The sequence below is a fragment of the Dasypus novemcinctus genome, chromosome X, assembly GCF_030445035.2.
Source record: "Dasypus novemcinctus isolate mDasNov1 chromosome X, mDasNov1.1.hap2, whole genome shotgun sequence".
NCBI lineage: Eukaryota > Metazoa > Chordata > Mammalia > Cingulata > Dasypodidae > Dasypus > Dasypus novemcinctus.
In genome coordinates, this window is record NC_080704.1 from 121,687,892 (window position 1) to 121,832,070 (window position 144,179).

At 38.1% G+C, this 144,179-nt stretch overlaps 1 non-coding gene across 1 annotated transcript; it reads right to left on the reverse strand.

The window, feature by feature from the left end:
* Positions 1–75,117: 75,117 nt before the first annotated feature.
* On the reverse strand, positions 75,118–75,224 carry LOC111759226 (U6 spliceosomal RNA). Its single transcript, XR_002793294.1, has one exon. It is a non-coding gene; the product is annotated as a U6 spliceosomal RNA (small nuclear RNA).
* Between the last annotated feature and the right edge of the window lie 68,955 nt (positions 75,225–144,179).

Here is a 144,179-nt window from a genome sequence, read left to right on the forward strand (position 1 = left end):
CACACCCCAAAGACTCACACCTCTTGAATCTTCAATATCTCAAACTTTCCATCCCTGAATCCATCATGCCCTGAGGTCCATCTGAGGTCCTTGAATGTCCTAGCCCTCAATGTTTGCATTTTTTCTTTCTTGTTTGGTTTTGTTTTTATTTTTATTCTATTTTATTTTTTATTTTATTTCTTTAACATCTGATTACTAACATTGCTTGATCCCCTAGTCTTTTTTCCCAGCGTATCCCCCAAAGTTTTTTTTTTCAGTTATTTAGGGTTTTTTATTTATTGGTATGGTGGCTGTGGTGGTTGGTGTATATCTTTGTCTCTTTTCCCTATCTGTTCCCCACCCTTTACCCACTGCCTTTTTCTTTCTTCCTTTCTTCTCTCTTTTTTTTTTCTCTCTCTTGTCCCTCATTTTCTTCTTATTTTATTTTATCTTAACTATACAATAGGTGCTGCAGGGAACACCTCACATTTGCTGGGTTTCCTCATCCTCCACTGCCTCATTTCTGTGTGAATAGATTTTGGCTATCTACACTATCCTCTTTCCCCTACATCTTGATATCCTCCATTATCTACTGTCTCTCCTATATTTCACCTCCCTTTCTATGATTCACAAGGTGTCTAACTCTTAATTACTAATACCTTTGTTTTGTTTTCTGTCTATTATCCACTCTTGAAACTATTTCCTTTCTTTTCTTTCCCTCTCTCATGAAAACAATAGCTTTTTTGTTCATACAATATTCCTCCCATATTCAGTCATCTACCTCATTATAGGTACTCTACTTACTGCTATAACTCCACACAATTTACATGAATCTAACCTCCATCATCCCAGATCTCATATTGTTGCTTTGTTAACATATATCACCAATACTGCTTTACACTTTTTCCTTGCTTACACAATTGCCTTTCCCCAGCACTAATGCTTTCTTTTAAAGCGAACTTAACTAGCAATAAGGAATTAGAACAAGAAGAACAAAGTTACAAAGAGAAGATATAACACTTACACAAAAACAACCGCTAATTAATCTCCAAGACTAGACAAAGAAGCTAAGGAACTAATTAAACCTGTCAAGGAAAAAATGATGACCAGACAGAAACAAAAATCTACAGACCAAACCAGTAATCAGGAAAACATGGCTGAATCCAATCAACAAACTAAAAATCAGGAAGGGGAGCAGAACTTTGCACAAGCAATGAAAGATCTCAGAACATTTATCACCGACAAATTTGATGAAGTAAAGGAAGAGGTTAACAACATGAAGACAACACTTGGATGGGAAATTGCAGACATATGCAAAAAGATAACAGATATGATGGAAATGAACACCACAGTTCAAGAAATCAAAAATACACTTGTAGCAAATATCAGCAGACTAGAAGAGGCAGAGCAGAGAATTAGTGATGTGGAAGACAGTACATTGGAAATCATATAGATAGGAGAAGTGGTCAATAAAAAGATAGAAAAAATCCAGGTAGCACTTAGGGAACTGAATGATAATAGAAAACGCTTAAACATACGTATTATAGGCATTCCAGAAGGAGAAGAGAAGGGAAAGGGGTCAGAAGGAGTGTTGCAGGAAATAATGCCTGAAAACTTCCCAAATCTACTGAAAGAGACAGATGTACATATCTAAGAAGCACAGCGCACTCCACTAAACATAAACCCCAACAGGCCCACCCCAAGACATATACTTGTCAAATTATCCAATGCTCAAGACAAAGAGAAAATCCTAAAGGCAGCAAGAGAAAAGAAAACCATCACATACAAGGGAAGCTCCATAAAATTAAGGGCTGATTTCTCATCTGAAACTATGGAGGCAAGAAGGCAGTGGTATGATATAGTCAAGGTAGTAAAGGAAAAAATTTTCCAACCAAGAATACTCTATCCAGCTAAACTAGCATTCAAAAAAGTTACAGAGTTCAAAATATTCACACATAAACAGAAACTAAAAGAGTATACCAACAAAAAACCTCCCCTTCAAGAAATACTAAAGGGAGTTCTGCAGGAAGAAAGGAAAAAACAGGACAGGCAGAGTTGGAGGAGATTGTAAGAGCAACAAAAAAGACAAAAATAGAAGGAAAAAAATACAAACAAAATATGACAAACACAAATCCAATCAAAATATGGCTAACACAAAAAATTCCTTGAAAGTAATTACACTGAATGTGAACAGATTAAACTCACTTATCAAAAGATTCAGACTGGGACATTGGATAAGGAAATGCGGCCCATCTATATGCTGTCTATAAGAGACACATCTTAGACCCAGAGACTCATGGAGGTTGAAAGTGAATGGCTATAAAATAATCATACAAGCAAACAATAACCAAAAAAAGGCAGGAGTAGCTATATTAATATCAGACAAAATAGACTTAAAATGCGAAACATTTTTGAGAGACAAAGAAGGATCCTACATTTTAGTGAAAGGGAAAATCTGTCAAGAAGATTGAACAATCATAAATATTTATGCTCCTAACAAGGGTGCCTCTAAATGCGTGAGGCAAACGCTGGAAAAACTAAGTGAAAAAATAGATGCATCTACAATTATAGTGGGGGATTTTAATACACCACTGTCAACTCTGGACAGAACATCTCAAAAGAGAATCACTAAAGAAACAAAACATTTGAACAGTATATTAGAAGAGCTGGATCTAATAGACATATATAGATCATTACACCCAAACACAGCAGGATATACATTTTTCTCAAGTGCACATGGATCATTCTCCAAGATAGACCATATGCTAGGCCACAAAGAAAGGCTTAATGAATTCAGAAATATCGAAATCATACAAAATAATATCTCTGACCACAGTAGAGTGAACCTGGAAATTTGCAAAGGCCAGAGGCCCAGATTTCACACCAAGATATGGAAATTAAACAGCACACTCTTAGAAAAAAAGTGGGTCAAAGAGGAAATCTCAAAAGAAATCAATTACTACCTTGAAACAAATGATAATGATAACACAATATACCAAAATTTATGGGATGCAGCAAAAGCAGTACGGAGAGGGAAATTTATAGCCATAAATTCATATATCAAAAAGAAGAAAGAGCAAAAATTGAAGAACTAACTGCACATTTGATGGAATTAGAAAAACAACAACAAATTAATCCAACAGGAAGAAGAAGGAAGGAAATAACAAAGATAAGAGCAGAACTAAATGAAATAAAAAATGAGAAAGCACTTGAAAAGATAAACAAGACCATGAGCTGTTTTTTTGAGAAGATCAACAAAATTGACAAACCTTTAGGGAGGCTAACAAAGAAAAAGAGAGAAGACGCAAATACACAAAATAAGAAATGAGAAAGGCAATATCACCACTGACCCCACAGAAATAAAGAATATCATAAGAGGATACTTTGAGAAACTATATTCCAACAAAAATGACAATTCAGAGGAAATGGACAAATTCCTAGAAACACATAAGCAGCCCATATTGACAAAAGAAGAAATTGATGATCTTAAAAAACGAATCACAAGTAAAGAGATAGAATCAGTCATTAAAAATCTCTCAACTAAGAAGAGCCCAGGGCCAGACGGCTTCACAGGTGAATTCTACAAAACATTCCGGAAAGAACTAACACCAATCCTGCTGAAACTATTCCAAAAAATTGAAACAGAAGGAACATTACCTAACTCCTTCTATGATGCCAACATTACCCTAGTACCAAAGCCAAACAAAGACACCACAAGAAAGGAAAATTACAGACCAATTTCTCTAATTAAACTAGACACAAAAATACTTAACAAAATACTTGCTAATCGTATTCAACAACACATTAAACGAATTATACACCATGACCAAGTGGGATTTATTCCAGGTATGCAAGGTTGGTTCAACATAAGAAAATCAATCAATATAATGCACCATATAAACAGATGGAATGAAAAAAATTATGATTATATCTATAGATGCAGAAAAAGCATTTGACAAAATACAGCACACTTTCTTGATAAAAACACTCCAAAAGATCGGAATACAAGAAATTTTTGAACATGATAAAGAGTATATATGAAAAACCTACAGCCAACATTGTTTACAATGGAGAAATCCTAAAATCCTTCCCTGTAAACTCAGGAACAGGACAAGGATGCCCATTGTCTCCACTCCTATTTATCATTGTCTTAGAAGTACTTTCTTGAGCACTGAGGCAAAAACCAGATATAAAAAGCATTCAAATTTGAAAGGAAGAAGTCAAAATTTCATTATTTGCAGATGACATGATCCTATATATAGAAAACCCTGAGAGATCTACAACAAAGCTTCTAGAACACATAAATGAGTTCAGTAAAGTTGCAGGTTATAAGATCAACGAGCAAAAATCAGTAGCATTTCTGTACACCAATAATGAGCAAGATCAGGAGGAAATCCAGAAACAAATACCATTCAAAATAGTAAATAAAAAAATCAAATACTTAGGAATAAATTTAACTAAAGATGTAAAAAACTTATACACCGAGAACTATACAAGACTGTTCAAGGAAATCAAAGAAGACCTAAATAAATGGAAGAATATTCCTTGTTCATGGATAGGAAGACTGAATATTATTAAGATGTCTATCTTACCAAAACTGATCTACACATTCAATGCAATCCCAATAAAAATCAACACAGCCTTCTTTAAGGAACTAGAAAAACTAACTATGAAATTTATTTGGAAAGGAAAGAGGCCCCGAATAGCCAAAGACATATTGAAAAAGAAAAACGAAATTGGAGGCATCACACTACCTGACTTCAAAACATGCGACAAAGCTACAATAGTGAAAACAGCATGGTATTGGCATAAAGAGAGACACACAGACCAATGGAATTGAATTGAAAGTTCTGATATAGAACCTCATCTACATAGCCATATAATATTTGATAAAGCCACCAAACCCTCTCAACTGGGAGAGAATGGCCTATTCAACAAATGGTGCCTGGAGAACTGGATAGCCATATGTAGAAGAATGAAAGAGGATTACCATCTCACACCATATACAAAGATCAACTCAAGATGGATCAAAGACCTAAATATAAGAGACAAGACCATAAAGATCTTGGAAAGCAGTGTAGAGAAACATCTACAGGATCTTGTAATAGGAAGTGGCTTCATGAATATCACACCAAAAGCACGAGCAGCAAAAGAACAAATAGATAAATGGGACTTCCTCAAAATTAAAGCCTTCTGCACCTCAAAGGAGTTTATCAAGAAAGTAAAAAGGGAACCCACACAATGGGAGAAAATATTTGACAACCATATATCTGATAAGAGACTTATAACTTTCAAATATAAATAACTCCTATATCTTGAAAATAATAAGATGAACAACCCATTTAAAAAATGGGAAAAAGATTTAAACAGACACTTCTCCAAAGAAGAAATACAAATGGCTAAAAAGCACATGAAAAAATGCTCCAAATCTCTAGCTATCAGGGAAATTCTAATCAAAACTACAATGAAATAGCTCTTACTCCCATAAAATTGGCAGCTATGAAAAAAACAGAAGAATACAAATGCTGGAGAGGATGTGAAGAAAGGGGAACACTCATCCACTGCTGGTGGGAATGCAGAAGGATCCAACCATTCTGGAGGACAGTTGGCAGTTTCTCAAAAAACTAACCATAGATTTGCCATATGACCCAGCAATAACACTGCTGGACATATACTTAGCAGAACTGAAAACAAGGACACAAACCGATATATGTACACCAATGTTCATAGCAGCATTGTTCACTATTGCCAAAAGTTGGAATCAACCCAAATGCCCATCAACACACGAGTGGATCAATAAAATGTGGTATATACACACAATGGAATACTACTGGGCTGTAGGAACAAATACACTACAAACACACGTGATAACATGGATGAATCTTGAGAACCTTATGTTGAGTGAAGCAACCCAGGCATTGAAGGACAAATACTACATGACCTCAATGATATGAAATAAGCAAGCTGCCTCAGAGAGCTAGAGACTGGAAGATAGGCTTACAGGAAATCGGGGGATGGAGGAAGGATGTGAGCCAACGTCTGCAGGGGTGGAATCTATGATGAGCTGGCAGTAATTATGAGCACAAAGAAGAGATAAAATGGGGGCAAGGGTTGCCTTTGGGTGCGGCTTTGTGGGTTTGAGGGGTGCTGGGGATGGGTGGATGGGTAATATTGCCCACAAAATTGGGGGGAGGGAAGGGCAACATAGGAACATAGGAGAGTGTCAGGTGTTGGTTGAGATTAAAATGCTGAGAAAATCATATCAAATTATAATTAGGAGGGTTACCTGTTTAGGATGCTCGGAGGGGATAGCCTGATGTGGTACAGACTCCTGGGAAATATCTGAATGCTCATTTTGCCAGGGTGGGTTGTACCATTGGGTAGAGACCCAAGAAGTAACAGTTGGGGTGGTCCCATATCCTGGGCAGGACTAATGCCATCAAATAGAGAGAACTGTATCTCTCGAGAGAAAGGGAGGCTCCCAGGGCATTAGGGCAGTTGAGCAAGTCAGGCCCTGAACACTGTTGCAAGTATCTCTGGATGTGGCTCCTTGGGAAATGGGGATTGGCTGTCACTGTGGGCCCCAAGGGGAGGGGAAAATGGATGTTGAATGGATGGAACCAACGTAAATGTGGGGGCAATAGAGGAGTTTCGCAAGAGTAGACAAGGATGGATATAAAACGTGTAATATTACACCAAAAACATACAGGAGATGACAGACTAATAATGTAAACCATAATGTAAAACATAGGATAACTAAAAAATTTAGAAAACTGTATATCCTAAAGTATGGACCACATTGTTAGCACAGATGTCACCTTGTTTGAAACCTATTGTTTTGGAGTCTGAACATCAGTTTCAGTAAATATGATATGAATAAGTTAAAAGATTATTGCTGTGGAAGGGAAAAGTTTTTTTGGTGGATGTGTGGGAGTACTGTATATTGTATATATGAATTACTGTGATCTAAGACTCTTGTGAAGAGAAGCTCAATAATTAGGAAAAAGAAAAGAAAAAGACAGGATGTAGAAATTTTTCCAAATCAAAATGTACTCTAGATCTAACCTTTAAACTCATTGCTATATTCCATTTTACTAGTTAGGGAACCTGACATTATATTGGGATTCACTTTATAGGAAGTTTTGGATCACAGAGTGGTTCAACAATGACGGCAGAGGAATACTGGTATGGGATGTTATTGACAGGCTATATATGGTTGACAGGGAGTTATACAGGGCATATGTCCAGGGTGCATGGTAATGTTTAGATATACTCATAGTGGAAACAATTAAAAACAACAGCTGGGGGGGTACTGGGTTCCTGGCCGGGAGTGCTCTGTCGTGGTCCCTAGGGGAGCAGCGGCAGCCCCCCAGGTGCAACGGTAAGAACCAGGAAGGAATGAAGGTCCATCAGTGGGCTCCTGATACTAAGGACTATGCTTGTGAGCCTGTACACCTGAAATAAGAACAAAGCCTAGAGCAGCATTGTGCCTGGGAGTTTCCTCCTGACAGCCTTCATGTTACTCAAATGTGGCCAGTCTTGAAGCCAAACTCAGCATGTAGATGCAGTGCATTCCCCGCAGCATGGGACATAACACCCGGGGATGAGCCTCCCTGGCACCGAGGGATCACTACCAAATACCAGCTGAAGATGCAACTAGAAAATGACCTTGAATTAAAGGTTCAATGCAGATCAGCAGAATATCCCTGTCTACATATAATAACATGACTTTAAAATGCTGTTTGACCTAATATGAGGGGGAAATGGAAAGGAGAAATGAGTTTATATGGCTATGAGTCTCTAAAAAAGAGTCTGGAGGTTTTCAGAAGGATTGCCCTTATGCACACCTGAGCAGAGTCTCAGAGAGAGATAAAGTAGATACAACCCCAGGTATTGGTTCTTTTGAGGGATAAAGAGACCTGAGGTTTCTATGGCCATGGCAGATGAGGTTCACTGCCATATGAGATGGCCCTTCTTTGCAGCTGGTGTTTCTGTGTGATGTAACTGGACTCAGATGGGATCTCTTTTCACAAGACTTTCATGACACTTTGTTGGAATTGTATTTGGTGTTGGGGTTTAAGATATATCTAGGGGATTTGAATCTCTGGACTGACAATATGATAGCCATGCCCTGAGCCTCAACAGACTTCAACTCCTACACTCTGATTTATTGGACTTACCCCACTCAGGTAACATGGAGTTGAAGAAGGTCAACCACCACACCATGGAGCCTAGAGTGCCTACATCTGAAAGCAGGAGGATTGCATCCAGTATCCATCTGGAATCTAAGCCCCCACTTGACATAGATGTGCAATGGACACAACCAATCCAATGTCCACAGAGAAAATGTGGCATTGGTGTGTGAAGGGTGGCCATGGTGGCTGCTGGGTGCGGGGAATGGGAGGAAGAGCTGAGATGGGGAGGCGTTTTCGGGACTTGGAGTTTTCCTGGGTGGTGCTTCACGACAACTACAGGACATTGTAGATCCCCCCAGTGCCCACAGGATGGAACGTGGAGAGTGTGGGCTATGATGTGGACCATTGACTATGGGGTGCAGCAATGCCCAGAGATGTACTTACCAGGTGCAATGGATGTGTCATGATGATGGGAGAGAGTGTTCCTGTGGGGGTAGTGGGGAGTGGGGGCAGTGGGGTTGAATGGGACCTCATGTTTTTTAATGTAATATTTTTTAAAAAAATGAATTAAATAAAAAAATTTAAAAAAAGAAAAGTTAAAGTAAAAAATGTTGGGGTATCAAAAAATCAAAAAGCTTTTTTTTTTTATGTTTTGCCTTCCATCACTGCAATAAGTGTTGTCCTGTATGCATATTAGCAAGGCAAATTCTTCCATCTCAGTGTCTATGAATTATCTTTTTTTCTAATTATTAACCTTGTCTTCACAAAATTTTAGATCACAGTAATTCATATATACATTATATGGTACTCCCACATATTCAACATAAGACACTTTGTCCCTTCCCCAGCAATAATCTTTTTACATATTCATGCTATATTTTTTGCAACCAATGTACAGATATTGAGACAAGAGCTTTCAAACAAGGTCCATTTGGGTTTACATAATGGTTTACATTTTAGAATATAAAATTTTCTAAATTTTTAGTTATCTTCTGTTTTCCATTTATGATTTACATTTTAGCCTATTGAGCCCTATACATTTTTCTTGTAATTTAACATGTCCTATATCCATCCTTGCATAATCTTGTGGAATACTTCCATTGCTCCACAGATACATTGATTCCATTTATTCAATAACTCTTTCCCACTACCCTCAGGGCCCACAGTGACAATCAATCTTCATTGTTTGAAGGGCCATGTTCAGAGATACTTGCAACAATGTTGAGAGCTTGAACATACTCGACTGTCCTAACACATTGGGGACCACCATTTCTCTGGAGAGATACAATTCCCTCCCCAGGAATGGTATACCTTCACTCTCATTGTATGAGACTCCATCCAATGATATAGCCCACTATCACAAAATGGGCACTCACATACCCCCTAGAAGCCTGTCCTGTGCCAGATTCTCCGTTTTACGTATCTTAAACAGGTAACTTTTCCTATTATATTTTTGAAAAAGTTTTCTCAACATCGTACTCTCAACCACATACCTGTAATTCTCTTTTGTTCATATGTCCACCCACCCTTCCCCCAATTTCTTGGGCCATCTGACCCATCCTCCCATCCATAGCCCCTCTCAAGCCTGCAAAGCCCCACCCAAAGTTATCCCTATGCCCCCATTTTATCCCTTCCCTGTACAAATACTTACCTCCAGCTTATCATAGATTTCACTGAGGTAGGTGTCAGCTAGCAACCTTCCTCTATCCCCCGGAAATTCCTTTAAGCGTATTATCCAGTCTCTAGCTCTCTGAGATATAGCTTGGTTTACTTGTTTCATATCATTGAATACATGTAGTATTTGTCCTTCAATGCCTGGGTTGCTTCACTCAACATAAGGTTCTCAAGATTCATCCATGTTATCACTTGTGTTAATACTCTATTCGTTCTTGTAGCTGAGTAGTATCCCATTGTATGTATATACCACAATTTATTCATTCATCTGTTGATGGGCATTTGGGTTGATTCCAACTTTTGGCAATAGTGAACAATGCTGCTATGAACATTGGTGATCATATATCGGTTTGTGTTCTTGTTTTCATTTCTACTAGGTATATACCAAGCAGTGGAATTGCTGGGTCAAATGGCAAATCTAGAGCTAGGTTTTTTGAGAAACTGCCAAAGTGTGCCCCAGAATGGTCGAATCCTTCTGCATTCCCACCAGCAGTGGATGAGAATTCCCAATTCTCCACATCCTCTCCAGCACTTGTAGTCTTCTGTTTTTTTTTTCATAGCTGCCAATCTTATGGGAGTAAGATGGTATCTCATTGTAGTTTTGATTTGCATTTCCCTAATAGCTAGAGATTTGGAGCATTTTTTCATGTGTTTTTCAGCCATTTATATTTCTTCTTTAGAGAAGTGGCTATTTAAATCTATTTCTCTTTTTAAAAATGGGTTGTATTTCTTTTTATTTTCGAGATATAGGATTTCTTTATATATGCAGGATATAAATCTCCTATCAGATATATGGTTACCAAAATTTTTCTCCTATTGTGTAGGCTCTCTTTTCACTTTCTCGACAAACACTTTTGAAGTGCTGAAGGCTTTAATTAAGGGTAAGTTGCATTTATCAATTTGTTCTTTTGCTGCTCGTGCTTTTGGTGTGAAGTTTATGAAGCCATTTCCTATTAAAAGGTCCTGTAGATGGTTCCCTACATTGCTTTCCAAAGACTTTATATTCTTGGCTCTTATATTTAGGACATTGATCCATCTTGAGTTGATTTTTGCATATGGTGTCAGTTGGTAATCTTTCATTCTTTTACACTTGGATATCCAGTTCTGCAGGCACTCTTTGTTGAAGAGGCCATTCTCTCCTCAGGTGAGAGGATTTGGTGGCTTTATTGAATATTATATGACTCTATACATGAGGATATATACCAGAAATCTCAATTTGGTTCCATTGGTCAGCGCGATTATCCTTGTGCCAATACCATGATGTTTTTACTACTGTTGCTTTGTAGTATGTTTTGAAGCCTGATAGTATGATTCCTCCAATTTCATGTTACTTTTTCAATATGTCTTTGGATATTTGGGGCCTCTTTCCTTTCCAAATAAATTTCATAGCTAGTTTTTCTAGTACATTAAAGAATGCTGTGTTGATCTTCTTTGATTTCCTTGAGCAGTGTTGTGTAGTTCACTGTGAAAAAGTCTTTTACATCTTCAGTTAAATTTATTCCTAGGGATTTGATTCTTTTGTTTACTGTTGTAAATGGTATTTGTTTCTTGATTTCCTCCTGAGATTGCTAATTATTGGTGTACAGAAATGCTACTGATTTTTGTGCATTGATTTAATAACTGGTGACATTACTGAAGTCATTTTTTTATGAGTTCTAGAAGTTTTGTAGTAGACTTCTCAGGGTTTTCTATGTATAGGACCATGTCATCTCCAAATATTGAAATTCTGAATTCTTTCTTTCCAATTTGTAAGTCTTTTCTATCTGGTTCTTGCTTCAGTGCTCGAGCAAGTAATTCAAAGACGTTGTTAAATAGAAGAGGTGATAGTGGGCATCCTTGTCTTGTTCCTGATCTTAGAGGGAAAGATTTTAGAATTTCACCATTGTAAATGATGTTGGCTGTGTGTTTTTCATATATTCCCTTTATTATGTTCAGAATATTTCCTCGTATTCTGATCTTTTGCATTGTTTTTATCAAGAATTCATGCTGTATTTTGTCAAATGCTTTTTGTGCATCTATAGATATGATCATGTGATTTTTTTCCCTTCAATCTGTTTATATGGTGTATTATGTTAACTGATTTACTTATGTTGAACTACCCTTGCATACCCAGAATCAATCCCACTTGATCATGGTGGATAATCCGTTTAATATGTTGTTGAATACAATTAGCAAGTATTTTGTTGAGGATTTTTGCGTCTAGTATCATTAGAGATATTGGTCTGTAATTTTCCTGTCTGGTGTCTTTGTTTGGCTTTGGAACTAGGATAATGATGGCATCATAAAATGAGTTAGGCAAAGTTCTTTCTATTTTGATTTTTTGGAAGAGTTTCAGCAAGATTGGCATTAGTTCTTTGAAGAATGTTTGATAGAATTCACCTGTGAAGCCAACTGGCCCAGGGCTCTTCTTAGTTGGGAGGTTTTTAATGACTGATTCTATCTTTTTATTGTGATTGGTTTGTTGAGAACACCAATTTCTGCTTTCATCAATATAGGCTGGTTACATGCTTCTAGGGATTTGTCCATTTCCTCTAAATTGTCCTTCTTGTTGAAATATAGTTTTTAAAAGTATCCTCTTATGATTGTCTTTATTTCTGCAGGGTCAGTAGTAATATCTCCTTTCTCATTTTTTATTTTGTATATTTGCATCTTCTCTCTTTTTTTCTTTGTTAGTGTAGCTAAAGGTTTGTCAATTTTATTGATCTTCTCAAAGAACCAACTCTTTGTTTTGTTTATCTTTTCAAGTGCTTTATTTTCAATTCATTTAGTTCTGCTCTTTTCTTTGTTCTTTCTTTCTTTCTTCTTCCTGTGTGATTACTTTGTTGTTGTGGTTTTTTTTACTAATTCCTCCAAATGTTCCATTAGTTCTTCAATTTTAGCTCTTCTTTTTTGATGTATGAATTTATGGCTATAAATTTCCCTCTCAGTACTGCTGTTGCTACATCCCATTTGTTTTAGTAAGTTATGTTATCATTTTCATTAGCTTCAAGGTAGTCATTAAATTCTCTTGAGATTTTCTCCTTTACTCACTGTTTTTCCAGGAGTGTGCTGTTTAATTTCCATATATTGGTGCACAATCTGGGTCTCTGACCTTTGCAGATTTCCAGCTTCTCTCCACTGTGGTCAGAGAAATTATTTAGTATTATTATGATCTTTCTGAATTCATTGAGACTTTCTTTGTGGCCTTGTGTATGGTCTGTCTTGGAGAATGATCCATGTGCACTTGAGAAAAATGTATATCCTGCTGTATTTGGGTGTAATGTTCTTTATATGTCTATTAGTTCCATCTCCTCTAATATACTGTTCAAAGTTTTTGTTTCTTTATTGATTCACTTTTGACATGTTCTGTCCAAAGTGTATAGTGGTGTATTAAAGTTCTCCACTATAATTATAGAGATAGCTTTTCTTTTACTTAATTTTTTCCAGTGTTCGCCTCATGGATTTGAAGGCACCCTTGTTAGGAGCATAAATGTTTATGATTGTTCTTTCTTATTGAAAGATTATCCCCTTCACTAATATGTAGTGTCTATCTTTGTCTCTCACAACCGTTTTGCATTTAAAGTCTGTTTTGTCTGATATTAATATAGCTACTCCCATCCGTTTTTTGGTTATTGTTTGCTTGTAAGATTGTTTTCACACTTTCAGCCTCCTTGAATCCGAGGGTCTAAGATGTTTCTTGTAGACAGCATATAGATGGGTCATATTTTCTTATCCAGTCTTCCAATCTGAATCTTTTCATAGGTGAGTATAATCCATTGACATTCAGTGTAATTACTTTCAAGGAATTATTTATGTTAGTCATATTATCCTTTGGACTTGTGTTTGTCATATTTTGGTTTTTTTTTCTTCTTTTTTTTTCTTTTTAGTTGCTCTTACACTCTCCTCCAACTCTGCCTCTCCTATTTTTTTCTTTCTTCCTGCATAACTCCCTTTAGTATTTCTTGAAAGGCAGGGTTCTTGTTAGCATACTCTCTTAGTTTCTCTTTATCTGTGGATTCCTTGAACTCCCCATCATTTTTGAATGCCAGCTTAGCTGGAGAGAGCATTCTTGGTTGGAATTTTTTTTTTTCTTTTAGTACCTTGACTATGTCCTACCACTGCCTTCTTGCCTACATGGTTTGAGATGAGAAATCAGCACTTAATCTTGTGGAACCTCCTTTGTATGTGATGGTTCTCTATTCTCTTGCTGCTTTTAGAATTTTCTCTTTGTCTTGCACATTGGATAATTCATATTTTGTATTATACTATTTATTTTTTAGCATCATTGTTTTCTTCTTTATTTTCTTTTAAATGTTACATTAAAAAATATGAGGTCCCACCCCACCATGCCACCCCTCCCACATCAAAAATCTCTTCAATTATTGTGGCACATCCACTGCACCAGGTGAATATATTCTGGAGAACCACTGCAGCACATGGACAGTGGTCCTCATTGTAGTCCACACTCTCCCCCCCGGTTCACCCAGTGGGCCACAGCAGGACATATAACATCCAACATCTGTTCCTGTAGCACCACCTAGGACAACTCCAAATCATGAAAATGCCCCCAAACCAAATCTCTTCTTCCTCTCCCGACCATCAGCAGCCACTGTGACCACCCTCTCCACATCACTACTACAATTTCTTCACTTACTAATCACAATAGTTCCCCAGCAGAACACCAGTGAGTCCACTCTAATCCATAATCTATTCCTCCATCTTGTGGACTTGGGATGGCTATGTCCAGTCCCCCTCTACATAAAGAGGGGGTTTAAATTGCACATGTATGATGGACACAATTCTCTTGCTTGCACCTATATGGTACTCTTGGTTCCCTGGTGTGGTGGTTGACCCTCTTCATCTCAATGTCAGCTGACCAGGGTAAATCCAAGAAACCAGAGTGTAGGAGCTGCAAGTCTGCTGAGGCCCAGGGCCTGACCATCACATGGACAGTTCAGAGATTCAGGACTCCTGAGTATACAACAACCCAAATGCCAACCACAGGTCCAGTAAAAGTGACAGAAGAGGCATGTATAGAAAGGTTATATCTGAGTCCAACTCCATCACCCCCAGGAACACAAACTCCAAAACAGGGCCAACTGATATGGCCCTGAACTCCAGAGCCATCTTCCTTGATCATAGAAACTGTGGGTTTCTGAAGCCCTCAGGAGAACCAGCACCTGGGTTTCCATCTACTTTGGCTGTCTCTGGTACCCTGTTGAGGCATGCATAAGCATCATCCCCCTGATGACCTCTCGACTCTTTTTTGGAGACTCTTATTCATATAAGCTCACTTGTCCTTTCCATTTTCCCCTTTTTATCCAAAGTCAAAAATCAGTTTTTAACACCTGATATTACATGTAAGCTGAGATATTCTACCAGTCTCAGCTGACCTCTATATTCATGGTCTTTTTATAGTTACATCATGAGCTGGTGCTTGCTCGTAATCCCTTGGTGCCAGAGAGGATCATCCCCAGATATCTCATCCCATGATGGGGAGAAGGCAATGCATCTAAATGCTGAGTTTGGCTTAGAGAGTGGCCACATTTGAGCAACATGGAGGCTTTCAGGAGGTAACTCTTAGGCACCCACAGCTATAGGCCTAGATCATATTTCAGGCACACAGGCTCACAATTGAAGCCATCAGTATCAAGGGCTCATCATTGGACCATCCATCTTTATTGCTCTTTGACATTGCACTTGGGGGATTGTTGTTGTTCCTTTGGGGAATGTGATAGAGCCCCCATGGTCAGGAATTCAGAACTCTCTAATTTGTCATTTCCAACTGAAACCACTATGAATATATCCAAACCTTTCTATGTACCCTGTATACATGCCCTGGAGAACTCCCTCCCAACTGTGTGCAGCCCACCAATGACACACCACACAAGTGCCCATCCCCCACCATAGTTGAACCTCTCTGTAGTCCAAAACTTCTTCAAAAAGGAAGCCCAAAATATTGCTAGGTTCTCTCAATAGAAAAATGGAATATAGTGATGTGTTTAAAGGTTAGATATAGAATACATAGAAATTTAGAATAATTAAATGAAGGAAAAATAAATCGGGGTATCAAAGAAATGAAAAAATGAAAAAGTTTTGTTTTTGACATTTTGCCTTTCATCAGTGGTACAGGTGATGCCCTGCATGTTAGTGGCAAGTCAATTTCTTCCATTTCTTCCTCAGTTTCTACCTCCTTTCTTTCTTTTTATTTTCCTGAGTATTAAGTTTCTCTTCACATAAGTTTTAGGTCACAGTAATTCACATATACAATATATGGTACTCCCACATATCCAACATCAAACTCTTTGTCCCTTCCACAACAGTGATCTTTTTACATGTTCATATTGTATTTGCTGCAGCTAATGTAAAGATATTGAAATGATAGCTTTCAAATATGGTTCCATTTGCGTTTAAATTATGGTTTATATTTAGACTATACAATTTTCTAAATTTTTAGTTATCTTATGTTTTACATTATGGTTTACATTTTAATCTATAGACTTTTATACATTTTTTTTTGTAATTTGACGTGACCTATATCCATCATGGCATGATCTTGTGGAACATTTTCATTGCCCCACAGTTACCCTGATTCCATGTATTTGATACCTCTTTCCCCTCTCACCTCAGGGCCCACCATGACAATCAATCTTCATTATTTGAGGCACCATATTCAGAGACACTTGCAAAAATGTTGAGGGCGTGACATACTTGACTGCCCTAACCCATTGGGAGCCACCAATGCTTTCAAGAGATACCATTCCCTCTGTTTGAGAACATCAGTCCTCCCCAGGATGTGGGTATGCCTTCACTCCCATTTTATGGGTCTCCACCCAATGATATAATCTGCTATGACAAAATCAGCACTCACACACTCCCTAGAAGCTTGCCCTGTGTCAGATGCCCTTCCTTAAGTATCCCAAACAGGAAACCTTCCATAGTACATTTTCTAAAGAGTTTTCTTTGTACCACAATTTCAACCACATACCTGGCAATCTACCATGATCACATGTTCCCCTTACCCACACCCCAATTTTTTGGGCAATCTGACCCATCCTCCCATCCCTAGCACCGTTAAAGCTCATGCAGCCCCACCTTAAGTTATCCTTATGCCCCCATTTTATCCCTTCTTTGTACAAATACTTACCTCCTGCTTATCATAGATTTCACCCAAGTCGCTGTCAGCGCACAACCTGCTCTACCTTCCAACTACCTTAAAGTTTATCATCCAGTCTTTAGCACTGTGAGACAGCTTGATTTACTTATTTCATATCAGAGAGGCTATGTAGTATTTGTCCTTCAATGCCTGGGTTAGCTGCCTCACTCACCATAAGGTTTTCAAGATTCATTCATGTTATCACATGTGTTTGTACTGTATTTGTTCTTATAGCCGAGTAGTTTTCCATTGTATGTTTATGCCACATTTTATTTATCCATTCATCTGTTGATGGGCATTTGGGTTGATTCCAACTTTTGGCAATAGTGAACAATGCTGCTAGGAACATTGGTGTGCATATATCGATTTGTGTCCTTCTGTTCAGATCTTCTGGGTATATACCCAGCAGTGGAATTGCTGGGTCATATGGCAAATATTTAGGTAGTGTTTTGAGAAACCGCCAAAATGTCCTCCAGAATGGCTGGATCCTTCTGCATTCCCACTAGCAGTGTATGAGGATTCCCATTTCTCCACATCCTCTCCAACAATTGTAGTCTTCTGATTTTTTGATAGCTGCCAGTCTTATGGGAGTAAGATGGCATCTCATTGTTGTTTGGATTTGCATTTCCCTAATAGCTAGGGATTTTGAGCATTTTTTCATGTGTTTTTTAGCCATTTGTATATCATATTTGGAGAAGTGTCTGTTCAAATCTTTTTCCCATTTTAAAAAAATGGGCTAAATGGGCTGTTTGTCTTTTTATTTTCAAGATATAGGATTTCTTTATATATGCAGGATATAAGTCTCCTATCAGATATACGATTATGAAATATTTTCTCCCATTTTATAAGCTCTCTTTTCACTTGCCTGTTAAACTCCTTTGAGGTACAAAAGACTTTAATTTTTAGGATGTCCCATTTATCTATTTGTTCTTTTGTTGCTCATGCTTTTGGTGTGAATTTCATAAAGTCATTTCTTATTACAAGGTCCTGTAGGTGCTTCCCTACTTTGCTTTCCAAGGTCTTTATGGTCTTGGGTCCTATATTTAGGTCTTTGATCCATCTTTAGTTGATTTTTGTATAAAGTGTGAGTTGGTAATCCTCTTTCATTCTTTTACATACAGATATCCATTTCCTCAGGCCCCATTTGTTGAAGAGGCTATTCTCTCTCAGTTGAGAGAGTTTGATGGCCTTGTCAAACACCTTATGGCTATATATATATGAGGATCTATGTCATAACTCTCAATTCGGTTCCATTGGTCAGTGTGACTATCCTTGTGCAAATACCATGCTGTTTTCACTACTGTAGCTTTGTAGTATCTTTTTAAGTCAGGTAGTGTGATTCCTCCAATTTTTTTTTTCTTTTTCAATATATCTGGCTATTCAGAGCCTCTCCTTTCCAAATAAATTTCATAGTTAGTTACTCTAGTTCATTAAAGGATGCTGCATTGATTTTTATTGTGATTGCATTGAATGTGTAGATTAGTTTTGGTAGGATAGACATCTTAATAATATTTAGTCTTCCTATCCATGAACAGGGAATATTCTTCCATTTATTTAGGTCTTTGATTTCCTTGAACACTGTTGTGTACATTTTTGTGTATAAGTCTTTTATGTCTTTATTTACCTTTATTCCTAGGTATTTGATTTTTTTATTTACTATTGTGAAAGGTATTTGATTCCTGATTTCCTCTTCAGATTGCTCATTTTTGGTGTATAGAAGTGCTACTGATTTTTGTGCATTTATCTTGTAACCTGCAACTTTAATGAACTTATTTATAAGTTCTGGAAGCTTTGTCATAGACTTCTCAGGAATTTCTATGTATAGGATCATATCACCTGCACATAGTGAAATTTTCATTTTCTCCTTTTCAATCTGGATGTCTTTTATGTCTGGTTCTTTCCTCAGTGCTCGAGCAAGTACTTCTGAGACTATATTAAATTGGAGTCATGATAGTGGTCATCCTCATCTTGTTCCTGATTTTAAAGGGAATGATTTTAGGATTTCACCATTGTTAATGATGTTAGCTGTGGGTTTTTCATATATACCCTTTATCATGTTCAGTATGTTTCCTTCTATTCCTATTGTTGCCACTGTTATTATCAGGAAAATGTGCTGTATTTAGTCAACTGGTTTTTCAGCATCTGTAGATATGATCATATGATTTTTTCCTTTGGTCTGTTTACGTGATGTATTACATTGATTGATTTTCTTATTTTCAATCATCCTTGCATACCAGGGATAAAATCACCTTGGTCTTTGTGTATAATTCGGTTATGTATTGTTGAATATGTTTAGCAAGTATTTTGTTGAAGATTTTTGCATATAGGTTCACTAGAGAAATTTTTCTGCAATTTTCCTCTCTTGTGGTGTCTTTGTTTGGCTTTGGTGTTAGGGTAATTTTGGCTTCATAGAATGAGTTAGACAATCTTCCTTCTGTTTCAATGTTTCTGAAGAGTTTAAGCAAGATTCATGTTAGTTCTTTCTGGAATATTTCATGGAATTCACCTGTGAAGCCATCTAGCTTGGGACTCTTTTTAGGAGGGAGATTTTAATGACTGATTCTATCTCTTTATTATTGATTGGTTTGTTGAGATCATCTAATTATTCTTTTTTCAATGGAGGCTGTTAATGTGTTTCTAGGAACTTGTCCATTTCCTGTAAATTGTCCTTCTTCTTGGCATATAGTTTTTCAAAGTATCCTCTTATGATTGTCTTTATTTCTGTGAAGTCAGTAGTGATATCCGCTTTCTCATTTCATATTTTGTGTATTTGCAACTTCCCTGTTTTTTCTTTGTTTCTCTAGCTAAGGATTTGCCAATTTTATTGATCTTCTCAATGAACCAGCTCTTGGTTTTGTTTATTTTTTTTCCAGTGCTTATTTTTTTCTATTTGTTTTAGCTCTGCTCTGGTCTTTGTTATTTATTTCTTCTTCCATTGGGGTTAGTTTTTTTTTTCCTTTTACTAATTTCTCTAAGTGTGGAGTTAGTTCTTCAATTTTAGCTCTTCCTTCCTTTTTGATGTATGAATTCATGGCTATGAATTTTCCTCTTAGTATAGTTTTTGCTGCATCAATTAAACTTTGATATGTTGTGTGGTTTTTTCACTAGTTTCAAGGTAGTTACTTATTTCTTTTGAGATTTCCTCCTTTATCCACTCTTTGTCTTATTTTGTGTTGCTTAACTTCTATATCTTTACACCAAATCTGGGTCTCTGACACTTGCAGATTGCCAGCTTCTTTCCACTGTGGTTAGAGAAATTATTTTATATGATTTCAATTTTCTGAATTCATTGAGACTTTCTCTGTGCTCTAGCATCTGGTCTATATTGTAGAATGAACCGTGTGTACTTGAGATGAATGTATATCCTGTATTATTTGTGTGTAATATAATGTATTTATCTATTAGTTTCATGTCTTCTAATGCAGCATTCAAAAACTTTGTTTCTTTATTGATTCTCTCTGAAGATATTCTGTCTAATGGTGATAATGTTGTATTAAAGTCCCCCACTATAATTGTAGAGGCATCTATTCCTCTACTTAGCTTTTCCAGTGTTTGCCTCACATATTTGGAGGTGCCCTGGTTAGTTGCATAAGAGATTGTCAGGTATTTGGTTGAGAATATAATGCTGAGAAAACTTCTTCAAAAATATAATAAGGAAGGTTATCTGTTTAAGATGCTTAAAGGGGATAATCTGATGCATGAATGTTTATTATTGTTCTTTCCCCTTGAAATATTATCCTTTTTGCTAATATGTAGTGTCCATCTTTGTCTCTCACAATACTTTTGTATTTAAAGTCTATTTTGTTTGATATTAGTATAGCTACTCCTGCCCTTTTTTTGGTTATTGTTTACTTGTAAGATTGTTTTCCAGCCATTTACTTTCAACCTCTTTGAATTTCTGCCTCTAAGGTGGGTTTCTTGCAGACAGGATATAGATGTGTCATATTTTCTTATCCATTCTGCCACTCTGTGTCTCTTGAACGTGAGTTTAATCCATTGACATTCCATGTTATTACTCTTGAGGAATGACTTACATTAGCCATATTTTCTTTGGATTTGTTTATGTCATATGTTGTTTTTCTTTCTCTTTTTGTCTTTTAATTGTTCTTACACTCTCCTCCATCTCTGTCTCTCCTGTTTATTTCTTTCCTGATGCAGAACTCCTGTCAGTATTTCTTGAAGGAGAGGTTTCTTATTGGCATACTCTCTTAGTTCCTTTTTATCTGTGAATATTTTGAACTCTTCATTTTGGAAAGCCAGCTTTGCTGGAACAAGTCATTTCATCTGGATTTTTTTTTTCTTTTAGTACCATGACTATGTCATACCACTGCCCTCTTGCCTCCACAGTTTCAGAAGAGAAATGAACACTTAATCTTGTTGACCTTCCCTTTTATATGATAATTCTCTTTTCTCTTGCTGTCTTCAGGATTTTCTCTTTGTCTTGAGCATTGGATAATTTGACAAGCATATGTCTTGGTGTTGACTTGTTGGGATTTATACTGTTTGGGGTGTGTTGTGCTTCCTGGACATGTACATCCATCTCCCTGAATAGGTTTGTGAAAATTTCAGCCATTATTTCCTCCAATATCCCTTTTGTCCCCTTTCCCTTCTCTTCTTCTGGGATGCCTATAATGTGCATGTTTGCACATTTTGCATTGTCATTCAGATCCCTAAATCCCTGCTGGATTTTTTCTGTCTTTTTATCAATCAATTCTAATATCTGTTTGATTTCAGATGTACTGTCTTCCATATCACTAATTCTTCCCTCTGCCTCTTCAAATCTGCTATTATTTGCTGTGAGTGTATATTTGATTTCTTGGATTATGCCATTCATTACCATCATATCCATTATCTTTTTGCATATGTTTTCAGTTTCTTCAGTATGGTCTCCAAGTGTTTTCTTAATGTCCTTTTTCTCTTCCTTCACTTAATTAAGTTTGTCCATATTTGTTTGGAATGTTTTGATTAGTTGTTCGATATTCTGCTCCTCTTCCTGGTTTTTAATTTTCTCATTAGATTGGGCCATGTCTTCTTGGTTATTGGTATGCAATGTAATTTTTGTTGCTGTCTGGTCATCATTTTATCTTCTTATGTTTATTCAGTTGACTAGCTTTTCCATCTAGTCTTGGGTTTTATTTAGGTGCTGTTTTTGTTTGTGTGTTAAGTTTTCTCTTTCCCACTTTCTTCTTCTTATTCTACTTCCTTTTTGTTGTCTAAGTTGCCTTGAAGGAAAAAGATTAGGGCCAGGCAAAGCAAAAAAGGTAATAAAAGAAAAAGTGTATTAGTTTCATTGATAGTAAATGTTAGCTGAAGAACTATATAAGACCTAGGAGAATGAATGTTAAACTCATGTAAGCAGTGTAGAGTTATAGGAATAAAAAAGTGGAGTACCTACAATGAGATGGGAAACTGAATATGGTAAAGAATATAGTATGAATTAAAAGGCCAGTGTGTACAGGAGAGAGGTAAAGAGATAAGAAATGACAATAACATAAAAAGCTAATAAAAGGTAGGAAACAGAATGGAAGTGTTTGAAATAAAAAGCCAGAAAAATTGTGGGCTAAACAAATAGAGGTGGAATGTAAGAGCAACAAGAGAAGGTGGAAGATAGAGTGACATAGGAAGGAAAAGAGATAGCATTGGTAATCCAAATCAGTACACACAGAAAAGAGAAAACTGGGGATGACACAGCACAGCAAACAAGAAACAAACCAGCAGAACTTAACAAAAAAAAAGAAAAAAGTGGAGGGAGAAAGAGGAAGAAAGGACAAGGGAAAAAAAAGAACAGACAAGCTGTCAAGCAAGGAATCTATCAAATATTAAGATAAACCAGACTTCCCTCTTATGTCCCTGTGGAGCTTGTCAGGTTGTTGGTGTTTATCAATTATTTACCCTGCACCTTTTTCACTGCATATTTTGAAGTGGGTTTTAGTGAGTAAACAAGTTAAATTATGTAACAAAGGTAATCTTTCCCTTCTTTTTTAGAAAAATAAGAGACCCTAGGGAAGCTAATACAAGGATACTGTCTATGTTTTCCCTGTCTCAAAGTATCAGCTGGATGTATAATATCCCAGTGGATCATTACTTTATGATGAGCAGGGGAATGAACCAGAGACTTTGCACATTCATCACTGAAACTACTCCACTGAGCCAAACCCTCCTTCCGGGTTCCTTTCTGTGGCAGGATTACTCTTTGCAATTGAATAAACTGATTAGGAATCTGTCCTTCCCCTTTCTTCCTTCCTCACTTCTTTCTCTCCCAGGGCAGCAGGAAACCCATGTGAGAGCTCCCCTCTGAGATTCAAATGGGACTCTGGTAGATGAACTCACCACAGACAATAATGACTCTCAGTCTCTTTGAGAGAGAGCACCCACACCTTTTGTGGAAACCTAAATATGGTATTGGAAGCCTGCCAAGCACTTCTTACAGTCCTCCTTCCTTAGGCTGTTGCCCAGTATTAGTTAATTGCCTGACTCCACCTTCTTCTAGACGAATTTTCCCTATCCCAGGGCATTTATGTAAATCAGGCTGCCTCACCAATTTTCTTCTCTTCTCTTCCTAGTTTCTCCTCAAGACAGCTCAAAGCTCAAAAAGGAGGTTCTAGACAATTGAACCTGCACTTGTCAGACCCCTCTGAATCCTTCACCAGAACCCTCCCACTCTCGGTGTTTGTCCAAGAATGGTGGGGTTCAAGGAATGCCTGGGTTCAGGGTTCTGGGGTGGCTGGGTTCAGGGAATGTGGGTTTGAGGAACTGCAGTTTCAGGGAATGTGGGATTTTGGGAACACAGGTGGAACTCACTTTTTTATTGCTCATGTCACTTCTACCCACACATTGCAGTAATCTCCAGGAGAAAAATATAATTGTGTTTGGTTAGGTAAAATGAGCAGAATTAGTTATGGAGAAAGACAACTAAGATTTCTAACATTTGTAATATCATTCAAGTGAAATTATTGGCTGCATTCTTACGGAAGACCTACCTCCTTCCCTCTTTTGCTCTAATCAAATCCCATTTTGCCGACCTTTAGAAAAATTCTGTTAGTAAAGTCCATCTTTAGATGAGAAAATTTAATCATATTCTATGGGGGGTTCATGCTTACCAGTTGGAATGTGAAAGAATCAACCTCTTTGCCACATCCTTTATGATCTTCTAATATGCCACATTTCATTTGAATGATTTTTAAAATTATGAATGGATCAATTAAAGCTCTTTCTACATTACTGAACATCCACAAAACACTTAGTAGTTACAAAAACAATGTAGTCCTACATCTGGATATCTGCTTTAAAATTCTGTTTATAATAAATAACCATTTGTATTAACATAATAATGAGGGAACAATTTAAGACAATGCTATTTACTAAGGCCTTTGTTCAAATTAGTTTTAATGACATTAGCATTGCCCAGCAGGATATCCAGGGAAGAACATATAGGATAGGTACACTCTAATGTGGAGAGAAGGGGTTATGCATTTTGGGCAATGGTTTCAGTTGTTATAACTGGATTAGCATATTATTTTATTCTTTCTTCTGTTGGAAAGCCCCAAACCTTCTTAAGTAGACAGCTGATAGTCCTGTGTCAGTCACTCAAGGGGAAATGGATTGGCAATTAGAGAGTAGCATGGTGATGCTTGGTGCCTGGAAGGAAAAAGAAGTTCTTCTTGGAGAAAGGAGTATGGGGTTCTCAAGCCTTAACCTATAAAAGTGAATAATGCAAAATGCCACTTCTTTACTGAATTACAGGATGTTAAGTAGGGAGTTAAGTAAGTAAGAAGGACTATGGGTTCGATGCATAGGACTAGCCATACCTATTAGAGATTACAGTTCCTGAGGGGTAAAGAAGAAGAGTCAATAATTAATTAGGCAATTATTAAGTGGTAGACATTTTTAGTTTGTCTTTTATTGCTTTTATAATTATTATTGGAATAAAGAAAATGCTCCAATAGTGACTGAAGTGATGAATGCACAACTATGTCAATATACCAAATATCACTATTGCACACTTTGTGTGGATTGTACACTTTATAGAATTCTATGCTTTATTAGTATGTATCAGAAATTCATTGAAAAAGAAAAAGAAAAAATATCAATGAACACCTACTCTAGTCTGTGGAACTCCTATGAAAGATTTGGTACTGGAGGTAGCACAAAAACAGTATGAATGAAACAACAATAGTCCATCTCAGTTATGATTTTCAGGAGAGAGATAAGAACAGCACAATGGGAACAAAAATTGATCCTCTCTGATGAGATTAAGAACAAGCAGACTTTTCAGAGACAAAAGGGTAAATTTGGAGACCTGAGCAATTTGTAAATAAAACTGAGTGTAAGATTAGCAATGACTAAAAAGTGACTGAGAGCCTGAATTCGGTTATGAGATCAATCTTTTGAAAGGAGCAAGGTAAGAAAATAAAAATAGAAAAGTTGAGCATGTGAAGGTTTGGCATGAATTAGAATGGACCAAATTGCACCAAGCTAACTTCTTTAGATGTTTTCTTTGTTCTGAGACTTATTCATCCACACAATTAATTGTTTTTTTTTGTGCTTTTTAGATATTTGTACACAGTGCTGACCTGTTTCCTTCATTTACTTATTAAACACTAAATTTTAAAAATCCTTGTGTACCCTAGAACTGAGGTAGAGTTCATGAACACTTTAAAAGAAAAAGAAATGAAAGGCATTCATGTTCCTTGCCCTTGAGGAATTTACTATATTGTTTTGAAGGCAATATTTTCAATTATTAAGCAATTTAAAAATCATGGCAATACAGTCATTTTCTTTAAAGAATCCAGCCAAATCATGAATCAAATAATTATTTTGATATACTGGCCCTGAATAAATGATCATATTTAACATTTTTTTGTGTGTAGAGAAACAGAATAGTTTCTGAGTTATAAGTTAGGAAAAATAAACTTTTGGAATATCCATAGATGAGCATGTTGAAGACTCTGTGGTATTGACTATATATATATGTGAGTGTTGAGGAAAGTCAGAAGAGCAAAGGGGTCATTGTGAGTTGGGGTTTTCCTGGCTAAAACTCATTGGAGGAAGTGGGTCCTAAGCTGGGCATGGAGGAAGAGGGGTACAGATGCAGAGGTAGGAATTGCAAAAGGTGCACTCAGGTAGCAATGATTAGACAGATTTGATAGAAATACCGGGTTTATATTAGGGTGTTAAGACTGGAGAGATAGGTTGGGCTGTGAATTTGACTTTATTATTATAGAACATGTGAGTAGAAGAATGACGTGATCAATTTTATATCCCTCTTTGGTTACATAACAGAATAGCATGTCCATTTCATATAAAATGTAGTCTTTGAAATTTAAATTTGAACAATTAAGTCAGTTTAAGTTATTAAGGATTATTTCTCAGACTTTTGTCTTCCACTGTCCATGTGGTTAATTAGAGAGTAGAATTAATTTTCACAGTTGAGGGCATTAGGGTGACTCTCTCTGACCTAAGTGTCGTTTTTGGCATTTCTATATTCCTGGTGAAATCCCAATGATAAAAGAAGTCTTCTGTTTAATAAAACATTTTTCAAATTCTATGTACAATAACCCTAAAAACAGGAACATTTTTTTCCTCTCATATAAGGAAAGATATTTTAGGAAGGCAAAGAATAGTGCCTAAGAACAATATTTCAAAGTCATTCAGATCCAGGATTGGAATCTCACTCTGCCATTTTCTAACTGGGTCATTTTGAGCAAGTTTCTTCAACTCTCTGAACCTCAGTTTCTTCATCAATAGAATGGAGAAAATTGTTCATATGTCATAGGATTTAGGATTAATTTACATCATGCATGCAAATGATTTAGCATAGAATCTGACACATAGTAAGTATTGAGCAAATGCTATCTTTTGTTGAAGGTGGCATTGAGAGTTTTGAGTGTATAATGCACGAAAGGTGGCAAAGTGTGAGAGTTAAAATAAGAGCATGACATCTGGTGCTAAGTTGACTTGAATTCCAGTTCTGCTTTGTGACCTTGGGCAAGTAACATAACCATGCTATGAATCTTCTCATCTTTAAAATGAGGATAATAATGTTACCCATCTCAGAGTTAAAGAGAATTAAATAAAGAAGAACATTCAAAGAGAATTAAAACACTGCCCTGGCCCATAGAAAAGCCTTAATAAATATTAGCTACTAGCATGTGTTGGGCACTATGCTAAAGGTTTTATATATCTTATCTCATTTAATCTTCAAAAACCCTATGAGGTAGGTACTATTGTTGTTCTCATATCATACAGATGAAAACGATATTTGGATAAATTAAATCCCATTTAGTTATATGTCAACAGCTGCTCCAAAAGCAAATAGCTCATAACCAGGTCTTTCTGATTCTAAAGCCCATTAAACCTCTTGGTCATTAGTTAATAGTAAGGCTTTCTTTTCATAGAAGGAATGGTACACCCAGGAGCAGTGGTAGAATAGGGGAGCTTGTCCAGTGGGGAAGGAAATTTGACATAAGAAACACCAAGCTTGAGAGACTGGAGGGGACTTTTAGAGGATGATATTTGGCTACTTTATTTGTGGAAAGGAAGGGTTTTCCATTTAGAAGTAAGCAATCTTTTCAGCATCCAGGCTGTAAACACTTGTAGTGCTTAATTAGAAAACTTGGGCAGTGTTTTTAAATAGCAACAACACAAACATCTACTTTAAAGGGCAAAGAAAGCCAATGAAGAGAAGTAGTAAAATAAATATCCTGGTTGAAAAAGGGTAGTCATACCAAATAAATACAATATTAAGAATCAAGCAGGAAGCAAAGTTAAAATACAAAAGTGCTGGAGTAGATGGGATTGGAGAAGTCCCATAGGTTACATCCACAGCTACAGCATAGGGCTCAAGAAGGTGGGCACCACATTGGAGGAAAGATCTTAGGATCTTAATCACTTGATAATACTTTGTTAGGGTCTCCCTTTCAACATGGTCTTGACTTAGCAGACTAATTTCTGCTTTCCTGATTACTTTTAGAGTTCTGGCAATCTCAAATTCCACTTTCTGAGATTCACTTCTTTAGTTCTAGGAAGTTCTTCATAATAAAATAAGAATAACTGTAATAGTAGGATAGTAATGCCAGATAAAAATAATAGAGTGCATATCATGAACAAGATCCTGTTCTAAGTGCTTTATATATATTGACTAATTTAACCCTCACAATAACTCTATGAGGAAGGTCCTGTACTCATCTCCATTTTTATAGATAAGGAAACAGGCCTTCAGAAATTAAGGCATTTACTCTAGTGGTTTGAAGCTGTATATCCACAGAAAAACATATTCTTAAATCTAACCCCTTCCTGTGGGTATAAACCCATTATAATTAAGATCTTTTGATGAGGCTACTTCAATTAAGGGGTAGCCCACCTCATCCAGGATAGAACTTAATCCTATTACTGGAGTCCTTTATAAATGTAATTAACACATAGAAAGTAAGAGAAAAGCCATGGAAACAAGAAGGTAAAAGCAAGCAATGAAACCTGGCAGAGAAAGGAGAGACCAGTAGCTTCTACCTTGTCCTTTGCCTTGAGGTAGAAGAGCCAAGAATCACCACCAGCCTGTCTTTGGAAAGAAAGCAGTATCTTGATGAAGTCTTGATTTGGATGTTTTTGTGAGCTCAAACTGTGAGCTAATAAATTCCCATTGTTTAAGCCAATCCATTTCATGATGTCTGTTTTAAGCAGCCTATGAAACTAAAACATTTACCAAGTTCATAAATATAAGTGGCATAGCCATGATTCAAACTCAAGCAATTTGTTATCAACATCTGCAAGTTAATCACATTATACAATCTCCTTGAGCAATTATCTGTCACCAACAGCTTAGCGTCAACTATCTTTACTTACTCTTTTCCAGTGTGGTAGCTAACTGAGAACTGGTTAGAAAAAAATACTGAAGTCACCAAATTCAAAAGTAAGAACCAGCCAAAGTTGATAAGCTTCGGGCCTTCAGGGGAGGAGCTGTTGAGATTAAATGTGGGGAGTGTGCCAGTTGGACCAGTCCTGGGCCAACCCTAGACTTAACTGTGGTACTTTCCCTGAAATTTTTATGATCAACTCTTTTTAATAACTTCTCTGGGAGGTAATTCAACATAGTGAGTATACAGAAAAGCTTTGGAAGTAAACCTGGATTCAAATACATGCTCTGAAATTTATTAGCAATGTGACCTTGTGACTTTATGCTATCCTCTCTGTAAATCACTAACCATGGTAATATAAGAAAAGCAGTGCATATATCACAGGATTAGGTATGTAAAAATGAAATAAGGGAAAAACAAGCAAGCAAAAATGAATACACAGTAAACCCTCACTACATTTGGCTGGTTTTATTCACTCTGGGTAGTTTTGGGGAGTTGCAGTAGTTTATTTCTGAATATAATTCTCTAGCTCTTCTTTCCTTTTACTGGCATCTTTCAAAAGATCCACAAGAACCCCATTCATTTGTCTTCATGGATTTTCTTTTCCTTACATTGGCTTTCAATTTAAAGGAGGAGAACACTTATCCATACCAGTCAAACTTTTGAGAGGCCCCACAATATTCTTAACTAAAATAAATCAGTATATACACAGAAAGGAAATTGAAGGAAACAGGATCAAGGAATTGGTGCTGAAAAGGCACCAAGATGGTAATACTGGTTTTCTTCATGAATCATTTCCCAAGTGTGGTCTGTGGAACATAAATCTCATGAGATGCTCCAGGGGGGATTGCATCCAATATCCATGTGGAATCTAAGCCTCCTCTTGACATAGATGTGGAGTGGAAACAACCATTCCAAGGTCCACAGGATGGAGGAATAGAATATGGATTAGAGTGGACTTACCGATATTCTATTCATGAACTATAATGATTACTAATCGAAGAAAATGTGGCATTGGTGTGGAGAAAGTGGCCATGGTGGTTGATGGGTATGGGGAATGTGAGGAAGAGATGAGATGTGGAGGCGTTTTCGGGACTTGGAGTTGTCCTGGGTGATGCTGCAGGGATAGTTCTGGACATTGTATGCCCTCCCATTGCCCATTGGGTGGAACGTGGGAGAGTGTGGGCTATGATGTGGACCACTGACCACGAGGTGCAGTGGTGCTCAGAGATGTATTCACCAAATGCAATGAATGTCTCATGATGATGGATGAGATTGTTCCTATGGGGGGAGGAGCGGGGTGAGGGGGGTGGAGGGTATATGGGGACCTCATTTTTTTAATGTAATATTAAAAATAAATAAAGACATAAAAAGAGATGCTACAGGGGGTGGGGTGGGGGTTCCAGTGTCAAAAGTATTTTGGAAGTATATCATACTATATCTTCTTTTTTAGACCTACATTCTATACCAGTCTATTAAAATCTGTGAATTGTTCTGCAGTAAGGTAATCTGTTGAATTCTGTCTTATACAACACCTAAAAATGAATTTGACCTAATAACCCTTTTCCACTCTCATGGTGGGAAATTGTCTCAATGTAATTGTCATTTCCATGGATGTTACCAGGCAGTCTATTCTAGAGAACTTTGAACAGAAGGACTCACAAACCAAATTATGATGCTTAAAGCATAAAGTTTATTGGAATAATTTAAAACATAGAGTGAAAATCAAAGGAAAAGGGATGTGTAGATTAGGATAGGAGGGAACATGTAAGGTGGACACCCCTCAATCTCTGAATACTTTATATTCAATTTTTATATGGGCTTTTGTTCTCTCTCTCTGTCTCTCTGCCTCTCTGTCTCTCTGTCTCTGTCTCTCTGCCTCTCTGTATCTCTCTCCCCCCCCACCCCTCTCTCCTGCATTGGGATTCTTCATTTATGATGAGGATAAGGACCAGACATAAAGGGGAACAAAAGTGTTCCACATATGGAAGATGTATGGGATAGGAGAGACACAGGGAAAAGCATGGTGGGCCACAACTGTAACACTGTGAAGAGCTGGGGAAGTTTTTTTATATATTTGGGCAGGGAACATATGGACCAGAATAGGTGCCACCAATGGGTGTTCATTTAGAAATGATATAACTTGTCAGGGTGACTTGATTTTTACCTTATGAATGTTTAAGGACTTCTTGGTCCTTTATTTCTTTATATCTACAAGAAACTCTATTATTATATAATTTTTGCATATTTTTGACATATATAATGCTCCATTTATTATATTTCTAATATTTATCATGATTAATAACTTACTTGCCAACTATATTTTCACATCTTATGTGTTTCATCATCCTATTTGTTTTTTCCTCAAACAGAATTGAATGTTTTAAATGATATGGTAAGCATATATTACATATCCTATACCATTTATTAGCATTGCACTAAACACACAGTACATGGCTTAAATTCTGCCCAAGAGGAGAGTGCTTTTCCTCTGCCTTACAAGCAGAGACTAGGGTTTCCAAAGATAGCGCAACTAGTTGAACAATACGACTTTCAGTAAGTGTGTTTGATGACCAAGACCGTGATTTTTCATAAGATCTACTACTGTTCTGGTAGTGGGAAGGCTTCTCCCTGAGGTAAAAGTCCACCGTTGCTACAACTGCAGCTATCTACACACCACCTTCATGATTTTTGCCATATCTGTATTCCAATACTATTATCAACTTGATACTTTTCTTTTATTAGGCTAACTTGTTTACCTTTAACCTTATCCTACTTAATTATATCCACGAAATCATTGGCTTGAGGTGCTAGCTATATTTTTTTCTAAAACACACTAAACTAAATCATCATCATTAGAATAATTTTTAAAGTGCATAGAATGGTTAAATATCATGGTGACGATCATCATGTCACAAAGAATGTGAGTAAAAAATTCCCAGATTAAGACACACAAATTTCTAATGAGAACATGAAAAAGAGATGTGTCCTCATATACACCTTCTACCACATTTTTGGAAACAATACAGTTCTCCAGAAACTTTCTCTGTATTCCAGAAAATCCTGTGCAGGATATCTAAGCAGCAGTACAACTGGTAATTTTGGCAGTTTGCCTCTCTGGGTTTTACTCCCCATCCTTAACCCTTTGAGCTTCTGTCTCAATTTAGTGGCCATTGTCCATCTTCTATGACTCAACATCCTTAAATACACACATCACTTAAACCTGCTCTCAGGAAAGGAGTGATTCTTGATGTTTGATTGGGCAAAGGTCAACCAGTATATCACCTCTCCTAATAATATATGCCCTATCAGTCTTCCCTGGCAAAAGGATTTCAGGTCTTAGCTAGAGCAAATAGCTGAGACCCTTTTTTCCATTTGGCAGTGTTACTTAAGCAACTAGACAAATGCACAAAAGGGGTTGAGTTCACACTAAAACCCATGTCCACGACCCTGCCTCTTAAGATTTTTATTTTTATTATCTCCACTTCCTCTTGATCAGTTTCTTATTTTGGTCTACCTTAATGATGAAAGAGATTAAAATAAAGCAAATATTTTTCCTTTGAACACCCCTTCCCCTTAAGCACCTTTCAAGCTGTAGAAGAACTAGAATAATTCCTGGTCCCAAGACATGCTTAGACACCAGTTTTGCTTACTCAAGCTCCTGACCTGCCTCTCACCCACACCAAAAGTAAGCATTCCCAGTTTTAACACAGACCTGTAAAAAAAAACCCTCCTCCTTATTTTTGGAGCAGTTTGTATGTACCTCACCTATAGCAATCATTCTGATATATGCCTTTACTAATGTGAACTTCTTAAGGAGAGGTATTTCTTCTTGTTGGTGTTGTGTTTCCACCTCAACCCCAGCACCTAGTCCAGTGTCTTAGACAAATATAGTGCTTTTAATGTATGTTGAATTAAATTGACTACTAGGTTACTACTACTAGCTCGAGCATGTTTCAGGTCTTACTTGTATAAACTGGTTGTTTCCTTTGTTTCTTCTGCAAATATTTCAATTATGATTATCTCCTACTGCCCTCACTAAATCTTTTAAAGAATTTTTGCATTCTTTCATTCAGATAATACCCTATGACCTCTTAGCTCTAGCAAATGTGATAGCCTCCAGTGAAATGATTATCCCAAACTCTTTGACCCTGGATATACTTTGCCAAACTGAAATGTGAATTCTCTGAATAAATTGGTTGCCCTCAAGATATTAAGCCTGGATAAAACCTGGCTCACTGCAGACAACTTAGAGGGGAATAGAGTTCTTCTTCCCTGTCAGCTGTTACAAGGGAAGAGGGAGGGTGAGTCAGAGGGCTTCTCTTCAGTGAATTAGGCCAACAGAACCTGCTTTGAATGTCAGTTCTTACCAGACCAGAAACATGGGAAAGCAGAGGTTGAAATAAGTACCTCCATGACAAGGATCATTGATGAGTGCATTCTGCTGGCAGGCCAGGAAACTGAAAGGAGAAAAAGTGGTTTAAGTTTACTTTTTAACTCCTGGGAGAAAATGTGCAACCCCTTAGTGATGTCATGGCCTGATTTTGATCACTTAAGCTGGTAAATTTTTAAAAATTTATTTAAGTGTATCACTCACACATAAACAGTAATTGCATAGTAATAGCTGTGAATTTATAAAACATACATAACATGATACACGGCTCTCATACCTCACTCTACCACCAACACATTGCATTGTTGTGAAACATTTTTAACTAATGATAAAAGAGCATTCTCAAAATTTTTCTACTAGTCAAACTATGTTATATTTGTTGTATTTCCCTCAAGCCACCCTATTATTGTTATTATTATTATACCATTTATACATGAAAATACATAAAAGTAAGTATAGGGTTTATAAAAATGTTTGTATATTCATTGGGTATTTTCATATTAGTTACAGACACAAATGACAATTGAGGGAGTGCAGAGTTCCTAGCCAGGGGAGCCCTGTCACATTCCCCAATGGAACAGCAACAATCCTCCAGGTGCAAGGGCAAAGACCAGTAAAGGATGTTCCAATGATGTGCTCTTGATACTGATGACAATGCTTATAAGCCTGTGTGCCTGAAATTTGAGCTAGACCTAGAGCTGCAGGGTACTTAAGAGTAATCTCCTCAGAGCCTCCATGTTGCTCAAACATGGCCAATCTCTAAGCCAAACTCAGCATGTAAATGCATTACCTTCCCCTCAGCATGGTTAATGACTCCCGGGGATGAGCCTCCCTTGTGCCAAGGGATTACTCCCAATCACTAACTGGTGATAGAACTAGAAAAACACCTTGAATAAAAGGAGGAAATGGTAAAGACAAGTGAGTTTATATGGCTAAGAGTTTTCAAAAAAGAGTCAGCAAGTCATCAGAGGGGTCATACTTATGCATGTCTCAGTAGGATCCCAGAGACAGCCAAAGTAGATACAATACCAGTCTACAGAGACACACAGGTTCTACAGTCATGGCAGTTGGCTCTGGAGTTCAATGCCTTGTCAGTGGGCCTTACTTTGAAATTTGTGTTCCTGACTGAGATGGAGTTGGACTCAGATGTTACCTTTCTACACATGCCATTCTGTCACCTTTACTGAACCTGTGGTTGGTGCTGGAGTTGGTGCCAGCTGGACCCTGAGCCTCAGCAGAATTGCAACTCCTACTCTCTGATTTGTTGGACTTATCCAGGTTAGCTAACAGGGAGGTGAAGATGGTCAACCACTGCACCAGGGAACTGAGAGTGCATACAACTCCAAGCAGGAGAATCACATCCATCAACCATGTCGGTCTAAACCCCTTCTTGATATAGAGGTGGAGTGGACATCACCATCCCAGGGTCCACAGGATGGAGGAATAAAATATGGATTAGAGTGAACTTCTTTTATTCTACTATAGATCTCTTTTGACTAGTAATGTAAGAAACTTTTTCATTGATCTGGAGAAAGTCGCCACACGAGTTGCTGAGGGCAGAGAGAGGGAAAAAAAAGAGGTGATATGGGGGCATTTTGGGGAGTTGGAGTTTTTCTAAATGATATTGCAGGGCAGATGCTGGACAATATATATCCTGCCATAACTGAAAGAATAGACTGGGGGAGAGTGTAAACTACATTGTAAACTATAATCCATGCAGTGCAGCAGTGCTCCAAAATGTATTCACCAAATGCAATGAATGTGCCACAATAATGAAATGAAAGAGGTTGTTGATGTGGGAGGAGTGGGTGTGGAATGTGGGGTATGGGGGAACCTCATATATTTTAGTGTAATTTTTTTTTATCTATGTATCTTTAAAAAATACAATAAAAAGGAAAAAAAGCTTAAAAAAAGTAAGTGTTTAATAAAAGTTGTGAACTTGCAAAGAAAATGTGCATAACGTCATACAGGTGTCCCATACATCAACTCATCTTAAACACCTTGCATTATTGTGAGATATTTGTTACAGATCATGAAAGAATATTGTCAAAATCTTACTATTGACTACAGTCCATATTTTACACTTGATGTATTTTTCCTCCAACCTGAGTATTTTTTAAAATTTATTTTTATTACCAAAGTTGTGAACTTACAAAACAATAATGCTCATGTGCAGAATTCCCTTACAACAACCCTCAATCAACACACCACACCGTGGTGGAACATTTGTTACAGATTATGAGATATCATCAGATTATTACCACTAATCATGGTATAGAGCATATATTTAGCACACTTTTCCTATACTTCCCCTTGTCAACACACTATATCTTTGGCATAGATGCATGAATATGACAGTATTGCAGTTAAACACAGTCCATAGGTCACTCCAGTTGTATTTTTCCATGCTTCTCCACATTTTCACCATTCTGCAATAATGATGTACATCTGCTCTAGCTCACAAAGGACACTTGGATTCGACCATAATTCTCATCTACCTTTGTGTTTTCTATGTTATACAGTACTTAAATTATTATCTAGCTTTCTTTCAATTGACATTTACATCTCTAGACTACACTTTCCAGCCACACTCCCATTTATAAACTAGCTGTTACTTACTATAATTTCTAACCATCAACTTTATACATTTCTGTATTTTTACAGTAAAGTTAATTAAACCTTCTACATATTTAAGCATCAGTAGTCCTTCTCAGTCCTCCTATCTCCTTTAATAATCCAGCACCTACCACCAGGTCCGTAGATGTTTTCCTACATAATCTTCTAGAAGCTTTATGATTCTTGCTTTTATATTTAAGTTTATGATCCATTTTTGGTTAATTTTTTATAAGGTGTGAGATAGGGGTCCTCTTTCTTTTGTCTATGGATATCCAATTCTCAGAGAACCATTTGTTGAATGGACTGCTCTGCCCAAACTGGTTAGGTTTGACAGGTGTGTCAAAAATCACTTGATGATAGAAATGAAGGACTCTTTCTGAACCATCAATTTGTTTCCATTGGTCTATGTGTCTGTCTTTATGCCATTACCCTGTTGTTTTTACCACTGTAGCTAGGTAATATGATTTAAAGTCCAGAAGTGAGAGTCCTCCATTTTCACTTTTCCTTTTTAAGATGTTTGTGGCTCTTGAGGACCCCTTACCCACCCAAATAAATTTGTTAATTGTGTTTTCCATTTATTAAAAAAATCCTCATGGAATTTTTATTGGGATTGCTTTGAAACTGTATATCCATTTGGGTAGAATTTACATCTTCATGATATTTGGTTTTCTAATCTATGAGCATGGAATGTTAATCCAATTATTTAGGTTTTCTGATTTCTTTTCTCAATGCATTGTACTTTTCTGAGTAGAAATGCTTTACATCCTTGATTAAATATATTCCTAAATATTTTATTATTTTAGTTGTTATAAATGGAATTTACCCTGATTTCCTCCTCAGTTTGCACATTACTAGTGTCTTTTAAAGTCTGTTTCATCTTATATAAGTGTAGCTACTCAAGCTATTTGTTTTTTAGTTATTTAATGCATGGAATAACTTTTTCAAGAATTTCACTTTAAATCTGTTGGTATCCTTAGGTTGCAGGTTAGTCTCTTGCAGACAGGATATAGATAGCTCATATTTTCTTATACATTCTGCAAGTCTTTCTTTTAATTAGGGTGTTTAATCTATTATCTTTCCATGTTTTTACTCTAACGGCAGTTCTCATTTCACCCATTTCGACCATTGGTTATTACCTGTCGTATTTTATTTTCACCACTCTTTTCAGACTTTTAGTTACTTTTACTGATAAAATCTTCATTTCTAAACTCTCTTCCAAGTCTCTCTATCCTGTCTTTTCTTTTTTGACTATAGCACATACTTTAGTATTTCCTGCAAGGCTGGTTTCTTTGTTATAGCCCTCTTGGTTTCTCTTTATCATTAAATATTCTAAATTCACCCTCATTTTTTAAAGAGAATCTTGCTTGATATAAGATTCTTGGCTGGAAGTTTTTCTTTTGCAGTATCTTAATATATCATACACTGTCTTCTTGCCTCCATGGTTTCTGTTGTGAAATCAGCACTTAATCTTACTGGGTATCCTTTATATATTATGCATTGTTTTTCTTTTGCTGCTCTCAGAAGTAAATTTTGTCTTTGGCATTTAATATTCTGATTAGTGTGTGTCTTAGAGTTTGTCTGTGTATTTATTTATTTTTTCCTGAAAACTGCTTTATTATTATTTTTAATTGATTTTGTAAAAATATTACATTAAAAAAAATGAGGTCCCATTCAACCCCACCACCCCCACCCCACCACTCCCCCCCCCCCCCCCAGCAACACTCACTCCCATCATCATGACACATCCATTGCACCTGGTAAGTACATCTCTGGGCATCTCTGCACCCCATGGTCAACGGTCCACATCAAGTCCCACACTCTTCCCCACTCCATCCAGTGGGCCCTGGGAGGACTCACAATGTCCGGTGATTGCCCCTGAAGCACCATCCAGGACAACCCCATGTCCCAAAGGCACCCCCACATCTCATCTCCTCCTGCCACTCCCCACACCCCTTAGCCACCATGTCCACTTTTCACACTCCAAAGCCACCTTTTCTCTGTGGACTTTGGATTGGCCGTGTCCGTTGCACCACCCTGTCAAGAGGAGGCTCAGATTCCACAGGGATACTGGATGCAATCCCCCTGCTCTCAGTTATAGGCACTCTAGGCTCCATGGTGTTTCGGCCGTCCTTCTTCAACTCCATCTTAGCTGAGTGAGTTGAGTCCAATAAATCAGATTGTAGGAGCTGGAGTCTGTTGAGGCTCAGGGCCCAGCGATCACACTGTCAGTCCAGAGATTCAAATTCCCTAAATATATCTTAAACCCCAACACCAACTGCAATTCCAGTAAAGTAGCATGAAAGTCTTATGAAAAGAGATCCCATCTGAGTCCAGTTTTATCATGCAGAAACACCAGCTCCAAAGAAGGGCCATCTGACATGGCAGTGAACCCCATCTGCCATGACCATAGAACCCGTGGGTCTCTTTACCCTCCAAGGAACCAGTACCTGGGCATTGTATCTACTTTATCTCTCTCTTAGACTCTGCTCAGTTGTGCATAAGGGACCATTCTTCTGACAGCCTCCAGACTCTTTTTTAGAGACTTGTAGCCATATAAACTCATTTCTCCTTTCCATTTCCCCCTTACATTAGGTCAAACAGCATTTTAAAGTCATGTTATTATATGTAGACAGGGATATTCTGCTGGTCCGCATCGAACCTTCAATTCAAGGTCATTTTCCAGTTGCATCATCAGTTGGTAGTTGATAGTGATCCTCGGTGCCAGGGAGGCTCATCCCCAGGTGTCATGTCCCACACTGGGGGGAAGGCATTGCATTTACATGCTGAGTTTGGCTTCGAGACTGGCCACATTTGAGTAACATGAAGGCTGTCAGGAGGAAATTCCCAGGCACAGTGCTGCTCTAGGCCTTGTTCTTATTTCAGGCATATAGGCTCACAAGCATACTCATTAGTATCAGGGGCTCATTGTTGGACCCTCATTCCTTCCCAGTCCTTGCCTCTGCACCTGGGGGACTGCTGCTGCTCCCCTAGGGACCACGACAGAGTACCCCCAGCCGGGCACCCAGTATCCCCCCAGCTGTAGTTTTTAATTGTTGCCACTATGAGTATATCCAAACATTACCATGCACCCTGGAGATATGCCCTGTATAGCTCCCTGTCAGCCATATATCACCTGTCAATAGTATCCTATGCCAGTATTCCTCCGCTACTATTGTTGAACCATTCTGTGATCCAGAACTTCCTGAAAATTGAAGCCCAATATAATGTCAGGATCACTTACTAGCAAAGTGGCATACAGCGATGGGTTTAAAGGTTAGATATAGAAAATGTGTTGACTTGGAAAAATTTCTACATCCTATCCTTTTCTTTTTTTTTTTCCTTAATTATTGAACTTCTCTTCACAAGAGCCCTAGACCACAGCAATTCATATATACAATATACAGCACTCCCACACACAAACCACAAAACCTTTTCCCTTCCACAGCAATACTCTTACAACCTATTCACATCATATTTACTTAAAGTGATGTACAGAGTCTGAGACAATAGCTTTCAAACAAGGTGACATCTGTGCTTACATTGTGGTGCATACTTTAGGACACACAGTTTTCTAAATTTTTAGTTATCCTATGTTTTACATTATGGTTTACATTATCAGTCTGTCGTCCCTTATATGTTTATGGTGTAATACTACATGTTTTATATTCATCCTCGTGTACTCTCGCGAAACTCCTCTCTTACCCCACATTTACCTTGGTTCCACACATTTAACATCCATTTTCCCCTCCCCTTGGTGCCCACAGTGACGGCCAACCTCCGTTTCCCAAGGAGCCACGTCCAGAGATACTTGCAACAGTGTTCAGGGCTTAACTTACTCAACTGCCCCAATGCCCTGGGAACCACCCTTTCTCTCGAGAGATACAGTTCCCTCTATTTGATGGCATTAGTCCTCCCAGGATGTGGGTCCCCCCCCACTCTCACTACTTGGGTCTCCACCCAATGGTATCACCCACTCTGGCAAAATGAGCATTCAGACATTCCCCAGGAGCCCGTCCCGCATCAGACCATCCCCTCCGAGCATCCTAAACAGATAACCCACTTAATTATATTTTGATACGATTTTCTCAGCATTTTACTCTCAACCAACACCTGACACTCTCCTATGTTCATATGCTACTCCCCCCTCCCCCCACTTTTTGGGCAATATTACCCATCTGCCCATCCCCAGCCCCCCTCAAACCAACAAAGCCTAACCCAAAGGCAACCCCTTGCCCCCATTTTATCTCTTCTTTCTGTTCATACTTACCGCCAGCTCATCATAAATTCCACCCCTGTAGACATCGGCTCACATCCTTCCTCCACCCCCCGATTTCCTGTAAGCCTATCGTTCAGTCTCTAGCTCTCTGAGGCAGTTTGCTTATTTCATATCATTGAGGTCACGTAGTATTTGTCCTTCAATGCCTGGGTTGCTTCACTCAGCATAAGGTTCTCAAGATTCATCCATGTTATCACGTGTGTTTGTAGTGTATTTGTTCTTACAGCCGAGTAGTATTCCATTGTGTGTATATACCACATTTTATTGATCCACTCATCTGTTGATAGGCATTTGGGTTGATTCCAACTTTTGGCGATAGTGAACAATGCTGCTATGAACATTGGTGTACATATATCAGTTTGTGTCCTTGTTTTCAGTTCTGCTGGGTATATCCCCAGCAGTGGTATTGCTGGGTCATATGACAAATCTATGGTTATTTTTTTGAGAAACCGCCAAACTGTCCTCCAGAATGCTTGGATCCTTCTGCATTCCCACCAGCAGTGGATGAGTGTTCCCCTTTCTTCACATCCTCTCCAACATTTGTATTCTTCTGTATTTTTCACAGCTGCCAATCTTATGGGAGTAAGATGGTATGTCATTGTAGTTTTGATTTGCATTTCCCTGATAGCTAGAGATTTCGAGCATTTTTTCATGTGCTTTTTAGCCATTTGTATTTCTTCTTTGGCGAAGTGTCTGTTTAAATCTTTTTCCCCATTTTTTAAATGGTTGTTTATCTTTTTATTTTCAAGATTTATGAGTTCTTTATATATGCAAGTAATAAGTTTCTTATCAGATATATGGTTGCCAAATATTTTCTCCCACTGTGTGGGCTCCCTTTTTACTTTCTTGCCAAACTCCTTTGAGGTGCAGAAGGCTTTAATTTTGAGGAAGTCCCATTTATCTATTTGTTCTTTTGCTGCTTGTGCTTTTGGTGTGATATTCATGAATCCATTTCCTATTACAAGGTCCTGTAGATGTTTCCCTACACTGCTTTCCAAGGTTTTTATGGTCTTGGCTCTTGTATTTAGGTCTTTGATCCATCTTGAGTTGATCTTTGTATAAGGTGTGAGATGGTAATCCTCTTTCATTCTTCTACATATGGCTATCCAGTTCTCCAGGCACCATTTGTTGAATAGGCACTCTCTCCCAGTTGAGAGGTTTTGGTGGCTTTATCAAATATTATATGGCTATATATGTGAGGTTCTATATCAGACCTTTCAATTCAATTCCATTGGTCTGTGTGTCTCTCCTTATGCCAATACCATGCTGTTTTCACTACTGTAGCTTTGTCAGTATGTTTTGAAGTCAGGTAGTGTGATTCCTCCAATTTCATTTTTCTTTTTCAATATGTCTTTGGCTATTCGGGGCCTCTTTCCTTTCCAAATAAATTTCATAGTTAGTTTTTCTAGTTCCTTAAAGAAGGCTGTGTTGATTTTTATTGGGATTGCATTGAATGTGTAGATCAGTTTTGGTAGGATAGACATCTTAATAATATTCAGTCTTCCTATCCATGAACAAGGAATATTCTTCCATTTATTTAGTCTTCTTTGATTTCCTTGAACAGTCTTGTATAGTTTTTCGTGTATAAGTTTTTTACCTCTTATTTAAATTTATTCCTATGTATTTGATGATTTTATTTAGTATTGTAAATGGTATTTGTTTCTTGATTTCCTCCTGGTCTTGCTCATTATTGGTGTACAGAAATGCTACTAATTTTTGTGCATTGATCTTATAACCTGCGACTTTACTAAACTCATTTATGAGTTCTAGAATCTTTGTTGTAGACCTCTCAGGGTTTTCTAGGTATAGGATCATGTCATCTGCAAATAATGAAATTTAACTTCTTCCTTTCCAATTTGAATGCCTTTTATATCTGGTTCTTGCCTCAGTGCCCGAGCAAGTACTTCTAAGACAATGTTAAATCGGAGCAGAGACAATGGGCATCCTTGTCTTTTTCCTGAGTTTAGAGGGAAGGATTTTAGGATTTCTCCATTGAAAACAATGTTGGCTTTAGGTTTTTCGTATATACTTTTTAACATGTTCAAAAAATTTCCTCCTATTCCAATCTTTTGAAGTGTTTTTGTCAAGAAAGGGTGCTGTATTTTGTCAAATGCTTCTTCTGCATCTATAGATATAATCATGAGATTTTTTTCCTTCAATCTCTTTATATGGTGTATTACATTGATTGATTTTCTTATGTTGAACCATCCTTGCATACCTGGAATAAATCCCACTTGGTCGTGGTGTATAATATGTTTACTGTGTTGTTGAATACAATTAGCAAGTATTTTGTTAAGTATTTTTGCGTCTAGGTTCATTAGAGAAATTGGTCTGTAATTTTCCTTTCTTGTGGTGTCTTTGTTTGGCTTTGGTAATAGGGTAATGTTGGCATCACAGAAGGAGTTCGGCAATGTTCCTTCTGATTCGATTTTTTGGAATAGTTTCAGCAGGATTGCTGTTAATTCTTTCTGGAATGTTTTGTAGAATTCACCTGTGAAACCGTCTGGCCCTGGACTCTTCTTAGTTGGGAGATTTTTACTGACTGATTCTATCTCTCTGCTTGAGATTGGTTTGTTAAGATCATCAATTTCTTCTTTTGTCAAAATGGGTTGCTATGTGTTTCTAGCAATTTGTCCATTTCCTCTAAATTGTCATTTTTGTTGGAATATAGTTTTTCAAAGTATCCTCTTATGATAGTCTTTATTTCTGTGGGGTCAGTGGTGATATTGCCTTTCTCATTTCTTATTTTGTGTATTTGCATCTTCTCTCTTTTTTTCTTTGTTAGTCTCACTAAAGGTTTGTCAATTTTGTTGATCTTCTCAAAAAACCAGCTCTTGGTCTTGTTTATCTTTTCAAGTGCTTTCTTATTTTCTATTTCAATTAGTTCTGCTCTTATCTTTGTTATTTCCTTCCTTCTTCTTCCTGTTGGATTACTTTGTTGTTGTTTTTCTAAATCCTTCAAATGTGCAGTTAGTTCTTCAATTTTCCCTCTGTCTTCTTTTTTGATATATGAATTTATGGCTATAAACTTCCCTCTCAGTACTGCTTTTGCTGCATCCCATAAATTTTGGTATGTTGTGTTATCATTATCATTTGATTCAAGGTAGTCATTGATTTCTTTTGAGATTTCCTCTTTGACCCACTGTTTTTCTAAGAGTGTGCTGTTTAATTTCCTAATCGTGGTGTGAACCCTGGACCTCTGTCCCTTGCAAATTTCCATCTTGACTCCACTGTGGTCAGAGATATTGTTTTGTATGATTTCAGTCTTTCTGAATTCATTCAGGCTTTCATTGTGACCTAGCATATGGTCTATCTTGGAGAATGATCCATGTGCACTTGAGAAAAATGTATATCCTGTTGTGTTTGGGTGTAATGATCTGTATATGTCTATTAGATCCAGCTCCTCTAACATACTGTTCAAATATTTTGTTTCTTTAGTGATTCTCTTTTGAGATGTTCTGTCCAATGTAGATAGTGGTGTATTAAAATTCCCCACTATAATTGTAGATGCATCTATTTTTTTCACTTAGTTTTTTCAGCATTTGCCTCACATATTTAGAGGCACCCTTGTTAGGAGAACAAATATTTAAGATTGTTCAATCTTTTTGACAGATTTTCCAATTCACTAAAATGTAGTATCCTTCTTTGTCTCTCACAATTGTTTCACATTTAAAGTGTATTTTGGCTGATATTAATATAGCTACTCCTGCCTTTTTTTGGTTATTGTTTGCTTGTGTGATCGTTTTCCAGCCATTCACTTTCAATCTCCATGCATCTCTGGGTCTAAGATATGTCTCTTGTAGACAGCATACGGATGGGTCATATTTCCTTATCCAATGTTGCAGTCTGAATCTTTTGATAGGTGAGTTTAATCCGTTGACATTCAGTGTTATTACTATATTTCTGTTAGCCATATTTTGATTGGATTTGTGTTTGTCATATTTTGTTTCTATTTTTTTCCCTTCTATTTTTGTCCTTTTTTGTTGTTGTTCTTATACTCTCCTCCAGCTCTGCCTGTCTTGTTTTTTCCTTTCTTCCTGCAGAACTCCCTTTAGAATTTATTGAAAGGGAGGTTTCTTGTTGGTATACTCTTTCAGTTTCTGTTGGTCTGCGAATATTTTGAACTCTCCATCATGTTTGAATGCTAGTTTAGCTGGATAGAGTATTCTTGGTTGGAATTTTTTTTCCTTTAGTACCTTGACTATATCATACCACTGCCTTCTTGCCTCCATGGTTTCAGATGAGAAATCAGCACTTAATCTTATGGAGCTTCCCTTGTATGTGATGGTTTTCTTTTCTCTTGCTGCTTTTAGGATTTTTCTCTTTGTCTTGAGCATTGAATAATTTGACAAGTATATGTCTTGGGTTGGGCCTGTTGGGGTTTATGATTAGTGGAGTGCGCTGTGCTTCTTGGATATGTACATCTGTCTCTTTCAGTAGATTTGGGAAGTTTTCAGCCATTGTTTCCTGCAACACTCCTTCTGACCACTTTCCCTTCTCTTCTCCTTCTGGAATGCCTATAATATGTATGTTTGAGCGTTTTGCATTGTCATTCAGGTCCCTAAGTCCTAGCTGGATTTTTTCTATCTTTTTATTGACCCCTTTTACTATCTGTTTGATTTCTGATGTACTGTCTTCCACATCACTAATTCTCTGCTCTGCCTCTTCTAGTCTGCTGATATTTGCTGCAAGTGTATTTTTGATTTCTTGAACTGTGGTGTTCATTCCCATCATATCTGTTATCTTTTTGTGCATTTCTGCAATTTCCCCTCCAAGTGTTGTCTTCATGTTGTTAACCTCTTTCATTATTTCATCAAATTTGTCGGTGATAAATGTTCTGAGATCTTTCATTGCTTGTGCGAAGTTCTGCTCCCCTTCCTGATTTTTGGTTTGTTGATTCGATTCAGCCATGTTTTCCTAATTACTGTTTTGTTTTGTAGATTTTTGTTGCTGTCTGGTCATCATATTATCTTGATGGTTTCAATCAGTTCCTTAGCTTCTCTGTCTACTCTTGAAGATTAATTAGCTTTTGTTTTTGCATAAGTGTTATATCTTCTCTTTGACACTTTGTTCTTCTTATTCTAATTTCTTGTTGCTGGTTAAGTTCACTTTAAAGGAAAGTATTAGTGGTGGGGAAAGGCAATTGTGTAAGCAAGGAAAAAGTGTAAAGTAATATTAGTGATATATGTTAACAAAGCAACAATATGAGTTCTGGGAGGATGGAGGTTAGATTCATGTAAATTTTGTAGAGTTATAGCAGTAGGTAGAGTACCTATAAAGCGGTAGATGACTGAATATGGGAGGAATATGGTATGACCTAAAAAGCTATTGCTTTCATGAAAGAGGGAAAGAGAAAAGAAAGGTAATAGTTTCAAGAGTGGATACCAGACAGAAAACAAAACTAAGGTATTAGAAATTAAGAGTTAGACACTTTGTGGATCAAAGAAAGGGAGGTGGAATATAGGAGAGATAGTAGATGATGGAGGATATCAAGATTTAGGGGAAAGGGAATAGTGTAGATAGCGAAACTCTATTCACACAGAAATGAGGCAGTGGAAGATGAGGAAACCCAGCAAATGTGAGGTGTTTTCTGCAGCACCTATTGTATTGTTAAGATAAAATAGAATAAGAAGAAGATGGGGGACAAGAGAGAGAGGAAAAAAAAATAACACTTTGTGGGATACGCTGGGAGAAAAGGCTAGGGGATAATGCAATGCCAGGAATCAGAACATTAAAAAAATAGAATAAAAAATAAAAATAGAATAAAAATAAAAACAAAACAAAACAAAGAAGAAAAACCGCAAACGTTAAGGATTAGGACATTCAAGGACCTCAGATGGGCCTGAGGGCATGGTGGATTCAGGGGTGGAAATTCTGAGATATTGAGGACTCAAGAGGTGTGAGTCCCTGGGGTGTGGGCCACCAGAGTCCAGGGGACTCAGACCTGGCAACCTAAAGCCCAGTTAACAGGAAGCCTGGGAGCACCACAGTGCATCACAGCCTTCTGGGATCCCCGCAGCTGGGTGCCAGCCCTATGGGTGAGGTCACATCCACAAGCTCTATCCTGTGTTCTGTACCCTACAATTCATTCACTCACTAGGGTCTATTGTGTGGACATATCACCAATTTGACTTCAGGAACCCTCCCACCCTGTGGTCCCCAGGAACGGCCACCTAGGGGCGCCTCTAGGCTGCAGCCAATTTAATGACTCAGATCAATAGCCAGGTCTGGAGCAGGGGGCTCCAGCCCAAAATGCTAATTACAGAGTCCAAACCCGAAATTCTCATGTTTCGCAAAATATTCCCCTAATCAGCTTCCAAATGTCTCCCACCCAGGAGACCCTGGTAGCGTCTCTTTGTTGCTATCACTTTAAGACCACTATAGATCAGCAGCCGGGCTTGGGGGGGGCGTGGCTCTAGGCAGAAATGCTATTCTTGTCTCTGCAATCAAAAATTCCCCCACTTTGCCTTAAAACTCCCGTCTGTCTGCCCAAATCGGTCTGCAAGCGCCTCCCGTCCCACCAACCCCCCAATAGGCCGCCCGTGACCCACGAACTCCCCAGTACTGCAGAGCCTCCAAAAAAAGAAAAAAAAAAAACCCTGTGCTGCGCCGGCGGCTCCCCGCTCTGTGCTGTGCTGGCGGCTCCCCGCGCTGCGCTGCACCGGTGTCCAATGCTGCGGCTCCACCCACCCAAGGAGGGAATCTTCCCCGTGCAGTTGGGAGCTCTGTGTATATTTCACAGACGCATCCTCTCTGTTACCTTCCCTCCAAATCGATGTCTAGACACCTCTCTACCAGCAAAAATCCCGGAACAGCCCAGGCCCAAAGAGCCTCCAACGCCACCCAGCCAACTCCCTGCAGGAGATACTATCAGGGAAGTTCACTCAGCCGCCATCTTGTCCCCTCTCCGAGTTTGTCTATTTAGATTTATTTGGATGGGAGTACATTGTGCTATGTTTTTCAGAGGTATTGGGCATTTTTCTGCCATTATTTCTTCAAATATTCCTTCTCCCCCTTATCCCTACTTTTCTCCTTCTGGGACACCCATGACATGGATGTTTGTATGTCTCTTGCTGTCATTTAGTTCCTTGAGAACTTTTTCAATTTTTTCAATTCTTTTCTTCATCTGTTCTTTTTTATTTTCACTTTCATTTGTCATGTTTTCATACTCACCAATCCTTTCTTCTGTCTCCTTAAATCAGCTGTTATATGATTCCAGTGTATTTTTAATTTCATTTATTGCACCTTTCAGTCCCATAAATTTTGTTATTTTTCGATGTATACCGTGATAGACTATTGTGTCAACTCAGTCGGGTAATTGAGGCCAATTGTTTTGTCAAGCAAGCACTGGGATAACTGCAAAACAAGGCCATTTATGGACTTTACTGCAGTGGTAAATCATAGATAGCTGATTACAGTTTCATCAATCAGGGAGATTGCAGTCAGCAATGAGTGATGCTTGACCCTATCAGTTGAATGTCTTAAAAGGGGAAGTGATTCCAGTATTGAGAGAGAATTTCCCAGTTCATCTTTGGACAGCAACATCTCCCAGATCTCGTCAAGAACCTTTATTGGACTTTCACTGGAGCCCCTGATTGCAGCCTGCCTGCAGAACCCGGACTTATACATTCCCCACAGCATGAGAGACTCATGTAAAATTGCAAACTATTTACAGATATCTTTTGTTGATTCTATTTCCCTGGAGAACTGTGACTAATACATTGCTCTGCAATTCTTTTTTTGTGCTCCTCCAATGTCTTCTTTTTTAAAAAAAGATTTATTTATTTATTTATCTCACCTACCCCCCCCCCACCCCGTTGTCTGTTCTCTGTGTCTATTTACTGCATCTTCTTCTTTGTCTGCTTCTGTTGTTGTCATTGGCAGGGGAATCTGTGTTCCTTTTGTTGTGTCATCTTGTGTCAGATCTCCATGTGTGTGGCACCATTCTTGGGCAGGCTGCACTTTCTTTCGCACTGGGCGGCTCTCCTTACAGGGTGCTCTTCTTGCGCATGGTGCTCCCCTATGCGGGGGACACCCCTGTGTGGCATGGTACTCCTTGTGTGCATCAGCACTGCGCATGGGCTAGCTCCACATGGGTCAAGGAGGCCCGGGGTTTGAACCACAGACCTCCCATGTGGTAGACAGACGCCCTAACCAATGGGTCAAGTTTGCTTCCTTCCAATGTCTTCTTAATATCCTTATTTCTTTAACCATCTCATTGAAATTATTAAGATGATTTGTTTTAACATCTATTATTAGTTGTCTCAACTCCTTTATGTCATCTGTGGGCTTATCTTGTTCCTCTAACTGGGCCGTATCTTCCTGTTTTTTGGTATGGATTGTAATTTTTTGTTGGTGTCTTGCCATCTGGCTTCCTAGGTATGTTTATTCTGGGTACAGTTTCTCTCTTTTGTTTAGGTTTTTCTTGCCTTTTCTCCCTTGCTGGTTGTGTAATAGGAGCCAAGGATGTAGTTGGTGCTGTAAGCTCTGGAGGCTTAAGCTGCTTGCATAGCTCCAGAGACTGATGCAAATTCTCCCACATTTCTCATTTCCTAGGGGTAGGGTCAGATTCACAGCCATGTGCAATAATCCAAGTAATGCAGGCTTGGGCAGAGAGATCAATAAAGCTTCATGCTCCTTCATCTCCTGTCTGGGACAGTGTTGGAACTTTAGGTGTAGGGTGCAATCTATGTAATTCATATCCAAATTGACTGCAGTTGACCCAGTACACTTCTCACTATGCAGTCTGTGCCAGCCAAATATACCTGCAGTTACCCAGAGAGACTGGCACTGCTCTCAACCCTCCCAGCTTCCTCCTTGTCAGAGGTAAAGCTGGAGTTTAGGATAGAGCTGCAGTATGATTTGGATGAAAAAAAGCAATTTCTTGCCAGCATTGTGATTTTCCATCATCCCTGCTTCCCCTCATGCCAGGAGTTGAGTTAAAATAATGGCTACAGTCCTCTTTCTGACTTGGACAGATTCATACTTTATCGGTTCTTAGGATTATACTTTACCCCACCAAATTTACTAATAAGTAGCTGAAATTAGTACCCAACCATCCTCTTTCTCTCCCATATTTGGGGAGTGAAGCTTCCAATTCCAACCACAGAATAGCTCCCAAGTGGCTAGTAGCACCAGTGGAGGATGGGCATTGGTCTTTATGGTTTGGAGCAATCTATTTATTAATCCTCTCTGCAAATGGGAAGTCTCCTCCCTCAATTATTTCAAGGATGGTGCAGGAAACTCTTCTGGTCTTTTGGAGCCCCCATTCAGGTGATTTAGATAGCTCTGGGAGATTACTAACTGCCCTGTAGCCTGAGATGACTCGAGGAGCTCCTTACACTGCTGCCATCCTGCTTTTTGTAAGCTAGGCAGTTTTATAGGTTTAGAAATGCAGCTGGCACAATGGGAGAAAATATTTGGCAATCACATATCATTAAGGGTTTAATATCCATGGAAAATTAAGAGGTCATACAAACCAACAATAAAAAGACAAAAGACCTGATTTAAAAATGAGTAAAAATGTGAAAAGACAACTCTCTAAAGAAGAAATATTAATGGCAAAAAATCACATAAAACATTTCCAACATCATCAACAATTAGGGAAATTAAAATTATAATGAGATATCATTTCATACCTACTGGAATGTCCACTATTAAAAATACAGGAAATTACAAGTGTTGGAGAAGATATAGAGAGATAGGAATGCTTATTCACTGTTGTTGGGAGTGTAAAATGGTGCAGTCTCTGTGAAGGACTGTTGGGAGGTTCCTGAAGAAGTTGAATATAGACTTGCCATTTGACCTGGCAATACCATTATTAGGTATATACCCAGGAGAACTGAGAGCAGTAACTTGAACAGGAATATACGCACTGATGTTCATAACAGCATTATTCATGATTGCCAAAAGTTGGGAAATAAACAGTTGTCAATCAACTGATGAATGAATAAACAAATTGTGTATACACATGATGGAATATTATGTAGCAATAAGAAGAAATGAAGTCACGAAGCATATGAAAGCAAGGATGGAACCTCCATGTTTGTGTCTGCTTTGTGAAGCAAGCCAGACACAAAAGGAGAAATACTCTGTGATTGCAATATTATGAACTAAATAATTGTATAAACTCATGGAATTAATAATTATATCACAGGGCACCAGAAAATGAATGAATGTAGAAAATCGAAATATGAGGGTTAATCTATGCACAATTAGTGAAAATTTTGTTTGTAGATCTTTGCAAATCTATAGAAGTGTTTAAAGAAATAGGGTTTGTAACTAGCAGAGATATTATATGGGAACAACACTGGTTGAAAGGGTAAGTCTAAGGTCATGAATATAACTAAAGTGGAGCTAAGATATGTAACATGAGGCTGCTTAACATAGTGAAACCTCATGTAAACTATGAATATGGGTGGTGTTGTGTATATAAGACTGTTTTTTTAAAATGCAAATGATCTGGAGAGATGGAAACAGAATAATAGCTGTATTTGTCAGGGAAATGTAGAGAGATTGAGAGGTGATGAGGTTTTGTTTGTTTCTTTGCTTTTTGTTTATTATTATTTTAGGAATAATTAAAATGCTGTATAATAATGATTGATGAGATGAATGCCCAACTGTATGGTTATAACAAATACCACTGATTTTTCAATTTGGACAGATTTATACTTTTAATATGTATCAATAAAATTGATTTGTTAAAAAATGATCCTATCAAACTGGTTATTTGTTGGCAGATATTAACAAGTAATTAACACTTATTGTATTGCTAAGCACTGTTCTAAGCAATTTAGTTAATACAGGCCTGATGTTTGACCAAAACTGAGTTTTAAGATGTGCATATTTTGTGGTGAGGAAATGAATAAATTGTTCAATTCATAAAATGTACATCTAATATTTTCTTGAGTCAATGATTTGAACACTCGAAGTTTCTTAGTCATATTCAATCCTGTCAATGCTATTTAAAAGAAGTAAATAATCAGACTTTTGCAGTAAAGATGCTGGTGTGTTGAGCACATGCATCAAATTTTACTTGAAGATTTCTCCCCACTCCTTGGGTCCAATAAAAGCTTCTGATTAATGCAGATGAGCCCACAGGTGATATATCAAAACCAGGGAGATTGCATGAATTTATGCATATTGATTTACAATCTTTCCTTAACCAGCTCTCAGAAAGTTGGCAGGCTGACCTTTTTCCTACATGCAGGGGAGTAGATGTGTTAGGAAATTCAAAATCTGAGAAATCTGAATAAGAGTTTAAGAGGAAAGATCCAAACGTCCTGAAATTGCAAGGTTCATCAAACCTTCTGAAATGCCTATAAAAACAGAGTAAAAGGATTTTTTGAGGGATTGGCCCACAATAATAGAGATAACTGGATCAAAGAGAGCAATAATATTTTTTGAGGATGGAAAGCAGATAGATCAGGGTTTATTTATTTATTTTTAATAAAATTATTTTACTGTGTCTTTCATCACCCTAAGATCTGATATCTTTTTTGTACAGTGACAATTTCTTGAATATATTTCCCAAGTGTCTTATTTTTTTCACCTTATCTGAGAAAGATGCTTAGACTAACAGTGGAGAAAACTGAGATCCATCCTGGTTTATCCTGCAGAGTCATCAAAAGGATCATGAGTGGAGGTACCTTGTACTTCTGGAGCTAGGGAAAAGGAGGAAGCTAAAGTAAAGAGGATTTATGGAAAGCATTTGAAGAAGTATATCTGTAGATGCTTGCTCTCACACCACAATTCTAGGTGACTGATCCTCTTCTACCTCATCAGAAAACTAGACATTTATTATATAGAGATAGTAAAATAGAGGGTTCTGGATTGTGTGAAACCATGAAGAGCTGACAGTTTCATTTTCATAAGAAACATGTGACTAAGTGAAATAATTCCTGAATGCTTAAAACCCAACCATTTCCTCACTCAAGGGTCTGTTCAGAAAAACTTTCCAAAAGTGAAAAATAAGGCTAAAAGAGTACAAGATGTGTTTTGATACCATGTGAGGCATAATTTAAAAAGCTTACCTAAGGATTATTTAATTAAGTTGGGAAATATACCCTTATTTGACTTAGATATTTATATTGTCTATATGTAGTGTTGCCACACCTATAAAGATTAATGTTAACTTTCACAATTTATTTAGTAGAGATACAAATAAATTCTGTTCAGTAGAAAAGATAACTTCAAAGATATTTTTAAATTTTTGGACATTAGCCAGTTTTGTATCTCACCTGCAATCTTCTCCTGAAACTCCTGCTTAAATGACTATAAATAATGCCTAGTTTCCGAAAATGTTCTTTGAAACACCTTGGGTGAAGATTTCTATGGGAGTCATGGTTTTATGTTTATTTCTTATTTTATTTATTTTTACTGCATTTTTTTGAGATATATAGATCACAAAAGATGTTACATTAAAAAATATAAGATGGAAATGTAGTTGGTGCTGGGGTTTAAGATATATCTAGGGGATTTGAATCTCTGGACTGACAATATGATAGCTAGGCCCTGAGCCTCAACAGACTTCAACTCCTACACTCTGATTTATTGGACTTACTCCACTCAGCTAACATGGATTTGAAGAATGTCAACCACCACACCATGGAGCCTAGAGTGCCTACAACTGAAAGCAGGAGGATTGCATCCAGTATCCATGTGGAATCTAAGTCCCCTCTTGACATAGATGTGCAATGGACACAACCAATCCAAGGTTCACAGAGAAAATGTGGCATTGGTGTGTGAAGGGTGGCCATGGTGGCTGCTGGGTGCGGGGAATGGGAGGAAGAGATGAGATGTGGAGGCGTTTTCGGGTCTTGGAGTTGTCCTGGGTGGTGCTGCAGGGACAATTACCAGACATTGTAGATCCTCCCAGGGCCCACTGGATGGAACATGGGAGAGTATGGGCTATGATGTGGACCATTGAACATGAGGTGCAGCAATGCCCAGAGATGTACTCACCAAATGCAATGGATGTGACATGATGATTGGAGAGAGTGTTGCTGTGGGGGGAGTGGTGGGGTGGGGGCAGTGAGGTTGAATGGGACCTTATATTTTTTGAATATAATATTTTTAAAAAGTGAATTAAAATAAAGGAAAAAATAAATAAATAAATACATATTAAAAAATATATAAGACAGGGCAAGATGGTGGCTGAGTGAGCACACCTGAGATTCTCTCCTGCAAAGAAGTGGCTGGGCAGCATTGGAAATTCTTTAGGACCAGTCTGTTTTGGGATTTCGCAGGGCCGGAGGTGTCTGGATATCGATTTGGTGGGAAGGTAAGAGAGAAAATTCATGTATAAGATATAATGAGACTGTATTACATGGATGTGGGAGCTGTGCGTGGGTCGCTCCCTCCTGGAGTGGGTGGAGCCACAGCACCAGTGCTGCGGCGGCGATTTCTGGATGCTCTGCCATACTGGGGAATTCGTAAGCCCTAAGTGGGCTATTGGGGGGTTAACAGGACAGGAGGCCTTCACAGACCAATTTGGGGAGACAAAGGGGAGTTTTACTGTGAAGCGGGGAATTTTTTCTTGCGGACAAAAATAATAGCGCTTGAGCCTAGAGCCCCGACCCCGAAGGCCGGCTGCCAATCTGAAGCAGCCTTAAATTTGGCACAATAAAGAGACATCACCAGGAGACTGTTTCAGGGCTTACAGGGTGGGAGACTTCTGGAAGTCGATTAGGGGAATATTTTGCAAAGCGTGGGAATTTTGGTTTTAGACTCTGTTATCGGCGTTTCTGGCTGGAGACCCACCCCTGGGCCTGGCTACTGATCTGCATCATTAAATTGGTTGCAGTGTGGAGGTGCCCCCAGGTGGCTGTTCTGGGGGCTTACAGGGTGGGAGGTGTTCTGAAGTTGAATTGGTGATACAGCCACAGAATAGACCCAGTGAGTGAGTGAATTGAGGGGTTCAGACACATAGGTTAGAGTTTGCGGAAGTGACTTCTCTCATAGGGCTGGCACCCAGTTGTGGGGATCCCTGAAGGCTGTGTTGCACTGTGGTGCTCCCAGGCTCCCTGTTAACCAGATTTGAGGGTACCAGGTCTGAGTCCCGTAAACCCTGGTGGCCCATACCCCAGAGACTCACACCTCTTGAGTCTTCCATATCTCAGACTTTCCATCCCGGAATCCATCACGCCCTGAGGTCCATCTGATGTCCTTAAATATCCTAGCCCTGAATGTTTGCATTTTTTCTTTTTGTTTTGTTTTGTTGTGTTTTTATTTTTATTTTATTATTTTATTTTTTAATGTCCTTATTGCTAACATTGCATTATCTCCTAGTCTTTTCTCCCAGCGTATTCCCCAAAGTCTTTTTTTTTCCAGTTATTTAGGGGTTGTTTTTTCTGTTGCTGTTGTGGTTGTTCTATATCTTTTTTTTTTCTTTTCCATACTTGTTACACTTCCTTTACCCACCCTGTTTTTCTTTCTTCCATTCTTCCTTTTTTTTCTCTCTCACTCTTGTCCCTCATTTCTTTCTTTAGTTTATTTTATCTTAATTATACAATAGGCCCTGCAGGGAACACCTCACATTTGTTGGGTTTCCTCATACTCCGCTACCTCATTTCTGTGTGAATTGATTTTGGCTACCTACAATATCCCCCTTCCCCTACATCTTGATATCCCCTATCATCTACTGTCTCTCCTTTATGCCACCTCCCTTTCTTTGATCCCCAAATTGTCTAACTCTTAATTTCTAATACCTTTGTTTTGTTTTCAGTCTTGTATCCACTCTTGAAACTATTGCCCTTCTTTTCTCTATACCACTTTCACGAAAACATTAGGTTTTTAATTCATACCATATTCCTCCCATATTCAGTTGACTACCTCATTATAGGTACTCTACCTACTGCTATAACTCTACACAACTTAAATGAACTTAATATCCACCCACCCAGATCTCATATTGTTGCTCTGTTAACATTTTTCACCAATACTACTTTACACTTTTTCCTTGCTTACACAATTGCCTTTCCCTGGCCCTAATACTTTCCTTTAAAGGGAACTCAGCCAGCAATAAGAAATTAGAATAAGAAGAACAAAGTGACAAAGAGAAGATATAACACTTATGCAAAGACAACAGCTAATTAATCCCCAAGACTAGACAAGAAGCTAAAGAACTGATTAAACCCATCAAGACAAAATGATGACCACACAGCAAAAAAATCTACAAACCAAACCAGTAATCAGGAAAATATGGCTGAATCCAATGAACAAACTAAAAGCCAGGAAGGGGAGCAGAACTTCGCACAAGCAATGAAAGATCTGAGAACATTTCTCACCGGCAAATTTAATGAAGTAAAGGAAGAGGTTAACAACATGAAGACAACATTTGGAGGGGAATTTGCAGACATAAGCAAAAAGATAACAGATATGATGGCAATGAACACCACGGTTCAAGAACTCAAAAATACACTTGCAGCAAATATCAGTAGACTAGAAGAGGCAGAGCAGAGAATTAATGATGTGGAAGACAGTACATCGGAAATCAAACAGATAGTAGAATTGATCGATAAAAAGATAGAAAAAATCCAGCTAGGACCTAGGGACCTGAATGACAATGCAAAATGATCAAACATACGTATTATAGGCATCAGAGAAGCAGAAGAGAAGGGAAAGGAGTCAGAAGGACTGTTGCAGGAAATAATGGCTGAAAACTTCCCAAATCTACTGAAAGAGACAGATGTACATATCCAAGAAGCACAGCACACCCCAATCATCATAAATCCCAGCAGGCCCACCCCAAGACATATACTTGCCAAATTATCCAATGATCAAGATAAAGAGAAAATTCTAAAAGCAGCAAGAGAAAAGAAAACCATCACATACAAGGGAAGCTCCATAAGATTAAGTGCTGATTTCTCATCTGAAACCATGGAGGCAAGACGACAGTGGTATGATATAGTCAAGGTACTAAAAGAAAAAAATTTCTAACCAAAAATACACTATCCAGCTAAACTAGCATTCAAAAATGATGGAGAATTCAAAATATTCACATATCAACAGAAACTGAAAGAGTATGCCAACAAGAAAACTCCCTTGAAGAAATTCTAAAGTGAGTTTTGCAGGAAGAAAGGAAAAAACAGGACAGGCAGAGTTGGAGGAGAGTGGAAGAGCAACAAAAAAGACAAAAAGAGAAGGGGAAAAACAAACAAACAAAATATGACAAACACAAGTCCAATCAAAATATGGCTAACATAAATAATTCCTTGAAAGTCATAACACTGAATGTCAACGGATTAAACTCACCTATCAAAAGATTCAGACTGGGACATTGATTAAGGAAATATGACCCATCTATATGCTGTCTACAAGAGACACGTCTTAGATCCAGAGACTCATGGAGCCTGAAAGTGAATGGTTAGAAAGCAATCATACAAGCAAACAATAACCAAAAAAAGGCAGGAGCAGCTATATTAATATCAGACAAAATAGACTTTAAATGCAAAACAATTGTGAGAGACAAAGAAGGATACTGCATATTAGTGAAAGGGCCAATTTGTCAAGAAGATTGAACAATCATAAATATTTATGCTCCTAACAAGGGCACCTCTAAATACATGAGACAAACCCTGGAAAAACTAAGTAAAAGAATAGATGCATCTACAGTTATAGTGGGGGATTTTAATACATTACTATCAACTCTAGACAGAACATCTCAAAAGAGAATCACTAAAGAAACAAAATATTTGAACAGTATTTTAGAGGAGCTGGATCTAATAGACATATACAGATCATTACACTCAAATACAGCAGGATATACATTTTTCTCAATTGCACATGGATCATTCTCCAAGATAGACCATATCCTAGGCCACAAAGAAAGGCTTAATGAAATCAGAAAGGTCAAAATCATACATAATAATATCTCTGACCACAATAGAGTGAAGCTGGTAATTAGCAAAGGCCAGAGGCCCAGATTTCACACCAAGATATGGAAATTAAACAGCACACTCTTAGAAAAACAGTGGGTCAAAGAGGAAATCTCAAAAGAAATCAATGACTACCTTGAATCAAATGATAATGATAACACAACATACCAAAATTTATGGGATGCAGCAAAAGCAGTACTGAGAGGGAAGTTTATAGCCATAAATTCATATATCAAAAAAGAAGAAAGAGGGAAAATTGAAGAACTAACTGCACATTGGGAGGAATTAGAAAAAAAAACAACAAAGTAATCCAACAGAAAGAAGAAGGAAGGAAATAACAAAGATAAGAGCAGAACTAAATGAAATAGAAAACAAGAAAACACTTGAAAAGATCAACAAGACTAAGAGCTGGTTTTTTTGAGAAGATCAATAAAATAGAAAAACCTTTAGTGAGACTAACAAAGAGAAAAAGAGAGAAGATGCAAATACACAAAATAAGAAATGAGAAAGTAGATATCACCACTGACCCCACAGAAATAAAGATTATCATAAGAGGATACTTTGAGAAACTATATTCCAACAAAAATGACAATTCAGAGGAAATGGACAAATTCCTAGAAACACATAAGCAGCATATATTGATGAAAGAATAAATTGATGATCTCAACAAACCAATCACAAGTAAAGAGATAGAATCAGTCATTCAAAACCTCCCAATTAAGAAGAGACCAGGGCCAGATGGCTTCACGGGTGAATTCTACAAAACATTCCGGAAAGAACTAACACCAATCCTGCTGAAACTATTCCAAAAAATCGAAACAGAAGAAACATTGCTGAACTCCTTCTATGATGCCAACATTACCCCAGTACCAAAGCCAGACAAAGACACCACAAGAAAGGAAAATTACAGACCAATATCTCTAATGAGCCTAGACACAAAATACTTAACAAAATACTTGCTAATTGTATTCAACAACACATTAAATGAATTATACACCACGACCAAGTGGGATTCATTCCAGGTATGCAAGGATGCTTCAACATAAGAAAATCAATCAATGTAATACACTATATAAACAGATTGAAGGGAAAAATCACATGATTATATCTATAGATGCAGAAAAAGCATTTGACAAAATACAGCACTTTCTTGATAAAAACACTCCAAAAGATCAGAATACAAGGAAATGTTTTGAACATGATAAAGAGTATATATGAAAAACTTACAGCCAACATTGTTTACAATGGAGAAATGCTAAAATCCTTCCCTCTAAATTCAGGAAAAAGACAAGGATGCCCACTGTCTATCCTTCTATTTACCATTATCTTAGAAGTACTTGCTCGAGCACTGAGGCAAGAACCAGATATAAAAGGCATTCAAATTGGAAAGGAAGAAGTTAAATTTCATTATTTGCAGATGACATGATCCTATACCTAGAAAACCCTGAGAGGTCTACAACAAAGATTCTAGAACTCATAAATGAGTTTAGTAAAGTCGCAGGTTATAAGATCAATGCACAAAAATCAGTAGCATTTCTGTACACCAATAATGAGCAAGACCAGGAGGAAATCAAGAAACAAATACCATTTACAATACTAAATAAAATCATCAAATACATAGGAATAAATTTAAATAAGAGGTAAAAAACTTATACACGAAAAACTATACAAGACTGTTCAAGGAAATCAAAGAAGACTAAATAAATGGAAGAATATTCCCTGTTCATGGATAGGAAGACTAAATATCATTAAGATGTCTATCCTACCAAAATTGATCTACACATTCAATGCAATCCCAATAAAAATCAACACAGCCTTCTTTAAGGAACTAGAAAAACTAACTATGAAATTTATTTGGAAAGGAAAGAGGCCCCAAATAGCCAAAGACATATTGAAAAAGAAAAAAGAAATTGGAGGAATTATACTTCCTGACTTCAACATATACTACAAAGCTACAGTAGTGAAAACAGCATGGTCTTGGCATAAGGAGAGACACACACAAATGGAATCGAATCAAAAGTTCTGATATAGAACCTCATATATATAGCCATATAACATTTGCTAAAGCCAACAAACTCTGTCAAGTGGGAGAGAATGGCCTATTCTACAAATGGTGCCTGGAGAACTGGACATCCATATGTAGAAGAATGAGAGGATTACCATCTCACACCTTACACAAAGATCAACTCAAGACGGTCAAAGACCTAAATATAAGAGCCAAGACCATAAAGACTTTGGAAAGCAGTGTAGGGAAACATCTACAAGACCTTGTAATAGGAAGTGGCTTCATGAATCTCACACCAAAAGTACGAGAATCAAAAGAACAAATATATAAATGGGACTTCCTCAAAATTAAATCCTTCTGCACCTCAAAGGAGTTTGTCAAGAAATTAAAAATGTAACCTACACAATGGGAGAAAATATTTGGCAACCATATATCTGATAAGAGGCTTATAACTTATATATATAAAGAACTCCTATATCTTGAAAATAAAAAGATAAAAACCCATTTAAAAAATGGGAAAAAGATTTAAACAGACACTTCTCCAAAGAAGAAATACAAATGGCTATAAAGCACATGAAAAAATGCTCCAAATATCTAGTTATCAGAGAAATGCAAATCAAAACTTCCATGAGATACCATCTTACTCCCATAAGATTGGCAGCTATGAAAAAAACAGAAGAATACAAATGCTGGAGAGGATGTGAAGAAATGGGCACACTCATCCACTGCTGGTGGGAATGCAGAAGGATCCAACCATTCTGGAGAACAGTTTGGTGGTTTCTCATAAAACTAACCATAATTTTGCCATATGACCCAGCAATATCACTGCTGGGGATATACACAGCAGAACTGAAAATAAGGACACAAACAGATATATGCACACTAATGTTCATATCAGCATTGTTCACTATGGCCAAAAATTGGAATCATCCCAAATGCCCATCAACAGATGAGTGGATCAATAAAATGTGGTATATACATACAATGGAATACTACACGGCTTTAAGAACAAATACACTACAAACACACGTGATAACATGGATGAACCTTGAGAACCTTATGCTGAGTGAAGCAACCCAGACATTGAAGGACAAATTCTACATGACCTCAATGATATGAAATAAGCAAGCTTCCTCAGATAGCTAGAGACTGGAAGATAGGTTTACAGGAAATCGGGGTGTGGAGGAAGAATGTGAGCTGACGTCTGCAGGGGTGGAATCTATGATGAGCTGGTGGTAAGTATGAGCACAAAGAAGAGATAAAATGGGGGCAAGGGGTTGCCTTTGGGTGGGGCTTTGCGGGTTTGAGGGGGGCTGGGGATGGGAGGATGGGTAATATCACCCAAAAAATTGGGGGGAGGGACGGGCAACATACGAACATAGGAGATTGTCATGTGCTGATTGAGAGTAAATTGCAGAGGAAACCGTATCAAAATCTAATTAGGAGGGTTACCTGTTTAGGATGCTCAGAGGGGATGGTCTGACGCAGAACAGACTCCTGAGGAGTGTCTGAGTGCTCATTTTGCCAGGGTGGGTTGTACCATTGGGTAGAGACCCAAGTAGTGAGAGTGGGGGTGGACCCACATCCTCGGGAGGACTAATGCCAACAAATAGAGGGAACTGTACCTCTCGAGAGAAAGGGTGGCTCCCAGGGCATTAGGGCAGTTGAGCAAGTCAGGCCCTGATCACTGTTGCAATTATTTCTGAAATGTGGCTCCACAGGAAATGGAGATTGGCTGTCGTTGCGGGCCCCAAGGGGAGGGGAAAATGGATGTTGAATGGATGGAACCAAGGTAAATGTGGGGGCAAGAGAGGAATTTCATGAGAGTACACAAGGCTGGATATAAAACATGTAATATTACACCAAAAACATATAGGGGACGACAAACTAACAATGTAAACCATAATGTAAAACATAGGATAACTAAAAAATTTAGAAAACTGTATAGCCTAAAGTATGGACCACAATGTAAGCACAGATGTCACCTTGTTTGAAAACTATTGTCTTGGAGTCTGTACTTCTATTTCAGCCAATATGATATGAATAAGTTAAAAGATTATCGCTGTGGAAGGGAAAAGGTTTTATGGTGGATGTGTGGGAGTACTGTATATTGTATATATGAATTACTGTGATCTAGGGCTCTTGCAAAGAGAAGCTCAATTATTAGGAAAAAAGAAAAGAAAAAGATAGGAAGTTGAATTTCTCCAAATCAATATGTATTCTATATCTAATCTTTAAACTCATCACTATATTCCATTTTACTAGTAAGGGAACCTGACATTATATTGGACTTCACTTTTCAGGAAGGTTTGTATCACAGAGTGTTTCAACAATGGCAGTGGAGGAATACTGGTATGGGATGTTATTGACAGGTGATATATGGTTGACAGGGAGTTATACAGGGCATGTGTCCAGTGTGCATGAAAATGTTTGGATATACTCATAGTGAAAACTATTAAAAACAACATCTGTGGACGTACTGGGTTCCTGGCTGGGGGGGTGGGGCTATGTCGTGGTCCCTAGGGGAACAGTGAAAGTCCCCCAGGTGCAACAGTAAGGACCAGGAAGGAATGAGGGTCCAACAGTGAGCCCCTGATACTAATGACTATGCTTGTCAGTCTATACACTTGAAATAAGAACAAGGCCTAGAGCAGCACTGTGCCTAAGAGATGCCTCCTGACAGCCTCTGTGTTACTCAAATGTGGCCAGTCTCGAAGCCAAACTCAGCATGTAAATGCAATGCCTTCCCCGCAGCATGGGACATAACACCCGGGGATGAACCTCCCTGGCACCGAGGGATTACTTCCAAGTAACAGCTGATGACGTAACTAGAAAATGACCTTAAATTAAAGGTTCATCACGGACCAGCAGAATATCCCTGTCTACATATAATAACAGGAGTTAAAAATGCTGTTTGACCTAAAGTAAGGGGGAAATGGAAAAGACAAATGAGTTCATATGGCTATGAGTTTCTAAAAAAAGCGTCTGGAGGTTGTCAGAAGGATTGTCCTTATGCACACCTGAGCAGAGTCTCAGAGACAGATAAAGTAGATACAACCCCAGATATTGGTCCTTTTGAGGGCTAAAGAGACCCACAGGTTCTATGGTCATGACCGATGGGGTTCACTGCCATGCCAGTTGGCCTTTCTTTTGTGCTGGTGTTTCTGCGTGATGGAGCTGGACTCAGATGGGATCTCTTTTCACAAGCCTTTCATGCCACTTTACTGGAATTGTAGTTGGTGCTGGGGCTTAAGATATATCTAGGGCATTTGAATCTCTGGACTGAGAATATGATAGGCAGTCCCTGAGCCTCAACTGACTTCAGTTCCTACACTCTGATTTATTGGACTTACTCCACTCAGCTAACATGGAGTTGAAGAATGTCAACCACCAGACCATGGTGCCTAAAGTGCCTACAACTGAAAGCAGGAGGATTGCATCCAATATCCATGTGGAATCTAAACCCCCTCTTCACATAGATGTGGAATGGACTCAACCAAGGCAAGGTCCACAGGAAGGAGGAATACAGTAATGATCAGAGTGTACTTAATGATATTCTATTCATGAACTATTGTGGTTAATAATTTAGAAAATGTGGCATTGATGTGGAAAAAGTGGCCATGGTTGTTGCTGGGGGCAGGGAATGGGAGGAATAGAAGAGAGGTGGAGGCATTCTTGGGACTTGGAGTTGTCCTGGGTGGTGCCCCAAGGACAACTGTCGGATGTTGTATGTCCTCCCATGGCCCACTGGATGAAACGTGGGAAAGTGTGGGCTATGGTGTGGAACACGGGACATGGGATGCAGCGATGCACAGAGATGTACTCACCAGACGCAATGAATGTGACATAATGATGGGGGAGAGTGTTATTGTGGGAGGAGTGGTGGGGAGGGGGTAGTGGGGGCGAATGGGGACCTCTTATTTTTTTTAATGTAGTATCTTTTAAAAAAATGAATAAATTGAGTAGAATTTGAAAAAAAAAAAAAAGAAGGAAACTAGAGAATGAACTTGCCCTATATAACATAATGAATCCAGTTGTGGATGATGAATGTAGTCAATAATACAAATATAAGAGTGCTCTTTAGTGAAGTATAATAAATGTATGCCACTGATACGAGGTGCTAATAATAGGGTGTTATACGGGAACAATACGAATAATGCAAATTCTGACTTAGTTAACAGTAATATTGTAATATTTTCATCAACTGTGACAAATGTACCTTAACAAAGCTAAAGAGCATTAATAGAAGAAATAAAGAGTACGGTAGCCTTCTTTTTGGAGTAATGAAAAATATACATATTAGAGTTTCCCATATACCCCACAAGCCATCCCTTCCACTCTTCCCACATCAACCGCCTCTTTAATCATTGTGGCACATTCATTTCATTTGGTGAATACATATTGGAGCACTGCTGCACTGCATGGATTAGAGTTTATATTGTAGTTTACACTTTCCCCCAGTCCATTCAGTGGGTTTGGCAGGATATGTAATGTCCAGCATCTGACCCTGCAATATCATTTAGGACAACTCCAAGCCCCCAAAATTCCCCCACATCACATCTCTTCTTCCCTATTCTTGCCCTCAGCAACTACTGTGCTACTTTCTCCACATCAATGTTACAATTTCTTCATTACTAGTCATGATAGTTCTATAGGAGAATACCAGTAAGTCCACTCTAATCCATATTTTATTCCTCCATCCTGTGATCCCTGGGATGGTGATGTCCACTCCACCTCTCTACTGAGATGGGGCTTATATCTCACAATGTTGATGGATGCAGTTCTCCTGCTTGGTGTTGCAAGCACTATCAGTTCCCTGGTGTGGTAGTAGATCATCTTCACCTCCTTATTAACTGTCCTGGGTAAGTCCAACAACCAGAGAGTAGGATTTGCAACTGTGATGAGGCTCAGGGCCCAGCTAGCAAAAGGCCATTAGAGAGATTCAAATCTCCTGAGTATACACCACCCCAGTGACAAAAACAGGTTCAGTAAAAGTGACAGAAGAGGCTTGTATAGAAAGGTCACATCTGAGTCCAACTTCGTCATTCTCAGGAACACAAATTCCAAGTAGGGCCCACTAACAAGGCACTGAATTCCAGAGCCATCTGCCATGACCAAAGAACCTGTGTGTCTCTATAGCTCTCAGGAGCACCTGTAACTGGGGTTGTATCTACTTTGGCTGTCTCTGGGATCCTGCAGAGGTGTGTGTAAGTGCAACCCCTCTGATGACCAGCCAATTATTTTTTGAAGGCTCTTAGCCATGTAAACTCATTTGACTTTACCAATTTCCCCTTTTATTCAAGGTGTTTTTCTAGTTGCATCATCAGTTCTTAATTGGTAATCCCTCAGCTCCAGGGAGGCTCATCCTCAGGAATCATGTCCCACACTGGGGGGAATGTAATGCATTTACATGCTGAGTTTGTCTTAGAGAGTCATGACATTTGAGCAACATGTAGGCTCTGAGGAGGTAACTCTAAAGCATCCAGCAGCTCTAGGCCTAGTTCAAATTTCAGGCACACTGGCTCATAAGTAGAGTGATCAGTATTAAGGGTTCATCATTGGACCATCCTTCTTCACTGGTCCTTGCCCTTGCACTTGGTGGATTGTTGCTGTTCCATTGGGAAATGTTACAGAGCTCCCCTGGCTAAGAACTCTGCACCATTTCCGTTGTCATTTGTAACTGAAAATAATAAGAAAATACCCAAGGAATATCTGAAAATTTACACATCCTGGACAACTCCCTCTCAACCATGTGTCCCCCATCAATAACATGCCAAACAAGTGTTCCTCCCCTGCCATAGTTGAGCCCCTCTTTGGTTCAAATATTCTTCAAAAATGAAGCCTAATATATTGCCAAATTCAATTAATATGAAGTGCAAGATTAAAAATAGAAAACATACCAATTTAGGAAAACTAAAATAAAGTAAAAAATAAATTGGGGTATTAAAAATATCATAAAGCATTGTTTTTGATGTTTTGTCTTTCATCACTCTAATAGGTGTTGCCCTGTATGTTCAGAGAAATTCAATTATTTTCATTCCTTATTCAGTGACTACATCCTTTTATTTTTTAATTTTAATTTTGTCTTCAAAATAGTTTTAGGTCACAGTGAAGTCACATATACAATATAGAGGACTACCATATATCCAACATAAAACCATTTTCCCTTTTCCCAGCAATGATCTCTTTACATACTCACATTTTATTTGCTGCAGCTGATATACAGGTATTGAAACATAGCTACCAAACTTGGTTCCTTTTTGGTATACACTATGTTTTATATTTTAGACTGTGCAATTTTCTAAATTTTTAGTTACATTAGGGTTTAAATTATGGTTTACCTTTTTAGCCTATAGACTTTTATACTTTTTTTGTGAAATTCAACACGTCCTATATCAATCATTGCATGATCTTTTTGAACACATCCATTGTCCTCAGTTACCCTGCTTCCATCTATTCTATTCCTCTCTCCTCCTACCCTCAGGGCCCATAGTGCAAATCAAGCTTCACTGTTTGAAGGACCAGGTTCACAGATACTTACAACAATGCTGAGGGCCTGACACACGAGACTGTCCTACCCCATTGAGAACCACCAATTCTCTCGAAAGACAAAATTCCCTATGTTTGAGAACATCAGGCCTCCCCAGGATGGGGTTACATCTTCCCACATATTGTATAGGTCTCCACCCAATGCTGTAACACACTATCACAAAATGAGCACTCACACACTCCCTAGAAGCCTGCTCCTGTGTGAGATGCCCCCCATTAAGCACCTTAAACAGGTAACCCTTTCTTATTTCATTTTCTAAAGAGTTTTCTCAACATTATAGTTTCAACCACGTGCCCCAAAATCTCCCATGTTCATCTGTTCTTCCTTACCCTCCCCCCAATTCCTTGGGCCATCTGACCCATCCTCACAACCCTAGCCCCCTCAAGTCTACTCAGCCCCACCCAATATTATCCATATTCCCATCTGTTCCCTTCCCTGTACAACTTATCTCCACTTTATCATAGATTTTACCCATCGAAGCATTAGCTCACAACCATCCTCTCCCCCTCAATTTCCTGTAAGTCTATCTTCCATTCTCTAGGTCTCTGAGACAGCTTGGTTTGCTTATTTCATATTAGAGAGGTCATGTAGTATTTGTCCTTCAATGCCTGGCTTGCTTCACTCATCATGAGGTCCTTGAGATTCGCACATGGGATTCGTATATATATATATACACATCACATCTTGTTTATCCATTCTTTTGTGGATAGGCATTTGGGTTGATTCCAACTTCTAGCAATAGTGATAATGCTGCTATGAACATTGGTGTGCATATAAAGGTTTGTGTCCTTGTTTTCAGTTCTTCTATAACTAGTTTTTTGAGAAACTGCCAAACTGTCTTCCATAATGGCTGGATCCTTTTGCATTCCCACTATCAGTGGATGAGTGTTCCAATTCCTGCACATCCTCTCCAACACTTGTCGTCTTCTGTTTTTTTTTTAATAGCCACCAGAATTATGGGAGAAAGATGGTATCTCATTGTAGTTTCCATTTGTATTTCCTTAATATCTAGTGATTTCGAGGATCTTCTCATGTGCTTTTTATCCACTTTTATATCTTCTTTGGAGAAGTGTCTGTTCAAATCTCACCCATTTTTTAAATGGGTTGATTGTCTTTTTATTTTCGAGATACAGGATTTCTTTATATATACAGGGTATTAGTCTCCTATCAGCTATATGGTTTACCAAATATTTTCTGCCATTAGGTAAACTGTCTTTTCATTTCTTGACAAACTCCTTTAAGGTGAAAAAGGCTTTAATTTTTTTCTGCTCATGCTTTGGGTGTGAAGTTCATGAAGCTGTTTCCTATTAGAAGGTAATGTTTCCCTACTATGTTTTCCAAGGATTTATCATCTTGGATTTTATATTTGTGCTTTGATCCATCTTGAGTAGAGTTTTAAATTTTTTTTATTGAAGTATATCATTCATATATGAACACACATAAACAATAAGCATATACTAAAGATTGTGAACTTACAAAATAAACATATATAATATCACACAAGGGTCTCATACATCACCCCTCCACCAACTCTTTGCATTGTTGTGAAACATTTGTTACAAAGTATGCAAGAACTTTGTCAAAATATTACTACCAACTGTAGCCCTTATCTTACACTTGGTGTGTTTTCCCCCCAACAAATACTATTTTTAAAAATACATATTTTTGTTACAGATATTGTGAACTTGCAAACCAATCATACAGATGTGTAGATTTCCCATACAACTCCACAACCTGGTGGAACATTTATTACAGATTGAGACAATATCATCAGACTATTACCACCAATAATGGTTCATAGCATTCATTTGGCACAATTTTCCATACACCTCCATTATCAATGCAGTACAGCTTTGGCATTGATGCAAGAATATTATAGTATTGCTGTTAACCATAGTCTATAGGTCACACTAATTGTAGTTTTCCCATGCTTCTCCATATTCCCATCACCCTGCAATAGTGATGTACATCTGCTCTAGCTCACAGAAGGGCTCTCTTGCATTTGTACCCTTAACCACTAACCTCATCTACCTCTGGGTTCACTGTGTTATTCAGTCCCTAGATTATTCTTTAGCTTTCCTTCTATCAACATTTACTTCCCCAGACTACATATTTCAGCCAAAATACCATTGGTAAACCAGTTGCTACTCACTATAATGTTATTACTATCAACTCTATCCATCTCCAAACTTTTACAGTCAAGTTGATTAAAACTTCTACATACATTAAGCATCCATAGTTTATCTCAACCCTCCTCTTATTTCCTAATAACCTATACTCTAGGTTTTAATTCCATGTGTTTATTATTTGTATTTAATTCATATTAATGAGACCATGCAATATGTGTCCTTTTGTGTCTGGCTTACTTCACTTAGTATAATTTCTTCGAGACTCATCCATGTTATCACATATTCCCCAATTTCATTCTTCTTACTGCAGCATAGTATTCCATTGTATGTATATACCACATTTTGTTTTATCCATTCATTGATGGCCGGACACTTGGGTTGTTTCCATCTTTTAGCAACTGTGAACAATCCCACTATGAACATTGTTGTACAGATGTCTATTCAGGACATAATTTTCAGTTCTTCTGAAAATATTCATAGTAGAGGAATTGCTGGTTCATATGGCAGTTCTATATTTAGATTCCTGAGGAATCACCAAAATGTCTTCCACAGAGGCTGCACCATTTAATACTCCCACCAACAGGGGAGGAGTGTTCCTATTTCTACACATCCTCTCCAGCAATTACTGTTGTCTGATTTTTTTTTTTAAGATTTATTTATTTATTTAATTCCCCCCCTCCCCCGGTTGTCTGTTCTCTGTGTCTATTTGCTGCGTCTTGTTTCTTTGTCCACTTCTGTTGTCGTCAGCGGCTCGGGAAGTGTGGGCGGCGCCATTCCTGGGCAGGCTGCTCTCTCTTTTCACGCTGGCCGGCTTTTCTCATGGGCGCACTCCTTGCGCGCGGGGCTCCCCTACGCGGGGGACACCCTTGCGTGGCACGGCACTCCTTGCGCGCATCAGCGCTGCGCATGGCCAGCTCCACACGGGTCAAGGAGGCCTGGGGTTTGAACCGCGGACCTCCCATATGGTAGATGGACGCCCTAACCACTGGGCCAAAGTCCGTTTCCCTGTTGTCTGATTTTTAATCATGACCATTCTATGTGGTGTTAGATGATATCTCATTGTTGTTTTAATTTGCATTTCCCTAATAGATAGTGATATGGAACTTTTTTTTTCATGTACTTTTTTGCCATTTGTATTTCCTCCTTGGAGAAATGTCTATTTAAATCTTTCGCCCATTTTCTAAATGGATTGCTTGCTCTTATTGTTGAGTTGTATGATCTCTTTATATAGAATGGAAATCAAACCATTATCAGATAAGTCGTTTCCAAATATTTTCTCCCATCAAATGGGCTGCCTTTTCACCTTCTTTGAATCACAGAAATGCTTAAATTTGAGGAGGTCCCATTTATCCATGTTTACTTCCGTTGTTCATGCTTTTGGTGTAAGGGTTAAGAATCCACCACCTACCACCGAGTCTTGAAGTTATTTCCCTACATTTTCTTTTAGGAGCTTTATTGTACTTCCTTTTGTATTTAGGTCTTTGATCCATTTTGATTTAATTTTTGTATAAAGTGTGAGATAAGGCGTCTTCTTTCTTTCTTTTGGCTATGGATATCCAGTTCTCCCAACACTTTTTGTTGAATAAAGTGTTATGCCCCAACTGGGAGGGCTTAACAGGCTTGTCAAAAATCACTTGGCCATAGATGTGAGGGTCTGTTTCTGAACCATCAGTTTGGTTCCATTGGTCTATGTGTCTATCTTTATGCCAATACCATTCTGTTTTTACCACTGTAGCTAGGTAATATGATTTAAAGTCTGGAAGTGGGAGTCCTCCAACTTGACTTTTCCTTTTCAAGATGTTTCTGGCTATTCAGGTCCTCCTCCCCTTTCAGATAAATTTGATAATTGTGTTTTCCTTTTGTTAGAAAATGCTGGTGGAATTTTTCTTGGGATTGCATTGAATCTGAATATCTATTTGGGTAGAATTGACATCTTAGTGATATTTAGTCTCCCAATCCATGAGCATGGAATATTCTTCCAATTATTTAGGTCTTTTTGGATATCTTTAACAATGCATTGTGGTTTTCTGAATACGAGTGCTTTGCATCCTTGGTTAAGTTTATTCCTAAACATTTTACTATTTTACCTGCTTTTGTAAATGGAATTTTTTTCCTTCTTCCTCCCCATTGTGCATTATTAGTGTATAGAAGCACCACTGATTTTTGCCCATTGGTCTTGTATCCTGACACTCTACTGAAATCATTTAATAGTTCTAGTAGCTTTGTTGTAGACTTTTTGGGACTTTCTAGATATACAGTCATATCATCTGTCAATAGTGAAAGTTTTATTTCTTCCTTCCCAATTTTGATGCCTTTTATTTCCTTTTTCTTGCCTGATTGCTGTAACTAGAATCTTTACCACTATATTAAACAACAGTGGTGACAGTGGGCATTCTTGTCTTGTCCCTGATCTCAGTGGGAAAGCTTTTAATCTTTCACCGTTGAGTACAATGTTAGCTGTGGGTTCTTCATGTTGAGAAAATTTCTTTCAATTCCTATTTTTTTGTAGTATTTTTATCAAGAAGGGATGAAGTATTTTGTCAAATGCCTTTTCTGAATCAATTGATATGATCTTGTGATTTTTTTCTTGGATTTATTGATACGGTGTATTATGTTGATTGATTGTGTTGAACCTGCCTTTGTTGCCTGGTATAAAACCGACTTGATCATGATGGATCATTCTTTTAATGTTTTGTTGGATTTGATTAAGAAATATTTTATTGAGGATTTTTACATCTGTATTCATTACAGAAATATGTCTGGAATTTTCCTTTTTTTGTGATATCTTTATCTGGCTTTGGTACTAGGGTGATATTGGCTTCATAGAATAAGTATGGTAGCATTCATTCTTGTTCAATTTTTTGGAAGAGCTTGAGTAAGATATGTATTAAATCTTCATTGAATGCTTGGTAGAGCTCACCTGTGAAAGCTTCTGGTCCTGGACTTTTCATTTTGGGGAGCTGTTTATTAACAGTTTCAATCTCTTTATTTGTGATTAGTTTGTTGAGATCTTCTATTTCTCCTAGCATCAGTGTAAGTTGTTTGTACATTCCTAGGAATTTTTCCAATCCATCCACATTGTCTAGTTTTTTAGCATAAAGTAATTCATCGTATCCCCTTATGATCTGTCTTATTTCTGTGGAGTCAGTAGTAAGGTTCCCCTATGCATTTTTTATTTCATTTATTTGCATCTTCTCTCCTTTTTTCTTAGTCAGTCTATCTAAGGGTTTGTGGAAATAGTTAATCCTCTCAAAGAACCAACTTTTAGTTTTGTTAATTTTCTCTATTCATTTTTTGTTGTTGTTCTCAATTTTATTTACTTGTGCTCTGGTTTTTGTTATTTCATTCCTTCTACTTGCTTAGGGATTAGCTTGCTGTTCTTTTTCTAGTTCCTGCTGCTGTTTAGTTAGGTCATTGATTTTTGCTCTTTCTTCATTTTTAAAGTAAGCATTGAGGGCTATAAATTTTCCTCTCAACACTGCTTTGCAGCATCCCATAAGTTCTGATATATTACATTCTCTTTGTCATTCATCTTGAGATATTTATTTATTTCTCTTAAAATTTCTTCTTTGATACACTGATTATTTAAGAGTGTGTTGTTTAATCTCCATATATATGTGAATTTTCCATTTATTTGCCATTTGTTGATTTCCAATTTTATTTTGTGTTTATTTTTGTATAAGGTGTGAGATGGTAATCCTCTATCATTCTTTTGTATATGGATATCCAGTTCTCCAAGCATCGTTTTTTGAAGAGGACATTCTCTCCCAGTTGAGAGGATTTGGTGACCTTGTCAAATATCAGGTGACTGTATATGTGAGGCTCTATATCAGGACTCTCAATTTGGTTCCATTTGTCAGTATGTCTAACCCTGTGCCAATACCATGTCATTTTCACCACTGTAGCTTTGTAGTATGTTTTGAAGCCAGGTATTCCGATTCACCCAATTTAGTTTTTCTTTTTCAATATGTCTTTGGCTATTTGGGGCCTCTTTCCTTTCCAAATAAATTTCATAGTTAGTTTTTCTAGTCCATTAAAAAATGTTGTATTGATTTTTATTGGGATTGCATTTAATCTATAGATCAGTTTGGGTAAGATAAACATCCTAATGATATTTAGTTTCCTATCCATGAACAAGGAATATTCTTCCATTTATTTAAATCTTTGATTTCCTTGAACAGTATAATTCTGTGTATAATTCTTTTTCATCCTTAGTTAAATTTATTCCTAAGTATTTGAGTTTTTATTTATTACTGTAAATGGTATTTGTTTCTTGATTTCCTCCTCAGATTGCTCATTATTGGTGTACAGAAATGCTACTGCTTCTTGTGCATGAATCTTGTAACCTGTGACTTTACTGAACTCATTTATAAGTTCTAGAAGCATTGTTGTAGACTTCTCAGAGACTTTCTATGTATAGGATCATGTCATCTGTAAATAGTGAAATTTTGATTTCTTCCTTTCCCATTTGGATGCATTTTATATCTTGTTATTGCCTCAGGGTTTGAGCAAATTCTTTTAACACAATGTTAAAAAGGAGGGGTGATTGTGGGCATCCTTCTCTTATTCCTGATTTTAGAGGGAAAGATTTTAGGATTCCACCATTGTAAATGACGGTAGCTGTGGGTTTTTCATATATACCCTTTATCATGTTCAGAAAGTTCCCTTCTATTCTTATTTTTGCAGTGTTTTTTTATCAACAAAGGGTGCCGTATTTTGTCAAATGCTTTTTCTGCAGTTATAGATATGATCATATGATTTTTTCCCTTCAATTTGTTTATGTGGTGCATTACATTAAGTGATTTTATTATTTTGAAACATCCTTGCATACAAGGAATGAAACTCACTTAGTCAATGTGTATAATTCATTTAATATGTTGTTGAATGTTGTTAGCAAGTATTTTGTGGTGGATTTTCACATGTAGGGTTGTTAGAGTGATTGGTTTGTAGTTGTCCTTTCTTGTGGTGTCTTCTTTGGCTTTGTATTAGGGTAAGATTGGTATCATAGAATGAGTTAAGCAATGTTCCTTCTATTTGATTTTTTGAAAGAGTTTAAGCAAGATTGGCATTAGTTCTTTTTGGAATATTTGGTAGAATTCACCTGTGACGTCATCTAGCCCAGGGCTCTTCTTATTGGGGATTTTTAAAATGACTGATTCTGTCTCTTTACTTGTGACTGGATTTTGAGATTGTCAATTTCTTCTTTCATTAATGTAGGCTGCTTATGTTTTTCTAGTAATTTGTCCATTTCCTCTAAGTTGTCCTTCCTATTTGTATGCAGCTATTCCAAATTATCCTCTTATGATACTCTCTATTTCTGTGGGATCAGTAATAGACCTTTCTCATTTCTTATTTTGTGTATTTGCCTCTTCTCTTTTTCTTTCTTAGTCTAGCTAAGGGTTTGTCAATTTTATTGTCTTCTTAAAGATCCAGGTCTTAGTTTTGTTTCTGTTTTTCTAGTGCTTTCTTATATTCTCTTTCATTTAGTTCAGCTCTGATCTTTGATATTTCTTTCTTTTCCTTTGGTATTTGTTTGTTGTTGTTGTTGTTTTTTTTACTAATTCCTCCAAGTGTGCAATTAGGTCTTCAATTTTTATTCTTTCTTCTTTTTTGATGTATGAATTTATGGCTATGAATTTCCCTCTCAGTACAGACTTTGTTGTATCCCATAAGTTTGATATGTTGTGTGATCTTTTTCACTAGTTTCAAGGTAGTTACTGATTTCTTTTGAGATTTCCTCCCTGACACAGTGTTTGCCTAAGACTGTATTATTTAACTTCCATATCTTGTTGCTTAATCTGGGTCTCTGGCCATTGCAGATTTCCAGTTTCATTCCACTGTGGTTAAATTAATTATTTTATAATTAATCTTTTTGAAATATTTTTGTAATCTTTTTGTAATCTTTCTGAAATCTTTAGAAATATTTCAATCTTTCTGAATTCTTTGACACTTTTTCTATCACCTAGCATGTGGTCTATATTGGAGAATGATCCATGTGCACTTGAGAAGAATATATATCCTGCTGTATTGGGGTTTATTGTTCTGTATATGTCTATTAGGTCCAGCTCCTCTAATACATTTTTCAAAGCCTTTGTTTCTTTATTATTTGTTGAGATGTTCTGTCCAATGGTCATAGTAGTGTATTATTGTCCCCTACTATAATTGTAGAGACATCTATTCCTACTATAATTGTAGAGACATCTATTCCTACTATAATTGTAGAGACATCTATTCCTTCACTTAGATTTTCCCATGTATGGCTCACATATTTGGAGGCACTCTGATTACGAGCATAAATGTTTATGCTTGTTCTTTCCTCTTGAAACATTACCCCTTTTACTAATATGTAGAATCCATCTTTGTCTCTTACAATATTTTTGCATTTAAAGTCCATTTTGTCTGATATTAATATAGCTACTCCTGCCCTTTTTTGTTCTTTGCTTGTAAGTTTGTTTTCTATCCACTCACTTTCAACCTTCTTGAATCCCTGGATCCATGGTGGATTTCTTGTAGGTAGCATATAGATGAGTTATATTTCCTTATTCATTCTTCCAATCTGCATCTCTTGACAGGTGAGTTTAATCCATTGACATTTAGTTTTACTACTCACAGGGAATTATTTCCTTTAGCCATATTTTCTTTGAATTTTTGTATGTCATATGTTTTTATTCTTTTTGTCTTTTCAGTTGTTCTTACACTCTCCTCCAACTCTGTCTCTTTTTTTTCTCTTTATTCCTGCAGAACTCCTTTTAGTATTTCTTGAAAGGCAGGTTTTTAATTTTTTGCATACTCCCTTAGTTTCTCTTTATCTGTGAATATTTTGAACTCTCCATCATTTTTGAATGCAAGCTTTGCTGTATAGAGTATTCTTGGCTGGAAATTTTTTTCTTGTAGTACCTTGATTATGTACTTCCCTTCATGGTTTCAGATGAGAAGTCACCACTTAATCTTTTTGAGCTTCCTTTGTATGTAATCATTCTCTTTTCTTTTGCTGCCTTCAGTATTCTATCTTTATCTTGAGTGTTTGATAATTTGATAAGTATAAGTCTTATGATAGACCTGTTGGGATATATGCTGTATGGGATGGGTTGTGCTTCCTGGACATGTACATCCACCTCCTTAAATAGGTTTGGGAAGTTTTCCACCATTATTTTCTCTAACATCCTTTTTGTCCCCTTTCCTTTCTCTTCTCCTTCTGGGATGGCTATAATGTGTATGTTTGTGCCTTTTGAGTATTCATTCAGGTCCCTAAGTGCCAGCTGGATTTTTTCTATCTTTTTATCATTCAATTCTACTATCTGTTTGATTTCAGATGCATTGTCTTCCACATCACTAATTCTTTCCTCTGCCTCTTCAAATCTGCTGTTATTTGCTGAGAGAATATTTTTCATTTCTTGGATTGTGCCTTTCATCTCCATCTTTTCCATTAACTTTTTCAGTATGTTTACAATTTCTTCTGTATGCTCTCCAAGTGTTTCCTTTCCTTTTTTGTCAGCAAAAATATGGAATTCTTCATGAATCTGCATGTCATCCTTGTGCAGGGACCATGTTAATCTTGTCTGTATCATTCCAATTTTAGTATATGTGCAGCCAAAGCAAGCACTCCAAGTTCTTAATATCCTTAATCTCTTCTTTCCTTTCATTAAATTGGTTCATCAGATATGTGTTGAGAGCTTTTATTGTTGTTTGATATTCTGCTTCTCTTCCTGGTTTTTGGTTTCTTCCTTGGATTGGGCCATGTTTTCCTGATTATTGGCATGGTTTGTAATTTTTTTGTTTTTTGACCATCCTTTTATCATGATGGTGTTGTTCAGTTGATAAGCTTCTCTGTCTAGTCTCAGGGTTTATTTATGTACTATTTGTGTGTGTGTGTTAAGTCCTCTCTTTGACACTTTTTTTTCTTATCTATTTCCTTGTTGTTGTCTAAGTTCACTTGAAGGAAAATATAAGACAAGGGAAAGCAAAAGAGTTAAGAGAAATGTGTAATAGTAGTATTGATAGTAAATATTAGCAGAACAACCATGTGAGATACAGGAGAATGGATATTAAACTCATGTACGTTCTGTAAAACTATAATTTTTTAAAAGTGGAGTACCAACAGTAAGATGGGACACTGAATATGGGGAAAAATATATTATGAATTAAAAGGCCAGTGTGGGAAAGATAGAGGGAAAGAGAAAAGAAAAGGACAATCACATAAAGAGTGAATAAAAGATAGAAAACAGAATAGAGGTGTTAAAAATAAAAAGTCAGAAAAATTTGGGGCTGAACATAGAGAGGTGGAATATAAGAGAAATAATAGATGATAGAAGATAGAAAGATGTAAAGCCAAGTGGATAGCATTGGTAGCCAAAATCAGTACACACAGAAAAGAGGAAATCAAGAACGAGGAAGTACATCAAGTAGGAAACACTGCCTGCAGCACCTAATAGAAAAAAAAGGAAAAAGAGATTTAAAAAAGAAAAAAAGGGTGTGAGGGGATAAAGCGGAAAGATAGGCAAGAAAACAAATCAACAAAAAAGTTCAGACAAAACCTCAAGTAGGGTATTGTTGGGAGCGATAAAAAGAATGTATGTCGAACTCAGCAAGAATCAGTAGCACGGCTGCCAGAGAAGAGCCAACCCTCTCAATTAAGCAAACTATAATTAGCTCCTCACAATACATCAGGTCCCACAACATGGCAGAATCCAAATCTGCCCTGTCACTTCCTTATTCTTCCCCTTCAGGCCTTTGTTCTCCGTTTTCCCGCCACTGCCCAGATTGACAAGGCAGTGGGCAGGCGCTAGGCAGGTAAACTGAAACCCACCCTATATGTTAGTGGTGATCATAACCAATCCCTAACTTCCACCTCCGCCTATTACCCCTCCCCTTCCCAAGAGTATATATGCTTTGTTCCCCTCAATAAAATTTGCAGCTTGATCCTCACCCTGTCTCGCTGTCATTCCTCGCGTCTCCTGTCTCATCATTCTCCTCCACGCAAGCCACGAGCCCCAGTTCGCAGCCCCGCTGGCCGGGGCATTCACAGCTGGCGCCCGAACGTGGGGCTTTTGGCTTGCGTGTGAGAGGGAACCGCCGCACCCACCAAGATAGAGAGCTCTCTTCACTACTGGCCGATGCAGAGGCGAAATTAGCGGCGCAGAAGTCCAGGCATCCGGGAAGGATCCTGTCCAGGATTGAGTCCTGGGAAGACCTACTCGAGGTAAAGTTTCTTCTAGTCTCTTCATTCTTCTTACTTTTTCTAAAACTGAAGTTTTTCCTACCATGGGACAGGAACAATCACAACACGATCTATTTCTTAATCAAGTAAAGGAAGCACTTCAGGCGCGAGGAATTGTGGTAAAAAAGAAGGGTCTTAGTGAATTTTTTAAGTTTATCATAAAAACTTGCCCGTGGTTCCCTGAGGAGGGAACCATAGATGAAAGATGTTAGAAAAGAGTCAGTGACTGCTTGAATGACTATTATAAGACTTTTAGCCCCTCCCGAATCCCTGTCACTGCATTTAATTATTGTCAACTGATATATGAGATGATTCAGGCTTCCCCCCGCTTCCCTGATGTTACTGAAATCATCACAGAAGGGGAGACTGCTTTAAAATTAAGTTCTCAACCCCCTTCGAGTTGCAGTAAAAAGTCTGAGCATCACTCGCAACCCCATCACTTACATTCAAACTCACCCCTCAGTTTAATTTCCTTTGATAACAAACCCTCCACTCCTTCTACCACCTCCCCCAAGGATGAGGTCTGTGAAAACAACTCAGAAACTCCCAATGAAGATGTAAATTGTAATCTTAAACTGCTCTCACTTCCGCCCTGCCTCCTCCCTCACTAATATTAAGCAGGGGCCAAAATAACCCTTTTCAAAGTTTGTAAGCAAATTGTGCACAGCTGCAGAAAAACTGGCGATATCAACACAGAAACAGACTTTGTAAAGCAAATTGCCTTTGTAAATGCAAATGCAGCTTATCAGGCAGCAGTTAGACCTTACGGAAAGTAGGAGAACTTGTCTGGTTACTTCAGGCTTTGTTCTGAAATTAGCCCTGCCTCGGGCGCTGGCTGGGGGGAGCGCAGTGGGCGGCAGGCAGCACTCAGCCCAAGCCTTCCTGGCTGTGGCACCCTCCCTGCGCTCCGCGGGCGCGGGCGTAGGTGCCTGCTGATTGAAGCCCGCCAAAATCCGCGCCACCACGAAGAGCAAGGCACTGACTGCCCTTGCTTCCCATTAGGGAAGTGGGAAACAAAGGCAGCCACAAGCCCCAAAATCCAAACAAACTTTACGAGGCAATCAACTTTATCCAGGCAAACACTAGCCCACTTTCGCAACTTTTCAAACTCCCTGCTGTCTACATGACAATGTAGCTGTGGGCTAGTGGGGGTTAATAGAGTTAAGCCACTGAAAAAAGAGAAAAACATGGCAACATTGGTGTTCTGTTTTATTTCCATGCTAATTCTAATTGGGCTTATTTAACCAAGATAATAAAATTAGTACAAAATTTTTATCAAGGTTTAAAAAGGAATTTTCAGTTTTAGATCAGTAGTTTATTCCTGAACTTCAAGTCTCAGTATAGTCTTACAGAATAATAATCCAAAAATTTGTGTTAATGGTCTAAACTGCTAAATTAGAGTTTAACTACATTTATGCTGCTCAAGTTATTTTAACTGATTGCTGATGACTAATAAAAATGTTTCCAAGCACAAGCTTTCATATTACAGGCAACATGAAGTCCAGAAGAAATCTTCAAGAGTATAATCTATGATATGCTATATAACAGAAGATTTAAAAGCAGATATACCAAGAAAGTAAGAATTATGAGTCAATTGTAAATAAATTATATATTTCTGTTAATGTGTTGTAATTGTTCTGTGTTTGTCTGTCTGTCCGTTCAATGTCAATGTATATTGTAATACCTCCGGATGGTAAATATAAATTACTAGAAATTTTTAAAAGAGCTCTATTCAAATGGCCAAAAATTATATAAGCGCTTATATTAATACTTAAGTTTATTATATTAATACATAAGTTTAAATGTTAATAAGATATCTACAATAATAAAAATTGTAAATCTTAATTAACAAAATTAACTGCACGTCTTCATAAAAAGTTGTTCTTGCCTAGATTAAAATGAATAACTTATCTTTCTTCACAGGATAATATGAAAGATGCAAAACTTAAGTGAACATTTGGTTAAAAGTTTGTGAAAATGCTAACTGAAATTTAATAAGTCTTTGCAAAAAGGTGTTTTGTCCTAAAGTAGAATGGCTAATTTTTCATAAACTCTTGAAACTTAATTTGCATGTGGCAAGTTGTAAAAGATATTGTAATAATTTTAAGTAAGGGAATGTGTTCTGTAAAGATAAAAGTTGTCTTCAATAGTCTATATGGTTATAAATAAAAGGTTTAATAAAGCATTGTTTACATTAAGGTATTAAATGGCTAATTCCAAAAGGTCATTCTTAAATATATATAAAACTGAATTGATGATGATAATAATAAAAGGTAATTTTATAACAGGAAAGATTAACAGCAACCAACCTCCCCTGCCAACTTGCTTTTAGGAAACTGTTTCTAATATTGCATGCTACTAAGTATTTAAAGAAAAATTCATTATTTTAACAAGCTTGTTTAGTGTTCACAGTATTGTTATAAGAAGTTTGCTTAATAACTTTGTATGTAGGCTATATGGAATTTGTTTTTATTATGAAAGAAACGGAAAAATAATTTTGTCCTGAAATAATGTAATTGACTATTGGAAAGAGTAGAGTATAGGACGGAACCTGAGTGAATGCTGAAACTGCAGAAGATTAGTGGACAAGGAATTTTTACAGTTAAAGTTAAATAAAATTTAATGAGTCTTCGAGTAGTATGCTGATGCAAAGTTAATTTTTTTGTTCTTTCTCAAAGCCTCTCACCATTAATCTGTTTTGGTAAAGTTCTTATCCTCAGTCAGTATACAAAGAAAGTCTGTCTTGTGTTTCTTGTGCTTATCATTTCCTAGGTATTCCAAGAAGGAAAGCTTTATCTCTTAAAGGAACATAATGTTCAAAACTGCTTTCTCAAAACCTAATCCTGAACAGTAGCCTTTTATTCCAAACTAATTATGAGATTTGTTCTTTTACCTTGAAAGAAAAATTAAAGTAATAATTAAGTTCATTTGATATGTTATAAGCTAAATAAAGGTGTTTTACAGTGTTATAAAATTAACAACTTTTTCTCCCCTTAAACCCTCTATTAATTAAAGTCGTATGGATAAAAGGTTTCTATGAATGCTTAAAAGTGTACAAAGTTACCAATATTTCAGCATAATATTAAAGAAAAGTACAATGTGGTTGTTCATGGTTTTAGTTATTATAAAAGAGTATCACAAAACAACCTCTTATCATAGATTAAAGTAACAACATACTATGCAGCAATCCCAAACACTGCTAGTTTGTTGCAAAAAGTTAAAGTCCAGCTGTATTGCTATCACTTTGTTTTAAAACTTGCTAAGACTTTCTTTAGTGTCTTCTTAAACAAATCTAGCCAGCTGCATTCCTTTATCTGTAAAAAACCCAACAATAAACTTTTGCAGTGCTTTTCAAGGCTGTGTGCATAGCCCAACCATCCTGTACAGTATTTACTGATAGTAATAGTAATGGAAAAGCAGCATATGTTACTTTTCAAAAAGAACAGGTTTGGCCAACTCCTTATTCATCTGCTCAATGCACAGAGCTTTGAGCCATCATTAAAGTTTTACAAATGTTTTAAAAGCCCTTGAATATTGTCTCTGATTCTGAATATGTATGCCTTACTGTCAAGCATATTGAAACAGCTCATATCTTTGCTACTGATGAGTTATCTCAACTTTGCGCTGATTTGCAACATCTCATTAGGTTAAAATCTATTTACATTATTCATATATCTCTCATGCCTCTTTGCCTAGTCCTATGACATCAAATAATGCTCGAGCTGATTTATTGGTAAGGTGTTTACAAAGTGCTCATAATTGCCATGCTTTAACTCATATTAATGCTAAAGGCCTGTGAAATAAATATCAAAAGTTAATAAGACTACAGGCACAAGGAATTATCTGTACCTGTCCCACCTGTGGACCCTTAACTACAGTGTCTTTTCAGGCTGGGACTAATCCCAGAGGCCTGACTCCTAATCAATTATGGCAAATGGATGTTACTCACATACCGTCCCTTAGTAAACTACAATCTGTTCACGTTTATATTGACACTTATTCTCATTTCATTTGGGCTACTGCTCAAAGTGGGGAACAGTTTCATTATGTTCACTCACACCTCTGGTCTGCTTTTGCTGTAATGGGATGCCCTCTGAAAATTAAAACTGATAATGGACCTTCTTACATTAGTAAATCCTTTGAATCTTTGTTTAAAATATGGTATTGAACATGTTACCAGTATTCCTTATAATCCTACAGGTCAAGCCATAGTTGAATGCAGCCATCATACCCTAAAAACTATGCTTTTAAAACAAAAAGGGGGAGATGATGGTATTATAACACCAAAAGATCAATTAGCTAAAGCTTTATTTACTTTACACTTTCTTAATGTTTATAATTCATTAACACCTGCGGAATGTCACTCCGGAAAATGTCAAACATCTACAGTAGATACAGGAAATGAAGATCAACCAATATTCTAGAAAGATATTTTAAGCAATGTATGGAAAAAAAAAGGCAGGATTAAAGTAAGGGGGTGAGGCTATGCTCTTATCATTTCAGAAAATGGAAAAAAAGTTTAGTTATCTGCAAAAAGGATTAAACTCCAGAATGAAGAGATGGAGACTTCTACAACTTCTGATGATGGTGATCGTCTCACTGGAGCTGGTACTGGAGTAGCAGCCCTAACTACACAACAAACTTCATTCTCCTCTATCAGGCGAGCCGTCGATGAAGATATAGCCCGCATCGAAACCTCCATTTCCCATCTAGAAAAGTCCCTAAATTCATTATCTGAGGTTGTCCTCCAAAATTGCAGAAGGCTCCTCTTAAAGAGGGAGGGATTTATGCGGCATTAGGAGAGGAATGCTTTTTTATGCTAATCATTCCGGCCTTATTAGAAATAACGTAGCTCAGCTCAGAAATGGACCAGCAAAGCGTAATAAAGAGAAACTCAAGGAAACTTCTCCTGGGGATTCAATGGAATCCTTCCTTACATCCTCCCTATACTAGGCCCATTAATAACTATACTTCTCATACTGTCTTTCAGACCTTGGGCCATAAAAAGAATTATCAAGTTAGTCAAGGACCAAATTGACTCCGCTCTTGGTAAGCCCATTCAAGTACACTACCATCGGCTCTATCTCGCTGATCAGGGTATATCTATGGACCATCCAGACTGCTTCCCTTAAAACATCAATCCTCCCCGCCTATAAGCTGCTGAGTGCAAGGTACAACACTGCAAGAGACGGTTAGAGGTAAGCACAACCTAGCTGTTCTCTGAGAAGCATGCCTCACTAATTTAGGGGACCCGCTCTGTTCGCAAGGGCCACTGGGCAGGGTGCTTCGATCGCATGCATCGATAGCATCCTGGTCGTTCAGGGAGCTGGGCTGGTTAGCCAATGACGGGCAACTGAACTGACCTAACAGTCAACCTAAGACAGGGACATGGCCTTTCGCTGCCATGCTTCCCAATGACGGGTAAGACTGGTCACGTGTGTGAGTGAGCTAAAACAGCTCACCGGGTGCAGTTCCGACCTAAGACAGGCACAGTCCCCCCTTTTTATTCACCCTTGTAGTGCAGTCAGTAAAGCCCCCTCTTCACATCGAGAAAATGAGGCCTCTGTTTCTCTCAGTTAGCCATGCAGAAAGTACTGTGCTAATAAAAGAAAAAGGGAGGAGATGTTGGGAGCGATAAAAAGAATGTATGTCGAACTCAGCAAGAATCAGTAGCACGGCTGCCAGAGAAGAGCCAACCCTCTCAATTAAGCAAACTATAATTAGCTCCTCACAATACATCAGGTCCCACAACATGGCAGAATCCAAATCTGCCCTGTCACTTCCTTATTCTTCCCCTTCAGGCCTTTGTTCTCCGTTTTCCCGCCACTGCCCAGATTGACAAGGCAGTGGGCAGGCGCTAGGCAGGTAAACTGAAACCCACCCTATATGTTAGTGGTGATCATAACCAATCCCTAACTTCCACCTCCGCCTATTACCCCTCCCCTTCCCAAGAGTATATATGCTTTGTTCCCCTCAATAAAATTTGCAGCTTGATCCTCACCCTGTCTCGCTGTCATTCCTCGCGTCTCCTGTCTCATCATTCTCCTCCACGCAAGCCACGAGCCCCAGTTCACAGCCCCGCTGGCCGGGGCATTCACAGGGTATCCTCTTTGTAATTGAATAAACTCTTTAGGAGTTCCCCTGTTCTCCTTTCCTCATTTCCCTCTCTCTCAGGTCAGCAAGAAGGCCATGTGAGAGCTCCCCTCTGAGATTCAAATGGGACCGTGGTAAAACAACTCATCACAGAAATTAAGGACTCATACTTTCTTTGAGAGAGAGCACCCACACCTTGCCAGTAACCTTAAATATGCTATTGGAAACATACAAAGCAGGTCCTACTGTGCCCCCTCCTTTGGGTGTGCTATGCAGGACTAGTTATTTTTTTTACTCCACCTCCTCCAAGACCACTTTTCCCTATCCCCAGACCTTTAGGTACATAGGACTCTGAGCAGATTCACCTCCCTCTCTTCCTATCTTTTCTCCAAGTCAGCTGGCATGCTCCTCCAAGATCCAAGACCACAAAAAGGGGGAACGAGACAATTTAGCCTGCACTCCTCAGGCCCCTCTGCACCCCTCACCAAAACCCTCACATTCTCAGAGTTAGTCTGAGATTGGAGGGTTAGGGGAATGTTGGAGTTACGGGAGTGCTGCGTTCAGGGAATGTGGGCTTGGGGATTTGGGTAATGAGGAATGTGTGGTTCGGGGATTTCAAGGTTCAGGGGACACAGGTTCGTGGATCACATGTTTGGGGAACACAGGGCTCAGGAACGTCACCATGTGACCTTCGGTGTTCAGGGAACTCAGCAACTATCAGCCCTAGGGGAAGTGTTTTGCTTTCCCACATCTTCTAGCTCTAGTGTCAGAAATGCACGGTTTTACCTAGAGCAAGCACTGCTTTTGTCAGTCTCTCCAGATCAATGTCCAGAAACCTCCTGCTTTATGGGCTCCTAAAATTGCTCTTGGCAGGATTCTGTCCCCAATCAGCCGGTTTTTTGCAGGAGAGATGACATGGATGCACTCACTCAGATACCACATTTTCCCACCTTCCTGGGAGTTATGTTTTTAGTTATTTGAACATTTTACTTTAGCATTTGCTAGAATGTTGGCCATCAGGTCTTTATCACTATTTAGGTAATAATAAAACTACTCTATGACCAGTCAAAGAGGAAAACCCAAAAGATACTACAATCCAGAGTTCCCCAACAAATGGCCCAAGCAGAGAATCCTCTAGTTAGGATTACCATATAATTTATCATATAAATTGGGACACTTCTGAGAGTAAACGCCTACTTTACTAATAATTATGCTGGGTCATAATTGAGAATACAATGTCACAAATTTCATCAGAAAGTTAACATTTAAAGGTCCAGTCAAGGAGATTCAGCATCCAAAGTGTTGCAATCCAGAGAGAATAGAGAAAATAGACAGGAAAACTTCTTCTTTAGTGAAATAATACAAGAAAAAATTTACAGTATTGAAGAATATGAGTTCCCATAATGAAAGGACCCTATTACTACCCAGGAAAATGAATGAAAATATGCCTACAGCAAGGCACATTATTGTGAAATTCCAGACCTTTAGTGACAAAGAAAAGGTCCCACAAGATTTTGGGATGGTGTAGGGGAAGCTAATATGGAAAACATCTGGAATGAACACTTTTGGAATTCAGAAACTCAAATTATCAACTAAATATGAAGGAAGAATAAAGATGTTTATAAACACTAAAGATATCAAAACAATTACTTTCCATGCACTTATCTTTGGGTAGCTAGTGAAGGATATGTTCTAACAATATGAGGGAGTAAACTAAAAAGAACAAAGTGTGGTATATGAAACAGGGGCTCCAACACAAGAGATATGCCAAATATATCTCTAGGACAAATCTAAATAGAAAACCCTGTAATATACTTTGCACTAGGTATAGTGGCAACTTACACAGATTTTTTACAAGAACTTTCTGGAAGAAAATTCTCTTTGAAGTTGATAATGGTGGAATATTTGGTGGAAGTGAGTGTCTTCAGAGTAGATTTAGAAAACTGGAGAAAAGTTAGGATTGAATTAGTTGGAGGTACATAAAAAATTTAGCGAACAGACAAAAAACTGAGATGAGTATTAATTTCAGATAAAATAAGTTGTGCAGGGGAGGAAAAGTAGTTTTAGGATCCTATGTTGTCATAATATTGTAAATGCTGATCTAAACTAAATATAATTGTGTTAAGAGTCTGGGGAGATGGGAAGTGTATGTGTTTGTAGTATGTAGGGAAAAGAAAGCATCATAACTTCAACTTCTAAACTGTCAAGTCAATAGATATTGTCTAAAATATAAAGTTCATGCAACATAAGCATGAAATTTGAAGATATGGAGATATAGATCAAGAGAATCAGCTAAAATAGTTGAATGTGCTTCCATAAGGAAAATAAAAAGTGGGGGAAGAGGACTTCTGTTTAGCTTATTAACAAGCTTTATAGAATTATTTGACTTATAATATGTGTACTTGTAACATTAATAAAAATATTTAATAAAAATAAATGAATATCATTTGGGGGGGTCATCATTCAAAACATAATTGATATTGGAGTTTGTAAAATTAAGTACTTTTCCTGACTGGAAGTTCATATTGTGGTAAGATTCTGGCTCTTGGAGTTTGTAAAATTAAGTACTTTTCCTGACTGGAAGTTCATATTGTGGTAAGATTCTGGCTCTTGGACTTACTTGAAAATAGCCATGTAGAAGTGTATTCTATTTCAGGGAATCTGTTTTGGCTCTTAGAATGCTTAAATTAGCTTTTATCATTTTTGGACAAGATAGATTTAAAAAATTTTTTTTTAAACAATCAATTTTATTGGTACATATTAATAAAGCAAAAATCCATCCAAAGTGTACAAATAATGGAATTCAGTGTAATCACATATTTGTGCACTTTAATCATTCTTAGAGCACTTTCATTATTTCTGCAATAATAATAATAATAATAAACAAAATAAAACCTCATCACCCATCAATCTACCTATGCTTCCCCTGCTGGACATAGCTGCTATTGTTTTTCCTTCTCTCTAGTATATTTGTAAATATATATTGTACAAACTGTCTTATATATGCAATGCCTTGCATATTTGTGTTTACGAGGATTTTATGTCATATACCATACCATGTTAAAGTTTTTAGCTTTCCTTCTAGTAGTATATGTGACTTGAGACTTTCCCTTTCAACCACTGTCATACCCATACAATAGCACTGCTAGTTAAAACACCACCATATGCTTTCACGATTTTTATTCATTTCCAAAGATTTACAAACAAACTTTTTAATAATTCTGCACAGATTAACCCTCACAACTCCATTCTCTACCCTCTTCTATTTTCTAATGACCTATATCCTAAATTTTAACTCCATAACTTTATACAGTATGCTTATTTCATAATAGCATAATCACACAGTATTTGTCCTTTTGTGTCTGGCTTTCTTCACTCAACATAATATCCTCCAAGTTCATCCATCTTTTCACATGCCTCATGAATTCATTTTTTCTTACCACCACATAATACTCCATTGTGTGTTCACACCACACATTGTTTATGCATTCATCAGTTGATGGGCACCTCGGTTGTTTCCAGCTCTTGGCAATCATAAATAATGGCACTCAGAACATTGGTGGGCAAATGCCTGTTCCTGTCTCTGCTCTCAGTTATTCTGGGTATATATCTAGCAATGATATGGCAGGGTTCTTTAGGGAAACAATATCAACAAGGGATATCTGTTGTTAGGAAGAGATTTATCAGAGTCTCTCACACAGCTGTGGGGATTCACAAGCTCAGGTTCTGCAGGCAGGTTGCAACCAGGAGCTCCAATGAAAGTCCAATGATTCTTTTTTTTTTATTCATTTTTTTAAAAAAATTACATTCAAAAAATATGAAGTCCTCATTCACCCACACCGCCCCCACCCCAGCACTCCCCCCACAGTAACACTCTCCCCCATCATCATGACACATCCATTGCATCTGGTGAGTACATCTCTGGGCATCGCCGCACCCCATGGCCAATGGTCCACACCATAGCCCACACTCTCCCACGTTCCATCCAGTGGGCCATAGTCCAATATTTCTTGACGAGTTCTAGGAGATGTTGGTTGTCCAAACACCAGCTAGGGAATTCTCTCAATGCTGGAATCACTCCTCCTTTTAAGGGATTCAACTGAGTGGGTTAAGTATGCGTCACTGCTGATGGCAATCTCCCTGTTTGATGTAATTATAACCAGTTATCCATGATTTACCACTGCAGTAAAGTCAATAGTGACTAAAATCCATAAATGCCCTTGTATTACAGTTAGCCCAGTGCTTGCATGACCAAAAAACTGGGCACCATTACCTGGCTGATTTGACACAATAGCCTAACCATCACACTGGGTCACATGGCAATTCTATATACAACTTCCTTAGGAACTGCCTAACAGCCCTCTGCGGTGGCTGTACCATTCTACATTCTGACCAACCATTAATAAGCATTCCTACATCTCCACATCCTCTCCAACATTTATCATTTTCTGAATTCTAAGTATCAGCCAGTCTAATAGGAGTAAAAAGATATCTCATTGTAATTTCTTTCACATATTGCATGATTCCATTGATATAAAATGTAAATATAAATCAATTTATAAAGATGAAAGTTGATTAATGATTATGCAGGTCTGAGGAAGGAATGCTAAGTGGTGTCAAGTTTTTCAGTTTTAAATCATTTTTTAATGATACATAGATCACATGGACAGATGCAGGACATTATATATCCTGCCATAACACACTGAATGGACTGGGAGAGAGTGTAAACTACAATGTAACTATAATCCATGCTGTGTAGCAGTATTCCAATATGTACTCATCAAAGGCAATTAATATGCCACAGTCATTGTAGTTTTGATTTGCATTTCCTTAATCACTAGTGATGGTGAAAGTTTTTTCATGTGATACTTCACCATTTGTATTTCTTCTTTAGAATATTGTCTTTTCAAGTCTTTTGCCCATTTTTAATTGGGTATTTTGTCTTTTTGTTGTTGAATTGTATGTACTCTTTGAATATCATGAATATTAAACATTTATCAGATATGTGATTGCCAATAATTTTCTCCCATTGAGTTGACTGCCTTTTAACCCTTTGACAAATTCCTTTGAGGTGCAAAAGGGATGAATTTTAAGGAGGGCCCATTTATCTATTTTTTCTTTGGTTTCTCGTACTTTGAGTTTAAGGTTCAAGAAAATACCATCAGAGGCAGGGAAGACGGCATCTGAGTGAGTGCACCTCACAGTCTCTCCTGCAAAGAAGCAGCTGAGTGTGGTTGAAGTCTTGCCAGAGTGGACTGTTTCAGGTGCTTGCAAGGCAGGAGGTGTATTGATGTTGAATTGGAGAGACTGTGACAGAAAGAGTGCTTGCTAAAGGTAGAATTGTGGGTTAAAAGCACACAGGTTGGAAGCTGTGGAAATGAGAAAGAAGAGATCACCACTGATTTCACAGAAATAAAGATTAGGGGGAAGCTTGTGGAATGCTGAGAACACCAGGTATAATATATGAAACACAACATTCAGCAACTTATCCTACTGGCCCATCTCTGGCTGGATAAAATCACAACATGTAATTTATCTTGCAGGGGTATTATTTCTATCATATATGTCAATCAATTCAATTGTCTAACAGTAATAAAAGCCACATCATATCAGAAATGATATCAGACTCTGAAGAACCTATGGTCTGCCTCACTGAGAAACTAGAAAAATGGAGGAAATCAAAACCCAACAAAAATATAAAGGAGAGACATTTTCACAACATGAAAACCTAGCCATACAACATCCCAATCAATAATTAAAATAAACAAAGTATCCATATATCAAAAAAGTTATCATAAGAAGATACTTTGAAAAACTACTTTCCAACAAGAAGGACAATTTAGAAGAAATGGACAAATTTCTAGAAACACAGAAGCCACCAACATTGATGAAAGAAGAAATTGATGATCTCAACAAACCAATCACAAGTAAAGAGAGAGAACCAGTCATTAAAAACCTCCCAACTAAGAAGAGCCCTGGACCAGACTGCTTCACAGGTGAATTCAACCAAACATTCCAGAAAGAGCTAACACCAATCTTGCTTAAACACTTTGAAAAAATCAAAACATAAGGAGCATTGCCTTATATATGATGCCAATATTAATCTAGTACCAAAGCCAAACAAAGACACCACAAGAAAGGAAAATTAGAGACCAATCTCTCTAATCAACCTAGATGCAAAAATCCTCAACAAAATACTTGCTAATCATATACAGCAGCACATTAAATGAATTATACACCATGACCAAGTGGGATTCATTGTATGCAAGGATGGTTCAACATAAGAAAATCAATTAATGTAATTCACCATATAAACAGATTGAAGGAAAAAATCACATAATCATATCTGTAGAGACAGAAAAAAACATTTGACAAAATATAGCACCATTTCTTCATAAAAACATTGCAAAAGATGGGAAAAGAAGGAAACTTTCTGACCATGATAAAAGGTATATATGAAAAACCAGCAGCTAGCATCACTTACAATGGTGAAATACTAAAATCTTTCCCTCTAAGTTCAGGAACAAGACAAGGATTCTCACTATCACCCCTTCAATTTAACATAGCCTTAGAAGTACTTGCTTGAGCACTGAGGCAAGAACCTGTCATAGAAGGCATCCACATTGGAAAGAAAGAAGACAAAATTTCACTATTTGCAGGTGATATGATCCTATACATAGAAAACCTGAGAAGTCTACAACAAAGCTTTTAGAATTTATAAATGAGTTCAGTAAAGTTGCAGGTTACAAGATCAATGTGTAAAAATCAGTAGCATTTCTATATACTAATAATGAGCAATCTGAGGAAAAACCCAGGTATCAAATACCATTCACAATAGTAAATAAAAAAATCAAATAGCTAGGAATAAATTTAACTAAAGAGGTAAAAAACTTATACACAGAAAACTACACAATACTGTTCAAGGAAATCAAAGAAGACCTAAATAAATGGAAGGATATTCCCTGTTCATGGATAGGAAGACTAAATATTATTAAGATGTCTATCCTACCAAAACTGATCTACACATTCAATGCAATCCCAATAAAAATCAACACAGCATTCTTTAAGGAACTGGAAAAACTAGCTATGAAATTTATCTGGAAAGGAAACAGGCCTCAAATAGCCAAAGACATATTGAAAAAGAAAACCGAAATTGGAGGAATCACAATACCTGACTTCAAAGCATACTACAAAGCTACAGTGGTGAAAACAGCATGGTATTGGCACAAGGAGAGACACACAAACCAATGGAACCAAATTGAGCGTTCTGATATAGATCCTCATATATATAGTCATATAATATTCAATAAAGCCACCACACCCTCTCAACTGGGAGAGAACGGTCTCTTCAACAAATGGTGCCTGAAGAACTGGATATCCATATGTAAAAGAATGAAAGAGGATTACCAACTCACACCTTAAACAAAAATCAACTCAAGATGGATCAAATTACTAAATATAAGAGCCAGGACAACTAAGAACTTGGAAATCAATGTAGGGAAGCATCTACAGGGCCTTATAAAAGGAAATGGCTTCATGAACTTCACACCAAAAGCACGAGCAGCAAAAGAACAAATAGATAAATGGGATTTCTTCAAAATTATAGCCTTCTGCACCTTAAAAGAGTTTATCAAGAAAGTGAAAATAGAGTTTGCACAATGGAGAAAATATTTATCTCATAGGAGATTTATATCCTGTATATATAAAAGAACTACTATATCTCAAAAATAGAAAGACAATCAACCCACTTAAAAAATTGGAAAAAGAGTTTAACATACCATCTTACTCCCATAAGACTAGCAGCTATCAAAAAACCAGAAGACTACAAGTGCTGGAGAGGATGTGGAAGAATGGGAATACTCATCCACTGCTGGTGGAACTGTAGAAGGATCCAGCCATTCTGGAGGACAGTTTGGCAGTTTTTTTAAAAAAAACTAGCTATAGATTTGCATATGACCCAGCAATTCCACCGCTGGGTATATACACAGTAGAACTGAAAACAAGGACACAACCTGATATATGCACACCAATGTTCATAGCAACACTATTCACTATTGTCAAACATTGGAATCAACCCAGAGGCCCATCAACAGATGAATGTATAAATAAAATGTGGTATGTACATACAATGGAATACTACTCAGCTACAAGAATGAATAGAGTATAAACACATGTGATAACATGGATGAATCTTGAGAAACTTATGTTGAGTGAAGCAACCCAGGCATTGAAGGACAAATACTACATGACCTGTCTGATATGAAATAAGTAAAACAAGCTGTCTCAGAGAGCTAGAGAGCTAAGATGATAGTCTTAGGGGAAGTTGAGGGGTAGAGGAAGACTACAAGCTGACACCTAGATAGCTGAAGCATATAAGTTGGAGATAAGTATTTGTACAGAGAAAGGATAAAATGTGGACATAGGGAAAACTTTGGCTTGCATTTTGTAGACTTGAAGGAGACTAGGGATGGGAGGATGGGTCAGGTGGCCCTAGAAACTGGGGGGAGGGTAAGGGGAACATTTGAACATAGGAGATTTTCAGGTATGTGGTTGAAATTATAATGTAGATAAAAGTCTTTAGAAAATATAATAAGGAAGGTTACCTGTTTAAGATGCTTAAGGAGGGAAATCTGACACAGGGCATGCTTCTAGGGAGTGTGTGAGTGCTCATTTTGTCATAGTAAGTTATATCATTGTTGGAGACCCATACAATGATAGTTAAGGTATACCCACATCCTGGGTAGGACAGATGTTCCCAAACAGAGAAAATTGTATCTCTCAAGAGAATTAGTGGCTCCCAATGGGTTAGGGCAGTCGAGTATGTCAAGCCCTAAACATTGTTGCAAATATCTCTGAATACAGTCTTTCAAGTAATGAAGATTGATTGCCACGGTGGGCCCTGAGGGGAGGGGGAAAGAGGTATTGAATAGATGGAATCAGTTTAACTGTAGGGCAATGGAAGTGTTCCACAAGATCATGCAATGTTGGATATAGGACATGTTAAATTACAGCAAAAATGTATAAAAGTCTGTAGGCTAAAATGTAAACCATAATGTGAAACATAAGATAACTAAAAATTTAGAAAATTCTATAGTCGAAAATATAAACCATGATGTTAACTCAAACGGAACCATGTTTGAAAGCTATTGTTTCAATATCTGTCCATCAGCTGCAGCAAATATAATATGAACATGTGAAAAGATCATTGGTGGGGAAGAGACAAAGGTTTTAATGTTGTATATGTGAGAGTACCATACATTGTACATTGAATTACTGTGATCTAAAACTTATGTGAAGACAAACTTAATAATTAGAAAAAAAAGAAAGGATGCAGAAACTGAGAAATAAATGGAAGAAATTGCCTTCCCACTACATACAGGGCAATACCTATAGCAGTGATGAAAGGCAAAACGTCAAAAACAAAGCTTTTTCATTTTTTTCATTTTTGATACCCCAATTTATTTTTACTTTATTTAATTTTTCTAACTTAGTATGTATTCTATATCTAACCTTTAATCCTCTCACTATATTCCATTTTACTATTATTGGAATCTGGCAATACTTTAGGCTTCATTTTCAAAGAAGTTTTGAACTGCAGAGAGGTTCAACTATGGCAGGGGAGGAACACTGGTGTCAGGTGTTATTCATAGGGGCACATGTTTGGGAAGGAGTTCTCCAAGGCATGTATACAGGGGACATAAAAATGTTTGGATATTTTCATAGTGGTTTCAGTTAAAAATGACAACTGAGGGAGTCCTGAGTTCCTAGCCAGGTGAGCTCAATCACATTCCCCAATGCAACAGCAAGAATCTCCCAAGTGCAATGGCAAAAATCAATAAAGATGGGTGGTCCAACAATGAGCCTGTAATACTGATGACTGCAATTATGAGCCTGTGTGCCTAAAATAGGAACTAGGCCTGGAGCTGCTGGGTGCCTGTTACCTCCTGAGAGCCTCCATGTTGCTCAAACGTGGCCACTCTCTAAGCCAAACTCAGCCTGTAAATTCATAACCTTCCCCCCAGTATGGGACATGACTCCAAGGGATGAGCGTCCCTGTCAGCAAGGGATTACTACCAAGCACCAGCTAGTGATGTAACTTTAAAAACACCTTGAATAAAAGGGTTAACTCAGACCAGCAGAATATCTCAATCTACATTTAATATCTGGTGTTAAAAACTGCAATTTTATTTTGGATAAAAGGGGGAAATGGAAAGGACTAATGAGTTTATATGGTGATGAGTCTCCAAAAAGGAGTTCAGAGGTCATCAGAGAGGCAATGCTTATGCATGCCTCAGCAGGGTACCAGAGACAGTCAAAGTTGAGAGAAACCCAAGTACTGGTTCTCCTGAGGGCTACAGAGACCCACAGATTCTATGGTCATGGTAGATGACTCTGGATTTCAGTGTCATGTCAGTTGGGCCAAATTTGGAGTTTGTGTTCCTGAGTGTGATGGAGTTGGACACAGATATGACCTTTCTACACATTCTTCTTCTGTTACTTTTACCGGACCTGTGGTTGGTGTTTGGGTTGGTGTATACTCAGGACACCTGAATCTCTGGACTGTCTATGTGACAGCCAGGTCCTGAGCCTCAGCAGACTTGCAACTCCTACCCTGTGGTTTATTGGTCTTACCCTGGCCAGCTAATGCGGAGGTGCAGAAGGTCAACCACCACAGCAAGAAGCCCAGAGTTCCTACAACTGCAAGGAGGAGAATTGCATCCATCATCCATGTGGAATCTAATCCCCCTGTTGACGTATGGTGGGAGTGGACATAACCATCCCAGGGTCCACAGGATAGAGGAATAGAGTTTGGATTAGAGTGGAATTACTTGAGTTCTGCTATGGAACTATAGTAATTAGTAGTGGAAGAAATTGTAGCATTGGTGTGGAGAAAGTGGCCACAGTAGCTGCTGATCGTAGGTAGAGGGAAGAAGAGATATGATGTGGGGGCATTTTCTGGACTTGGAGTTGTCCTGGGTGGTGCTGCAGGGACAGATGCTAGATGTTGTGTGTCCTGCCATGGCCCACTGTGTGGACTGGGGGAGAGTGTAGACTACAATATGGACCACTGTCCGTGTGGTGCAGCAGTGCTCCAAGGTGTATTCACCGGGAACAATTAATGTGCCATGATGATGGAAGGGGTTGTTGATGTGAGATGTTGAGGTGGAGTGGTGGGGGATATATGGAGACCTCAAAATTTTTAAATGTAACATTTAAAGGAAGGTAAAGAGGAAGAAAAAAAGAAAGGAACTACCACCTATCAGAAGATCTTGAAGTTCTTTCCTACTACTTTTTCTTTAAGGCGTTTTATGGTTGTTACATTTATATTTAGGTTCTTGATCCATTTTGAGTTAATTTTTTATAAGGTGTGAGATAGGGGTCTTCTTTTTTTCTTTTGGATATATTTGTTCAGTTTTCCCAGACTGGTGATGAATAGACTGTTCTGGCCCTGCTAGGAGGACTTGACTTCCTTGGCAAATATCACTAGACTATAGATGTGAAAGTCCATTTCCAAGTTCTCAATTTGTTTCCATTGGCCAATGTATCTGTCTTTATGCCAGTTCCATGCTATTTTTACCTCTGTAGCTAATCAGTATGCTTTAAAGTCTGGAAGTGAATCCTCCAAATTCATTCATTTTAAAGATCTTTTTGGATATGCAGGGCTCTTTATTCTTCCAAATAAATTTGATAATAGATTTTTTTCCTTTCTGCAATAAATGCTGTTGGTATTTTTATTGGGATTGTTTTGAATCTGTAAATCAAGTTAAGTAGAATTGATGTCTTAACAATATTTAGTCTTCCAATTCATGAAACAGAATGTCCTTCCATTTATTTAAGTCATTTTCATTTTCTTATAGCAATGTTTTGTAGTTTTCTGAATACTGGTCTTTTATATCCTTGGTTAATTATATCCCTAAATATTTGTTTGTTTTAGTTGTTAGTATAAATTAATTTTTTTTCTGATTTCCTCCTCAGATTGCACATCAGTAGTGTGTAGATTTTTCCATATTAATTTTGTATCCCGTTACTTTGCTGAACTCATTAGAATTATTTTGAGTTAGTCTTTTCTTGAGTAAGGAACACCTAAGAATTATGAGACTTTAGTTTTAATATCAGTTCCGCCAGCTATTTTTCCTTTATCTGTTGTGCTCACTATTTTTGGATATCAGTTTCCTCACCTGTCAATTGGATATAGTAATAGCACCTATGTCTACTGTCATGAGATGGACCAGACATTGTCTCTTCCAGAACCGTGATTCCATTGCCGGAGATATCCAGAACTTTCAAAGAGAAAGACTGATGCAGGGGCAACAGAGAATACCAAGAATATCACCCATTTTGATTCAGAATGGAAAATGACTGCTACAGAGGAGACGCAAACCTATCCTCTTTCCCCATGCCCAAGGGTTTGTTATTACCACACCCAGGAATTCTCTATTATTTCCTGAATAGATAAGAATATGGCTGCTTGAAATAAAGATATAAAACCAGCAAGCCTACTGCCCTTTAACATCATTTTAGGAGCAGAACTCCCCAAATTACTACAACAATCTACAAATAGAGTAAATAAAATGTCCGTATTTTACTTACAATTAATAGTTTTTAAATGCTTTTTATTTTTATGGAAGCTTTTGATTATAAAAATGTTACATCAAAAACAGGGGAATTACTATATACCACGCTTCCCCCTTCTCACATTTTCCACTTCAACAACGACTTTCATTAATGTGGCATATTTGTTTCAATTGATGAACACATACTGAAGTATTGCTACTAACCATGGACGATAGTTTACCTTATAGTTTACACTTTGCCCTGCACAATTTTATAGGTTTTGACAAAATGTGTAATAACATGTATCCATCATTGCAATGTCATGCAGAACTGTTCTGGTGTCCTGAAATCGTCCCCACGCTACACCAATTCTTCCATCTCCCCTCAGAAACCCAGTGGCCACTGCCTTTATATCAATGATACAAGATCTTCCATTTTTAGAATAAGTCTATAATAGAATAATAATTTCTACTTAGTTTTGTTGGCCCTTCCCTATGCATTTCTCCCACTTTCCTTTTGTCTGAGTCCCAATTTCTCTCTTGGCAGACTACTCAGACTCCTCTTTCATCACTTCTACTCTGCGGACAACTCATAACCCAGTTCTTTCTGCTCCTGTTGCCATATCTTTTTCAGAACTTGACCTTCACTCCTAATCTTAATTCTCTACCAAACTAGCACCTATCTCAGACAGGTACTCATATTTTCAAATGGAACAATGTCATATTGCTTTGTTTAAGTTTATGTTGTTATTGTTTATTTTTAATTTTTTTTTGCAAAGAGTGGTTGAGAGATGAATTTGAGGTAAAGTTCATAGAGTTCAAGGTCTCTTCCCTTTCAACTAGATCAACTCTATCTTTATTTATTTAAATATATATGACTTCTGGGCAATACCTGGGAAGACAGAGGATCTTCATCAAAAATAAACATTAAATCTTAAAATCTCAAACTTCTTGACTGTGGTAATTGTGGGAACATGGCATCAGATTAGAAATATAAGCCTCAGCTATTGAAAGAACAATGGAGAGGGAGTCAGGGGCTGCCCAAGATACCTGCTTCCATGGTCAACAGAGCAAGAGACTGCTTCACAGCTCTCAGAAGGTTGAGAGACAGAGAGACAAAGAAGCCCAGATGACAAATAGTAAATTACTAAATTTCCCAGCTGTGAGGAAGGACTCTCCTCCCCTACCTCAGAGATATTCAGGGGTAGTAGAATGCCTGGATCATTTCAGCTGACTGAAAGGGAAGAGATATCTTCCTTCCTGACAGCTTTTATGGGCGAAAAAGGATGGGGAGTTGAGGGGCTTTACTTCAGTGAATTCAACCAGCCGAGCTGGATTTGAATCTCAGCTCTGGCCAGACAAAAACAAAAGAGATAGAAATATACCTCAAATGAAATGTGCACCAAAGAGTGCCATCTGCTGGCCAATCCAGTTACAAAGGCAGAAACTGTTAGAGCTCTCTTTGCCCCAACCATGGGAAAAAATTTGAACCCTATTAGTGGGTCCCTGGCATGATTTAGGTAACTAAAACTGGGCAATTTTAAAGACTTAGAATAAGTTGAACCAAATATCAAAGAAAAGCTGTGAAAAAAATAAAAAAATCAGTAGGCAAGAGAGAGAAATTGGCCATCAGAGTAAATTCACCAACATATTCAGATGCCTAGACTTCAGCAAAAAATTACAAGCCATGCTAGGAGACAGGAAGGGATGGCCCAGTAAAAGAAACAAACCAAATATTCTGAAGAAATTCGGGATTTAATACAATTAATCATTGATAATCACACAAATTTCCTAAACCATTTTAAAGAATTGAAAGAAAATATGGCTGAAGAGATAAAGAATACGAAGAAGGCATTGGGTGAGCATAAAGATCAGTTTGAAAGTCTGCAAGGAAAAGTAAATGAACTTATGGGAATGAAAGAAAATGGATGAGATTAAACATACATTAGAGGCATATAAGAGCAGATTTGAACTGTTTGAAGACAGAATTAATTATTTTAAAGACAGAACATCTGAACTGGAAAAGAAAGGAGAACAGAAAGAGAAGAGAATGAAAAAAATGCAAAGGGTCTCAGGGAATTCAATGATGACATAAAATGCAAGAACATGTGCATTATCAGCATCCTGGAAGGAGAAGGAAATGGAAAAGTGGCAAAGAATATTTAAGGAAATAATGACTGAAAACTTCCCTACCCCTGTGAAAGACATAAATATCAATATACAAGAAGGACAACACACCCCAAAGAGAATAAACACAAATAGAACCACCCAGAAACACCTTCTATTAGGAATGACAAATTTGGCGATAAAGAGAAGATTGTGAAAGCAGCAAGAGAAAAACAAAGCATCACATACAAGGGAAATGTAATAAGATTAAGTGCCAACTTCTCATCAGAAACCATGGAGGAGAGAAGAAATTGGTATGATGTATTTAAGGTATTGAAAGAGAAAAACTGCCAGCCAAGAATTCTGTATCTGGCAATGCTATCCTTTAAAGATGAAGGGGAGTTTAAAGTCTTCACAGACGTACAAAAACTCATAAAATATGTTAACAAAGGTCCAGAATTACGAGAGATACTAAAAGGGATGCTGCAGCCTACAAGCCAAAAACAATGGCAAGAGACTTGGAAAAAAGTGTAGAAATGGAGTCTATTAGAAAGGGTAAAAAGAAAGACTATATTAGTATATGACAACAGAAAACCAAATATCTAAAAGGATGAAGTAAGTAATGCCTTTATACTGTAACATTGAATGTTAATGGCTTAAACTCCCCAATGAAAAGACACAGACTGATAGACAGGATTGAAAAAATGTGAGCCAACTATATGTTGTCTACAAGAGATTCAAAGCAGATGGAAGGACACAACCAGTTTAAAGGTGAAGGGTTGGAAAAAGGTATTTCATGCAAATAATAACCAAAAAAGAGCTGAAGTAGTGATATGAATATTGGACAAGATGGATTTTAAATGCAAAACTATTATAATTGATGAAGAAGGTTATAACATATTAATAAAAAGGGGAATTCAACAAGAAGAAATAAATATTCTAAATATATATGCGCATAACCTCAGTGCCCCAACATACGTGAGGCACACACTTGCAAAAGTGAAGGGAGAAATAGAGATCTCTACAATAAAAACTGGAGACTTCAATACACCTCTCTCAGTATTGGATAGAACATCAACATAGAGAATAAGTAAAGAAACAGAGAACTTGAATAATAAAATAAATTGACTAGACATAACAGATATCTATGCAACATTCCACAACAAAACATCAGGATATACATTCTTCTCACATACTCATGTATTCTTTTCCAACAGAGACCATATGTTGAGTGACAAGACAAGACTCAAGAAATTTAAAAAGATTAAAATTAAACAAAACTCTTTCTCTGATCATAATGGAATGAAGCTAGAAATCAATAATGAATGGAAAAAAGGGGATATTCATAAATAATATATATGGAAATTAAAGAACACACTCTTAAATCATCAGTGGATCAAAGAAGAAATTGCAAGAGAATTAAACAAATATCTTGAGACAGATGAAAATGAGAACACAATGTATCAGAACACTTCAAATGCAGTGCTGAGAGGTAAATTTATAGTCCTCCATGCTTTCATTAAAAAAGAAGAGTTGAAATTGAAGATCTAATTGCACACCTGGAGGAACTAGAAAAAGAAGAGCAAACTAATCCCAAAATAAGCTGAAGGAAAGAAATAAAAAAGATCAGAGCAGAGAAAAATTATATTGGGACAAAAAGAAAAAACAATAAGGAGAATCAATAAAACAAAAAACTGGTTCTTTGAGAAGACCAACAAAATCAACAAACCCTTAGTTTGAGTGACAAAGAAAAAGAGAATACACAAATAAATTAAATCAGAAATGAGAGAGGTGATATTACCACTGGCCCTGTAGATCATACAAGGACACTGTATTAGTTAGCCAAAGGGGTGCTGATGCAAATTACCACAAATCAGTTGGTTTTATAAAGGATATTTATTTGGAGTAGGAGCTTACAGATACCAGGCCATGAAGCAAAAGTTACTTCCCTCACCAACGTCTATTTACACATGTTGGAGCAAGATGGCTGCCAACATCTGTGGGGGTTCAGGTTTCCTCGGTTCCTCCTTTCCTCAGTCTTCTTTTTCCTGGGCTCAGGGTTTCTCTCTTCCTTGGACTTGCTTCTGTTTCTTCTATGAGCTTACTTCCCAGGTCTCAAGCTTAAGGCTTCAGCATCAAACTTCAACATCAAAACTCCAACTTTAAGAACCCCCAACTCTCTTCTTTGCCATGCCTTTTATCTGTGAGTCCCCACCCACCAAGGGGAGGAGACTCAATGCCCTAATCATAACTCAATCATGCCCAGGCTACAGATCAGATTACAAACATAACCCAATATCTATTTTTGGAATTCATAACCATATCAAACTGCTACACTTCACCCTCTGAATTCAAAAAAGCCATTAGAGTATTTGAAAAAGTCTTAAATCAGTTACAATGCAAGTACTACATCATATCATAATCATTTTAAAGAAATGCAATTTGTCTTGGGGCAAAGTCCTGTCCGCTATAGACCTCTGAAACTTACAAAAAATTTATCTGTTTCTAATACACAAATGTACAGAAAAAGGATAAACATTTTCATTACAATAAGTTGAAATTGAGAGGGAAACATGAGTCATGGGTCCTCTAGAGTTCTTTAAACCTACAGGGCATTCTTCATTCAATTTCAAAGTCTGAGAGTCATTCTTAAGAAGATGATTTCTCCTCCTTGGGACCTTATGGGGACCCACCCTTTCCACTGCCTTGCCCAACAGCCATCTTCTTAGTTCCACACTCATCAAGTGTCTAGTTATCGACCAAGCTCCAGACCTCTCCCTCCAAGATTGTTAGGGTGATTGCCACACCTTACCCAATTTTTGGGTTAGAGTCTTAACCCCCTTATTTCAGTGATGTGAACACAACACTCCCCCTAACATTTGGCATACAGGCTCAACTCTCTCAGAGCAATGAGTTGAGCACCTGGCCTTCCCTAACCTTTGGGGGACAGTTCCACCTCTCTCAGACCTGTGGGGTGCTAACCTTAACCACCCTAATCCTTGGGAAATGTGCTCCATTCTCTCTGTGCCTCCCCCAGAATATTGGGTGGGAGCATCCACCCTCTTCATCTGCTGGGACAAACTCACCCTCTCTGTACACATGGGTGGGGTTCCTCTCAGCTCAAGGTGATGTCCTAATTCCAGATCTCAGCTTCCATGGTTTTCCTCTTAAAGCTCTTTCTCCTTCAATCTCTCCTTTCCATGCCCTTTTTATTCCAGGGTGACAGGGGTTTTGTTCACACAGCTCTCTTAAAAACCTTGTTGGTTTATTATGCAGGAAGCAGGGCTCCAAGCCGTCAGACAGTAAGACTTTCCACAAGTCTTTCCTAGATAACTGCATCTTCAATCCTGGTTTACAAGTTCCAAGTTTAGTTAAGTCCTCCAATTGGGCATTTTCATCTGGGAGCTTGATCTCCAGAGGCTTGGAATTTCTGTTTACTTTGTACCAGACAGTTCCATCCTCAGCATATCTCTCTCATCTAGCATTTTGCTGTAAGCTGCAAGTGGAAGCAAAACTGTATTCTCTAGGTTTACTTTGGAAATTTCTCCAGTTAAATGCCCAGATTTGTCATTTTCAAATTCTGCCTTCCATAAAACTCCAGGAGTTAATCTTGCTAAGTTCTCTGCACCTTGAAAACAGGGATCACCTTTCCTCCAGTTTCCAATAACTGTTTCATCATTTACTTTTAAGGCATCATAAAAAATCTCTTAGTATCCATATTGCTATCAACATTCTTTTCAAAGCACTGTAGGTCTTTTCATTCAACCATCTTACAATTCCTCCAAAAAAGACTCCTTACCCATTTATAGAACCATTCCAGCATTTTGGTAATTGCAAAAGCACTTCCCCACTCCTCAGTACCAAATTCTGTATTAGTCAGCCAAAGGGGTGCTGAAGCAAAATACCAGAAATCAGTTGGTTTTTTTAAAGGCTTGTTTTTTGGAGTAGGAGCTTACAGATACCAGGCCATGAAGCATAAGTTACTCTCCTCACCAAAGTCTATTTCCACGTGTTGGAGCAAGAAGGCTGCTGGCATCTGTGAGGGTTCAGGCTTCCTGGCAGTCTCCCTTCCTCAGGCTTATTTGCCTGGGTTCGGGGTTTCTCTTTTCCTGGGTCTTGCTTCTGTTTCTTCTGTGAGCTTACTTCCCAGGTTTCCAACTTAAGGCTTCAGCATCAAACTCCAACATCAATTCTCCAACATTAAGAACCCCCAGATGGAGGCGGGGCAAGATGGTGGCTGAGTGAACTTGCCTGATAGTATCTCCTGCAGGGAGGTGGCTGGGCAGTGTTGGAGGCTCTTTGGGACCGGGCTGTTTTGGGATTTTTGCTGGTTGGGAGGTGTCTGGACATCGATTTGGTGGGAAGGTAACAGAGAGGATACGTCTATAAAATATACAAGAAGGTCCCAGCTGCCAGCACAAAGTTCCCTCCTTGGGTGGGCGGAGCTGTGGCATCGGGCACTGCTGCAGCACAGGGAGCCACCACGGCAGTTTTTTTTCTTTTTTTTTGGAGGCTTGGCAGTACTGGGGAATTCGTGGGCCCTGGGCGGCCTATTGGGGGGTTGATAGGATGGGAGGCGCTTGCAGACTGATTTGGGCAGACAGACAGGAGTTTTATGGCAAAGCAGGGGGAATTTTTGATTGCAGACACAAACAATAGCGCTTCCGCCTAGAGCCACGCCCCCCCCAAGCCCGGCTGCTGATCTACAGTGGTCTTAAAGTGATAGCAATAAAGAGACGCCACCAGGGTCTGGTAGGGTGGGAGACATTTGGAAGCTGATTAGGGGAATATTTTGCAAAGCGTGGGAATTTCGGGTTTGGACTCTGTTATTAGGGTTTCTGGCTGGAGCCCCTCCCCCGGACCTGGCTATTGATCTGAGTCGTTAAATTGGCTGCAGCCTAGAAGCACCCTCAGGTGGCCGTTCCGGGGGATCACAGACTGGGAGGGTTCCTGAAGTCAATTGGTGATATATCCACACAATAGACCCTAGTGAGTGAATGAATTGTAGGGTACAGAACACAGGATAGAACTTGTGGATGTGAACTCACCCATAGGGCTGGCACCCAGCTGCGGGGATCCCTGAAGGCTGTGATGCACTGTGGTGCTCCCAGGCTTCCTGTTAACCGAACTTGAGGTTGCCAGGTCTGAGTCCCCTGGACCCTGGTGGCCCACACCCCAGAGATTCACACCTCTTGAGCCCTCAATATCTCAGATTTTCCATCCCTGAATCCACCACACCCTGAGGTCCATCTGAGGTCCTTGAATGTCCTAGCCCTCAACATTTGCATTTTTTCTTTCTTATTTTGTTTGGCTTGTATTTTTATTCTATCTTTATTTTTTATTCTATTTTTTTAATGTTCTGATTCCTGGCATTGCATTATCCCTTAGTCTTTTCTCACAGCATATCGTCCAAAGTCTTTTTTTTTTTTTGCTCTCTCTCTTGTCCCCCATCTTTTTCTTATTCTATTTTATCTTAACTACACAATAGGTGCAGCAGGAAACAATTCACATTTTCTGGGTTTCCTCATCCTCCACTGCCTCATTTCTGTGTGAATAAATTTTGGCTATCTACACTATCCCCTTTCCCCCCCTACATCTTGGTATCCTCCATCATCTACTATCTCTCCTATTCCACCTTCCTTTCTTTGATCCACAAAGTGTCTAACTCTTAATTTTTAATACCTTTGTTTTGTTTTCTGTCTGGTATCCACTTTTGAAACTATTACCTTTCTTTTCTTTTTCCCTCTCTCACGAAAACCATAGCTTTTTAGTTCATACCATATTCCTCCCATATTCAGTCGTCTACCTCATTATAGGTACTCTACCTACTGCTATAACTCTACACAATTTACATGAATCTAACCTCCATCCTCCCAGAACTCTTATTGTTGTTTTGTTAACATATATCACCAATACTACTTTACACTTTCTCCTTGCTTACACAATTGCCTTTCCCTGGCACTAATATTTCCTTTAAAGTGAACTTAACCAGAAATAAGAAATTAGACTAAGAAGAACAAAGTGTCAAAGAGAAGATATAACACTTTCGCAAAAACAACAGCTAATTAATCTCCAAGACTAGACAAAGGAGCTAAGGACTGATTAAACTCATCAAGAAAAAATGATGACCAGACAGCAACAAAAATCTACAAACCAAAACAGTAATCAGGAAAACATAGCTGAATCCAATCAACAAACTAAAAATCAGGAAGGGGAGTAGAACTTCGCACAAGCAATGAAAGATCTCAGATCATTTATCACCAACAAATTTGATGAAGTAAAGGAAGAGGTTAACAACATGAAGACAACACTTGGAGGGGAAATTGCAGACATACGCAAAAAGATAACAGATATGATGGAAATGAACACCACAGTTCAAGAAATCAAAAATACACTTGCAGCAAATATCAGCAGACTAGAAGAGGCAGAGCAGAGAAGTAGTGATGTGGAAGACAGTGCATCAGGAATCAAACAGATAGTAGAAGTGGTCGATAAAAAGATAGAAAAAATCCAGCTAGGACTTAGGGACCTGAATGATAATGCAAAACACTTAAACATACGTATTATAGGCATTCCAGAAGGAGAAGAGAAGGGAAAGGGGTCAGAAAGAGTGTTGTAGGAAATAATGGCTGAAAACTTCCCAAATCTACTGAAAGAGACAGATGTATATATCCAAGAAGCACAGCGCACTCCACTGGTCATAAACCCCAACAGGCCCACCCCAAGACATATACTTGTCGAAGTATCCAATGCTCAAGACAAATAGAATATTCTAAAAGCAGCAAGAGAAAAGAAAACCATCACATACAAGGGAAGCTCCATAAAATTAAGTGCTGATTTCGCATCTGAAACAATGGAGGCAAGAAGGCAGTGGTATGATATAGTCAAGGTACTAAAGGAAAAAAATTACCAACCAAGAATACTCTACTCAACTAAACTAGCATTCAAAAATGATGGAGAGTTCAAAATATTTGCAGATAAACAGAAACTGAAAGAGTATACCAACAAGAAACCTCCCCTTCAAGAAATTCTAAAGGGAGGTCTGCAGGAAGAAAGGAAAAAACAGGATAGGCAGATTTGGAGGACAGTGTAAGACCAACAAAAAAGACTAAAATAGAAGGGAAAAAAATACAAATGAAATATGACAAACACAAATTCAATCAAAATATGGCTAACACAAATAATTCCTTGAAAATAATAACACTGAATATCAATGCATTAAACTCACCTATTAAAAGATTCAGACTGGGACATTGGATTAAGAAATATGACCCATCTATATGCTGTCTACAAGAGACACATCTTAGACCCAGAGACTCATGGAGGTTGAAAGTGAATGGCTGGAAAACAATCATACAAGCAAACAATAACCAAAAAAAGGCAGGAGTAGCTATATTAATATCAGACAAAATAGACTTTAAATGTGAAACAATTGTGAGAGACAAAGAAGGATACTACATTTTAGTGAAAGGGACAATCTGTCAAGAAGATCGAGCAATCATAAATATGTATGCTCCTTACATGTGTGCCTCTAAGTACGTGAGGGAAATGCTGGAAAAACTAAGTGAAAAAACAGATGCATCTACAATTATAGTGGGGGATTTTAATACACCACTATCAACTCTGGACAGAACATCTCAAAAGAGAATCACTAAAGAAACAAAACATTTGAACAGTATATTAGAGGAACTGGATCTAAAAGACATATATAGATCATTACACCCAAACACAGCAGGATATACATTTTTCTCAAGCGCACATGGATCATTCTCCAAGATAGACCATATGCTAGGCCACAAAGAAAAGATTAATGAATTCAGAAAGATCAAAATCATACAAAACAATATCTCTGACCACAGTGGAGTGAAGCTGGAAATTTGCAAGGGACAGAGGCCCAGATTTCACACCACGATTTGGAATTAAACAGCACACTCTTAGAAAAACAGTGGGTCAAAGAGGAAATCTCAAAAGAAATCAACAACAACCTTGAAACAAATGATATGATAACACAACATAACCAAATATGTGGAATACAGCAAAAGCAGTACTGAGAGGGAAATTTATAGCCATAAATTCATATATCAAAAAAGAAGAAAGAGCAAAAATTGAAGAACTAACTGCACTTTTGAAGGAATTAGAAAAACAACAACAAAGTAACCCAACAGGAAGAAGAAGGAAGGAAATAACAAAGATAAGAGCAGACCTAAATGAAATTGAACATACGAAAGCACTTAAAAAGATAAACACCCAGGAGCTGGTTTTTTGAGATCAACAAAATTGAAAAACCTTTCGTGAGACTAACAAAGAAAAAAAGAGAGAAGATGCAAATACACAAAATAAGAAATGATAAAGGAGATATCACCACTGACCCCACAGAAATAAAGACTATCATAAGAGGATACTTTGAAAAACTATATTCCAAAAAAAATCACAATTTAGAGGAAATGGACAAATTCCTAGAAACACATAAGCAGCCCATATTGAAGAAAGAAGAAATTGATGATCTTAACAAACCAATCACGAGCAGAGAGATAGAATCAGTCATTAAAAATCTCCCAACTAAGAAGAGCCCAGGGCCAAACGGCTTCACAGGTGAATTCTACAAAACATTCCGGAAAGAACTAACACCAATCCTGCTGAAACTATTCCAAAAAATCGAAACAGAAGGAACATTGCCGAATTCCTTCTATGAGGCCAACATTACCCTAGTACCAAAGCCAAACAAAGACACCACAAGAAAGGAAAATTACAGACCAATTTCTCTAATGAACCTAGATGCAAAAATACTTAACAAAATACTTGCTAATTGTATTCAACAATACATTAAACGTATTATACACCACGACCAAGTGGGATTTATTCCAGGTATGCAAGGATGGTTCAACATAAGAAAATCAATCAACATAATACACCATATAAACAGATCGAAGGAAAAAAATCACATGATTATATCTATAGATGCAGAAAACGCATTTGACAAAATACAGCACCCCTTCTTGATAAAAACACTCCAAAAGATCGGAATACAAGGAAACTTTTTGAACATGATAAAGAGTATATATGAAAAACCTACAGCCAACATTGTTTACAATGGAGAAATCCTAAAATCCTTCCCTGTAAACTCAGGAACAAGACAAGGATGCCCATTGTCTCCACTCCTATTTAACATTGTATTAGAAGTACTTGCTCGAGCACTGAGGCAAGAAACAGATATAAAAGGCATTCAAATTGGAAAGGAAGAGGTCAAAATTTCATTATTTGCAGATGACATGATCCTATACATAGAAAACCCTGAGAGATCTACAACAAACCTTCTGGAACTCATAAATGAGTTCAGTAAAGTTGCAGGTTATAAGATCAATGCACAAAAATCAGTAGCATTTCTGTACACCAATAATGAGCAAGATCAGGAGGAAATCAGGAAACAAATAGCATTCACAATAATAAATAAAAAAATCAAATACTTAGCAATAAATTTAACTAAAGAGGTAAAAAACTTATACACTGAGAACTATACAAGACTGTTCAAGGAAATCAAAGAAGACCTAAATAAAAGGAAGAATATTCCTTGTTCATGGACAGGAAGACTGAATATTATTAAGATGTCTATCCTACCAAAATTGATCTACACATTCAATGCAATCCCAATAAAAATCAACACAGCCATCTTTAAGGAACTAGAAAAACTAACTATGAAATTTATTTGGAAAGGAAAGAGGTCCCAAATAGCCAAAGACATACTGAAAAAGAAAAACGAAATTGGAGAAATCACACTGCCTGACTTCAAAACATACAACAAAGCTACAGTAGTGAAAACAGCATAGTATTGGCATAAAGAGAGACACACAGACCAATGGAATCGAATTGAAAGTTCTGATATAGAACCTCATATATATATAGCCATATAATATTGGATAAAGTCACCAAACCCTCTCAACTGGGAGAGAATGGCCTATTCAACAAATGGTGCCTGGAGAACTGGATAGCCATATGTAGAAGAATGAAAGAGGATTACCGTCTCAGACCTTATACAAAGATCAACTCAAGATGGATCAAAGACCTAAATATAAGAGCCAAGACCATAAAGATCTTGGAAAGCAGTGTAGGGAAACATCTACAGGATCTTGTAATAGGAAATGGCTTAATGAATATCACAAAAAAAGCACGAGCAGCAAAAGAACAAATAGATAAATGGGACTTCCTCAAAATTAAAGCCTTCTGCACCTCAAAGGAGTTTGTCAAGAAAGTAAAAAGGGAACCCACACAATGGGAGACAATATTTGGCAACCATATATCTGATAAGAGACTTATAACTTGCATATATAAAGAACTCATATATCTTGAAAATAAAAAGATAAACAACCCATTTAAAAAATGGGAAAAAGATTTAAACAGACACTTCTCCAAAGAATAAATACACATGAAAACATGCTCCAAAGCTCTAGATATCAGGGAAATGCAAATCAAAACTACAATGGCATACCATCTTACTCCCATAAGATTGGCAGCTATGAGAAAAACAGAAGAATACAAATGCTGGAGAGGATGTGAAGAAAGGGGAACATTCATCCACTGCTGGTGGGAATGCAGAAGGATCCAACCATTCTGGAGGACAGTTTGGCTGTTTCTTAAAAAACTAACCATATCTATGGTTAGCAATACCACTGCTGGGTATATACCCATCAGAACTGAAAACAAGGACACAAACTGATATATGTACACCAATGTTCATAGCAGCATTGTTCACTATCGCCAAATGTTGGAATCAATCCAAATACCCATCAACAAATGAGTGGATCTATAAAATGTGGTATATACACACAATGGAATACTACTCGGCTGTAAGAATAAATACACTACAAACACACGTGATAACATGGATGAATCTTGAGAACCTTATATTGAGTGAAGCAACCCAGGCATTGAAGGACAAATACTACATGACCTCAATGATATGAAATAAGCAACCTGCCTCAGAGTGCTAGAGACTGGAAAATAGGCTTACAGGAAATTGGGGGGAGGAGGAAGGATATGAGGTGACGTCTGCAGGGGTGGAATTTATAATGAGCTGATGGTAAGTATGAGCACAAAGAAGGGATAAAATGCGGGCAAGGGGTTGCATTTGGGTGGGGCTTTGTGGGTTTGAGGGGGGCTGGGGATGAGCGGAGGGGTAATATTGCCCAAATAATTGGGGGGAGGGAGGGGCAACATACGAACATAGGAGCGTGTCAGGTGTTGATTGAGAGTAAAATGCTGAGAAAATCGTATCAAAATATAATTAGGATGTTTAGGATGCTCAGAGGGGATGTTCTGATGCGGGACGGACTCATGGGGAATGGTTAAAGGCTCATTTTGCCAGGGTGGGTTGTACCATTGGGTAGAGACCCAAGAAGTCAGAGTTGGGGTGGACCCACATCCTGGGGAGGACTAATGCCACCAAATATAACTGTATCTCTCGAGAGAAAGGGTGGCTCCCAGAGCATAAGGCAGTTGAGAAAGTCAGGCCCTGAACACTGCTGCAAGTATCTCTGGACGTGGCTTCTCAGGAAATGGGGATTGGCTGTCTTTGTGGGCCCCAAAAGGAGGGGAAAATGGATGTGGAATGGATGGAACCAAGGTAAATGTGGGAGCAAGAGAGGAGTTTTGCGAGAGTACACGAGAATGAATAGAGAACATGTAATAGTACACCAAAAACATATAGGGGTGACAGACTAATAATGTAAACCATAATGTAAAACATAGGATAACTAAAAAATTTAGAAAACTATATCCTAAATTATGGACCACATTGTAAGCACAGATGTCACCTTGTTTGAAAGCTATTGTTTCGGAGTCTGTACATCAGTTTCAGGAAATATGATATGAATAAGTTAAAAGATTATTGCTGTGAAAGTGAAAAGATTTTATGGTGGATCTGTGGGAATACTGTATATTGTATATATGAATTACTGTGATGTAAGACTCTTGTGAAGAGAAGCTCAATAATTAGAAAAAAAGAAAAGAAAAAGATAGGATGTAGAAGTTTTTCCAAATCAATATGTACTCTAGATCTAACCTTTAAACTCATCGCTATATTCCATTTTACTAGTAAGGGAAACTGACATTATATTGGGATTCACTTTTCAGGAAGTTTTGGATCACAGAGTGGTTCAACAATGGCAGAAGCAGAATACTGATATGGGATGTTATTGACAGGCTATATATGGTTGACAGGGAGTTATACAGGGCATATGTCCAGGGTGCATGGTAATGTTTAGATATACTCATAGTGGAAACAATTAAAAACAACAGCTGGGGGGGTACTGGATTCCTGGCCGGGAGTGCTCTGTCGTGGTCCCTAGGGGAGCAGCGGCAGCCCCCCAGGTGCAACGGTAAGAACCAGGAAGGAATGAAGGTCCAACAGTGGGGTCCTGATACTAATGGCTATTCTTGTGAGCCTGTACACCTGCAATAAGAACAAGGCCTAGAGTAGCATTGTGCCTGGGATTTTCCTCCTGACAGCCTTCATGTTACTCAAATGTGGCCACTCTCAAAGCCAAACTCAGCATGTAGATGCAGTGCATTCCTCCCAGCTTGGGACATGACACCCAGGGATGAGCCTACCTGGCACTGAGGGATCACTACCAAACACCAGCTGAAGATGCAACTAGAAAATGACCTTGAATTAAAGGTTCAATGCAGATCAGCAGAATATCCCTGTCTATATATAATAACATAACTTTAAAATGCTGTTTGACCTAATGTAAGGGGGAAATGGAAAGGAGAAATGTGTTTATATGGCTACGAGTCTCTAAAAAAGAGTCTGGAGGTTGTCAGAAGGATTGCCCTTATGCACACCTGAGCAGAGTCTCAGAGACAGATAAAGTAGCTACAACCCCAGGTATTGGTTCTTGTGAGGGATAAAGAGACCCATGGGTTCTATGGTCATGGCAGATGGGGTTCACTGCCATATCAGATGGCCCTTCTTTGGAGCTGGTGTTTCTGTGTGATGTAACTGGACTCAGATGGGATCTCTTTTCACAATACTTTCATGCTACTTTTGGAATTGTAGTTGGTGCTGGGGTTTAAGATATATTTAGGGGATTTGAATCTCTGGACTGACAATATGATAGCCAGGCCCTGAGCCTCAACAGACTTCAGCTCCTACACTCTGGTTTATTGGACTTACCCCACTCACCTAACATGGAGTTGAAGAAGGTCAACCACCACACCATGGAGCCTAGAGTGCCTACAACTGAAAGCAGGAGGAGTGCATCCAATATCCATGTGGAATTTAAGCCCCCACTTGACATAGATGTGCAATGGACACAACCAATCCAATGTTCACAGAGAAAATGTGGCATTGGTGTGGGAAGGGTGGCCATGGTGACTGCTGGTTTCGGGGAATGGGAGGAAGAGATGAGATGGGGAGGTGTTTTCGGGACGTGGAGATGTCCTGGGTGGTGCTTCACGGACAACTACGTGACATTGTAGATCCCCCCAGGGACCACTGGATGGAACGTGGGAACGTGTGGGCTATGATATGGACCATTGATTATGGGGTGCAGGAATGCTCAGAGATGTACTTACCAGGTGCAATGGATGTGTCATGATGATGGGAGAGAGTGTTGCTGTGGGGGGAGTGGGGGTGAGGGCGGTGGGTTTGAATGGGACCTCATTTTTTTTAATGTAATATTTAAAAAAAAAAAAGAACCCCCAAATCTCTTCTTTGCCCTGCCTTTTATTTATTTATTTTTTTTTTAATTTTTTTTAATTTTTTTTAATTTTTAATTTTTTATATTTTTTTATTGACTTTGTAATAATATTACATTAAAAATATATATGTGAGGTCCCATTCAACCCCACCCCCCCACCCCCCTCTCCCCCCCCAACAACACTCGTTCCCATCGTCATGACATATCCATCGGATTTGGTAAGTACATCTTTGGGCACCTCTGCACCTCATAGACAATGGTCCACATCATGGTCCATACTCGCCTCCATTCCATCCAGTGGGCCCTGTGAGGATTTACAATGTCCGGTGATTACCTCTGAGGCACCATCCAGGGCAGCTCCATGACCCAAAGACGCCTCCACCTCTCATCTCTTCCTGCCTTTCCCCACACCCATCGTCCACCATGTCCACTTTTCCCAATCCAATGCCACCTCTTCTTTGTGGACATTGGATTGGTAGTGTCCATTGCACCTCTATGTCAAGAGGAGGCTCAGATTCCACATGGATGCTGGATGCAATCCTCCCATTTTCGGTTGTAATCACTCTAGGCTCCATGGTGTGGTGATTGTCCTTCTTCAACTCCATCTTAGCTGAGTGTGGTAAGTCCAATAAATCAGATTGTAGGTGCTGGAGTCTGTTGAGGCTCAGGACCTGGTTATCACATTGTCGGTCCAGAGATTCAAATCCCCTAAATCTATCTTAAACCCTAACGTTAACTGCACCTCTAGCACATTAGCATGAAAGTCTTATGAAGGGAGATCCCATCTGAGTCCAGATTCCTCACACATAAACACCATTTCCAAAGAGGGGCCATCTGCCCTGGTAGTCAACCCCATCGGCCATGACCATAACTCTCATGGGTCTCTTTAGCCTTCATAGGAACCAATATCTGGGGGTTGTATCTGCTTTATCTGTCTCTCTGACTCTGCTCAGTTGTGCACAAGGGCAATCCTTCTGACAGCCTCCAGACTCTTTTTTAGAGACTCGTAGCCATATAAACTCATTTCTCCTTTCCATTTCCCCCTTACATTAGGTCAAACAGCATTTTAAAGTCATGTTATTGTATGTGGACATGTATATTCTGCTGATCCGCATTGAATCTTCCATATAAGGTCCTTTTCCAGTTGCATCATCAGTTGGTATTTGATAGTGGTCCCTCGTTGCCAGGGAGGCTCATCCCCGGGTGTCATGTCCCACGCTGGAGGGAAGGCATTGCATTTACATGCTGAGTTTGGCTTCGAGACTGTTTGCCCTGCCTTTTATATGTGAGTCCCCACCCACCAAGGGGTGGAGATTCAATGCTCTAATCCTCTAATCATAACTCAATCATGCCCAGGCTACAGATCAGATTACAAACATAACCCAATATCTATTTTTGAAATTCATAACCATATCAAATTGCTACAGGTACTATGAACAACTGTATGCCAAAAAACTAGAATATGTAGATAAGATGAATCAATTCCTGGGAACACATGAACCACTTATAGATTTTGGAAGAAAAAGATTCCAGCAAACTAATCAACAGTGAATAAATTGAAACAGTCATAAAGAACCTCCCAAAAAATGAAAAGCAAGGGACCAGATAGCTTCACAATTGAATTCTACCAACCATTCAAAGATGAACATCTTTTGCAATCAAGCTCTTCCAAAAAATTAAACAGGAAAGAATGCTACCAAACTCATTCTATGGAGCCAACATTTCCATAATACCAAAACCAGATAAAGACACTACAAAAAAAGAAAATTACAGACCAACATCTATAATGAATATAGATGCAAAAATCCTCAAAAAAATACTTGCAAATGGAATCCAAAAGCACATTAAAAGAATTATATACCTTGGTTAATTGGGTTTTATCCCAGGTATGCAAGGGTTTTAAACACAGGAAAGTCAATTATAGCAATGATCCACATTGATAAATTGAAGAAGAAAAATCATAAGAACCTCTCAGTAAATGTAGAAAAGGGATTCCACAAAATACAGCGCACTTTTTTGATTAAAAAAAGAAAACCCTCCAGAAGATAGAAATAGAAGGAATCTTTCTCAATATGGTGAAGTGCATATATGAAAAACCTACAGGTAGCATTGTATTCAATGGTGAAAGACTGAAATATTTCCCACTGAGATCAGGAAAAAGACAAGAATGCCCACTGTCACCATTATTATTCAATATTGTGCTAGAAGTTCTAACTAGAGCAATTAAGGTAGACAAAGAAATATGGGCACCCAAATAGAAAAGGAAGAATTAAAACTTTCATTATTCACTGAAGAAATACATTTGGTGAAGAAACACCTGAAAAAACATCTAACATCACTAGTGATTAGGAAAATGCAAAGCAAAACTAAAATGAGATACCATTTCACACCTATTAGAATGGCCATTATTAAAGTCAGAAAACTGCAAATGTTGGAGAGGATATGAAGAGATAGGAGCACTTATTCTCTGTTGGTGGGAAAGTAGAATGGTACAGCCAGTGAGCAGGACTCTGGCAGTTTCTAAGGAAGCTGAATATAGACTTGTCATGTGACCCAGCAATACCCCTGCTAGATATATACCCAGAAGAACTGAGAACAGAGACATGAACAGATATCTGCATATTAATGTGTGCAGGCTATTGTGAACAATGATTAATTTTTGTGAAGAAAATGGATTTTCTTGTGTTGAACCCGTACATACCTGGGATAAAACCCACTTGATTGTGTTGTATAATTCTTTTCATGTGCTTTCAGATTCTATTTGCAAGTTTTTAAAATACCTTTTTATTTTTGCTTAAGTGTAATAGATTATGTAAACATTTCATGAAAGATATAGGGGATTCCTTTGTTCCCCACTTCCTACCATGCCGCAATCTCCCACCTTAACAATATCCTTTAGTAGTGTGGTACATTTGTTATAATTAACACATATTAGAGCATTGCCACTAAGCATGTATTATAATTTGCATTATAGTTTACCCTCTATCCCACACAATCTTGTAAGTTATGACAAAATATATAATGGCCTGCATCCATCATTGCAATGTCATTCAGGACAATTACAATATCCAGGAAATGTCCCCATTTTACACCTGTTTTTCCCTCTACCATCGCTCAGAACCTCCAGTGGCTACTGTCTCCACATCAATGATAAAATTCTTCCATTGTTAAAATAACAATCCGTTTGTTGTAAAATATCAAGAGGTCTACACTAGTCCATTGTTGATTCTCCAATCCCCAGGATTCTGGTGTGGTGATACCCACTCCACCTCTAACTGAGAAGGGACTTAGATCCCAACTGGCAGATCCATGGGTCTCTCTTGCTTGCAGTTGCCGACTCTCTATTCCTTGGGATGGGAGTTGTCCAACATGATCTTCTTGTTGGTTGTCGTGGATTATTCCAATGTATTGGAGAGGAATTGTTGCAACTCTATTGAGATTCAGTGCCCAACTGGCACACAGAAAGTCCAAAGTTTAAGCCTCTTGGATCTACACCTATCAAGACTAGTACAACTATAGTTCCAAAAATAAGGGCAAAACAGCCATGTGTAGGGAAACCACAAATGAGTCCAATTCTGTTACTCTAGGAAGCATAAATTCCAAAGTAGGACCAATGACTGGGTGCCAAACTTCTTAGTTGTCTGCCCTGCCTATCATGTATGGATGTCTCTAGAGCCCCGAGGACCACTGCTATTTGAGGTAATATTTATTGTGACAATCAATGAAATTCTGCTGAGATGTGCATAAGCATAACCTCTGGAATGACTTCCCAACTCACTTTGAAATTTCTTAGCAATAAGAACTCATTTGTATTTTCCCTTTCCCTCTTTACAGTCGAAGTCTATTTCGAGGTGCACTGCTAGTTGGTGTTTGGTAATAATCCCTTGGTGCCTGGGTGGCTCATCCCCAGGAGTCACATTCCATGAGGAGGTAAGGTGATGTGTTTACATGCTGAATTTCACTTAAGAAAAGACAAATTTGTGTAACGAGGAAGCTCTCAGGAGGTAACTCTTAGGCAAAATATAATACTAGTCTAAGTTTCCATTTCAAATGAAAAAGTTCATAAATACAGACATCAACATCAAGGGCCTGGTGCAATGGTCCATTCTTCTTCACTAGCCACCACCACTCTACTCAGGGCATTCTTGTGTCCCGTTAGAAAATGCAACGTAACTTCCCAGGGTGGGAATTTGATTTTCTTTTAGTTATTACGTGGATATCCACCCACCATGACAAAGGCCCAAGAACAGTTGAATACATTCATATGCCTTAGAGGCATGTCCCAGATGAACCCCCTCCCAAGCATCCCCTCATCCTTGGCACCCCATATCAATGTTTCTCTCCTGCCACAGTTGTGACCCTTCTGTGATCCAATACTTCTTCAAAAATGAAACCAACAAAATAATCAAATAAAATTAATAAGACTTTGAAATAATAATGAAAGTTTAAAATTAACAATAAAATACAAAAAAATACAAAATGGAATAATATTAAAAGTATTTTTGACATTATGTCTTTCATCACTATGAGTTCTGTTGTCTTGTATATATATTGACATTTTCTTCTATACATTCCCTCAGTGTAATTTTTTTTATCTTGAAAGAAGCTTTAGGTTACAAAAAGTCATGTAGAGAACATATATAATTTCCAAATACTCCACATCTGCCCCCTTTTCCTCTCTCCCCTATTAATAACATTTTACATGTGGATTGTACATTTGTTAAAATTGATATACAAAGAAAGTGACCATGGTAGCTGCTGAGGGTAGGGAGAGGGAAGAAGAGATATGATGAGGACATTTTCAGGTCTTGGAGTTGTCCTGGGTGGTACTGCAGGGACAGATGCTGGACATTGTATGTCCTGCTATGGCCCACTGTGTGGACTGGGGGAGAGTGTATACTATAATGTAAACCATTATCCATGTGGTGCAGCAGTGCTCCAAAATGTATTCACCAAGTGCAATGAATGTGCCATGATGTTGAAAGAGGTTGTTGATATGGGAGGAGTGGAGTGAGGAGGTGGGGGGTATGTGGGAACCTCTTGTATTTTTTGAATGTAACATTAAAAATAAAGAAAAAAACAAAAAAGAAGATATACAAGTATTGAAGCATTGGTACTAACCATGGTCAATGTCTTACAATATGGTTTTAATTTTGGACCTTACACTTTTACAAATTTTGATGAAATGTAAAATGGCCTGTATCCATTATTGCAAGATCATGAAGAAAAATTGTAATGCTCTAAAAATGCCCTATGTTCCATTTATTCTATTCTTCCCTCCCCCTCCCCTCAGGATGTGTGTTAATGACTAATTTTCACTTTTTGAAGACAAAGATTCATAGTTATTGTAATAATACTGATGGCTTGGCCTATTGGTCTGTTTTCTTTAATTAGTCACTGTCTATGTTTTCAAGAGACTCTTGCCCCTGTATTTGCAAATATAGCAGGAATTCCCAGGGTGGGAGTTTAATATTTTCTTGTTTAGTGTGGGTCTCTACCCAACAATATAATACACTAGGACAAGATGAACACTTAAATATTCTATAGAATCCTACCCTGGTTGTGTCTGTCCTGTATGTGACCCCTCATCCAACACCCTACACCAGTAACCCTCCCTTGTCATATTTGCCAAAAGAACATTCCCAATGTTGTAGTTTAAACCACAAACCTGTATATCCCGAGTTGACCTGCTCCACTTCTACCTTCCCCCAAGTTCCATGGATAGTCCAACCCAAACCTCCCACCCTATCCCCTCACAGACCCACACCGTAGAACCCAATAGCATCACTGCACAACTACATCCTTCAACCTTATAGACTTTGCCCATATGGACATTATCTCAGAAGCCTCTACTCCCTTTCTGTCTCCTGTTAACCTACCCTCCAGACTCTAACTCTGTGAGTCTGCTCAATTTATATCAATGAGGTCATGTAATATTTGTCCTTCAGTGCCTGACTTGCTTCACTCAACATAAAGTGTGCAAGATTCATCCATTATTCCATGTGTTAATACTTCATTCCTTCTTACAGCTGAGTAATATTCCATTTTATGTATAAACCAGAGTTTGCTTGTTCATCCATTTGTTGATGGATATTTGGGTTGTTTCCAACATTTGGCATTAGGGAATAATGCTGCTATGAACATTGGTGTACATATATCATTTCGTGTCCCTGCTTTCAATTCTTCTGCATATATAATCGGCAGTGGGGTTGATGGATCATGTGGCAGTTCTATAGCTAGCTTCCTGAGAAACTTCCATACTTCCTCCACAATGGCTGCACCATTCTACATTCCCTCCAGTAGTGGATAAGTATTCTGCTTCCTCCACATCCTCTTCAAAACTTGTAGTCTTCTGTTGCTGTTTTTTTTTTTAATAGCCACCCGTCTAATGCGTGTAAGGGGATATCACATTGTAGCTTATTTTTTCTTTTATTTATTTATTCTAATGTTACATTTAAAAAATATGAGGTCCCCACATTGTAGCTTTGATTTGCATATCCATAATAGCTAGTGATGTCGAGAATTTTTCATGTGCTTTTAAGCCATTTGTTTTCCTTATTTGTAGAAGTGTCTATTCAAGTCACTTGCCCATTTTTAAAATGGGTTGTTTGTCTTTTTATTTTTGAGATGTAGGCTTTTTTCATACAGTCTGGATATTAGGCCCCTATTGGACAAATGTTTACCAAATATTTTCTCCCATTGAGTTGGATGCCTTTTCACTTTCTTAACAAATGCCTTTGATTTGCAAGTTTTCAGTTTTGAGGAGGTCCCACTTATCTATTTTATGTTTCATTGCTCATGAATTGTGTGTAAAATTCATGAAACCATTTACTACTACAAGGTCTTGTAGATACTTCCCTGATGTTGCTATGTCATACTTTCGGCTATGGATGTCCGGTTCTCCAAGAAACATTTATTGAAGAGGCCATTCTCTCCCAGTTGAGTGTACTTGATTGCCTTGAAGAATATAGGTTGACAATATATGTGAGGATCTGTATCAGAGCTCTCAGTTCTGTTACATTAGACAGTATGTCTATCCGTGTTCCAATCCCATGCAGTTTTGACAACTGTATATTTGTAGTATTTTTTAAAGTCTGGTAGTGTGGTTCCTCTAATTTCATTTTTCTTTTTCAATATATCTTTGGTTATTTGGGGCCCCTTGCCCTTCCAAATAAATTGCATCGTTAGCTTTTCCAATTCAGTAAAAATGCTGTGATAATTTTTATTGGAATTACATTAAATATGTAAATCAATTTAGGTAGGATAGACATCTTAATGATATTTATTATTCTGATTCGTGAACAGGGAATATTCTTCCATTTATTTAAGTCTTCTGCAGTTCCCTTTAACAGTGTTGTGTACTTTTCTGCATACAAGTCTTTTACTTCTTTAGTTAAATTTAATCCTAGGTATTTGAATCTTGTAGTTTCAATTGTAAATGAATTTTTTTGTTGATATTCTGCTCAGTTTGCTCATTTTTGTGTACAGAAATGCTACTAATATTTGCACATTAATCTTACATCCTGCCACTTTACTGAACTCTTTTATAAGCTCCAGAAGCTTTGTTGTAGATTTCTTAGATTTTTCTATGTATAAGATAATGTCATATACAAATAGTAAACTTCTTATTTCATCCTTTCCAAATAGGATGACTGTTATATCTTTTTCTTGTTTACGTGCTCAAGCAAGTATTCTCACAGAGTGTTAAGTAAGAGCAGTGACAGTGGACATCTTTGTCTTGTTCCAGATCTTAGAGGGAAAGATTTTAGGATTTCACCATTGAAAATGATGTTAGCTGTGAGTTTTTCATGTATACCCCTTATCATTATGAGGAATGTTCCTTCATTTCTTATCTTTTGAAGTGATTTTATCAAGAATGGGTGCTACATTTTTGTCAAATACTTTTTCTGCATCTACAGAGATGAATATGTGACTTTTTTTGGTCAGTTAATGTGGTGTGTTACATTGATTGATTTTCTGATGCTGAACCATCCTTGAATTCAAGAGCTGAAATTCACTTGATCATGGTGTATAATTTGTTTGATGTGCTGTTGAATACAATTAACAATATTTTGTTGAGGATTTTAACTTCTAGGTTCATTAATATTTGTTTATAGTTTCCTTTCTTGTGGTGACTTTGTTATTAATGTGATGTTAGCATTATAGAATGATTTAGACAATGTTCCCTCCACTTCTATTTTTTGGAAGAGTTTAAGCAGGACTGGTGTTAGTTCATTCCAGAATGCTTGGTAGAATTCACCACAAAGCCATCTGGTCAATAGTGATATCCCCTTCCTCATTTCTTACTTTATGTATTTTGCATCTTCTCTCTTTTTTTCTTTGTTAGTCTAGCTAAGAGTTTGTCAGTTTTATTAATCTCAACAAACTACCTTTGATTTTGTTTATTTTTTCTAGCGCTTGCTTATTTTCAATTTCATTTAGCTCTCTTCTAATCTTTTTTTATTTCCTGCTTTCTACTTTCTTTGGGGTTAGTTTGTTGTTCTTTTTCTTATTCCTCCAGGTGTGCAGTCAGGTCTTTGCTTTTAGCTCTTTCTTCTTTTTTAATATATGCATTTATGGCTTTGAACCTCCCTCTCAGCACTCATTTTGCTGCATTGCATAGGTTTTGAAATGTGGTTTTGTCATTTTCATTTATTTTGAGGTAGTTATTGATTTATTTTGCAATTTGCTCCTTGACCCACTGATTGTCTAAAAGTGTGTTAAGTTCCATATATTTGTGCCTAATCTGCTTCCCTGCCCTTTAGTCATTTCCAGCTTCATTCCATTATGGTCAGAGAAATTACTTTGTATAATTTCAATCTTTCCAAATTTATTGAGAGTTGTTCTGTGGCCTAGCATGTTGTCTATCCTGGATGATAATCCATGTGCCCTTGGAAGAATATATATCCCATTGTATTTTAGGTAATGTTCTTTGTATATCTATTAGGTCTCATTTTATTTAATGATCCTCTGTCATGATGTTATGGCAAATAGTGATAATGGTGTATTTAAATCACCCACTATAATTTTAGAGACATCTTGTTCTCCATTCAGGTCTTTTCAATGTCTGCATCATGTATTTGAGGTGCCCTGGTTAGGTCCATAAATAGCTATACATGTTGGCATTTCTCTGAAATTCAGTGCCATGTCAGTTGACCCTACTATGGAATTTGGGTTCCTGAGTTTGGTGGAGTTGAACTCAGATGTGACTACACATGCCTCTTCTGTCACTTTTTTTTAACTTTATTTTTTATTTTTATTTTTGTTTTTATTTTTTAATATTATATTAAAAAATATGAGGTCCCCATATACCCCACACCCCCCTCACCCCCTCCTCCCCCAATAACAACAATCTCCTCCATCATCATGAGATATTCATTGCATTTGGTGAATACATCTCTGAGCACCACTGCACCTCATGGTAAATAGTCCATACCATAGGCCACAGTCCACCCAGTGGGCCATGGGAGGACATAAAATGTCTGGAAACTGTCCCCTCAGCACCACCCAAGACAACTCCAAGTCCCAAAAGTACCCCCATCATAACATCTTTTCCTCCCACTCCCTACACACAGCAGCCACCATGGCCACTTTATTCACAGCAATGCCACATTTTCTTCAAATACTAATCACAATAGTTCATGAGTAGAATATCAGTAAGTCAAATCTAATCCATACTCTATTCCTCCATCCTGTGGACCTTGGAAAGGTTGTGTCCACTCCAATCAATATCAAGAGGAGCTTAGATTCCAGATGGATGCTGGGTGCAATTCTCCTGCTTTCAGTTTTTGGCACTCTTGGATCCCTGTTGTGGGGGTTGACCTTCTTCACCTCCATGTTAGCTGAGTGGGGTAAGTCCAATAAACCAGAGTGTAGGACCTGAAGTCTGCTGAGGCTCAGGGACTGGCTATCACATGGTCAGTCCATAGATTCAGGTCCCCTGGGTATATATTAAACCTCAGGACCAACTACAGTTCTGGTAAAAGTAACAGAAGAGATTGTGGAAAAAGATCACATCTAAGTCCAGCACTATCACACAGAAACACAACCTACAAAGTAGGGCCACTGAGATTGCCCTGAACTTCATCTGCCATGACCATAGAACCTGTGGGTCTCTGTAGCCCTCAGAAGAACCATAACCTGGGGTGGTATCTACTTTATCTGTCTCTGAGACTCTGCTGAGGTGTGCATAAGGGCAACTCCTCTGAAAAACTCCCAGCTCTTTTGGAGACTCATAGCCATATAAACTCACATGTTCTTTCAATTTCCCCCATTTATTCAGGTCAAAAATTATTTTTAACTCCTGGTATTATATGTAGACTTGGATATTCTGCTGGTCTGAGTTGACCCTTTTATTCAAGGTCATTTTCTAGTTACATCATCAGCTGGTACTTGGTAGTAATCCCTTGCCACCAGGGAGGCTCATTCCCGGGGTCATGTCCCATGCTGGGGGGAAGGCAAAGCATTTACATGCTCAGTTTGGCTTCGAAACTGGCCACATTTGAGCAACACAGAAGCTCTCAGGAGGTAACTCTTAGGCACCCTGCAGCTCTAGGTCTTGTTCTTATTTCAGGTGCACAGGCTCACAAGCATAGTCATTAGTATCAAGGGCTCATTGTTGGACCTTCATTCTTATTTGGTCTTTCCCGTTGCACTTGGGGGATTGTGATGTTTCTTTTTATTTTTTTTATTTTTTTATTTTTTTATTTTTTTATTGACTTTGTAATAATATTACATTAAAAATATATATGTGAGGTCCCATTCAACCCCACCCCCCCACCCCCCCTCTCCCCCCCCAACAACACTCGTTCCCATCATCATGACACATCCATTGGATTTGGTAAGTACATCTTTGGGCACCTCTGCACCTCATAGACAATGGTCCACATCATGGCCCATACTCTCCTCCATTCCATCCAGTGGGCCCTGTGAGGATCCACGATGTCCGGTGATCACCCCTGAGGCGCCATCCAGGGCAGCTCCACGTCCCAAATACGCCCCCACCTCTCATCTCTTCCTGCCCTTCCCCATACCCATCGTCCACCATGTCCACTTTTCCCAATCCAATGCCACCTCTTCTATGTGGACATTGGATTGGTTGTGTCCATTGCACCTCTATGTCAAGAGGAGGCTCAGATTCCACATGGATGCTGGTTGCCATCCTCCCATTTTCAGTTGTAATCACTCTAGGCTCCATGGTGTGGTGATTGTCCTTCTTCAACTCCATCTTAGCTGAGTGTGGTAAGTCCAATAAATCAGATTGTAGGTGCTGGAGTCTGTTGAGGCTCAGGACCTGGCTATGTGATGTTTCTTTATGGACTGTGATAGAGCTCTCCTAGCTAGGAACTCAGCAATCCCTCAGTTGCTTTTAATTGTATCCACTATGAAAATATCAAACATTTTTATGAACCCTGGATATATGCCCTGCAGAACTCCCTACCAACCACGTGTCCCCTGTCAATAACATTTCACATTGGTATTCCTCCCAAGCCATTGTTGAACCTCTTTGTGATCCAAAACTTCAAAAGTGAAGCCCAATATATTGCCAGGTTCCATTAATAGTAAAATGTAATATAGTGATGAGTTTAAAGGTTAGATAGAGAATACATATTAATTTTAAAACTTAAGTTAAAATTAATTGGGGTATCAAAAAATTAAAAAATGTAAAAGCTTTATTTTTGATGTTTTGCCTTCCATCACTGCAATAAGTGTTGCCCTGTATGCAAATTGGCAAGGCAACTACTTCCGTCTTTTCCTCAGTGTCTATGTCCTATCTTTTTTTCTTTTTTCTAATTAAGCTTATCTTCACAAAAGTTTTAGATCACAGTAATTCTATGTACAATATCCAGTACTCCCACATATCCAACATAAAACCGTTTTCCCTTTCACAGCAATAATCATTTTACATATTCATATTATATTTACTGAAACTGATATACAGATATTGAGACAATAGCTTTCAAACAAGGTAACATGTGTGTTTACATTGTAGTTTGTATTTTAGACTATACAATTTTCTAAAATTTTAGTTATCTTATGTTTACATTATGATTTATAGTTTAGCCTATCAGACCTTATATATTTTTGGTGTAATTTTCCATGTCTTATATCCATCCTTGTGTACTCTTGTGGAAGACTTCTATTGTCCACACAGTTACATTAGTTCCATCTATTCAATACCTCTTTCCCCCTCCCTTTAGGGCCCACAGTGACAGTCAATCTTCATTGTTTGAAGGGTTATTTTCAGAGATACTTGCAACAGTGTTGAGAGCTTGACATGCGCAACTGCTCTAATGCACTGGCAGCCTCCATTTCTCTCGAGAGATATAATTCCCTCTATTAGAGAACATCAGTCCTCCCCAGAATATGGGTATATCTTCATGCTCATTATATGGGTCTCTATCCAATGATATAACCCACTATGGCAAAATGATGATTCACATACTCACTAGGAGCCTGTCCTGCATCGGATTATCCCCTTTAAGTATCTTAAACAGATAACCTTCCTTACTATATTTTTGAAAAATTTTCTCAGCATTATACTTTCAAACAAATACCTGACAATCTCTTATGTTCATATGTTGTCCCACCCTGCCCCAATTTCTTGGGCAATATTACCCCTTTTCCCTCCCTAGCCCCCCTCAATCCTGCAAAGCCACACCCAAAGGTAACCCGAAGGCCCCATTGTATCCCTTCCTTGTACAAATACTTACCTCCAGCTTATGATAGACTACACCCATGTAGGTATGAGCTTACATCCTTCCTCTACCCCCCAATTTCCTTTAAGTCTATCATCCAGTCTCTAGCTCTCTGAGGCAGCTTGGTTTACTTTTTTCATATAATTGAGGTCATTGAGTATTTGTCCTTAAATGCCTGGGTTGCTTCACTCAAAATAAGTTTCTCAAGATTCATCCATGTTATCACGTATGTTCGTAGTGTATTCACATTTAAAACTGAGTAGTATTCCATTGTATGTATATACCACATTTTATTTAACCATTCATCTGTTGATGGGCATTTGGGTTGACTCCAACTTTTGGCAGTAGTGAACAATGCTGCTATGAGCATTGGTGTGCATATATCGGTTTGTGTCCTTGTTTTCAGTTCTACTGTGTATATACCCAGCAGTGGAATTGCTGGGTCATATGGCAAATCTATAACTAGGCTTTTGAGGAAGAGCCAAACTGTCCTCCAGATGACTGGATCCTTCTGCATTCCCACCAGCAGTGGATGAGTGTTCCCATTCCTCCACATCCTCTCCAGCATTTGTAGTCTTCTGTTTTTTTAATAGCTGCCAATCTTATGGGACTAAGATGATATCTCATTGTACTTTTGATTTGCATTTCCCTATTAGCTAGAGATTTGGAGCATTTTTTCATGGGCTTTTTAGCCATTTGTATTTCTTCTTTGGAGAAGTGTCTGTTTAAATCTTTTTCCCATTTTAAATGGGTTGTTTTTCTTTTTATTTTCAAGATATAGTAGTTCTTTATATATGCAGGTTATAAGTCTCCTATCAGATATATGGTTACCAAATATTTTCTCACATTGTGTAGGCTCTCTTTTCACTTTCTTGATAAACTCCTTTTAGGTGCAGAAGGCTTTAATTTTGAGGAAGTCCCATTTATCTATTTGTTCTTTTGCTGTTCATGCTTTTGGTGTGATATTCATGAAGTCATTTCCTATTACAAGGTCTTCTATATGCTTCCCTACTCTTCTTTCCAAATTCTTATTGTCTTGTCTCTCATATTTAGGTCTTTGATCCATCTTGAGTTGATTTTTTTATGAGGTGTGAGATGGTAATCCTCTTTCATCCTTTCATTTATGGAATCCAGTTCCCAGGCACCATTTGTTGAAAAGGCCATTCTCCAACAATTGTGAGGGTTTGGTGGCCTTGTCAAATATCATGTGGCTGTATATATCAGGATCTATGTCGGAACACACAATTCAGTTCCATTGGTCTGTGTGTCTCTCTTGTGCCAATACCATGCTGTTTCCACTACTGTAACTTTGAAGTATGTTTTGAAGTCAGGTAGTGTGATTCCTCCAATTTCATTTTTCTTTTTCAATGTCTTTAGCTATTCGGAGCCTGTATCCTTTCCAGATAAATTTCTTGTTTTTAAAAATTGTATTTTAATTTTTTTAAAATTCATTTTTAAAAATATTACTTTCAAAAAATATGAGGACCCCATTCACCCCCACCACCCCCACCCCACCACTCCCCCCACAGCAACACTCTCCCCCATCATCATGACGTATCCATTGCATTTGGTGAGTACATCTCTGGGCATCACTGCACCTCATGGTCAATGGTCAACATCATAGCCCATACTCTCCCACATTCCATTCAGTGGGCCATGGGAGGATCTACAATTTCCAGTAATTGTCCCTGTAGCACCACCCCCGACAACTCCAAGTCCCAAAAATGCCTCCACGTCTCATCTCTTCCTCCCATTCCCCACAACCAGCAGCCACCATGGCCACTTTTTCCACACCAATGCCACATTTTCTCGATTACTATCCACAATAGTTCATGAATAGAGTATCAGTAAATCCACTCTAATCCTTACTGTATTCCTCCTTCCTGTGGACCTTGGATTGGTTGTGTCCATTCCACATCTATGTAAAGAGGGGGCTTGGATTCCACATGGATACTGGATGAAATCCTCCTGCTTTCAGTTGTAAGTACTCTTGGCTCCATGGTGTGGTGGTTGACATTCTTCAACTCCATGTTAGCTGAGTGGGGTAAGTCCAATAAACCAGAGTGTAGGAGCTGAAGTCTGTTGAGGCTCAGGGCCTGGCTATCATATTGTCAGTACAGAGATTCAGATTCCCTAGATATATCTTAAACCCCAGCACCAACTACAATTCCAGTAAAGTAACAGGAAAGGCTTGTGAAAAGAGATCACATCTGAGTCCAGTTCCATCATGCAGAAACACCAACTCCAAAGAAGGGCCAACTGACATGGCAGTGAACTCCATCTGCCATGACCATAAAACCTGTGGGTCTCTTTAGCCCTCAGAAGAACCAATTCCTGGGGATGTATCTACTTTATCTGACTCTGAGACTCTGCTCAGGTGTGCATAAGGGCAATCCTTCTGACAACCTACAGACTCTTTTTTAGAGACTCCAGATAAATTTCATAGCCAGTTTTTCTAGTTCCTTAAAGAATGCTGTGTTGATTTTCATTGGGATTGCATTGAAAGTGTAGATCAGTTTTGGTAGGATAGACAGCTTAATAATATGTAGTCTTCCTATCCATGAACAGGGAATATTCTTCCATTTATTTAGGTCTTCTTTGATTTCCTTGAAGAGTGTTGTGCAGTTCAATGTGTGTAAGTTTTTTTCATCTTTAGTTAGATTTATTCCTAGGTATTTGATTTTTTATTGACTATTTTAAATGATATTTGTTTCTTGATTTCCTCCTGAGCTTTCTCGTTATAGGTGTACAGAAATGCTACTGATTTTTCGGCATTGATCTTATAACCTGCTACTTTAATAAACTCATTTATGAGTTCTAGAAGCCTGTTGTAGACCTCTCAGCATTTTCTATTTATAGGATCATGGCATCTGCAAATAATGAAATTTTGACTTTTTCCTTTCCAATTTGAATGCCTTTTATATCTAGTTCTTGCCTCAGTGCCTGAGCAAGTAATTCTAAGAGAATGTTAAATAGAAGAGGTCATAGTGGGCATCCTTGCCTTATTCCTGATCTTACAGGGAAGGGTTTTAGGATTTCACCATTGTAAACGATTTTGGCTGTGGGTTTTTCATATATACACTTTATCATTTCAGAAAATTTCCTTGTATTCGAATCTTTTGCAGAGTTTTTATCAAGAAAGTGTGCTGTATTTTGTCAAATGCTTTTTCTGCATCTATAGATATAATCATATGATTTTTTTCTCCTTCAATCTGTCTAATTTGTTTAATGTGTTGTTGAATACAGTTAGCAAGTACTTTGATGAGGAATTTTGCGTCTGGGTTCATTAGAGAAATTGGTCTCTAATTTTCCTTTCTTGTGGTGTCTTTGTTTGTCTTTTGTACTAGGGTAATGTTGGCATCATGGTATGAGTTAGGTAATATACCTCCTGTTTCAAATTTTTGGAAGAGTTTCACCAGGATTGGTGTTAGTTCTTCCCAGAATGTTTTGTATAATTCACCTGTGAAGCTGCCTGGCCCTGGGCTCTTCTTAGTTGGGAGGTTTTTAATGACGGACTCTATCTCTTTATTTGTGATTGGTTTGATGAGATCCTCAATTTCTTCTTTCATTAATGTACGTTGCTTATGTGTTTCTAGGAATATGTCCGTTTACTCTGAATTGTCATTTTTGTTGGAATATAGTTTTTCAAAGTATCCTCTTATGATTGTCTTTATTTCTGTGGCATCAGTGGTGATATCTCTTTTCCCATTTCTTATTTTGTGTATTTGCATCTTCTGTCTTTTTTTCTTTGTTAGTCTAGCTAAGGGTTTTTCAATTTTATCGATCTTCTCAAGGAACCTGTTCTTGGTTTTCTTTATCTTTTAAAGTGCTTTCTTATTTTCTATTTCATTTAGTCCTGCTCTTTTCTTTGTTACTTCTTTTTGTATTCTTCCTTTGGGGTTTATTTGTTGATTTTTTGCTAATTCCTCCAAATGTGCAGTTTGTTCTTCAATTTTTGCTCTTTCTTCTCTTTTGATGTATGAGTTTATGGCTACAAATTTCCCTCTCAGTATTTCTTTTGCTGCATCCCATTAGTTTTAGTATGTTGTTTTATCATTTTCATTAGTTTCAAGGCAATTTTAATTTCTTTTGAGATTTCCTCTTTGACCCACTGTTTTTCTAATAATGGGCTGTTTAATTTCCATATCTTGGTGTGAAATGTGGGCGTCTGGCCCTTGCAGATTTTCAGCTTCAGTCCACTGTGGTCAGCGATATTATTTTGTATGATTTCGACCTTTCTGAATTCATTGAGCTTTTCTTTGTGGCTTAACATATGGTCTATCTTGGAGAATGATCAATGTGCACTTGAGAATAAAGTATATCCTACTGTATTCTGGTGTAATGCTCTGTATATGCCTATTAGGTCCAGCTCCTCTAATATACTGTTCAAAGTTTTGTTTCTTTGTTGATTCTCTTTTGAGATGTTCTGTCTAAAGTTGAGAGTGGTGTATTAAAGTCCCCACTATAATTGTAGAGGCATCTATTTTTTCACTTAGTTTTTCCACTGTTTGCCTCACGTATTTGGAGGTGCCCTGTTAGGAGCATAAATATTTATGATTGTCCATTCTTCTTGAAAGATTATCCCTTTCACTAATATGTAGTATCCTTCTTTGTCTCTCACAATTTTTTTTCGCATTTAAAGCCTATTTTATCTGATATTAATATAGCTACTCCTGCCTTTTTTTGGTTATTGCTTGCTTGTAAGATTGTTTTCCAGCCATTTACTTTCAACGTCCTTGAATCCATGGATCTAAAATGTGTTTCTTGTAGACAGCATATAGATGAGTCATATTTCCTTATCCAATCTTCCAGTATGAATCTTTTGACAGGTGAGTTTAATCCATTGACATTCAGGGTTATTACTTCCAATTAATTATTTATGTTATCCATATTTTGTTTAGAATTGTGTTTGTCATATTTTGTTTGTTTTTTCCTTCTCTTTTTGTCTTTTTTGTTGCTCTTACACTCTCCTCCAAATCTGCCTCTCCTGTTTTTTCCTTTCTTCCTGCAGAACTCCCTAGTGTTTCTTGATAGGCAGGTTTCTTGCTGGCATACCCTTGTAATTTCTGTTTATCTGTAAATATTTTGAACTCTCCATAAGTTTTGAATCCTAGCTTAGCTGCGTAGAGTATTCTTGGTTGCAAATTTTTTTCTTTTAATACCTTGACTATATCATACCACTGCCTTCTTGCCTCCATGGTTTCAGATGAGAAGTCAGCACTTATTTTTATGGAGTCTCCCTTGTACATGATTGTTCTCTCTTCTCTTGCTGCTTTTAGAATTTCTTCTTTGTCTTGAGCATTGGATAATTTGACACATATATGTCTTGGGGTGGGCCTGTTGGGTTTTATGGTGTTTGGGGTGCATTGTGCTTCTTGGACATGTACATCATCCCTCTCAGTAGATTTGGGAAAGTTTCAGCCATTATTTCCTCCAACACCTCTACTGTCCCCTTTCCCTTCTCTTCTCCTGGGATGCCTATAATAGGTATGTTTGTCCATTTTGCATTGTCATTCAGGTCCCTAAGTCCTAGCTGGATTTTTTCTATCATTTTATCAATCAGTTCTACTATCTGTTTGTTTTGAGATGTACTGTCTTCCATGTCACTAATTGTCTCCTCTCCCTCTTCTAATCTGCTGCTATTTGCTGAGAGTGTATTTTTTATTTCTTTAATTGTGGTGTTCATCACCGTCATATCTGTTATCTTTTTGCATATGTCTGCAATTTCCTCTCCAAGTGTTTTCTTCATATTTTTAATCTGTTCCTTTATTTCATTAAGTTGGTCTCTAATTTATGTTTTGGGATCTTTAATTACTTGTCCAATGTTCTGTTCTTCCTGGTCTTTACTTTGTTGATTTGATTTAGCCATGTTTTCCTGATTATTGGTTTGGTTTGTAGTTTTTTGTTGCTATCTGGTCATCATTTTATCTTGACAGTTTTAATCAGTTCCTTAGCTTTTTTGTCTAGTCTTGGGGATTAATTAGCTGTTGTTTGTGTGTAAGTGTTATGTCTTCTCTTTGTCACTTTGTTCTTCTTACTCTATTTTCTTGTTCCTGGCTAAGTTCACTTTGAAGGAAAATATTAGGGCCAGGGAAAGCAAAATTTGAAAGAATCAAAAATGTATAAAATAGTAGTGGTGATAAATGTTAACAGAGCAACAATGTGAGTTCTAGGAGAATGGATATTAGACTCATGCAAGTTGTGTAGAGTTATAGCAGTAAGTAGAGTACTGATAATGAGATAATAAACTGAATATCTGGAGGAATATAGTATGAATTAATAGGTCAGTGTTTTCATGAGAGAGGGAAAGAGTAAATAAAGACAATAATATAAAGCATGAATAAGAGACAGAAAGCAGAACAAAGGTATTAGAAATAAAATGTCAGACGGGGCCAAAGAAAGGGAGGCAGGATTTAAGAGAAAAAGCAGATGATGGAGGATAGAAAGATGTGGAGGAAAGGGGATTGTGTAGTTGTTCAAAATCAATAGACACAGAAAAGAGAAAATGGAGGATGAGGAATCACAGCAAGTGTGAAGTGCTCCCTGCATCACTTATCATATAAAGAAAATAAAAGAAAAAAAAAGAAGAAAAAGAGAGAAAAGAAAAAAAAGAGAAGAGAAAAAGGGGAGGCAAAGAAAAAGGAGGGGAAATATGAAAGAAAAAGAAAAAGAGAAAAAAATAAATAAATGAAAAAGGACCTTGGGAGATACAATGGGAGAAAAGAACAGGATACAATGCAATATTAGCAACCATGCAAAAATAAATAAATAAAAACCAAATTTTCAAGTTAGGAATCCTCTTTGCAGTTAAATAATACACTTAAGGATCTGACCTTCCCCCTTTCACCTTTCCTCACTTCTCTCTCTCCCAGGGCAGCAGGAAAACTGCCTGACAGGTCATGTAGGAGATTCAAGTAGGTCCTTGTTGGACTAACTCAGCACAGAAGACTATGATTCTTTATTTCTAGTGCGAGAGCACCTACACCTCACCAGAAACTCCAAATATGTTATTGGAAGCTTGGATAGCACTCCTACAGTCCCTCCCCCTAAGGTTTGCTGGGAGAGGTCTAACTGGTTTTCTGACTCCACTTTCTCCCTGACCAAGTTTCCTATCCCAGGATGTTTAGGTAAATTGGGCTTTCTCAGCAGTTTTGCCTCTCCTTTCTTCCTAGACTCTCCCCAAGACACCTGGTACACTCCTCCAAGTTCAAGGCGAGTGAGGAAAAAACCCCACAAATTCTGAGGGCTAGGGTAATCAAGGACCTCAGATGGACCTCATGAAGTGGTGATTTCAGGGATGGGAAGTGTGTGATATTGCAGACTCAAGGTGTGTGAGTCTCTGGACCACAGACCACCAGGGTTTAGGGGACAAAGCCCTGGGAACTATGCATCCAGTTAACATGGAGCCTGGGTGCACCACAGCCTTCAGGGATCCCCACAGCTGGGCACCAGCCCTAGGGGTGGGGTCCCACCCGCAACCTCTGACCTCCGTGTCAGAAACCCAAAATTACACCTCTCACACGAATTTCTTCTGTCACTGTCTCACCAATCTACATCCAAACACCTTCTGTCCTGCAAGCCCCCAAAACAGCCTGCTCAGTATTTGGGAGCACTGCAGCACAAGTTAGATTTCAGAGACTGCTGTGGATGGGCCGCCAGCCCTAGGGGGAGTGGTTCCACCTACAACTTCTGACCTCCATGTTAGAAACCAAAAGTTCCACCTCTTTCACAATCTTTTCTGTCACTGTCTCACCAAATCGACATCCAGACATTTCCTGCCCTGCAAGCCCCCGAAACAGCCCATTCAGGGTTTGGGAACACCCCACACAGCAAAGATCCCAGGGATCACTGTGGCCTGGCTGCCAGCCCTAGTGGTAGGGGCTCCAGCCAGAATCTCTGACCTCCGTGTCAGAAACACAAAATTCCACCTCTTGCAAGATTCTCTTTCACAATCTTTTCTGTCACTGACTCACCAAATCGACTTCCAGACACCTCCCACCCTGCAAGCCCCCAAAACAGCCCGCTCAGGGCTTGGGAACTCCTTAGCACAGCAAAGCCTTCAGGAATTGCCACCCCCAGACTGCCAGCCCCAGGGGGAAGCGTCCTGCTCACAACCTTGGACTCCATGAAAGAGACCCAAAACTCTACCTCTTGCAAGAATCTCCTCTGTCACCATCCCACTAAACCGATGTCCAGACACTTCCTGCCCTGGCAAGCACCAGAAAGTCTGGTTCAGCAGGACTCCAACCCTACTCAGCTGATTTTTTGCAGGAGAGATTATGATGTGCACTCACTCAGACTCCATCTTGCCCCGCCTCCTTACTTTCTTTCTTTGTAGTAAATGTATCTCGTTTTGGTGTTAGGAGGATGTTGGCTTCATAGAATGAGTTTTGTGGTGTTCCTTCCTGTTCAGTGTTTTGGAAGAGCTTGAGCAAGATTGGTATTAAATCATCTTTGAATGATTGGTAAAATTCACCTGTGAAGCCATCTGGGCCCAGGCTTTTCATCGTTGGGAGGTTTTTGATGACTCTTTCAATCTCTTCTCTTGTGATTTGTTTATTGATATCCTCTATTTATCTAGGGTCGTTGTAGGTGGTTTGCATATTTCTAGTAATTTGTCAATAGCCCTTATATTCTCTGTTTGTTTGGTTTTTTTTTTGGCATACATTAGTTCATAGTATTCTTTTTTATCTTTCTTATTTTTGAAGGGTCAGTGGTATTTTCTGCCCTCTCATTTCTGATTTTACTTATTTGAGTTTTCTCCTTTTTCTCTGTCAGTCTAGATAAGAGTTTGTTGAATTTTTTGATCTTTTCCAAGAAGCAACTTTCAGTTTTGTAGATTATCTGTATTGTTTATTTTATTCTCAATTTCATTTATTTTTGTTCTGATCTTTACTATTTCTTTCCTTGGGCTTGTTTTGGGATTAGTTTGCTGTTCTTTTTTCTAGTTCCTCCAGGTGTGCAAATAGAACTTCAATTTTAGCTCTTTCTTCTTTTTTAATGTAAGCAGGGAGGGATATAAATTTACCTCTCAGCACTGCCTTTGCAGTGTTCTGCTATGTTGTGGTCTCATTTTCATTTGCCTAAGATATTTGCTAAATTCTCTTGCAATTTCTTCTTTGATCCACTGATTAATGTTGTGTTGTTTAGTCTCTATATATTATTTATGAATATTCCCTTTTTTCCATTCATTATTGATTTCCAGCTTCATTCCATTATGATCAGAGAAAGTGTTTTATATAATTTTAATCTTTTAATTTTATTGAGTCGTGTCTTGTTACTCAACATATGGTCTGTCTTGGAGAAAGATCCATGGGTACATGAGAAGAATGCATATCCTGCTGTTTTGGTGTGCAACGCTGCATAGATGTCTGTTAATGCTAGTCAATTTATCATATTATTTAAATTATCTGTTTCTTTATTTATCTTCTGTCCAGATGTTCTATCCAATACTGAGAGTGGTGTATTGAAGTCTCCAACTCTTATTGTAGAGACATCTATTTTTTCCTTCATTTTTGCCAGTGTGTACCTCATGTATGTTGGGGTTAACATACATGGTTAGGTGCATATATATATTTAGAATAGTTATTTCTTCTTGTTGAATTGCCCCTTTTATAAATATGTAATGACCTTCTTCATCCCTTATAATAGTTTTCCATTTTAAATCCATCTTGTCCAATATTAGTATCACTACTCCAGCTCTTTTTTGGTTAATATTTGCATGGAATATATTTTCAAATCCTTCACTTTTAAACTGGTTGCATCCTTACATCTGCTTTGAGTCTCTTGTAGATAACATATATACAGCTCATATTTTTTTTTTTGTTTTATCATCCTAGGTCTTTTGATTGGGGAATTCAGTTCATTAACACTCAATGTTATTACTGTAAACTAGTAGCTTACTTCATCCATTTTTGTCCTTTGGCTCTCTGTTGTCACATCATTCTATTGTCTGTCTTCTTATCCATTAGTTTATCCTTTCTAATAATATTAATTTCTAAACTCTTCTCCAAATCTCTCACCCGTGTTTATTCCTTTCAGGCTGCAGCATCCTCTTTAGTATCTCTTGTAAATCTTGTATTTTGTTAACATTTTCTGTCAGTTTCTGATTGTCTGAAGACTATGAACTTACCCTTATTTTTGCAGGACACCTTTGCCATGTAAGGAATTCTTGGATTTGCAGTTTTTCTCTTTCAATACCTTAAATACCTCATAATGCTTTCTTCTCATCTCCATGATTTCTGATGAGAGGTTGGCCATTGATCTTATTACGTTTCCCTTATAGGGATGCTTTGCTTTTCTCTTGCTGTTTTCAGAACCCTCTCTTTACCTCTGATATTGTCATTCTGTATAGTAGGGGTCTTGGGTTAGGTCTCTTTGAATTTATTCTCTTGGGCCATGTTGTCCTTCTTGGATATTGATTGTGGCAGTCTAAAGTCATTTATGAATTCCAAAAAGAGAGAATTTTATGTTTGTAAACTGGTTGTTCCTCTGAGCATAATATCCTTTGATTGATTTAAATTCAAAGACTTTATGTTTACTTGATTATGGTAAGATTAGGACTTAGATTTGACCACAAGTTTAAAGCATGAAGGGTTAAGTCCCTGGCCCCTAGGTGGCTGTATAAACAACACTCATTCAAGGAGACACAGAAGTAGATAAACAGAAGAAGATAGATGGAAAAGAGAGAGAGAGAGCTCCATAAATATGAAAGAGGATTATACAGCCTGGGAAGAGAGAGGAGCCATACACCTGATAGATTATAGCTGACCTTATGAAGAGAACAGAACAGATGATCCCAGGAAGAAATTGGCCCCAGGAAGAGTGATGAGCACTATGCCAGCCTACAGCTGAAATCAGAAGAATCTGGGCCCAAGGAGCTTTAACAGGGAAGAATAAAACTGAACCCTCACAGACACCACCCACCATCTTGCTTAAACACATGGCAAAATAGTTTGGTAAGGAAGTATCCTTGAGTTGGACTCTTTAGGGCCTTGCAACACTATGCTTTTATCCCAAAAAATTACTCCTTATAAAAGTGAAAAAATTTCTAGTATTTTGCATCAACACCTCTTTGGCTGACTAATATGTTGATATTTATGTCCTTCATAAAGATTGGGAAGTTTTTGGTCATTATTTCCTCAAATATTCTTTTTTGTTTTGTTTTTTCTCTATTTTTTTAAATGCTACATTCAAAAAATATAAGAGGCCCCCATATACCCCCCACCCTCCTCACCCTACTCCTCCCACATCAACCTCTTTCTTCTTCATGGGATATTTGTTGCATTTGATGAATACATTTTGGAGCACTGCCACACCATATGGATAATTGTTTACATTGTAGTATACACTTTCTCCCAGTCCACCTAGTGGGCCATGGCAGGACATACATTGTCCAGCATCTGCCCCTGCAGTACCACCCAGGACAACACCAATTCATGAAAATGCCTCCACATAGTATCTCTCTTTCATCTCCCTACCCTCAGCAGCTACCATGGCCACTTTCTCAACATCAATGCTACAATTTCTTCCGTTACTAATCACAATAGTTCCAGAGTAGAATATCAGTAAGTGCACTCTAATCCATATTCAATTCCTCCATCCTGTGCCTCATGGGATGGTTATGTCCACTCCACCTGTACATCAAGAAGGTGCTTTTATTCACATGGATGATGGATGCAATTCTCCTGCTTGCAATTATAGGCACTCTTGGCTCCCTGGAGTGGTGGTTGACCTTCTTCACTTTCCTGTTAGCTGGCCAGGGTAAATCCAATAAATAAGAGGGTAGGAGTTACAAGTCTGCTGAGGCTCAGGGTCTGGCTGTCACATGAACTGTCCAGAGATTCAGGTCTTCTGAGTATACACCTACCCCATCACCAACTACAACTCCAGTAAAAGTGACAGGAGAGGCATGTGTAGAAAGGTCATATCTGAGTCCATCTCCATCTCACTCAGGAACACAAACTCCATAGAGGGCCAACTGACATGGAACTGAACTCCAGAACCATCTGACATGACCATAGAAACTGTGGGTCTCTGTAACCCTCAGGAGAACCAGTACCTGGCATTGTATTTACTTTAGATGTCTCTGGGACCCTGCTGAGGTGTGCATAAGCTTGACCCCTCTGATGAACTCCTGACACTTTTTTTGTATAATCATGCCCATATAAACTCATTTGTCCTTTACATTTCCCCCTTTTATTCAAGGTCAAAAATCAGTTTTTAACACCTGATATTGCATGTAGGCTGAGATATTCTGGGTCTGAGTTGACCCTTCTTTTCATGGTGTTTGTGTGATTATCCCTGATTATTGTGTTAAATACTTTATCTTTTCAGGATATTTGGATTATTCTTTGACTGGGCCATCTTTTCCTATTTCTTAGTATGGCTTGTATTTTTTGCTGATGTCTAGGCATCTGAATATGTTGGTGAATTTATTCTGATGGACAATTTCTCTCTCTTGCCTATTGTTTTTATTTTTTTTCACAGCTCTTCTTTGATATTTGTTTCAGCTTATTCAAATCTTTAAAATTTCCTTGCTTAAATTTTCAAAATTGGAACAGGGACTCACAGATGGTGTGCAGATTTTCTCCCAGGTGTTGGGTAGAGAGAGCATGGAGAACAGTTTTTGCACATACAATTTACAGACTGTCCAGCAGATGATGCTCATTAGGCACCTTTCCATGGATGTGTTTTAATCTAGGTTTTGCTGTTTTCCTGTGTTGCATATCCAGATTGAAGATTCAAAGCAGGCTCTGCTTGCCAAATTCATGGAAGAAAAGTACCCTGACCTCACCTCACTTTTCTCTTGAAGCAGCTGACAGGGAGGAAGATGTGTATTCCCCTCTCAGTTGGCTGCAAGGATCCGGGGATTCTACAGCAGCTTAATATCTTGAGGGTGAGGGAGGGGAGTCCTTCACAGCTACTGGGGCTTGTTAACTCATGTTTGTCATTTTGGCTTCTCTTTCTCTGTCCCACACACTCCTGGGAGTTGTGTAGCACCGTCCCTGTCTGCTGACCCCAAAAGCAGAGCCCTCAGGCAGGTTTTGGCTCTTTCTTCATTGTTTTTGTGAGCACATCCAGTTCTGCCTGTTAGTCCATTGCCATCTTCCCACAATCTTTCTGGTCTTTAATAATTATGACTGTCATGATTCAGTCCTAGGTTCTCTTCTCTTTTAATTTTGACTTCCTTCTAGGTTACCTCATCCAGTCTCATGGCTTTAAATATCATCTTTATGCTTGTGACTCTCAAATTTCAATCTCCAGCCTAATCTGTGCTCCAGACTCATCTATGCAACTGTCTGTTGGGCATCCCAGTCTCAATGTCTCAAAGTTAACAGCAAATCATACTCAAAACCAAACACATCATCTTTCTCCAACAATGCTCCAGCTAACTAGATGGTACCAAACCCAATTCTAAGTGCTAGTGATATAGTAATGCATAAGTTTCTGTATTTGGAAATATGCATTTTATTGATAAGGTGTGATAATAAAAAATAACTAATGTGTGTTTTATACATAAAATTTATTAAGTGTATTGAATCAAATTAAAGTGCTCTAAGGAGATTTTTTTTGGGGAGAATAACCTACTTGATAGAGTGGTTAAGGAAGTTCTAAGAAGACAACAATTAAGGAATAAACCATGGAAATATCCAGGAGAATAATATTTCACCCAGTGGGAACAGCAAGTGGTAACGAGACTGGAATATTCTTGGTGTGTTAGAAGAAAAGCATAATGCCTGAAAAGTGATAAAGTGATAAATGAGAAGAAAAGTTTTAGGAAATGACATCAGAGAGATAACCAGGAGCCAGATCATATATGGGTTTGTAGGCCAAGAGAGGGCATTTTGCATTTGTTGAAAGTATGATGAGAAGTCATTACAGTGTTTTGAGCAGGGGAGTGACAAGATCTAATTTAGGTTGTAGAAGGATATCTAGCTCCAGCCAAAGTAAATAGAAACCCAGGTACTGGTTCTCCTGAGGGCTACAGACCCCCACAGGTTCTATGGTCATGGCAGATGGCTATGGAGTTCAGGACTATGTCAGTTAGTCCTACTTTGGAGTTTGTGTTCCTGAGGGTCATGGAGTTGGACTCAGATATGACCTTTCTACACATGCCTCTTCTGTTACTTTTACCATACCTGTGGTTGGCGATGGGGTGGGTGTATACTCAGGAGACCTGAATCACTGGACTGTCCATGTGACAACCAGACCCAGAGCCTCAGCAGACTTGCAACTCCTACCTGCTGATTTATTGGACTTACCCTGTCCAGCAAACAGGGAGGTGAAGAGGGTCAACCACCACACCAGGCAGCCAAGACTGCCTATAAATGCAAGCAAGAGAATTGCATCCATCATCCATGTGGAATTTAAACCCCCTGTTGATGTAGAGTGGGACTGGACATAACCATCCCAGTGCTCACAGGATGGAAGAATAGAGTATGAATTAGAGTGGACTTACTGGTGTTCTGCTGGGGAACTATTGTGATTAGTAACGGAAGAAATTGTAGTATCGATGTGGAGAAAAAGACCACGGTAGCTGCTGATGTTAGGGAGAGGGAAGAAGAGATATGATGTGGGGGCATTTTCAGGATTTGGAGTTGTCCTGGTTGGTTCTGCAGGGACAGATGGAGGACATTTTGTGTCCTGCAATGGCCCACTGGGTGGGCAGGGGGAGAGTGTAGACTACAATGTAGACCACTGTCCATTTGGTGCAGCAGTGCTCCAAAATATATTCACCAGGTGCAGTGAAGGTGCCATGATGAGGGAAGAAGTTGTTGATGTGGGAGGAGTGGGGTGAGGAGTCGGAGGCATATGGGGACCTCATTTTTTTAAATGTAACATTTAAAAGAAAATAAAGGAATAAAAAAAGATAGACTGTGGTGAGCCAGAGTGGAATCAGGGAGACCAGTCAGGATGCTATTAATAATATCCAGATGAGAGATGATGGCGGCTTAGACTAGAGACACAGGAGAGAATATGTTTAGATGCAGTACATATTTTGTAAAGAGAACCAACTGGATTTGTTTGTCTAAGGGAATGGCACCATCATCCAATCAGTATGAAAATCAGAATCTGAGATGTCATTCTTGACTCTTCTCCTTTACCTTACTCCCTTGGTCAATCCATTGCTAGGGCAGGTCAATTCTCCCCAGGTAAAGTCTGGGAAGAAGAACACTTCTGGCAGAAAGAAAAGCAGGCAAGATGAAATAAAATATGCAGTAGGACTACCAAACCACAGATAATTTCTCATGGCAACTAATTAAAGAAATAACATCCAAGTTTAAATATCACTTCATGGACTGAGCTTCCTTGACTCCTCTCCTAACCTAGATTACATTAACTACATTTTATACTCCTATAGTTCTTTGTTTTTTCCTTCATATCAGTTATCACAAGTTGTGTTTGTGCGTATATATTCTTGTTTGATTATTTAATGTCTGACTATCTCACTATGTTGTAAGTTTAGCTGAATCCAGGGACCAAGTCTTACTTTGTATTTCTAACACCTAGTAGAGTACCTGGTATAGAGAATGTACTCAATAGTTCATGAATGAATATAAATATAGGGATGATTATTGCAAAGATGATGCCAACAATCTTTTATCAGTGACTTGGAGCACTGACAAAGAATGAGGCTAGGCTTAAGAAAGAACTACTTGACCAAATATCCTTAAATCCTGAAATAAGTCTAAGTGTAATAACATCTTAATTCTTATATTCAGTATAGAAGAGATTTCCAGGTCTGGTATATAAACTAGGTTTGTTCCTACATGGATTAAATGGTCTCTAAGATGGCTGTGCTGGAATTCAGAGTGCAGCAGTTGGGGCCCTTGTTCAATTATGTTCATTAGAATTGGAGGGTCTGCAAGTTTCATTCTCATGACTGACAAAGCCAACTATGAAGTTACAACAGCTTATGAAAACCACAAATATTTACTTGGAGGGAGTATTATTTGCCTTTGTGACATTGCTATAGTCATGATTAATTTGCAACATTGTTTCTCCTCAAGCATTGCCTACATTCTGCCTTTCGATCCTCATTAATCAATTAGACAGCTATTAGTAAATCCATAGCAAGAGCTACAAAGGAAATGGGACAATGTTCTCTTTATTTTCCTCCTTTCACTCTGTATCAATTAGAGTATGCTAGATTATGCTGCAGTAAGAACCCGAAAAAGCACAGTGACTTGGACCGTCAGAAGTGAATTTCTCTTAACGCTCCTTGTTGGTTGGCTAGATTTTTTAATTAATTAATCAATTTTTAATGTTACATTAAAAAAATAAGAGGTCTTCCATATACCCCCCACCGCCTTCACCCTATTCCTTCTGTAACCACAACCTCCTCCATCATCATGGGACATTCATTCACTTGGTGAATACATCTCTGAGCACTGCTGCACCACATGGTCAATGGTCCACATTACAGTTTACACTCTCCCCCAGTCCACCCAGTGGGCCATGGGAGGACATACAATGTCCAGTAACTGCCCCTGCAGTACCACCCAGGATACCTCCAAGTCCTGAAAATGCCCCCACATCACATCTCCTCTTCCCATTCCCACCTTCAGCAGCTACCATGTCCACTTTCTCCATCTCAGTGTTACATTTACTTCCACTACTAATCACATTAGTTCCAGAATAGAGTATCAGTAAGTCCACTCTAACCCATACTCTATTCCTCCATTCTGTGGACCCTGGGATGGCTATGTCCACTCCACCCCTCTATCGAGAGGGTGCCTCAACTCCACTTGAACGATGGATGCAATTCTCCTGTTTTCAGTTGTAGGCACTCTTGGTTCCCTGGTGTGGTGTTTGACCAAACTGGCTAGATCTTATCTCTACTATCATCCTACTTATGGGACCCAGGCTTCATGTATAATATTGTTGGTTACTGTTGTAGAGGGAAAATAGCATGTGAGAAGTATGCAGTAGTTTTTAAAGCATCTGCCTAAAAGGGACATGTATCAGATTATACTTGTTGTGACTTCAAGGGGGTGGCAAATATTATCCTTTCCCAGGAAGAAATCCACATGTTAGTGAATCGTCTACATCCTTAGTACCTAGGATAGTTCCTGGAATATAGTGGGCACTCAATAAAGATTTGTTGAATGAGTGAATGGAATTTAAACCTGAAAGTGCAAAACCCTTCAAATCCCACATCTCTCCTCATTGCATCTCTTGAATTAGGAGCTACCCAACTTAAGAAGTACAAAGAGAGAGAAGTATAAGAACCTTACAGGTTGGATTGGTAATGAATGACCAGGAAACCTGATAAAGCCTGGTCAGGAAATCATTTTAGTGAATTAAACAATAAGGGAAATGATGCATTTATGCTTGAGGTATGATAACTTCTAGGCTTGACTAAACAAAAGTGCCTTGGAATTAAAAGCAATTCAGCGAATATTTTTATTTATTTATTTATTGATTGATTGATTTTGTAAAAATATTACATTAAAAAAAATATGAGGTCCCATTCAACCCCACCACCCCCACCCCACCACTCCCCCCCCCCAGCAACATTCACTCCCATCATCATGACACATCCATTGAATTTGGTAAGTACATCTCTGGGCATCTCTGCACCTCATGGTCAGTGGTCCACGTCATGGCCCATACTCTCCCCCATTCCATCCAGTGGGCCCTGGGAGGATTTACAATGTCCAGTGATTGCCCCTGAAGCACCTTCCAGGGCAACTCCAAGTACCAAAGGCGCCTCCACATCTCATCTCTTCCTGCCATTCCCCATACACATCAGCCACCATGTCCACTTTTCCCACTCCAATGCCACCTTTTCTCTGTGGACCTTGGATTGGTTGTGTCCGTTGCACCTCTATGTCAAGAGGAGGCTCAGATTCCACATGGATACTGGATGCAATCCTCCTGCTTTCAGTTGTAGGCACTCTAGGCTCCATGGTGTGGTGGTTGTCCTTCTTCAACTCCATCTTAGCTGAGTGAGGTGAGTCCAATAAATCCGATTGTAGGAGCTGAAGTCTGTTGAGGCTCAGGGCCTGGCTATCATATTGTCAGTCCAGAGATTCAAATCCCCTAAATATATCTTAAACCCCAACACCAACTACAATTCCAGTAAAGTAGCATGAAAGTCTTAATATTTTTAAAAACTAATGTTGTGTTAAACAATGACTAGGGATTACAGTGCAGAGGATTCAGAATTATTATAAGACACAAATTCTTCCTTGGGAAATGTATAGCCTGATTGAGAAAATAAAGTGTATAGACTAAAACAACTAGAATATGAAAAAAAACATTGACTTGGAACCAGATCAATCTGGGTTTGAATCCTGGATATACTTCTTTGTTGTTGTATGACCTTGGATACGTCTCTTAAACTTTCTGAGTTTCATTTGATTCATATGGGAAATGGAGGTAATAAAAGAGCACATATCATAGGATTGTTTTGCATATTAAATGGATAATGCCTGTAACAAGCCAAAAACATAGAAAACAGGCAAAAAATAATAGCTATTATTTACTGTACACTTACTATGTGGTTGTCCTAAGTGCCACTTATATGTGTGTGTGTATACTCACTCCTTTAATCCTCAAGTACTTTATCTCCATTTTTCAACCAAGAAATCTGAGGCACAGTGAGGTTATGTAACTTCTCCAAGGTATGCAGCTAGGAAGTGGTAGAGTTGGCATTTAAACTTAAGCAGCCTAACACCAGAGCTTATATTCTTAATCACAATGCTATAGCTGCAGTAAGCATGGACAAGTGCACAGAAAATTAAGTAATTAAGAGTGTATACAGCATGAGAAAATATGTTGGGGAGCAAGCAGTAGGGAATAACATTGGAAGTAGGTCAAGGACAGATCGTGACATTTTGGAATTAGACAAACTGATTATCAAAATGATTTTCTGGAATGCAGCATAGACTAAAAAGGTGGCTATTGTTAATTGTAATGAGTAACTAAAGAATGATTTGAGAATGTTTATAAACCAATTATTTTTCTTGTTAAAGATGAGAAGGATTGCAAGCCTTCAAAGAAAGAAACTAAGTATAGGCTGAAATAATCAGGAAAGGATTCATAAAGGTGGTAGAATCTGAATTAGAATTTCAGGTAGAAAACTGAGCTAAGGCATGGAGTATGGAATAGTGACAGAAGAGAGTGACAGACAGTCCTGACCAAAGAGGTGTGATCATTTTGTGGAGTCATGTTGCAAGCTGACAACACAATAATAAAATAAGGAAGTTAGTGTTAATACTTATCATGAGTTTCACACATTCCTGTTTGTGAGGTTCAGTATTGTCTGGCAGAAAGAACACTGGACTATGTCTTTGGACCTAGGTCTGTAAACCATTTCTGTCACAGACTAGCTGGATAACTTTGGGCACCAAAAGCTGACCCATTCTAATTCTCAGTTTCCCTATTTATTTATATGAATATAATAACACTATAATAGTGAGAGAGTAAAGTTTGAGGAATTTATTTAGATAATAGCTATGAAAATCATGAAAACATTCCACAAATGCTAGTTCTTTTATCTGTATTTAATTGGATCTTCCTCTGAAATAGATTAGTGCAAACCTCATTATTGAATCAGTTTTTCAAATGAGGAAACTGAGTTTCAGAGAAACTGAGATTTAGAGAAATTAAGTGATTTTCCATGAGAATACATGGAAGATGTATAAGGTCATTCTTACTTCCAGTATAAAATATATTCCTTTATCATTACATTTTCAGTAAGGTGACTGGGTGAACACAGGAGAATGTGGGAATTGGACTGCAATTAGGGACATTTTGCATAAATGAGAAAGAGATAAGATTGGCCCTGAGTGTGTCTTTGCCTGGGAGAAGAGAATTGAAAGAGTCCTATGCAACTCAGTAGGTATTCACTACAATGTGCACGACTGTCCATGTGGTGCAGCTGTGCTTCAGAATATATTCACCAGGTGCAATGGATGTGTCACAATGATGGAAGAAGTTTTTGATGTGGGAGGGCTGAGTGGGGTGTATGGGGACCTCATAATTTTTTAATGTAATATTTACAAGAAAATAAAAAAAAATAAAGGCACTATGATAATTAAAAAAAAAAAAAAGGAGGTGGGCCAAGAGTGCCTACAACTGCAAGCAGGAGAATTGTATCCAGCATCCAAGTGGAATCTAAGCTCCCTCGTGATATAGAGGGGGAGTGGGCATAACCATCCCAGGGTCCACAGAATGGAGGAATAG